Source organism: Aricia agestis, chromosome 12 (genome assembly GCF_905147365.1).
Source record: "Aricia agestis chromosome 12, ilAriAges1.1, whole genome shotgun sequence".
Classification (NCBI taxonomy): Eukaryota; Metazoa; Arthropoda; class Insecta; order Lepidoptera; family Lycaenidae; genus Aricia; species Aricia agestis.
In genome coordinates, this window is record NC_056417.1 from 1,460,312 (window position 1) to 1,604,490 (window position 144,179).

Consider the following 144,179-nt stretch of genomic DNA (forward strand, 5'->3'; position numbering starts at 1 on the left):
ATAAGGGGGCAAACGAGCAAACGGGTCACCTGATGGAAAGCAACTTCCGTCGCCCATGGACACTCGCAGCATCAGAAGAGCTGCAAGTGCGTTGCCGGCCTTTTAAGAGAGAATAGGGTTATAGGGGAGGGTAGGGAAGGGAAGGGAATAGTTGAGGGTAGGGAAGGGAATAGGGTAGGGGTTAGGGGATTGGGCCTCCGGTAAACTCACTCACTCGGCGAAACACAGCGCAAGCGCTGTTTCACGTCGGTTTTCTGTGAGAACGTGGTATTTATCCGGTCGAGCCGGCCCATTCATGCCGAAGCATGGCTCTCCCACGTATGTGATTTAGAGTGATAAGATTTTTTTTATCACTCTAATTTGTGCGTCAGTTCAAAATAGCCTTTCTAGTGGAAGATCGTCTACTGTGTATAATTATATTACCGCGTATATAATATGTATATCGTGCATATAGGGTGTAGTACAATAGAAGCTACTATATGTTCCGATAAGACCCATAAAACTACTCCTATCGCTGCTGCGGTCCGCTTAGGAAAATTAACCGACTTCCCCTAACAGTATTTCTTCAATTAATACGTCGTTTTGGGAATTAGTTTTTTTCTTATCGTGTTATCTACTGTCTGTATTATTTTGTCCTTATACTATGTATTGTATGAAGAAATATAGTTATATTATTATGTTGCAAACCACGAGGCCTCGTGCCTCACTTTTTTTTTGAAGTTTTTAATGTCTGTCTTCCATTGGTCTATAGCTTATATTATTTTATAATAATACTAGCTGACCAAGCAAAAGTTGTTTTGCCACATAAACTGGGGATGAACAATGATTAAATTACTTACTAAAATGGCTATTAAAAAAAGTAGGGGTTGGTGATAAAAAAGTAAAAATTTAGGGTTGTATGTATTTTTATTGCCACATTATAAAAAAATAAAAACAAAAAAATATAGCTGATGTTGCCGATTCTCAGACCTACTCAACATGCTCACAAAATTTCATGAGAATCGGTCAAGCCGTTTCGGAGGAGTACGGGAACGAACATTGTGACACAAGAATTTTATATATTATATAAGAAATGTTATAATATGATTAACCAACACAAGTTTAAAAAGCATGAAATAAAATTAAATTAAGAAATTTAAAAAAAACCCCGCCAAACAACTTTAAAAAGTAATGAAATAATATATTTTACTGACTTTAAGTTTAAATAATCATCAACGAATTAACAGTTTGGTACCGATTTTAGATGTCATAGTTCCGAATCCTAATGGTAGTTTAGGAATTGGTAACCAAGTACCGGGCTAACAGAAAAACAAAACAGTAATCCAGATATTAGAAATTCGAAATCCAGTCAGCCAGTATAATTGGAGCTGTCATTCTCGTTTCCATCCAACGAAAACTAGTTCGTTATAAGGCGAAAGTTGTGCTACGGATAGGTCAAGTAGTTTTGATGGATATTTTTCAATGCAACGCAAAACAGTTGCGGCAAAGTAGACAGAATTATAGAGTATGTCGACTTACGGCCGTTCCCAATATTTGATCTATCTCTGGTTTTGCCCTACTAGAGATAGGAATAGCTCACATTAGACATTAGAGACATATATTTTATGTCAATTGTGAGCTATTCCTATCTCTAGTAGGGCGAAACCAGAGATAGATCAAATATTGGGAATGGCCGTTAGAACTGATGTAGAAATTTTTAAATTTGACGTATTAAAACGAAAATCGTCGCTAGGGTTGTTAACTTGTTACCTACGAATTTAAAACTATGACATATTCGCTGGACGTGTTCCTCTTTGGTCGTATTGTTGTTTGTGTTTTGGCACATGCGATTAAAATTGTCAGAATCCAATTTTGAAATCTTTATTTTATATATTAAAAAATAAATTATATCAGCCAGCGCGAGGCACATTCCGTTCATAATCCTAGTGAAACCCGACGAATTTGACAGATATTGAAACCTGGTGGTTTCCTCCCGAAACTGATATCGATTTCGATTTTCGATTTCAACGGTTTTTTGACACTTTAGACACTTTAGTCTTAAGTGTCAAAAAACCGGAGAGCCATGCTTCGGCACGAATGGGCCGGCTCGACCGGAGAAATACCACGTCCTCACAGAAAACCGGCGTGAAACAGCGCTTCCGCTGTGTTTCGCCGAGTAAGTGAGTTTACCGGAGGCCCAATCCCCTACCCTTTTCCTTTCCCTACCCTCCCCTATTTCCTTCCGTACCCTCCCCTATTCCCTTCCGTACCCTCCCCTATTCCCTTCCGTACCCTCCCCTATTCCCTTCCCTACCCTCCCCTATTACCCCTTAGAAGGCCGGCAACGCACCTGCAGCTCTTCTGATGCTGCGAGTGTCCATGGGCGACGGAAGTTGCTTTCCATCAGGTGACCCGTTTGCTCGCTTGCCCCCATATTTCATTAAAAAAAAAAAAAAACAGTTTCGGGAGTAAGGCACCTGTTCGTTTGCATGCATGCAGCCCTAGATGTTGATTTTGCTGGCAAAATTATTGGCTATGGCCTATGGGCTATGGTACACGACCCGATAATTGTTACAACAAAATTGCGGACTCTGTAATATTATGTTTTATGTCCTTTTGCGTACCCTCAATGTCAAACTTTATCAAAATCAGTTTACAGACTGATGAAAAACAAAATGAGAAACGACGAATTATGCAGATAAATAATAATCAATACTAACATTATAAATGCGAAAGTGTGTCTGTCTGTCTGTCCGTCTGTTTGTCTGTCTGTCGGTTACCTCTTCACGTTCAAACTGCTTAACTGCGTCCGTCCGTCCGTCTGTCTGTCTATGCGATTTTGCTGAATTAGTATGGAGATACTTTGAGTCCTCCCTGCCTGGCATACGCCAACGAGATATCTCACTATCGAGATAATTAAAAACTACTCGTCTCATAATGTCAAAATCTCGATATTATCTCGACAAAACTCTATAAAAATGTGTTATTTCGATGATAGATCTACGCGAGAATTTTTTTTTGTCATGCTAGGGTCAATAGAGATGAAGAGACAAACCATCAAACATTGAGAAAACATGTAGAGTGAGATATCTCGTTGGCGTATGCTAGGCAGGCTGGGAAACGAAATAGGATACTTTTCACTTCAGAGTGTACGGTTCCCGCGCGATAAACGAACTCTGGCGCAACGGAGTTGCGGGCGTCATCTAGTAATAAATAGTATACGAAATATGCGTTACATTTTATATTACTCAAAACAGAAAATCACACTTCAGTTTTTCGTAGAAAGTAAAAAGCAGCAAACATTTTCTGTAGCAATACTCAAAGGGACCCATAAGACATTTCGGTGGCCGCAAGATTTATTTCACTTGTATATTCCCGCGCAACCGACTTCTACTGAAATGAAAATAGTTGAAAAATAGAAGCGTCGACGCAGTGGCGTAGCGCGATCTGGGTAATAGGGGTCTTAGACAGGGGCACCGTGACATCTACGTTATATTGTTTGCTTCATTTCAATGTGAAATATATTAAAATGCTTTATAAATTTCGAAGCTAACATTATGATTTTATAATAGTGTAATGACTGTCGTTTTGTATAGTATATTTTCCAAGTATAGGCCCGGGCGCGCACTAGCGGCCAGGCCGCGGCGGCCATCGACAGTATGGTGTGGCCGCTTGACAGCGTGCGGCCAGGTGCGCGTGGTCTATGGCGGTTTCATACTAAGGGACCTATCAGACAGAGAGCGGCCACGTGTTCAAGCGTTCTGCGTTCGCATTTTGCGTTCCAGCAGTCAGTCACACAGGAGGAGTTTTGACGCGGTGAGAACGCCCCCAGTGTGAGTATCTCTATGTAACGTAATACAACACGAAGAACGCTGAACTGATTGCTTGCACGCTTGACCGCGTGACCGCTCTCTGTCTGATAGGTCCCTAAGGTATCTAGCGGCCAAGCCGCAGCGGCCGAGCCGCCGCGGCTTGGCCGCTAGTGCGCGCCCGGGCTAGGTCTTTAGACGTGGGTACTGAATAATAACATTTGACGAAAGTCAATAAATACGATAATTCACACCGTATTTCATATAAATTCTTAAGAACTAGAGAATTAAGATTTTGAGCACGCAAATAATTCACAACCTGAGAAAATAAATAAAACGATTTATAATATGCACTTTTTTCGGATAAAAATTGTCTTAAGTGCTTTCTTAGGACTCAAAGTATACTTGAGCTTGTCTAACGTATGTTTAGCGCCTTATATCTCAGGGCCACAAACCTAGCTACGCCCCTGAGTCGTGATCCCGCCAGGTTACGGGATGATGAAAAAACTTCTCAAACGGAATGGAATATTGGATGTTTTGAGACCAATTTTGTGGTTCTCAGAAAGTCGGGGTTATGAATCTTTGTAACGTTACTATGTGTGGCGAAGTAACGCGTGACGTCTACTGGTACCACGCACACGTTGTGACGGAGCGTAGTGTAGCGGGCTGCATTAAAAATTATGTCGTCATGTCATATTCTATACGACGCAAAAATAAGGCCTTCCACATCGGTTTCAGTGACGGTGCCGGTTTCAATTAAACCAATTGAAACCAGGTTAGCTACTAACTAACTAGCTCCGCTGGCTAGCGACCCAAAGTGGATCTTGGCCTCCGAAATGAGCTTCCGCCATTGAGCCCTGTCCTGCGCTACCTCCTGCCAGTTACTGACTCGAAGGTCACGCAGGTCAGCCTCAACAGCATCTCTCCAGCGATACCTGGGGCGTCCAACAGGACGACAGCCTGTTGGACGGCCCTTATACGCTCTTTTTACCCCGCGATCCTCTCCCATTCTTTCCACGTGGCCCAGTCAACCGAGTCGGTGAGCCTTTGTTTCTCCGATTATATTGGGTTGGGCCACCAGTTCTTCAATTTCGGCATTCTTCCGGATTCGCCAACAGTCATCATTTGTTTTGGCTGGGCCCAGGATTTTTCTGAGGACTTTCCTTTCAGCGACTAGAAGTTTGTTCTCCTCCTTTTGTGTCAGCGTCCAAGCCTCACAGTCATACATTAGTGTAGGCCGAATAATCGTATTATAGATTGGGATTTTTGTATTTTTGCTGAGAAGCTTGGACACGAGCACCTTGTGAAGAGCTGCGCTGCATCTCAGGGCATTTTTAACGCGAATGTCAATTTCGTCCTCTCGACTGTTGGTATCAGTCACAGTACACCCGAGGAACTTAAATTTGTGTACACCTTTATACGTTGTATCTCCAACATGTAGGTCTTCGCAAGGTGTACGCGTGTTTTTGTAGCGTCTCAAGTCGAGATACTCCGTTTTATCGTGGCTGATCCTGAGCCCTACCTTTTTCGCTTCAGTCTCCAAAGTTGTGATGGCCTCTATGACTTCTCCACGAGTTTCACCTAACAGGGCTAAGTCGTCTGCATACCCTATTACTTTATGCCTTCCATCCAACTCCACGCCAAGTTCTAGGTTTAAAACCTTTCTCAGAACGTATTCTAGCACCAGATTAAAGAGCATAGGTGACAAGGCATCCCCCTGTTTTAGACCAGTTGCGACTGTGAAGTCGTCCGTCAGCTCACCTCCAACCTTTACGCGCAGGCTACACTCCGATGTCGCAACTCCAATCATCGTGACTATTTTGTCCGGGATATTGAAATATCTCAAAATGGAATACAGGGCATTTCTGTCAATACTATCATAGGCTTTGGTGAAGTCCACAAACAATGAGTGGACCCCTTGGGCGTACTCCCATCTCTTTTCCATCACCTGCTTCAGTAAGAAGATTTGGTCAATTGTACTTCGGTTTCTGCGGAATCCACACTGATAATCACTAAGGATTTTTTCCGCGCAAGGTTCCAGCCTTTTAAGAAGCACATAAGACAAGATCTTGTAAGCGGTTGGAAGCAGAGTAATCCCCCGGTAGTTCGTGCACTTCTTTTTCTAGCCTTTCTTATGGATTGGACAAATGATGCCTGCATTCCATTCCAAGGGCTGACGTTCTTTATCTCATATCTTAACAAGCAGTTCATATAACTTCGACTGTACCACCCCTCCACTATACAGGTTGCAATTAAACCTACCTGCCAAATTTTTTTTGGAGCTTAGGTATCATTAGGTGAGTCCATTAAACCAATAAAAATAGGGTGTTAATTTTTTTACAATAACATATTTTATCCCAAAAAAAATCGATGGACAATGGTCAATTCATAAGTTCATAATAATTACGATTACCGCTAGTAGGTACGTCGCGCGGCGCGCCGAACTCATCCAGTCGAAAGACCGGTTATGCGTAGGGGTAAAGCGGGGGTGACGCGCGGGGTGGGAGGCGGGAGGCCCGCCGGTCGCCGGCGACCGTTTAGTACCACGCGCGTAGTTGTATAGCTAACACGTAATTATTTTGTTTGTCACGGCCCCCCCGGCCCCCGGGCTTTAATTAGTGTCTGTTACCCTAACCACGATCGAGTGTTATTAAATGTGGAGGCATAGGTGGAGGTGCTACATTTTGAGTGGCGAAAGTTTACACAGAACCCAGAGACAGTACGAGCAAGAAAGTATTGAATTCATTTCTGTATTTTTGTACTGATTTGACATTTGTCAGTTTGACAGTTTTGATAATTCATTTGCTGAATTGATTGAGAGGAATTGCTAAATGTGACCATTTTAGCCCCGCTGTACAAAAATACAGAAATGAATTGCAAGCAGAGTTGCATTTTGCGATTTTAGAAAAATGAATAATATTATGATTCATATCATGATTCTTCAAAGCGACCATTTTAGCCCCGCTGGTGATCAGTCTGCATTGTCTTATCCTTTCATCTGTCACGAACTGTCAAACCATTTTCGAAAATACTTCAAAATAGTCAGAAGGAGATAAAACCCTTCTATCTCTCTGCCACGTTCTCTCTCGCTTTGTCCTATCCTTGTTTATGCGCTGCACAAACAAACATCTACAGGATGTTACAATTTACAAATTCAGTCACCTATGCATATGCAATATGTACGTGCCGAACTACTGAATGGGACAATATAAATCCAATAACAAACGCGTGCCGCGTGCCAATTTGCACTCTACACCCTGGGGGATACAACGCAATTTGCATTGGCAGCGTTTAATAAGCTTGCTTTATATCGACCTATAAAACTACGAGCGAATATAATATGTAAAATGAGGGGACGTAAAAAATTAACTTTGTGACTAGTTCTACGTGGTGCTAGTACTAGAACTGGCCTGGAAATAACGGCGTTTGTGGTATAAAGTTAAAATTATACTGTTATTATTACTGTTTTTACATAATTTTATACGTGGGAGAGCCATGCTTCGGCACGAATGGGCCGGCTCGACCGGAGAAATACCACGTTCTCACAGAAAACCGGCGTGAAACAGCACTTGCGCTGTGTTTCGTCGAGTGAGTGAGTTTACCGGAGGCCCAATCCCCTACCCTATTCCCCTCTCTACCCTCCCCTATTCCCTTCCCTTCCTTACTATATTAACCTATTCCCTCTTAAAAGGCCGGCAACGCACTTGCAGCTCTTCTGATGCTGCGAGTGTCCATGGGCGATGGAAGTTGCTTTCCATCAGGTGACCCGTTTGCTCGTTTGCCCCCTTATTTCATAAAAAAAAAGAGATATTAATACCTTGCTGTAGACCGTACTATGTACAGGAGTATAATTTTAACAAAACAACAAACAAAGCCCTGTTCTCTGAATTAAGTAATACCTTCCGAAAGTGAGTTAATAATCGTTAAATTACATACGAAGATCATATTTATTAAAAAATAATCCGTACTAATATTTTAAATGTGAAAGTGCGTCTGTCTGTCTATCTGTCTGTCTGTGTGTTACCTCTTCACGATCAAGCCGCTGGACCGATTTTGCTGAAATTCGGCATGGAGATATTTTGAGTACCGAGAAAGGACATAGGATAGTTTTTTTCTCGGAAAAATGTACGGTTTCCGCGCGATAAACGAATTTTGGCGGAACGGAGTTGCGGGCGTCAAATAGTTAAAAATATATTATATTTTCCGCTATTTCGTTGCAATATCAAATTATCTTAACCTTTGAGAACTGCCGATGTTTTCGGATTATAAACCGTCCTATGTCCTTTCGCGAGGCTCCAATTATCTCCTTACTTAATTTTATCACAATTGGTTCAGAGAACAAAGCGTGAAGGAGTATTAGACAAAAGGCAGACAGGTAGACAGACAGACTTTCGCAATAATATTAATGATAGAGGAAGCAGTTACGTGGGAAGGCCATGCTTCAGCACGAATGGGTCGGCTCGGCCGGAGAAATACCTCGCTCTCACAGAAAACCGGCGTGAAACAGCGCTTGCGCTGTGTTTCACCGAGTGAGTGAGTTTACCGGAGACAAAATCCCCTACCCTATTCCCTTCTCTACCCTCCCCTATTACCCTATTCCCTCTTGAAAGGCCGGCAACGCACCTGCAGCTCTTCTGATGCTGCGAGTGTCCATGGGCGACGGAAGTTGCTTTCCATCAGGTGTCCCGTTTGCTCGGTCGCCCCCTTATTTCATAAAAAAAGAAGGTATGTATGATACAACATGTAACAAACAAAAGACATACAGACACACCTTCTTATAATATTATGAATATTTAGATATCCCAACATAGATTGTGACGTCACACAACATATAAGACGGGAGCATGCAAGCTCATTATGTAGGTATCACATATACGGGGTGTTGGCGGAAACATCGCGTCGCACTCCGTCACGAGCGTCTAAAATGTAGGTTGTAGCTTTAAATAACTTGGAACATTTTATTTCGATTGTGCTTTGGTTTCTCTTTCAGTATATCCATACTTGAATATTATCAATGCGAAAGCGTGTCTGTCTGTCTGTTACCTCTTCACGCTCAAGCCGCTCAACCGATTTTACTGCAATTTTGAATGGAGATACTTTGACTGCCGAGAAAGGATTTAAGATAGTTTTATCCCGGAAATTTACGGTTTCCGCGCGATAAACTAATTTTGGCGCAATGGAGTTGTGGGCGTCATCTTTTGTTTTTATATTCATGCAATAGGCTCTGAAACAACTAGACCGATTTTAGTGAAGTATATCATATACAGAGAAGATTACGCTGGAGAGTATGAGCCAACTTTTATTGCGGTACAAAGTCGCAGACACCTATAGGATAATATAATATTATCCATACTAATATTATAAATGCGAAAGTGTGTCTCTCTGTCTGTCTGTTACCTCTTCACGCCCAAACCGCTGAACCGATTTTGGAGATACTTTGAGTCCTGGGAAAAGACATAGCATACTATTAATCCCGGAAAAATGTACGGTTCCCGTGCGATAAAATAATTTTGGCGCAACGGAGTTGCGGGCGTCATCTAGTATAAGAGAAAGTAATAAATACATACCTTCCAAAAATAAATGAGTCCTTGAAATAAATGAGTCCTTGAAATAAATGAGTCCTTGAAATAAATGAGTCCTTGAAATAAATGAGTCCTTGAAATAAATGAGTCCTTGAAATAAATGAGTCCTTGAAATAAATGAGTCCTTGCAACGCAGCGCATAAACTACAAAGGATTCGCAGTCTTTATCTGTCGTAACTCGCAAGGCGCTTTGCAGACGACAGGGCGGGGCGGGCCGGTCAGTTTCGCCGCGAACGATAGCACAAAGGGAATCATATATTACCAACGCACACGGCGGGCAAAAAGACCGCGCCGCAGGTGGCTGGCGGGTACTGGCGGCGCATGTCCGCGGCTGACCGCCGTTGGATCACACAAACACATTTACATGCAGTAACGCAGACGGCGTGTGCTTTGTGTACGCGGCGTGAGCAGCCGCAGACATCGACGGGCGTACGCAGCGTGACCGGCCCGCCCCGCCCCGTCGTCTGCACAGCGCCTTACTCGTATGTATTTTCCAATATTATTTCAGAGAAAGAAAAGCAGATCTTGTGTAGTTGTATGCTGTAAAAATATTTTTACTAGTAAAGGGCATACGCACTGCCATACATTTAAATCAAAACAGCGGGGCTAAAATGGTCGCTTTGAAGAATCATGATATGAATCATAATATGATTCATTTTTCTAAAATCGCAAAATACAACTCTGCTTGCAATTCATTTCTGTATTTTTGTACTGATTTGACATTTGTCAGTTTGACAGTTTTGACAATTCATTTGCTGAATTGATTGAGAGGAATTGCTAAATGTGACCATTTTAGCCCCGCTGTGCTTCATACTATTCATCCGAAAATATTCCATTGTTATAGGTCAGTATAAAATTATTATTATCCCCAGTTTAAAATTACGGTAAAATTTTCTCTCTATATACTACATAGATATTCATACGCTGGTTTCACATCAGCCGTATTATTTTAATTAACAAAGCGACGTATAATTCACAACGCTATCAAAATTTTATGGCAAAGTAAATTAAATACAGCGTATTCTATAAATTCTCTCTGGGCCAATTAAAGTTGGTAGTAGTGAAAAAAGTTAGGATATGGCGCAGTTTGAATGCGGGCATGTCATGTTGGGGGGTTATTAAGTACATGAAATACAATATAATTTATATGTCAATACCAATTTTACAAATAGGATCTAATTAGTTTATATTTTTTGTTGCCTCTAGGCGCATACATTGTTAAAATTACTTTTGTTGAATTGTATGAAAAAATAGCGTGTTTCATTCAAAATGCTGCAATATTGCATTTTTCTGCATCCGCTTATGCCAACTTAAATTATATTTGGTATGAAAATAATATAATCGTATATACATAGAGATATCCAGGAATTAACGATGGATAATTTTATCCTAGGAAAACAGCCGCTGCACCCCTCGTAACATATGAGTTTAATAACAACAAAATTGCAAACATTATTAAGAGGATACAACAGGGGCTAGAGAAATGAAAAAAAAGTACGTGTCATATCTATAGCTGTCTCCCTTACCTCAAGCCTATACCGCAGAACGCGATAGAGACAACTGCAGAAAATCCAGAAAATCAACGATTCGTTGTCCCCTGATTCCTTCTCCAAAACTTAACCGATTTAAGTACTTTTTTCATTAAAGATTAAAAATAGGCTTGAGCTGTGTTCCTATGTTTTGCTTTTTTTGTATAATCTAGCCAAATCTGTTTTCTGGACGTTTGAACACAGTGGAAAATCTGGCCATTTTTTTGGGTTTTTGAACGTTCATATCTTATTTAATAATTAAATTATGAAAAAAAAGAAAACATAGGGACATTGTATTAGTGGCCGTAGATATTTAGGAAAAAAATTATAACTCTACTAGCATTATCCAGGGAGGAAACAGGGGACAACGTTTGTATGGAAAAAAGGGCGGTGTGGAATCCTCTTAAGTATACCATTTCCATTTTAAAGTATCATAGCATTTCAGCAGCATAATCTTTCTTCAAAGTATTAATCTCAACGTTAAAAAAAAAACTTGAGAGGTGTCAAGGGACACCCGGATGGAACGAAGTTATTTCTTATGTAAAAAAAAACCTGTATACACTAAAAAAAACATAAAATACAACAAAAAGAGAGAGAGTGAAACACGCGCTACCGCACGGCTTACAACTATAGCAAAAAGCACAGACATAGATCAAGATAGATACCGCATACATGTCCCGCGGTATTTATCTTCTATATCTGTGGCAAAAAGTGTCGTGCCAACTTTTTGGTCTTAATTTTTCCGACTAGCCCCCTTTCGTAACGCGCGATAAGGAACTTCGTTCCAAATCTCTAAGTTATACTAACGTATAGATAATTAATAACTATAGATACCTCCCATACATACAACAATACATCATAAAACAAATAGACAACATAATATTAATATAATAATTTAAAAAAAAAAACAGTTACAAGTAAAAAACCATCATCAATGGCAATAGATGCTAAAGTTACGTATTATTCACACTCAGTAATTTAACTTCTGTGGATTTGGTGTTCACATTATTTTTATTCTTGTTAAAAAATGTTCATATCTGTTATTCTTTACTTTATACATTTCAAAAATATTATCCTCACTAGGTCACTAAAAATCCATACTTCCATACTTATATTATAAATGCGAAAGTGTGTCTGTCTGTCTGCCCGTCTGCCTGTCTCTCTGTCTGTCTGTCTGTCTGTCCAACCGTTGAACCGATTTTGCTGAAATTTGGCATGGAGATACTTTGAGTCCCGGGAAAGGACATAGTATACTTTTTATCCCGGAGAAATGTACGGTTCCCGCGCGATAAACGAATTTTGGCGCAACGGAGTTGCGGGCGTCATCTAGTTTTCTCATAAAAATATTTAAGTCGGTCAAAGTTATGTGGTTCCAAACGTTTTTTTATCCTCCTAAAAAGTTGTCTTTTTTCGATTGCACGTTTATTCGTTGGGGCCATCGAATTATCTAATTAACCATTTGAAATCGAAAAATTAGTTTAAGTGCCGTAAAAATAATTAAAATAAAATTGAGCAGAATTCCTCATAAAATATGACGAATTCTGGCTAAGAACACTATTGTTCACGTCTACCAAACTACTAAATTAATATCAGTCCATCCATTTGGATGCTACGACACACAAACGATACACGTAAAGGCAGACAGATACGTTACACTTATATAGTGTGTAACAAAAATAAGTGATAATACTTTAGGGTGTGTACATGTTCCTTGTATAGGGTTCACTGTGAAAGTAGCAGCGCTGAAAGACGAAAAATTTTTTTTCACTTTTGTATGGGCAAGGGCCCGAGCGTCACGAATTTCCTCATACAAAAGTGAAAAAAAAATTTGGTCTTTCAGCGCTGCTACTTTCACAGTGAACTCTCTACAAGGAACACGTACACACCCTAAAGTATTATCACTTATTTTTGTTACACCCTGTATAAATAACATACTGTTTTCGTCAGGGGTAGGAAGTACATAATTCTGGTTGTTAAGAACAGTATCCTCCTTTCCATCGTAGTCGATTATACCAGGCTCGTAGTAACTCCCAAATCGGTTTCGGTGACGGTGGCCGGTTTCATTGAAACCATTCCAGTTACGAATGTGTAATTTTATAGTGCCCAAGTGTGTGCGCAGTACACAAGAGCACTCTCTATTCCTTTTACTCTCATAACCCAGTGGGACAGAAGGCCGACACGACTAGCGAGAGATCAGGTGCTGGAGCGACTTTTACATGCCCATCCGACGCCTGGATCATCTTACTTGTCAGACAATCAGGTGATCAGCCTGCATTGTCCTAACCAAACTTGGAAATAACATGTTTACCAACGCGGGAATCGAAACCATGACCTCCGAGTCAAGAGCCACGCTCCAAGCCATTGGACCACGGAAGCTCGTAGTGACATTAGCACCCCCCTCACGTGCCGCGACAGCTCAGGCGTGGGAGCGATTATTTCACATGTTCCCGGCGTGAATGATGATCCAGCATCTTAGTTCATCTTATTCAGGTATTTTTGATATGAAAAATATGGGGTTATGAAAAATATCTTATTGTGAGCAATTTTTATTCTTTGAACGTTGGCTATTACGTATCGAAAACAACTAAATTTAATATTCTGATATTTTTTTATTGCAAAGAAATTATTAAATAGGTCCTAACGTTTGTTTTTTCATATTACGCGTTAAATATGAAATATAGAGTACTGAGCATATTAAAATAAAACAGTATCGTCTATGTACGCTTTTATTTTTCGTTTCAAACATCTTTGTATAATTAAATTATTGACTAGTTTTCGACAGTACTCAGAAACGAATAAGTAGATAACTTTAAAGAAGTTTGACAGAAAATGTATTTATGTCAAAATCTTCATGAAAAGTTAAGTACTCTGACATCGACATTTACACTTTAGGTTTACACTATTTTAATGTTATGATTTTCATGAGATGATGATGATGAAGTCCGCAAGACACACGTGATAACGACGTGATACATCCTGATGCACATCCTAATAAATCTGCGCGCCTGGTACCGGTGTATAATGCAGGACATTGACAGAGAATAATTAAAGCAATTTGCCCATCCACTGCATCATGACTCGTGGCCAACTGTGATGTAGTTAGGTGTAAAATATTAACATCCTGTGTATGGCCATAGAGATGATACTATACGCGTAATGTTTCTCTGGTAATTTTATCACTTTATGCGTGTTTTATTGCATTAAGTTGTGGTAAAAAGTATAAAAATGGCTGACTGCAATTTTTTTTTTAAAGTTCACAATTCTTTTTTAAGAGCCTGTGCTGTCCCACTGCTGGGCAAAGGCCTCCCCCAAAGTGTTTCAGCTCTCTCCATCCAACGCAGCCGTACCTGGCTCGTATTTGTCTAGCTCGTCGCGCCATCTTTTCCGAGGCCGGCCACGGCGGCGTCGTCCATCATCAGGTACCCATTCTGTGGTGATCTTTACCCAGCGGTCAGGAGGCATGCGGCTAGTATGGCCCGCCCAGTCCCATTTTAGCTTGGCAGCTTTTATGCCGACGTCTGCAATACCAGTTTTGGAGCGCAGTATACTATTTCTTATTAGGATATTATTAAATGCACATCAGAATAATTTTTCAGCACACTACCTTAACTCCGCTAATTAACTGAATGCATATCAGAAAAACTAATGCTGATCAAAAAAACAATTGATTAACTGAACATGTCCTTCAAAAAAAACTTAAACATCATACAAAATGAGACGACCTTTATAACCGAATTCACACCAAAAATATGGTTCATACATCGGATATATTAATTGTAAAACTAAAATTTAAATTATTTATCAAAAATACTAACTTGCACTCTAAATTGGACAATCTTACAACGGAATTTCTAAAAACGATATCGAAAGGTGCACCACAATAAAATTACTTTCTATTATTATTTGTTATCAAAACAAGTCTACAAATTGACAAATCGTGCAACTAAAATATTTTTAACCTAACTTTATTTTCTTTTTGTTTCTCTGTTTTACTGAAAAACATGTTGGGGCCTCCTCATCTAACGCCGCACTCACTCCTTTGCGCTCGCTCTTTACTCTTTAGCGACCACAGATATACCTATCTTGATCTATTTCTGTGTTAGCGACAAAGATTTTTGGTAATTATGATGAGATATGGTGAAAGATTTTATCATTCCAAACCTATATAATTCAAGGTTTCTTGATAAAAATTAGGGAAAATTATCAAAATTCACTACTGTATTGTAATTGTATGGTTTAATAAATTTATTAATGATTCTTAAATAATTAATAGCAATGGCCCAATACGACTTGATTGGGTTAGGTTAGATGGCTAAGGCGGGAGCGTAGCGCAGCGTAGCTCCCGCCTTAGCCATCGTGGTTATTTTTTGTGAACCACCCAGCCACCAAGTAGGAGCCCAAGTACGTACAAGTCGACTCATAATTGAAGCCAGTTGTTTTTTTCTTTTTTTTTTCTTTATTAGCTTTCAACCCCTAGAGTACAATTCCTAAGCCGGAGGCTTAATTGTTTTGCAATATATCGGTAAGGAACCCTTTGTGCGCGAATCCGACTCGCTCTTTGCAATCGGCATTTGCATTGGCATCTTTATTATTATTGTTTATAAACTGAGTTACCATTCACTGTGACAAAGTTTAGTCCATGTTAAGTTAGCACTTGATGATTTTTATGTGTCATTAATTATATAAACATAACAGATTAAATTGGGTTTTATTTAGAATAAATGATGTTCCCAAAAGTAATTTAGGTGATGGTTTTCCTTTAAAAAGTTGTAGTATGTTTGTTGAAGTAAGGAATTGTTAGATATACTATTTTAATAATAGTTATTCGTTCAGTAAAACAGTTTCGCAAGTAACTTTAAATAGTTTGCTGAATTCGCATTATTTAGGGTGCATAATTAGTGTGCAAGTCAGTATTTTTGGTGAAACTTTCAAATATTTTGACCGAGAAAAGGGAATATACAGATATTGATTTAAATACATGCCTTTCTTATTCGGTCCGCTAGTCTGACCCCTAATATGCTGCGCTCCATCGCTCTTTGACAAATCCCGAGCTGGGACCGTTGCGACTCGGTCAATGACCATATTATATTTTATTAAATTAGAAATAAGGTATTTATTATTATGAAGTAAAAATACCACTTACTTTTCTTTCGCAGCCAGACAATCAAATTGCTTGAAATGAAATAAACTTTGAAAAATGCTCTAATACAGACAAAGTTAAGAATGCCGATAAAAAGTTATTTTCTACTTTTGCACAATGGCAATATGGCCGTTTCTTATTCAATTTAGTACCAATAGAGATTTTATTACACTAAAATATGGATTGGATTACAACATTAGTTTCAAAACTTTAAAAAATGCAATAATATTTATGACAAAGAACTTCGGAAGTAGGTTAATAAAATATGGGATAAAACGTTTTTCTTGCCTTTTTGTTTTAACGGGCTTTGGCCCACCACACATTCCCACCACTGTATATCCTGTGTCGCCGGGATCGGCAGCGGTATCCAACCACGAAAACCCTTTAATATGATCTCAGGGAGCCCGAGGGACATGCTAAAGCTGTCTTAGGACCCGCAACGAAATTAATCAGAAGAAAATAGGAGGAGTAGGAAGAATTCCAGATTCCCTCCCCAATATAAAGCGGGAAACAGCACAAAGTTGCAGTGACCGAAAGTCAAAGAACTGAAGGGGAGAAGCACCACTGGAACGTTTTTCTTGCCTTGTTCTTAGCCTTGCTCGTGAGTTTGAGAAATACAATATTATCTTTTAATTCATCGGTTAAAGGTTGTCACGATGATAATCGGGTTCCCTTAAAATAGGACAGCCTTGTACATTAAGAGGATACAACAGGGGCTAGAGAAATGAAAAAAAAGTACGTGTAATATCTATAGCTGTCTCCCTTACCTCAAGCCTATACCGCAGAACGCGATAGAGACAACTGCAGAAAATCCAGAAAATCAACGATTCGTTGTCCCCTGATTCCTTCTCCAAAACTTAACCGATTTAAGTACTTTTTTCATTAAAGATTAAAAAAAGGCTTGAGCTGTGTTCCTATGTTTTGCTTTTTTTGTATAATCTAGCCAAATCTGTTTTCTGGACGTTTGAACACAGTGGAAAATCTGGCCATTTTTTTGGGTTTTTGAACGTTCATATCTTATTTAATAATTATATTATGAAAAAAAAGAAAACATAGGGACATTGTATTAGTGGCCGTAGATATTCAGGAAAAAAATTATAACTCTACTAGCATTATCCAGGGAGGAAACAGGGGACAGCGTTTGTATGGAAAAAAGGGCGGTGTGGAATCCTCTTAATAAACAGAGTACTAGGAACACATCAAAGCGAGGCGTAGGAAGGTATAGGTAAGTAATATTTGAATTTCTCACCAACCCACGAGACAAACGTATTTTTGTGTTATTATAATTTTAAAAATATAAATACAAATAGAATAGATACATGGAGACTTAAAAACAGTTAGCCAGTTGTTCCTTTTATATACGGGATCCTTTTATATACGGGAACCGAACAATTTTCTAGAATTAAAACCATCTTGCATCCTTTCCTTAAATATAAAGAACCTACACACCTTTGTATTTTTATTAATCTTTTAAAGCTCTTTAGATTTATGGAGCTGTATTTAATATCAACGAAAATAATTATTTATAACCAAATTACACACCATTGAAATAAGTTTCGAGTCAAAACATCATTACCTGTATGTTACAAAGGAACTGACGGGAACATTTTTACCATTGTGTTACTTTTAATTACAACTGGGAACTCATACTTAATTATCATAGTACTGTGTGTGATCCTTCATAGAAAACATTAAGAACTCGTTAACTACCATTAGTTAGCGTTAGTTATAATAGTATTTTAATTTTTTTAACGGGCGTTGGCCCACCATACATTCCCACCACCATATCACCTGTGTCGCCAGGATCGAACATTTTTATCTCGCTTGCCACTTAAATGATAATACCTACCTACTTTTGGCTCCCTCATTTTGGCATTGCACTGCCATTCATTAAAATGTATTATTATTTAGTTTTTAAGTAATATTTTTTTCTGTATTGTCTGTTTTTATTTTTATTCAATTGTAATTTTGTGTTGTTTTAATATTATGGTTGTGTAATGTTTCTAAACTTTTTTTTCCTGCCTATTCATCTATTTTAGGTACCACATCTGTTACCCCTATAGAATAAATGTTTTACCCTCGCGGAGGTAATTACCCCCAGGTTCGGAACCACTGAAGTAAACTACTACCTCTCTACTATAAAAAATAAATAAAAATAAAAAATGTTTTATTTCTGAGTAAATTTGAATCAATTTTTTTCAGAATGTCTACCTGATGCCTACCACCGGTTACTCTTCTAAGACACATAGAAGGACTGTACCTCTCTACTCACTAGTACGAAATGCTAGTAGCAAAGGAACACATGAGAATTATTATGGCTGGTAGAGAATGCCACACGGCATTAAGCCCGCCTATGTAAATATTTGCATAAAGTGTTTTAAATAAATAAATAAAAAATAAAAAATTATGGACTCGTTAAGTTCTAAGAAAACAGAATAGACTTTGGGGTGTGGGGCCCGTAGCACCAAATACACTAAGTTATTAACTTAATCCGATCCTGTATAAAGTATTAACTCTTTCTCTGAGTAAAGCGCCACGGCTTGAACTCCTAAATCCAGTTCATCTCTAAACATTTCAAATGTTTTAGTGCAAATAAACTCGCCCACAACAAAATAAACAGAAACTTTTAATTGATAAAGTTTATAAAGTTAATTTATTTAAGTACCGAACCAAAACATCAAATTTAATTGACAAATAAAATATTTATGCTTGATTAATGAAATCAAGATTGTAGTTAACCAAAGTAGTTGGAGTAAATAAGACGCACTGTGTCTTTGAGACAAATGCATTATTCTAGGGCATATAAGTGGGAGAGCCATGCTTCGGCATGAATGGGCCGGCTCGACCGGAGAAATACCACGTTCTCACAGAAAACCGGCGTGAAACAGCGCTTGCGCTGTGTTTCGCCGAGTGAGTGAGTTTACCGGAGGCCCAATCCCCTACCCTATTCCCTTCCCTACCCTCCCCTATTCCCTTCCCTTTCCTTCCCTAACCTATTTATATATTACCCTATTCCCTATTAAAAAGCCGGCAACGCACCTGCAGCTGATGCTGCGAGTGTCCATGGGCGACGGAAGTTGCTTTCCATCAGGTGACCCGTTTGCTCGTTTGCCCCCTTATTTCATAAAAAAATAATGCCAAAAATGTTCTCCAGGGGTAGGACATTTCCATACAATGGCAAATTTTGGTAGCATAATCTGTGAATTCAGGTTTAATCTGTGGTTTTTGATCGACATCTGTAATCTTATGCCGTCATTAAGTTGCCAACTAGTTGCTTTGTGGTATCACAGATGGCATCGTAACATCGTAGACCACAGATTAATTAGTATTGTCGTAGACTATACATCCTCTTTTTTTAATAAGATTTTATGGTCTAGTAACAAGACCTTTAAGCCATCTTTAAGCCATGTCTTTTTTATACCACATTTACACATTATATTTCGGATTGATGCGTTTGCATTGATGAATACTTGAAGCGCGCGCATGAATCTATGCGTGCGCTTGTATCTTAGAAGTAAATTTATTTGATCTTCTATCTTCTAATACCAAATTTTTACTCCACCACTCCACTCAATCAATTTTCACTCGTAAATGGGTACATATCCAATAGATTTGCTTTTTTGTACGTTTTCTTTTTAAAAGAAGTACTATTAAAGCCAACGTAAGCAGTGTTGTCTCAACCGACCCATTGTACACAACTGACTAGTGACTACAACGCATCTGTCTGTATCTGCACGTGTTACGCGCCGTAGAGGCGCGTTTCACGATCGCCCCGTGTGATTAAGGTGACGCCGCGTTCAAGTAAAAAACCGTGTTGTATATGTTTTAGATTGCTTGTTTTCTATGAGAGTCCGGCCGGGCCTCACATAGAAAACAAGCAATGGAACAGCAAAAAAATGGAAAGGGCGTAAGCGACAAAATGGTTTTTGTCGCGCAATTTAAAAACCATAAATACATTCCTTATAAGCTATGGGGAAATTAAAGTGTATGCTTGAACCAATTTATGTACAAATTTTGGAAGCTTGAATCACTCTTCTCTGTTGGAAAATAGGAATCCCTTTTTTTACAGAGGTCTTTTTGATTGATTATTCTGTGTTATAAAAGTCGACCAATCGTGTAACGTGTTATGATATGGGTAATTAAAAAAGACAAAGACATGACGAATACTGACAATGAACTTTAATTTCTTAACTTTAGTCATTTCTGAGAAAAATCGACATCGCTACAGCCAAATTATCAAGGCATCGCCTTGAGTTACAAAGTTGCGATCGAATCTTGTTTGAATCACGTATACGCGCGTAATCTGCGCGCTTAAAATACACCATGTACTATGGGTGTTATAATGCGGTATTAAAGGGTTTTGAATAATACATCCTCTTTGGTCATGTCCAAAGAGTATTTATTATTTTTATTAGGAATATTAATCAATGTTTTGTCATATTGTCAGAAATGGTCAGAAATATTTGACAATGGGCATTGTCCAAAAAAAATCACATGCACTTTTTATATTTTTTTTAGTTAAAATAGGGTATTTTAAGAATATAAATTAAATAATTTTGAAATTCATTGGCTAGTTTTTTCTCAATAAATTTTTAAAGTTTCGCTCTGACGTCATCATCGACGGTCAATAATTGACCTCTGCAGTATGTTTTTTCCTTTCAATCTTATTTATAATGGCTGGTTCGTAATGCAAGTTCTCATTATGTGAAAGCTGATACGAGAAGCTTACCAAAAGTTTGAAACGTAATGTTGGTCGAATTTATTGCTAATTTAACGCCAGTGAAGGTCAAACAAAGGTTAAACATATTTGTTCAAAAATATAAGTAACTAATGGGTATTTTTTTCGTTTATATACAGAAAAACGATCACTGACCTTATTCCTCGAAATGTTTTTGTAATGAGCAAAATTAAAAAAAAATGGACAATCCCCATTATGGCAAATGTCCTTTACGTATAAGCTTGTTAATTATTGTAGTTTTGATTCTAAAAACGGATTTTGTAATGGTATGTGTAAAATAATCCGCAGATCCACGTTCAGTTGAGTGCAGTGTACGAATTTTTAGAAGATATTATATTCTAATATATCATTAGGATTTCGGTGTTTTCCATAATTCCATACAATGATTATTGTCAACATTCTGTGTTCATGTAATAAGTAAGTAAGCTTAATATGTATCGTTTAATTACTTATGAATAAAAAAACTGTAAACTGAAATTTGTTTTAATTTATAAATGCATGTTTCATTACAAAACTTTCTGACTTCATGCTTCCTTACTATTAATTTACAATTGTGTTCATGTTGATAAAGTTATTATATAATAGAGTTATTAAGTTTCAGCTTCTTACTATTTTACTTGTATTCAAGTTGATAAGTCTATGATTTTCAAACTTTATCAACTTGAATACAATTATAGTAAGAAGCTGAAACTGCAGGTATATATATATATATATATATATATATATATATATATATAAGATAGTTTCGATTAAGTAACAACACGCCAAAAGTTTGCAGCAGATGATATCAGATGGCGCAGTGTAGCCATCAATTCTCATTAGTGTTTTGACAAAATTCTGCGAGGGGGCTCTCCACTCGGGCTAACTTGTCGCTAGCGGTCATTGACTCTGTCAAAAACTTCCGTATAAAACCACCATTGATAACATTTGACACTTCATTATCAATCGCGGTTTATATGGAAAATGACAAGTCTTTGACAGGGTGTCAATGACCGCTAGCGACAAGTTAGCCCGAGTGGAGTATAGTCTGTCAAGAAAGTGAAGAAATTAAAAAGGTGGCAAATCGTAGTGTTATCCCTTTTTTCTTAGATTGATTTGAAAGGGATGACACTACGATGTTGCCACTTTTTAATTTCTTCACTTTGTTGACAGACTATATATACTCTCCTTTTGACGCAGTCGGGCATGCTCATGATATCCCAATAGTCAAGACATAGTAACTCTATCTACCAGGGCAGCATTGCTCCCTTAGTGTTCATCTCGAGTTTCGATTAAGTAACAATAAACCGGTCGACCAGTCCTAAGCTATCTCATTGCTATGTAAATTCCTTCCCACCGAACGCCGGTAATAACATTAGCATGGGATTTTACGAATCAAATCGATCCTGCAGCTCCAATATACGGGTTAAAATCCTTTAACACGGCTTATATTTTATTGTCGATTACATTAAAAACAAATTTCGAATCGTTTAATTCATAAAATTATCGTTCATTTGTAAACTTTATGGTAATTTAATGGTAAAAGATGGATCGTCTTTGGATGTTATTTTTAGATGTCACAAGAAAAATCATCATGATTTACTTTGATGACGCTAGTGAGTTTTCATTTCAGACACACGCAAAATGATTGGATGACATTGATAGTAGTGTGAGTGAGTGTCAAGCAGCTATCTGTCAAGTAAGAGCCATACCCACATACCTCACCGGGATGCCACGGCGACGTGGTCAGTGACGGTACGGTTTACCATGACCATAGACTTAATATTAGCATTATAGGTTTATGACCATGACCATAGAATTAATATTATGACCATGACAACGTCTAGCGTCTCTACATCGCCGCAATACGGTGTTTTTATAAAATTCCATTAAGATTTAATAAAATACCTTGAAAAAATATTTAATTATCTGAGGATGTCACTAAAATCAGCGACTGATTGAGTGACGGAGCATACAAATACGTGCAAACAACTGGCAACATCGACAGTCGCTGCATGCGGAACGGCCGACTCTAGTTACGCTGGCTACTTGGCAACGTCGCCAGGCGTATCGCCAGGTGAGTTATCCATCATACATCTATAGAACTAGTTGGCGATGCCGCTGGCTACGTCGCCATGGCGTCCCGGTGAGGTAGGCCGTATGACCCTAACACTTTACAATGTGGCATTATAAGTTCCAATTTGGCTACGCGTAGCCTTGTAATGCGAATTTGACTTTTTGCAAATGACAAGACAAGCTTAGATTACGCTATAGGTCGCTACGCCGCGTGATCACAATAATTATGTTAATTTCGCTGCCACCGTTTTCCACGTCAGATAAAAATAGCTTATTTTCGTAGCTCTCCCCAATATTGCCCGATTAGAATGTCACACGTGTGACTTTAGGGGAGGGGGCCAGGACCCCTCATTGTTTATCACCAAACAAACTAGCAACAGTCTAGTTATAGCCACAATTAAACTATCATGGTCTTAACCAGACCAGTAGCTTAGACCCTTTCGAAAAAAGAAAACGCTACCGCGCCGATATTCAAATAAATTGTTGCATACAATGGCCTCGCAGTGTAGCGGACGGACCGCTAGTTCGCGCGGACGCATATAGTTAAAATCCAGCATCAACATACTCTACAGTACCAAGGTATCATAAACACCGCAGAGTTAAGTATAAATCAAGCCGTTCGAAAAACATTTCCTGAATAGGAGAATCGATCAGTCTCCAAATACGTAAGGAGCACTCCAATGCATCTTCGAACCAAATGGATTAACTTCCTTTGCCGGCTTCCGAGAAACTGATTCTTAGAAGTTCAGGACTGGGAGATTTTGCGAAGTATACTTTTTATTACAAAGAGGAAAATTTGAATATATTGTATGCTTTTTATATTACTATACTGAGATGTAAAAGGTGATGAGTATAAACCTTATTGGCATAATTTCTGAATTTGATATTTTATTTTTTGAATGTTTTTTTTTTACATTTTTTTAAATGATTTATGAATACGATGGTTTTAACCATCTTTGCCAATTTTACTTCCAAAATTCAAAATCAAAAATGTACTGTAGGTATAAGGCATCGTTAAAAGTATTATTTTAGAACTTCAGCAATCAGCAGTAAAATAAACAAAGTATCTTGACTGAGAGCCCTACGCTTACTATCAGGCGATACGTCTGCTCGTTAAGCTGAAATCTCAGTACACACTAAGCTGGGCGCCGTAAATTATATCCCGCGACGTCACGTTTTTACGGCGCGCATTAGGCTCAAATCCCGCCGCTTACATCCCTTTGTTTCGAAACCCGAGAATTAGGGATGTGCCAACTAGGAACACATAAAGATTCGAGTTAACTCGAGTTGGAAGTTGGAACTCAGGTTTAATCGAATTAAGCTCGAGTTACAAACCTCTACGAAGAATCTTTTTGTAGTATTTATATTTCACACACAATTTGTTCCTATGTTTAAACCTTTGTTTGGACAATCGTTGTTAATCTTCAAATTCCTTGGTAGGTAGGCAATTGTATAGTTAATAGATTCTATAAGGCACCAAATCGCTATCTCGCTTTTTCGCTCTTTTACCGTCAAAATTTGAATTGGGAAAAAAAGTCGATTTGTGCTTAGTCCGAGTCAACTCGAACTTAGCGTAAATTGACTCGAATCTACTCGAGGTAAATCGAGTCAAATCGCACTTAGATCGTGAGTAAGCTTGAACTTACTACTCGAGTTAGTTCAAGTTGGCACATCTCTAGACAAAATATTGTATGAAAATTTATGTGCGGCGTGTTTATGGTCTTGGACTTTTGGGGGTCGTTTAACCTATAGGTACATATTTTTTAATTGACAGTTATGGTTTCACAGGGAGGAATTATTTGGGACATTTTTTTACTTATAATATAAATTATCAACTTATGACATAATACTACGAGTATATATTATGATCTCAAATCATAAAGTAAATTATTAGGACCGTTCACACTGAACGCGATGCCGCAAATCCCATTATAAGATACAACACATTACACACCCAAAAACGAGTAAACCTTTTTAACTATAACTAGAGATCGCCCAATGGTCGAAATTCGACCTTAATTTCAACGACATTAGGACTACTACCTATATTTTGTAAAAAAATATTGAAATTATCATATTTTTTTCAACTCTTGTCTCTGGGACTCAGCTGATCTAAGATTGGCCTTGTAAGCGTTGTCTAATAGTATCTAAGATTCAATTTAAAAAAACTATAATCCATTTTCAATTTGTCACCTTGTTGTCAACAGACTTCATTCAACCTTATAGTTTTTTCTTTTTTTATTCTTTATTTACATAAAGAATAAAATTTGTATGTATAGGCTTGTCACTCAAAAATCTGTCATTTTTTCTAGTGTGTGTGTTGTAGTGTGTGTAACGTTTTATTTGTTAAAAAAATGTATGATATAAGCATAATTTCAAAATAATATTAGATCGATGCACTCTTTCACCACATAAACTATAAGTGTGCAAAATTTCATTCACCTACGTTACCCCATTTTTCGTCAAAAGGGATACAAAGCTTTTGGCTCACGTATAGATATACGTTTTTCGCGATACGAATGGCAGAATGTGCAGAAACAATACAAGGGGTAATCAATGATTTTGACATTGATTACCCCTTACTTGTGTATTGTGTCCTCGTAGCTGGTAAGTCATTGTCCGATTGTAACAAACAAAAAGTAGTAACAGTAATGCCGCGAGTGACATGGGCTATAATTTTTGGTTAAATAAATAGCCAGATGAAAAATAAACTTACGGCCGTTTCCGTTCAATCTATCTCCGGTTTGACATACGACCGATCGCAGCTAACATTGAATTGACATAAAATATATGTCTCTAATGTCTAATGAGAGCTATTCCCCGGAACGGCCGTTAAACTTGTAACGATAAAACGCAGCGTCGTGTCGCGTCTTTGTTAAGTGACATTACATCTCACTATCGTACTAGCGCCAGATAACGCAGCCGGCGCCACGGCCGGAAATTAGTTCAGCCACAATGGCAGACGTTGTAATGTAATACTTGATATTATTATGTAATAATAATAGCTCCCACACCGTTTTCGGTGACGGTAGCCGGTTTCATTGGAACCAGGCCAGCTACGCAGGAGTAATTTATATAGTGCCCAAGTGTGTGCGCAGTACACAGGAGTACTCTCTATTCCTTTACTCACATAACCCAGTGGGACGGAAGACCGACACGACTGGCGAGAGATCAGGCGCTTTTTACATGCGCCCATCCGAAGCATGGATCGCCTGATTGTCTGCAGGCTGCATTGTCCTAACCAAACATGGAAATAACATGTTTCCAACGCGGGAATCGAACCCACGACCTCCGAATCAAGAGCCGCGCTCAATACCACTAGACCACGGAGGCTTATTATAATATATAAGGTAACTAAGACATCGCACGAGTGCTTTTTGGGTACATTTTTGTCCATAATCCGTGCTAATTTTATAAATGAGAAAGTCTGTCTGTATGTCTGTCTGTCTGTTAGCTCCTCACGCTTAAACCGTTGAACCAATTTTGGTGAAATTTGGTATGGAGAAACTTTGAGTCCCGGGAAAGGACATAGGATACTTTTCATTCCCAAAAAATGTACGGTTCCCGCGCGATAAAGGAATTTCGGCGCAACGGAGTAGCGGGCATCATATACAGTGTGTAACAAAAATAAGTGATATTACTTTAGGTTGTGTACGTCTTCCTTGTAGAGAGTTCACTGTGAAAGTAGCAGCTCTGAAAGACGAACATTTTTTTTTACTTTTGTATGGGCAAGGGCCCGAGCGTCACGAGTTTCCCCATACAAAAGTGAAAAAAAATTTGGTCTTTCAGCGCTGCTACTTTCACTGTGAACTCTCTGTAAGGAACACGTACACACCCTAAAGTATTATCACTTATTTTTGTTACACCCTGTATTGATATTATATAATGCTAAAGTGCTGCCTGTAAAATATATATTTTTATTCAAAATAATTATGTATTATGCGCTTTTTGAACGTCGAAACTACGATACCTATTATCTACTACCGGTTCGGGAACTAGCCCAGCGAGAAGAACCGGAGTAAGAAATGAAATTCGTACGGGGCACACTCGCACGATTATTTACGTCACTATTAATTATTAAACCGCTCATTTTGGTGAAACTTAATATAAAATGATATATTTATTTCGAAGAAAGGATAAAGTATAAACTGGTAGAAAAAATATTAATAGTACCAGAAAATAATACAAGATTATTTTATCGTACCATAAAGGCTTCTGAGCTTAACTAATGACTTCTGAGGTTATATTTATCCAAACATAAATAAGATACAAAGACAAAAGTGCATTCATTTCTCCGACATAAATTGTTGCAATAATTGTAAGCTTCATAAACATTGCGCAGCTGGCGTTTCCGCAGTCACTGAGTACGCCTCTGCTTCTGTTGCCCTGTCGCCCACTCGGCCGACTACGCCCCTGCAGCCTGCGCCCACCGCAATGCGTGCTTATTCAAAACTGTTGGAACATAGGAACATAGATTGTTTAATTTGAGTACTAATTTGAATAGTTTTTATGTTAAACCTCGGGCGGATTCGACCAAACTGGAGTAAAATTTTACTCGAGTATAACTGTCTCCTAATCTAAGAGTAAGCTGGTTTTGCGTTTTTCCAACTTCTAATCCAAGAATGAGGTAATTACACGGGAGTAAATATTTACACGGGCTATTTTGGTGGAGTAAATATTAAACTGAGAATAGTTGCACAACAGGGTTCAACTGTCACGGTCGGTGTCATTGTGAACTATTATTGACATTTTATTTCATACTCTTTGAGTAACTTGGTAAAATGCAAACGATAATACCCTAGAGTAAATTAAAGGAGTAAAATTATTCTCATGATAGTTATACTCGTGTAACTTTAAGTTTGGTCGAATCGGGCCAGCATTTTGTATGTAACTAAAGGCTAAAGGTACACGAGACAAAAATATTATAAAATGGCTGAATTATTTTTTTTCACCAGCCTAAAATTTTGACGAAGATTTTGAGCTGTAATTTTTACTAATATTGTATAAATGTTATTTTTGTTTGCCTAGTACATTTTGTGGTGAACTTAGTAAGTTCTTCTTCTGTCTTCTTCTTTGCCACTTCTAAGGCAATCCCCTGACCTCTTTATGTATTTTTCCACGGTAACCTTGCAATTTTATTCAGTTGCAAATATTATGTAATCTACTACTTTTTGGCCCACCACACATTCCCACCACTGTATCTCCTGTGTCGCCAGGATCGACAGCGGTATCCAACCACGAAAACCCTTCTGTTCTCTACTAATCTACCACCTGTACACAAATTATTTAATAAAGTTATTGTAACGTATTTCCAAAGCGATTCCCGATTCACTAAAGATAATAATATAAAACAATACAAAATCCCCAACTCCAGTATTGGTATTAATCAAATCAATTACATTTTCACTGATTCAATACATTTAATATGATATTGTCGGAGCATTGAAATCATTTCAACGGTAAAGCCACTCTCGTGAACAGTGTAATATTGTAACATCCAATGTTATTTAATTGTTAAGCTGTTATATTGTTTCAGTCAAGAGGAAATATTATATTATCATAGCTATAACTAGCTGTTGCCTGCGACTTCGTCCGCGTCAGCAAAATGTGATAACAAAGATAATAAAAAAGAGCAAAAAAATCCCCTTTTTAAGGTTCCTTTATAAAAAAAGTTAAATATATCCTCCTCCTCTTCGGAAGTCGGTTAAAAATTAGCCTAAGTTATTCCTTACTACATCAGCTATGTGCCTAAAAAAGTCCCGTCAAAATCGCTCCAGCCATTTCAGAGATTAGCCGGAACAAACAGACAAACAGACAAAAATTTTAAAAAATGTTGTTTTGGTGTCTGTACCCTGTATAGGTACATTAATATTATGCATTTAGTAAAAAACGGTTCTTTCAATATTACAAACAGACACTCCAATTTTATTTATATGTGTATAGAGTATAGATGATCACCAAGGAACATTGGTTTCTTTGTATGTACGGTTTCTTCGGGCTTTCCGGTAATATATTTTGTAGTTACGAACAACTAGTATAAAGTTTTTAAATAGTTTGTTATTAATTTCATATTAATAATCTAAGCCACTGGACAATGCTTCCGTGGTCCAGTGGGTTCGATTCTCGCGTCAAAAACGTGTTATTTTTACAAGTTTGGTTAGGTCAATGCAGGCTGATCACCTGATTGCCTGACAAGTAAGATGATCCATGCGTCGGATGGGCATGTGAAAAGTCGGTCTTGCACCTGATCTCTCGCCAGTCGTGTCGGTTGTCCGTCCTACTGGTGTATGAGAGTAAAGGAGAAGAGAGTGCTTTTGTATACTGAGCACACACTTGGACAAAATAAAAATTACTCCTGCGTGACTGGCCTGGTTTCAATAAAACCGGTCACGATCACAGAAAGTTTAGTAAAAACTTGTATTACAATGTTCTGCACTTTAGCGTTGCGTTGAAGAGCAAACCTATATAGGTTTGCTCTTGTAGTAGAAAGAGATGGATATAATATTATATCTTCCTCTCTTTCCACTGATCGGAGAAAACATACGGCTGATACGGCTGTGTTGTTATCACCTCAAGTTACAGCACTACCGGTGCAACCCGTTTTTTAATAACGATTCGCCACTTTTATCTATTTCTTCCAACTCCCCAGATTCTATCAAATAAAATCCATGTATAAACAGCCTTATAGCACTCGGACTATAATTAATTAGTTTTCCTGCGCTCGCCCGATAATTGCGTCGATTCAGAACGGATTTTACACAACCACCTCACCTCATTGCCCGTATACTATAAATTATTAATCTGTAATGTTTTGTAATGCACAAGCTTTACGTAATTAATTTTATTTTTATGAAAGAAGCGGAATATAAGTTGAAAGAAACTTGACTGGAACTCAATAGAACAGAATATAATATGAATTACTAGCTGTTGCCCGCGACTTCGTCCGCGTGGACTTCAGTTTATAGCGCGCGATGTCAACAAAATTAATATTTATAGGTTACGTCACTGCATAAAGTACTGAGTTATTTAATAACGTAAAATAGAAATAATAATCGAAATAACTCGAAACTCGAATGTAAGATGATACCACGTTTTATAGATAGACTTTTGAGCAAGCGTCAGCGCGCTGTAGGAGACGCACGGCGCCATCTATTATGAATTTTTGGAACTAACTTAATTTGAACAAAGGACATTGGGACCTTTACTATGGACAAAATACCCACGGCAAACACTAATGATTCATACCTTATTTTAAAGCCCGAGACTTCTACATGTACTGATTTAAAGCTCATTATTGTGGGGTATGGGAATATGAAGCATTTTAAATTAAAAAAAGTGACTCAATGTATCAGTTTTATATCAAAGTAAAATAATTATCATTATGGAAAGCACTTTGTTTCTTATAATAATAACAAAGAATGATTTCATTTACTCTATTCACTATCTTTTTGTATAAAATCATGTCAAATATCTTAATAACGATGTAGGTGTTAAAGAAAAAAATGTGTCGTTTTTATGCACAAATCTTTATTAATATTAATCGTAACCCTCTCACCGCATTCCACGCCTAATATAATATGATGGTCTTAGGCACTGTGTATAAAATCTTAATTAGTTACTAATATTATTGAGCATGAACCTCTCACCGCATTCCACGCCTAATATAATATGATGGTCTTAGGCACTGTGTATAAAATCTTAATTAGTTACTAATATTATTGAGCATGAAAATGTGCAAAAACTAAAACATATTTTTGTCATTATCTCTACATTCCCATTACTTTATTTAAAAAAAAACTACACAGTTATAACGTATGCAAGGTTATCTAAAAATTAATATAAGTTTCATTCGTGTTTGCTGAATTTCGTAAAGCGGGTCATAAAGGTCCCAATGTCATTTACGCATTTTCACCCCCTTACAACACTTTTTTCCAGTACAAAAGTAGCCTATGTCTTTTCTCAGGCTTTAGACTATCTGTATAGAAAATTTCATTACAATCGGTTCGGTAGTTTTGGCGTGAAATCGAGACAGACAGACAGACAGACAGAGATACTTTGGCATTTATAATATTATTAGTATAGATTTGACTAGAAGTTGCTCGCATTACTGCATGCAAGGTATCTTTATATTGTGGATCTAATCTAGTTTATGGGTGGTCCAAATTTTTGTGAGTTTCTGTGTCTATCATATTGGGAATATCAAAATTCGTTCAGCGTTTGAATAAAGCTTAAATAGTAATAAAAACAATAGGGGTTAAAATTTATCAGTAGGGATAAAAATATTTCCCAAAAAAATGTTTTTCTCCGGTCAAGTTTCACATGCACAAAAAATTGTTTCGAAAAATTTTTAGGTTTCAGGTTTACCCCGTTTTTAATTAGTGTAACAAAAACCGTACGTATATTTGGCTTTTCTCTTAATTTTGAAACATATTTAATAACAAAGTGCAGTTATTAATGGGCTTATTATACAAATTAGGAAGTGCACGGCGCGGAACGCCGGGAATGGGAACAAAACAATAAGCTAAACACAAAATGCGTTGAAAAACTTCATTACTAAACCTCGGTGAAATTCTTTGTTTTTAAAAAGAACGTATTTTTTAAGTAAAATGAAACTCATTATAAACATACTACGCTATCTTAATACTTTTATACGTGGGAGAGCCATGCTTCGGCACGAATGGGCCGGCTCGACCGGAGAAAAACCACGTTCTCACTGAAAACCGGCGTGAAACAGCGCTTGCGCTGTGCTTCGCCGAGTGAGTGAGTTTATCGGAGGCCCAATTCCCTAACCCTTCCTCTTTATTCCCTTCCCCTTCCTACCTTCCCCTATTCCCTTCCATTCCCTCCCCTATTACCCCATTTCCCTCTTAAAAGGCCGGCAACGCACTTGCAGCTCTTCTGAAGCTGCGAGTGTCCATGGGCGACGGATGTTGCTTTCCATCAGGTGACCCGTTTGCTCGTTTGCCCCCTTATTTCATTAAAAAAAAAACTGACAAAAGTGGTTTGTAGCATTGCTACACGTTATTGTAACTGTGCTACACTGTCGTAGCACTGCTACACGTTATTGTAACTGTGCTACACTGTCGTAGCACTGCTACACGTTATTGTAACTGTGCTACACTGTCGTAGCACTGCTACACGTTATTGTAACTGTGCTACACTGTCGTAGCACTGCTACACGTTATTGTAACTGTGCTACACTGTCGTAGCACTGCTACACGTTATTGTAACTGTGCTACACTGTCGTAGCACTGCTACACGTTATTGTAACTGTGCTACACTGTCGTAGCACTGCTACACGTTATTGTAACTGTGCTACACTGTCGTAGCACTGCTACACGTTATTGTAACTGTGCTACACTGTCGTAGCACTGCTACACGTTATTGTAACTGTGCTACACTGTCGTAGCACTGCTACACGTTATTGTAACTGTGCTACACTGTCGTAGCACTGCTACACGTTATTGTAACTGTGCTACACTGTCGTAGCACTGCTACACGTTATTGTAACTGTGCTACACTGTCGTAGCACTGCTACACGTTATTGTAACTGTGCTACATTGTCGTAGCACTGCTACACGTTATTGTAACTGTGCTACACTGTCGTAGCACTGCTACACGTTATTGTAACTGTGCTACACTGTCGTAGCCGACAGTGTACGAGCCTAAAGAAGTGTCACTTCAATAATAATAATTGTTCTACATTGCCGTAGAATTTTAACACGTTTTTGGTACTACAAAATGTGTCATTGCACTGTTTGTTGTTAGCATTTTATGAACTCCCAAACAAGTTTAACACACACAACTAGTTAGTTATGGTTTCCAATAGCAGTCGGAAGATTTCAGAGAATCCATCAGCGGTGAGGCCATACCATAAATATTCAGGCCGGCCACCAATTCCAGAGGCAATTTTGTTGGGCACCAAACTATAAATCAGTGATATTAACAATGGCGTAGTGTCCGGTACAAAGGGTGACGGGGACAGATGGAGTGACGTCACGGCGGCCACGACACCGACGATCAATCACCAGAATTAGAATCGGGTTTATTAGATAGTCTCTTTGTGAGTGCTTTTGTGGGAAGGTGTGGGCTGACCACGTGAGAAGTGCACAATGTACAGTCAGATGAGAAATTATTGTAGTGTGTCTTTAGGTAATGTCTTCACGTCGTTAGCACACTGAAGTCGCGAGCTGCAATGGGGCTGAAAGATTTACATTCCCACAATATGTCAAACTATAATCTATCCCATATAAATGGCTCTTTTGCCATTTATATGGGATAGATGTGAAATTATTATGTATATCTTAAGGTTATGTTTTGACGTCCTTAGCACACTAAGACCGCGAGCTGCAACAAAATTGAAGAACTTGTACATGTCAAACAATAATGCACTAAGTTCCATCTCGTTCTTTTGCTATTTAGATGGTTTAGGTCGTAAAATACTTTTAATGTTGTAAACTGTACGGATTTCGGGTGAATAATGTTGCGGGCAATATCTAATTTAAACTTACAAAACATGATTTAAATGTCGTAATTTGTTATTGTGCCTGTTACAGATTACAATAAAATTAAATGGCAAAAGCGTTCGGAAAGTAATCACGCACGTCCTCGTGATGTTAAATCTGGTTTCAGTGGTCATTTCCAATTCGTGTCATGCCCATTCCATCCGTTAAAAACTAAAAATTATCACCAAATTGCATGTTACCTTAAATTTTTCAGCTTACGGCCATTTTTAAAATCCAGTGAAATATTATCAAAGATCATCTGGAAATATGCCACGCCATAAAATAGTTTAATCGCTTACTAAAAAGCTTACCGGATTGAAAAAATATGAGCGCAGCACATTTTTTTGCTCGTGACACGCGATAAATGGAATATCGGTGCGCGCATTGAAAAACTGTCAATTTGATAGCTCCATGTTGTTCATGATCTCCTGGTGCATTTGTTGTAAGACTTTGCAAACGGCAAAATATCAAAACGCGAAATAACTCAATTAAACGTTGCGAAGCGTTACGTCGCGTTATTGGGACGGAATAACGCATCTGCATTATGTTTGTATATATCTGCGTTGTTTCGACGCATAATAAAAAAAAATAATAAGGCGTACTGCGTCATTCAGCACGCCGCTTCAATTACTGCGTTGCGGCAATGCATAACAACACAATACAAGACAGTAATCAGCGCCTTATTCACCTTTCTGCTTCATCTCCTGTCCTTCGTTCCATCAAAATATCACGGTCGACTAAACAAGTGGCATGAAACGTTTGTGAAACGCAAGTGTCAACACAACTGCGGGGCTAAAATGGTCACATTTAGCAATTCTTCTTAATCAATTCAGCAAATGAATTGATTAAGAGAGAATATCAAACTGACAAATGTCAAATCAGTACAAAAATACAGAAATGAATTGCAAGCAGAGTTGCATTTTGGGATTTTAGAAATATGAGTCATATTATGATTCATATCATGATTCTTCAAAGCGACCATTTTAGCTTTAAAGATGTCATCATAATATCGTTTATGGCAAATTTCATTATCATGGAGTGAATAAGGACTACGCCAGATCCCGAAGCAAAATAGCTATTTTATTACGTATGCATGTAAAAAACGTAGTCACACTTTTATAACTATTTCATCCAAAACACCCTAAAATTGATTGTGTACACAAGTGTAAATAATCTGATAATGTCAGCGCCGCCGCTCAAGAAATGGATCAAGTGCGGCGCGGATTTGCAACTGTAATTTATGGACGGCGTTTGCGATGCAAGTGATTTTAAAATATTTAGGTTAAATATAAGCAGGCAAAAGATGAGCAATTTTATTGCGCAATATCATGTATTGCGTAATGTTATTGACCGTCTAGGTTTGATAATGAACATCGTGCGCCTTCAATCTAATTGTCAAATAAACTTTTGTTAATGAAATAAGGGGGCAAACGAGCAAACGGTCACCTGATGGAAAGCAACTTCCGTCGCCCATGGACACTCGCAGCATCTGAAGAGCTGCAGGTGCGTTGCGTTGGAGCTTATTTTCCTGTTCTGAAGATTTGAGCAAGTTTTTATAAAAAAGTAAACAAATATGACACAAGGGATATCAAGTTTACCAAGGAATCATAAGCTGTGAAGGCATCCGTTGAGTCCACAGGGTCACATAAACTCGAGAGATGTCGCGTTGTGTTGTTAAAACAAACAACAAGGCGGTCCTTGTCGTTTTGGATTCGAGTACTAGGGGATCAGCCGTTGTTAGAATAATATATTGCTGGTTTATTTTAGGTTATTCGTTGATTTCAACAAAATAATAAAGGATATTATTTAATAATTATTCTAAAGTGTTTTATTTCAAATGTTATTTGTGTTTACTTAACCAGGTATCGTGCCCAAGTGTTGGCACATGACAGGTGAGAGTTCAGGCGCAGGAACGTCATTGAAGCATCAGGTCCTAGTCTAATTCTGGCTAAACTTAGAATTAACAACCGAATGCACGACCTCCGAATCGAGAGCTAAGCTCTTAAGGCGACGCCTTGATAATTTGGCTGTAGCGATGTCGATTTTTCTCAGCAATGACTAAAGCTAAGAAATTAAAGTTCATTGTCAGTAATCATCATGTCTTTGTCTTTGAATTACCCATAGCATAACACGATTGGTCAACTTTTATAACACAGAATAATCAATCAAAAAGAACTCTGTAAAAAAAGGGATTCCTATTTCGCCAACAGAGGAGAGTGATTTAAGCTTCCAAAATGTGTACATAAATTGGTTCAAGCATACACTTTAATTTGCCCATAGCTTATATGAAATATATTTATGGTTTTTAAATTACGCGACAAAAACCATTTTTTTTTAAATTAAATAAGGAGGCAAACGAGAAAACGGGTCACCTGATGGTAAGCAACTACCGTCGCCCATGGACACTCGCAACATCAGAAGAGCTGCAGGTGCGTTGCCGGCCTTTTAAGAGGGAACACGCTTTTTTCTTGAAGGTTTGCAGGTCGTATCGGTCCGAAAATACTGCTGGTGACAGCCCATTCCAGAGTTTTACAGTGCGCGGCAGAAAGTTACACGAAAAACGCACTGTGGAAGACTGCCACTCATCAAGGTGATGAGGATGGTATGTTTTTCGCGTGGGACGATAGCGAAAAGTTGCAGGTAGTATGATTCCGAACAATTCCTCAGAGCACTCCCCGTGATACAACCGATAGAGGATGCAGAGTGAAGCTACATCTCGGCGTAATTCCAGGGGATCCAAGCTGTTTGAAACACTATGGCAGTCAACAATTAGAGCAGCCCTTCGTTGGATACGATCCAGAGGGAGCAGTTGGTATTTTGGCGCCCCTGCCCAGAGATGAGAACAATATTCCATATGAGGCCGAACCTGCGCCTTGTAGAGTTGTAGGCGTTGGTCCGGACTGAAGTACAGTCTCGCTCTGTTAAGAACACCAAGCTTCTTTGAGGCTAATTTGGCCTTACCCTCAAGATGATATCGGAACTGGACTTCGCTCGATATGTTGACGCCAAGTATCTCAATGCTAGGGGAGATGGTTAAAGATGTGCCCTCGAAACGAGGATAAACGACCATTGGTGACTTTTTAGTGGTGAACGCGCAGACTTGTGTCTTGGTGGAGTTGAATTGGTCTAAGTTACGTCTACCCCATTCAGAGACCTTCTCCAATGAATTTTCCACCTTAGACACAAGTTCGTTTCGACTCTCAGTGACATTTTGCCAAGAAATATTAGGGGATCCGGTATATACAGCATCACCTGTACTATCATCCGCATAGCAATGAATGCCGTTGGTTTGTAACATGTCATTGATATGCAGTATGAATAGATGAGGCGACAGCACACAGCCCTGAGGGACACCAGCATTAACAACGTAAATATTGGAGCAGAGGGCACTACTAGCACATACAGTAAATACTCCGACCAAAACCCGACAAGTTGCACACGTCATATCAGAATATTGACAGAAACGTTCTCAAACAGCGAACAAAACTTTGCTTACTGTCTTTACTGGTGCTGCCGTCTAGCGTAAAAAAATTGCAGTAATATGAATAGAATATGAATAGAATATATTCATGTTAATACATATTTTATGTACCCAAAATTCCCACAAATCCTGCAATTACATACGTCTCCTTAAGAAAAAATGATATTTATTGATACACTTTTCTCAGCGCGAAGAATAATTTCTCGTTGTAACCAAATTGTGATTTAGACGGAAAATCTGATAAATCTCCAGATTAAATGCTTATTGTACTTTGTGGTGGAATAAATTTTATGTTCGTATACGTTAACGCCCCGGAAAATGAGATAATCTTACAGATAATTCCAATGTATATTTATAAGGTTTCGTGATTTTTGATTTCTTTATAATATTACTTCATAAATATTCGGTAAAGACTAAGATGATCTTGGTTAGAAGCGTTTTCAATAGCGTAAATGCTGCAATATCAGTGCGAAATCTTATTACAATCGGCGATAATTTTGGAGACTATTAAAGGCAATCGAATATTTACTCTATAAAACTATTTACACTTAATCTACTTAACATTATAAATGCGCAAATGACTGTTACCAACATCACGCTTTTATTCCTGGGAAGCCTACTTGACCACCTAAGAGTTTAAAATCCTTTTTAGGGTCAATTCAGACCGCAACGCGACGAGGCGAGGCGAGGCGCGACGTGGCATAAAGTATGGATTTGACAGACTTCAATTGCGTGTGACGTCTTGCTAATCTGTCAAATCCATATACATTTAGAAATGCACCTACACGTCGCGTTGCGTTCTGAATCAACCCTTAGTAGTTGTCTTCTGATATTTTTGAAAATATTTTTTCTGTATTTTTGTAAAAACAGTATTTTGTTACTTTTTACATCTTAATAAATATTTTGTAAATATATTATTTTCATGATAATATTTTAGGTAGTTTTCGCCTGAAAATTTTGGTATGAAGATATCCTAAGATCCGACCGTAAAATTCTGCATGAATCGTTTTTTTCGATCAAATATATTTTAAAATTATCTTTAGAACGGATTAATGTTGGGTTGCCTTGTTAAAAGTAGCCGCAAGTACTTCTAATTAAGTTGAATGTTCATCAGATAAATGCATAATTTGCATGTATATTTTTTTTCAGTAAATCTTGTGAACCGATTTTCAAAATTTTTCTTTTAGTGTATAGGTTATCATTCCAATTTGATACCATATTCATAAAAGTGGTGACCTGATGAAGATATCCATAAGTAATCGAGGGAACTTCTCTAAATGTATATGGAAATATGTGGTGACTTCGGTTTCGTAAGCAGTATTCTAAGCATATGCTACCAACAAGTAAGATTTTGCACCAAGGTATACCATGGTTCGGAAGGTGCTGAGAGAACTCCTGATTTTTTATAGATACAAGTTTGGGAGATTCGACGTTGTTTTAAGAGCGGAAAACATATGCTACTATGCAAATTATCTTCATCTTAATCATCGTCACTACCATAAACCGTTATAGAAGCATGTGTCGTCCCGTTTTGATCCTATTATTGATACTTTTCATAGTCTTTTATGATATATCACTTAAACCGCGGGTAACACCGCGGGGCCATGTAGGCTACCACGACAGAGGTGCTTCCGCGGTACGCTTACTTCAAACATCAATGTTCACACTTTACAGACAGACAGACACGTCACACACAAAACGTCCATATTTTTGCATAGGGGGTTAAAAACTGGGGAGTGGGGTCCAAGTCGAACATCAACTCTTCTTAATACTTATAAAAAAAAAAAACGCGAAAGAAGTATCCTATCCTTGCCACCTCTTATAATAACACGTTTGAGTAGGCGCTTGTGCGATGTAGAAGACGACACGGCGCCATCTATTATGAATTTTTGGAACTAACTTAATTTGAACAAATTTACGCATTTTCATCCCCTTACAACCCTTTTTTCCAGTTAAAAAGTAGCCTATGTCCTTTCTCAGGCTTTAGACTATCTGCAGAGTAAACAGAATGATAGAGTATGCCGTCTTAGAACTGATGTTGAAATTTTTAAATTTGACGTATTATGACGAAAATCGTCGCTAGGGTTGTTAACTTGTTACTTACGAATTTAAAAGTATGACATATTCGATGGACGCGTTCCTCTTTGGTCGTAATGTCGTTTGTGTTTTTTAAATTGTCAGAATCCAATTTAGAAATCTTTATTTTAAATATTTAAAAATAAATTATATCAGCCAGCGCGAGGCACATTCCGTTTATAATCCTAGTGAAACCCGACGAATTTGACAGATATTGAAACCTGTCCGTTTCTTTGCAGTCGAACTACTGGTAGTCTATTGTGCTATCTGTGTACAAAATTTCATTACAATCGGTTCGGTAGTTTTGGCGTGAAAGCGAGACAGACAGACAGACAGACAGACAGACAGAGATACTTTCGCATTTATAATATTAGTATAGATATGGTGAAGGAGTGCATCGAGCTAATATTATTTTGAAACCATGCTTTTATCATACATTTTTTAACAAATAAAACATTACATACACTACATAACGCATATTCAAGAAGATGACAGATTTTTGAGTGAAAAACCTATCTAATATATAAAATTCTCGTCTAATATATAAAATTCTCGTGTCACAGTTTTCGTTGCCATACTCCTCCGAAACGGCTTGACCGATTTTGATGAAATTTTTTGTGCTTATCCGGTATCTATGAGAATCGGCCAACATCTATTTTTCATCCCCCTAAATGTTAGGGGTAGTCCACCCCTAAATTTTTATTTTTATTTTTTAGACAACATTTTTAATTTCTATTTTTTTATGATACAACATACAAAAATACATACAATACTCAATTTTCACCCTTCTACGATCAACCCTTATTTTTTAATAGCCATTTTAGTAATTTAATCATTTTTCCTCTCCGGTCGAAAACTGATCAATCGTCATTTCATTAGTTATCCCCGCCAGTTGTCTACAGGTGTCACTCCTGTTGAATAAATAATAGTAAATTATTACAACTCGAGACTGACGGAGACCATTGTTTTTGCGACGGGATAGCGATGGACGTTGCCATGGTGACATACTTATTTAGTCACTTCACACAGATTATAGTTTTTTTTATTGAATCTTAGATACTATTAGACAATGCACTCGGCCAGTCTGAGATCAGCTGAGTCCTAGAGACAAGAGTTGAAAAAAAATATGATAAAGTTAATATTTTTTATTACAAAATATAGACCGTAGTAGTCCTAATGTCGTTGAAACTAAGGTCGAATTTCGACCATTGGGCGATCTCTAGTATTATTGAGTAAGTACTGTATTTCTAGCTGCTAGTATCTGCAGCCTAACACGTACTACGTACTACGTAGTGACCCGTGCGGGACAATAGCGGGACACAATCGGCGCTGATTGAGTGACGTCACAATACGTCACGTCATAGCACGTAATTAGGGGATATCACCAAGGTGTGGTGTGACACTGAAGTTTAATTTAGAGCTATATGTCACCGACACTAACTGCGGCACTCAGAGACGAAAATTAATTACAGTTTAAAGCTAACAAATTATCGGACGTTTTCATAAGACGCGGCTGACGGATGCGGCTTAACAATGTGCACGGTTCATCCTCGGACGTCCGGCCAGCCAGATTCTGTTCGGACGTCCGAACGGTCAAAGTCGCGTCCGCGACTTATGTCAAACAATGTGCACAGTTTAGTGTATTTTGTATTAATCAGATAGAAATAAGCCGCATCCGATGAAAACGTCCGATAATTTGTTTCCACAATTAGATGAAAATTTTCACATAAGCCCCCAATCGCCATGTTAATGAAGAGTTTGGCATACATCTGTCAAACTCTACATTAAATTGAAGGTTAATCGTAATTAAATGTATGTAGTGCTGAGATGAAAATGTGTACAGCGCTCTATACTCTATAGTCTATATCAAAAGGACACTTTTGGTTGCGATTACCTAACAACTAACAAACTTAATTTTATATACTACTAGACAATGCCCGCAAATCCGTTGCGCCAAAACTCGTTTATTGCGCTGGAACCGTACATTTTTCTGGGATAAAAAGTATCCTATGTCCTTTCCCAGGACGCAAAGTATCTCCATGCCAAATTTCAGCAAAATCAGTTCAGCGGTTTGGGCGTGAAGAGGTTGTTACCTATTCACGCCCAAACCGCTCCAACCAAAAACCAAAGCCCAAGACAGACAGACAGACACACTTTCGCATTTATAATATTAGTATGGATATCTCTATACAAACCCGAATACGAATCCGAATATGAGTTCCGATTCGAATTCGGATACGAATCCGATGCGAATGTGAAAAATCAAGTTTCTAGACCTGCAAGTCAATCAGCCTCGCTTTTTGTATACGATGATTTGGTAAATTGAATTTTAGCTCCTTTGTGGTGAGAGTCCCGACGCATCATCAACCGACCTTCGAGAAGGAGGAGTTCTGGCCCATTGGAGTCGTCTACAGGAGGTTCCGAGGAGTTCCGAACACGTCGCGCCCCACGTCGCAGACAATACGTGTTTAGTGTTAGTGTTAGTATAATTGTATGTATCTTAAGGTATAAGGTAAGGTAAGGTTCTATAAGGTATTTATAATATGGGCCAAAATGACTGAATTAAATAAATAAATCCATTTATAAAACTTTTTTTTCCAGTAAAAAGATATAGATTTTATTTAAAAAAAAACATGCTTATTTCTACTATTTCTTAGTAGCTTTTTATATCAGAAATGATATAGTATATTGCGACTGTCTTTCAATATTGAATTTCATTTCGATAAGCAAGTAGAAAAAATAAGAAAATCTAACTCGGGAGCAATACTCTCATTATAGTAAGCAATGGAGCGTCATGATATAATTATAGTCCAAGAGCTGGATGTAATAAAATAACGTTATTTGTTTTATGATCGTGCTTTACTTATGAAAGGTATTGTGGTTCATGTTCGATTAGTAAAATAAAAATTCAATACTAATTTTATTTATTAAATAGAACGTTTATTTTATGATATTAAAGTATAAAATGATATGTTATCTTAGACATCGATTGTTTTAAGCAAAAGTACTGAGGCCAATAATTATTATCTATCTATATTAATAATGCTCCCACACCGGTTTCAGTGACGGTGGCCGGTTTCATTGAAACCAGGCCAGCTACGCAGGAGTAATTTTATAGTGCCCAAGTGTGTGCGCAGTACACAAGAGCACTCTCTATTCCTTTACTCTCATAACCCAGTGGGACGGAAGACCGACACGACTGGCGAGAGATCAGGCGCAGGACCGACTTTTTACATGCCCATCCGACGCATGGATCATCTTACTTGTCAGACAATCAGGTGATCAGCCTGCATTGTCCTAACCAAACTTGGAAATAACATGTTTCCAACGCGGGAATCGAACCCACGACCTCCGAGTCAAGAGCCGCGCTCTATACCACGGAGGCGGATTAATAATGCAGTTCAAATGAGAAAGTATGTCTGTATTAAACCTTTGAGTCACTGAACCGATTTAGATTATTAATATGGAGATAATTTGATTTTTGGGGAACAAAATCGAATTTTTAATTACAATAAAATGTACGGTTAAAGCAATAAAGTTTTTTTTATCGAATTCAAAAACACAGACAAATAAGCTATTCTTGTTCACGAATAACTTAGTCGTTTATGCACCAATTTTTCTTTCGTTGGAAAGAGGTCATTTCAAAGGTCTCATGATAGGTAGACGGGTTCTTATTTGTTAAAAGTGTGTAAATTGTATTTGACTATAATAAATAAATAAAAACCTTCTTTTTTGGTACAACAATATAATTTATAGGCGAATTATTTTGTATTTATTTCAGTTATTATTATAGTATTGTATATTATCTATTCTGATTATAATATTATATGTATTATTATTATAATTAAGTATTTAATATTATTTTCTTGTATGTAGACTTAAAACATTATTTTGTGATTGTGCACGCTTTGTCCATTTTCTTACATGTCATATCTCTATTCGTAGGGCTGCTGTAAGAAATTTCTTTAGAAATAAGCAGTTCCTTTGTGTCGTCTTTCCATGTCAATTGTTTTAGAATAAGTTTCTTGTGTACAATAAATGTTAAATAAATAAATAAAAGAGCTAAAATAAGAACCGATGGCGCATCATCACATATATCACAGCAAGCGAGAGGCCGGTAATTGCGAGCCATAAAAACCTGAAGTAATGTCGTTATATGCCACACGCCGCCTGCATCGCAACATCCTCCTTATCATAAACAAAAACATATAAAATATACCAGAAAATATAAAAGACAAGTGGTACATGGCAAAGGAAAATAATACATAAGCACAGCTGTGGTAACTGAAACAATTATTATTGTGATGCATATATTTTACAACTAAAACAATAATAATATATAGCATTAATTGTACATGCTTACAACATAATACAAATATACACATTTACAATTATTTCATTACTACTCTACACTACAATATACTCATCCAAAACACATATTATTATATTAATCACAAAGACATAATATGTATATCAATGACACGTTATAAAAAAGAGTCAAATAAAACTATCAAAATTTATATACAATCTAAGTCCTCCCTTATAAAAAGTAAAATAGGATATTATTCTTGTGACGCCCATAATATTTACTTTAAATTTTCCATTAACTTTTAAAATTCGATAATCTTAATGAGTTAAACTTAACATTAGATAGCATAAATATTAGCAAACCCGTTATATTATGCGAACCTGAGTCTTGTGCAGAATTTATAAGTCAGTCTCGTAATGACCTAAATATTCTTCAACAAAATATTAGAAGCATCAACCGTAATTTTACTAATCTTGAGGTATTCTTAACACGACTTGAGATATCGTGCGATATTATTGTATTATCGGAGTGTTGGATGTCTTATGTTAGGCAACTGCCTGCACTTGAAGGTTACAAATCATACTGCACAACTAACAACTTCAATCAGAATGATGGAGTGGCAGTTTATGTTACAGAAAACTTAGATTGTATGGTAGAAGAACCACAAATAACTGAATCAAACTGCTTACTTATTAAGATTAAATCTTCAATAGCAATCATCGCTATTTATCGTCCACCTAGTTTTAGGGATGTATCTAAATTTATCAACTCACTAAAGGTATTAATAGCATCTCTCAACTCTTATCACAATATTTTTCTTGTAGGTGATTATAATATAGATATCTCAGATACAAATTGTGAATATCTCGATCAAATGGCATTCTCTGGATTTTTCCCAGCTTACACTAATTTGACAACAATTTCTAGCTGCCTAGATCATGTGTTAGTTAAATCTCACCTTCATGTGTCTACATTCATTATTGATACTAATCTAACAGATCATAAATCAATTCTTACATCTGTTGGTGCAAATAAAAAACACTTTTCTGAAAATAAATTTGTATCTAAAATTAATTATGATAAACTCAAAACGGATTGTATAAATTTTGATTTTAATGGGTGTAAGCTGCAAAATAATACCAATAATTACGCTACATTCTTTGTTAACTCCTTACAGGATCTAATAAATCAGAATATAAATGTCAAGAAAATATCTAAGAATAAAACTATCAATAAACCTTGGATAACAAAAGGCATTTTAAGATGTATGCGAAATAGAGATAAACTGCACTCAAAAGCAAGGATGAATCCAGATAATGATGTAATCGTCAAAACATATAAAAATTATAGAAATTTTTGTAATGACTTATTAAAAAAGGAGAAACGAAAGTACGAACAAAATCTTATTAGTGACAACTGTCGAAATATAAAAAATCTGTGGAAATCAATCAGATCTGTGACAAATTCGGACAAAAAACATGCAACACCATCTGAGTTGTTGACCATTGCTTCCGATGAGCTAACATCGGCTAATCTTGCGAACCAATATTTTACGAGTATAGGTTCTGAACTAGCTAACAAAATTCCTAATAACATTCCACTCCCTATTTCAACTGTTTTAGATGACTCGGTACCACCCTCTGATTCATTTGTTATACACGGTGTGTCAGAGGATGAAGTTAACAGACTCTTACTTAATCTCAAAGAGGACTCAGGACCAGGATGGGATGGCATCCCGATAAAGGCATTAAAAAGCATAACCGAAACTATTGTTCCTCCTCTCACTAGACTGTTTAACCAATGTTTGGAAGATGGTGTGTTTCCTGGGGTTTTTAAGAAGTCTGTGATTGTCCCCATTCACAAGGATGGCAAAAGGGACTGTATTGGCAATTATCGCCCAATATCAATTCTTTCACCACTGTCAAAGATTTTTGAAAAAATTATTAACACTAGATTGGTAGCCTACTTGGAGAAAAATAACTTGCTCTCTAATAACCAATTTGGTTTCAGACGCAAAAAATCAGCCGAGGAAGCTGTTAATTTATTTGTTGAATTTGTTGCTGGTAAATTGGACAGTGGTGAAAAATGTCTAACAATCTTCCTAGATTTGGCGAAGGCATTTGATACAGTCCCTTTTGCTAAACTTCTAAATACCCTGGAGAGGCTTGGTTTACGAGGAAATCAACTGTCCCTTATAGCTGACTACCTCATAAACCGTACACAGTGTACTAAGATTGGTAGCACTATGAGCTCAGACTTACCAGTAACATGCGGAATCCCACAAGGAAGTGTACTGGGACCTACCTTGTTTCTCTGCTACATTAATAACTTGTGTAAATTAAGATTACCAAACTGTATGATTACATGCTATGCCGATGATACTGCATTGACTTTTTATGGTAAAACATGGACTGATGTGTACAATAAGGCACAATTTGGGTTAGACATGGTTGGAAGATGGCTTGCAAATCACCAATTAACTCTTAATTCGTCAAAAACGAAATTCATTCCATTTGGTATAAAAAAATCCTCGCTGCCGCAAGAGCATAACTATTTTAAGCTTATAGTCCATAATTGTGTTCCCCAATCTGATTCACCGTGTGACTGTAGCCAAATCGAAAGGACAGAAAATATAAGATACCTGGGTGTGATTATAGATCACAAAATGAATTTTGCTGAACACATAAATAAATTGGCTATCAAAATTCGTCGTCTTACTTACATATTTAAGCGCCTCCGTTATGTAGCCAATAATAATTTGTTAAGATATGTGTATACAAGTCTCTGCCAATCTATAATAACTTATGGTATCACCGCATGGGGTGGTGCACCCAAAAGTCTCATGATAAATGTTGAAAGGGCGCAAAGGCTAATTCTAAAAATTTCCTTTTTCAAACCAATTTTAACTCCCACTAAAGAACTGTATGAGCTCTGTGATGTCCTTACAGTTCGGCAACTCTTTGTGCTCTACTCCATCATGTGTACACATAAGAATACTCCCTATGACCAGCATAATCCTGTACTTTCTGAAAGAAGGCATTATCGAATTTGTAATGTCCCATCAACTAACACATACTTTGCACGAAGATTTTCCTCTTATATAGGTAGAAAGCTATATAATATAGCAAATAAGAAATATAATATATATCCTTTACCTTGCAACAAAGTTAAATACATATTAGTAAAGTGGCTAAAATCGTTAAACTATGATGAGACCGAGAATCTCTTGGTAAGGACAGAGTAGGACTATTGGTATTGTAAGTGCAATTTCTGCTATCTTTGCACCCTAGCAGTAGTATAACTGATCCCAAGACTTCTGTCGTAGGGCTAGGGTGTTGTAGCATTTGGCATACTTCTTGTACATCAAAGACGACAAACTTTCACTTTGTCACAATGCCGTATTTAATTTTAATTTTTAAAATTACTTTATAAAATCTGAAATAATTAAATATAAAAATAATGGAAAAAAGTTATGGCAAATAATTAATAATATAACAGGTAAAACTATTAATTCTATAGATAAATTTATATTTAAGGCATTTAGCAGCGTAAACGATACGAAAACTTTAGTTAACAATTTTGCTTACCAGTTTCAATCAAATGTTAAAGCACTAATACCGAACTGTACACAAAAACTTCTTGATGAAGATGCATACACAACGATGGTTGATAGATCAATGTATTTCCCAAAAGCAACAAATAGGGATGTATACAATGTAATTAGAAAAATGAATCCCTATAAATCACCAGGGATTGATAATATACGTGCCATGGATATCATAACGCTATCTGATCGAATAGTGGATACAATTAAAAGATTTATAAACACGATTATTAGTACAGGACGTTATCCGAACGCATTAAAAACTGGGATTATCCGCCCCATACACAAAGGTGGAAGTACGCAAGATTATGCTCAATACAGGCCAATTACCATCTTACCCGTATTAAACAAGATAGTTGAAAAGTTCATTTGCGAAAAAATCCAAAACTTCTATACTAAAAATAACATTTTATGCACTGAACAGTTCGGATTTCAACCAAACAAAAGTACAACAATGTTGCTATCTCACTTTACCGATGAAATTAACTATAATTTAAATGATAGACAACATGTAATATTAATTTTTATCGACTATAGTAAAGCGTTCGATACTTTGCGTCACGATTTGCTGATTAAAAGATTAGAAAGTAGTGGATTAAGAGGTAAAATCTTAGAGTGGTGTAAAGACTACCTTGATGATAGAAGCTATCAAGTCATGATTGATAATATATTTAGTGACATCATTCCAGTTGAGGATGGAACTGCTCAGGGTTCAGTAATAGGACCTAAGCACTACCTAGCTTATGTTAATGATCTAAAAAATGTGGTCAAACACTGCAAACTATATCAATTTGCTGACGATACATGTCTTGTTGCGACGGACAAAGACATATCGTTAGCGAAAAGTAAAATTCAAACAGATTTCACCGCGATATGTAAATGGTCACACGATTCAGGTCTAGTACTAAATCCTACTAAAAAGAAACTAATTCACGTAAGACCTAGACATAAAAATGAAGAAAATATTGAGGTTATAGCACACTGCCATGAATGTCTCCATACACCAAACTCACACTGCACTAGGGACTGTGTCAAAATAAATCAAGTCACAGAACACACCTACTTAGGACTAGTTATTGACCATAAATTTAATTGGGAAAACCACATAAATAAAGTTTGTGATAAACTAAGAATTATATTATCAAAATTTTATATAATACAGCATTCTGTACCGCGAAATATACTATTACTTATTTATAAAACACTGGTAGAAAGTTTAATAGCTTATGGTTTAAGTAGTTACGGACGCACCTATAAATCATACTTAGATCACATTTATAACATTCAATACAGGATTTTGAAGTTAATTGTATCCCCTAAAATTAAAAATCAGTACTCGGACAATCCTCTAGGTCTGTTTAGATATTGTGGTGTCCTTCCCATACATACTAAAGTTGAGTATGCACTGCTTACTGAACAATATTTTCGTAATGATATTCAATCATTAAAAAGTCACCATAAATTTACACGAAGTATAGCATTAAAAAAACTATGTACACCGAAATTTAATAATGAATATGGCAAAAGAACCTCTCTTTATATAATACCACACTTAATTAACAATTTACCTGAATATACTAAGAAGAAAATTACTAAAAGAAATATTAAACATGTATTAAAACCATATTACTTTGATAAACTTGAAGGACAATTTAATAATATTTGTACTTAATTAAACACTTTAATATTATTTGTAATTAAACTTAATCATTAAATGGTGTATTATCAAAACATCCTGTATAGTGTTGTAATTTGTAACTTGTTTGCTCATTATAGTCATAGGTATTTACGCACCAAGCGGCGCAGCGAACATGAATGGTTTTTATCAGTTATGAAGTCCCATCTGCCCGCTCGATGCAAATTAACTCGAATGGTTACAACTTACAACTATGCAATAATTTACACTCATCTGTTATTAGTTTACTTATAGTTATAAGTAGTTGAGGACGTTATGTCTAGACAAACTCGACAAGAGTTTTTAGGCATATCATAATATAAAATTGTAATTAGATGTAAGATTTGAAGAAATAAATAAATAAAATAAATAAATAAATGTAGATAACAAAAAAAAAAAAAAAAAAAAAAAAAAATTATACCCCAGTGCACCCCAGCAGTTTTTTTTTTTCCAACTGATCCCAAGACATTAGTCGTAGGGCTGGGGTGTAGGGAGTTAACTTAATAGATATACTGAATAATAATAAAATAATAATAAATAAACACACACACACACACACACACACACACACACACACACACACACACACACACACACACACACACGCGCGCGCGCGCGCGCGCGCACGCACGCACGCACATACACACACACGCACACACACACACAATTTATGATTAGATATCATTAGAATATGCTCTCACAACTAGTGACTTACCTCTAAAATATAAATGATGTTAGACACGATTTAATACCTTCTGAGGGGGGGCCTGGTGACCCCTTAACACAGGGCAACCTAGTAAGGGCACCAGTCTCCTACTATAATTTTTAACTAAGCATCATAATGATTGTATATGTGTTTTTTGTATTGTGGGAGAAATTAATAAAGATTTTTGATTTTGATTTTGATTTTTGAATATGCCGTAGCTGCATATTTTTGAAGTATTCTATGCCACTGCGTAAATGGCTGAAGCATTTAAACGTCAAATATGTATGAACAATATACACCAATAACAATACCAATAAAGCGTTGCCCGATGGCCTCTTGGCCTATAACCGTTGACAATTTCCAGTGCTACCAGGCAAACATAGAAACACGGAATGTCAGACAACATTCGGCCACTTAAACTGTGGCATATCGAGCCGAGGTATAATTAATGGCGGAGATACGAGTTTGAAATATGTACACGTGGATGCGTGAAGCGAGAACGCGACAAAGGGAACTCCAATATGCTTATTGCTTATGTCGTCCTGGTATAATAGAATAGGGATATTATCATTTCAGTTGAGGGTTCCGATATACACATGTTTAGATAACATCAGGTTTCGCTTTTTGTACATCGAGGTATAATTTGGAATTAACCAATTACTATTGTTATTCGTAAGTTTGAATAGAATAGTAAAGATAAGTTTTGTGTTATGTATAATGCGATAAATTAGGTAAATAACGACAAAAAACTTCGTGCACCTCTTTACCGTTTGTCTGTATGTCAGAAACAATAATTTTCTCTCAACCGCTTTCTATGTGAAAATAACTATTATTTCCATTTAGGGCCGCGACACACAGGAATGGCAGCGGCGAGGCGAGCACTTTCAGTGGCATATGATTCGAGCGGCCACGAGCGGCCACGAGCGGCCACGGGCGGCCGTAGACTTCTCAAGCGATACTAATGTATTACAATAATGAAGATAAAGTTTAAAATCATATGACACTAAAAGTGCTCGCCTCGCCGCTGCTATTCCGGTGTAGCGCGGCCCTTACTCAACCGAACTTCCTTGACTCAAAGACTCTGTAAACCGCAGATGTCTTGAGAGGTACTGCTGGAGGTAAATCCTCCGAATATCGAGGTGTACCTGAAATCAAAGCTAACGCCTTAGTGGACCCCTAGACGATCAATTTTATTGTGCAATATCACAATATATTTTGCAATATTATTGACGGTCTAGGGTTAATATTGGCTTTCAATTAAATTGTTCAATATATATTAGGTTGAATTTATATGCTCAAACGCGCGGTTTGGCGGCTACTCCGCAAGATTATATTTTAAGCAAATGTATGTAAGTGACAACGCTCGTTACATACTTTTGCTTGTAATTTTGCGGTATAGCCGCCAAACTAACCGGACGCCTAAAAATCCCGCCTCTTAGTGGCTTCTCCTGTGACACGGCGGTTGCTAAGGTCTTTTAGCAGGAGATTATATTCATCAGAGTTTTAACGTTAGCCAATCAAAAGCGTAAGTGAATAGATAAACTCTAGTCAAAAAAGTTTAGAAACCGTTTGTAGAAAAGCTCGTCCACATATACATCTGATAACCATAGTCTGTATGTTATCTCTTCACGCCCAATGGCTGAATCGGCTGAATTTTGCTATGGTATGGATATATACGTGTTCCTTGTGGAGAGTTCACTGTGAAAGTAGCAGCGCTGAAAGACCAAATTTTTTTTTCACTTTTGTATGGGGAAACTCGTGACGCTCGGGCCCTTGCCCATACAAAAGTGAAAAAATTTTTTCGTCTTTCAGAGCTGCTACTTTCACAGTTAACTCTCCACAAGGAACACGTACACACCCTAAAGTATTATCACTTATTTTTGTTACACCCTGTATACTTTGAGTGATGAGTCCCAGGAAAAGTTATAGGATACTTTTTATCTCGGAAAAATCTTCGGTTACCGTGCGATAAACGAATTTTGGCACAACGGAGTTGCGATCGCCATAGTACGCCATAATATCTCTTCATTAAATTAAAGTTGAGTTGTCATTTAATGCTCTAAGCGGCTAGAATTGCCACATCCGTTACTTCTAGCTCCTCTGTAGCTGCAACTGTAGCTATCATTTTTGGGCGGCGTCGGTTGTACAAAAAACATAAATCTATTGCTATGGCCACCGTTTCGTTCGCAATAAATGTGAGTTTGTTAGTTACGCTCTGTTCCGGTATAATGTAGTGCAGTCATTTATTTAGTGAGACTAAATGACTGTCATAGATTTAAAATTTCTGATCAGAAAAATTCGGACGCCCGCCGGAACGCACTCTGTTCATACATTTTGTTGTAGACCCCGCACACTATCAGAATTGCCGTGTCAAAATGTATGAGCGGAGCGTGGCGTCCGAATTTTTCAGATCAGAAATTCGGATAATGTGCGGCCGGGATAAAACGGAACAGCATTAGGCATGTGTTTTCGCAGCGCAGTAGAAAGAGATATTACTTTTTATCCTTTACGTACTAATTTTCAAAGTCACATGTCTTGCATAGCTAGCACAAGCACGTAGACAAACGAAAGAAACTAAATTTTGATAGTTTTACCGGAAAAACATTGGAGAAAAAGTTTCTTTCGTATCTCGAAATCTTCCGCTTTTGAAAATCTATATGTCAAGCATGACGATCCGCTTTTGACATTTAGTTTCTTGATTCTGTTTTTATTTTTTATTATGGCACTTGGCTGTAAAACCATGGCCAGTGTCGAGTAAATGGCGGCAAATTAAAAAAATCGATGTATAGCAACCCTGTCTATAGCCGGAATTATAGTTTTGATCTACAAACTACGAATAATAAAGTTCCTTTGTTTTTATTATTCGTATTTCGTAGATCAAAACTATAATTCCGGCTATAGACAGGGTTGCTACACGTCAATTTTTTGAATTTGCCGCCATTTACTCGACACTGGCCATGGTTTTATAGCCGAGGTGCCATAATAAAATAAAAAATAAAATAATTGCCGTTGCTTTAATGGTTGCTATGGAAAGAGTTTCTTGTCTTTGTCCACTGAAACTCAAGTCGATGGGTGGTGCCATGCTCGGGAAAAAGATATGTAGACATGGGAAAGAAACTGCCATTACTTTCTTCCGAAGAATCGACTGGGAAACCCCGTGCTAGCTATGCTGGTGCAGTCTAACATTTTCTTCCTATCCCAAATTTTTCACTTTCATAACCTTCTTTATAACGACGTTAGGTAGGAAAGTAACAATAAACCTGTCATAATAATCATGACAATCGGAACGACATCTATACTAATATTACAAAAATGTGAAAGAGTATCTGTCTGTCTGCGACTGAACCGACTTTGCTTAAATTTGTTTGCCAACGAGTCCTCGGAAAAGGACTTAGGAGTTAGGGTACTTTTATCTCGGAAAAATGTACGGTTCTTGCGCAAAAAAGGAATTTAGCCGCAACGGAATTGCGGGCGTCACCTAGTTATTTATAAATAAAAAATAAATGTTTATTTCCAACTTAAATTACACTCATTGAGTAGAACACATAGTCACCTAGTAAGATCACGCCTGTATCAGGTGTCTAGGCTCTTCCATCGCTAGTAATACAAGACTTTTATCAACTTTCATAAAAGAGACTTACATACTAAATAACAAAAGAAAAGTAAAGGAAAAAAGTAAATAAACGAAAACTACATACTAATTCACAGAGTAAAGGGGAAACAACCGCTTAATTGACTATCTATATATATAATAATGGATTTTTAAATGTGTTAGTCGCGCTAAAACTTGAAAATGGCTGGATGGATTGGGCTGATTTTAGACTTAAAATGTTCGTAGAAGTCCAGGGAAGGTTTTAAAGTGACACGAAGTTCACCGGGACAGCTAGTTTATGTATATTTGTTTGTGTTTGTGTGTGTGTGTGTGTGTGTGTGTGTGTGTGTGTGTGTGTGTGTGTGTGTGAGTGTGTGTGTGTGTGTGTTGTTGTCAAATTTTAATCAAAATAACGTATCAATTACAAAATCAAACAATCTATAAGTAATATGGTTACTGCGTACATTGAGGACCGATTTTTCAATCGTCAGAAAACTTTTATCTAAAGAATACATATGACACTTTGACATTTTTTTCATATAAAATCTGTCAAAATGCCAAAATTCCAGTGATTTTATCTGACGATTGAAAAATCAGCCCTGTATGAATGGTTCTCAGTATCATATTGCTGTATGACAATAATAGTTTCATCATTATTATGAAGTCTGGATGTTAATTAATATCTCATTTATTGTAACGAAATATTAATAATGTAAAAATTTCAATATTTTATTGTAATTAAAATTAATTAACATAAAATCATATTTAGCGCATTTCCAACAGATTCAAATGGATTCAGTAAGAAAATCGATACAGATATTTGTTGTGCTGAGCCGTCTTTGATAAAGTTTGCGATAATACTATGAGTTCCTGAAAAGGACATACATAGTTTTTAACTTTTATACCAGAAAAATGTACAACTCCCGTGCCATAAACGAATTTCGGCACAGCGAAGTTGAGTGAAACATCTTTTATTTTAAGTGTGTCTAGGACGAGTAGAAAATGTACAAGAATTTCTTGATACGTTGATATCGAGTTTGAAACATAAAATATCTCACTCGTGCTAGTGGATAATACTGGCACGTACTTGACAGCTGAATATATGTAAATTCAAATATGCGAATGCATAAAATTTGCCTAAAGACTTGGCAAGAATATCTTCGGGACATATTTCTGCCGTGGATCGTTTACGAAAACAAAAACTGAGACGCCGAAATGACATTTATCTAATTACGAGATACCAGGGAGGCAGAAGGGCGCAGGGGTGGCTGGCGCAGTCAGATGTGGGAGTCCGCGAGAGACGGACGTGCGGAGTGCTGTGTGTGTTGAGTGCGTTCTTGAAAAATGTGAAATGATTCTCAGTGATTTGAATAAAGTTTCAACATGACTGTACTACTTGTTTTTGGACTTTTTATAGGTATGATGATTTTTATTATTACGCTAGATGTAATTTTATTCAAGTTATTAATTTTAAGTTTTCCTAATAATCATTTTATTTTACATTTTCGGAATAAAAAAGATATTGTATTACTTATAAACGAAGAAATATAATATTTTTTACTTATTGGCGCGGACGAGGAAAATAATACTTTTCCTCTTAATATAATACAATATAAAAATAAATATTAATTGCTTAATATGTGGGCTTATTACGTAGGCTTATTCATTAGTAAGCTATAAGTCGTGAGATAGTAATAAGGATTGGATTTCAGTTACTTATTTTAAATTAAGTTTAATTTTTGATACATAATATTGTGAAGTATTTAAGGAAACTTTCTGGTCACGCTACACACTGCAAACTTAGTGAATTACGTCAAAATTGACCAATGAAGACAGAAATATTCATCAAATAAAAGGAAACACGTAAATAAAAAAAAAAAAAACCTGTGACACAACATCGGACAGTTAAACTACGATGCGAATAGACTATAGTCTATAATACAATTATAAGAATGTATCAGACCCTTAGACATGTATTTGTAATAATATATATCTCTCTTTTCATGAAAGTGCCAACCTCTGTCAAGTCACTAGAGAAAAGTTTCTCCGAAAATAGAATTCCCTGGAAAACTATCTTCGATGTGTTTATTTAAGACTAGTATATTGCGATGTTACGGTAAAATTTGCGGGTAAAATATTATTATGTTTCTTTGCCACTTCAAAACTCTATTCCACTCCACTCCACTTCCAATCAATACATATTGATAATGTCCGCTACACACGGTCTAGTTTGATCAAAATTCGATGAACTTTTATCAAACCGTTGTGATTGCCCTCATGCGGATCATCATCCGCTAGCATCATCATGTAGGCTAGGGTGTGGTTTGATTTGTATTACAAAGTGAACAGCATTCAAGGATACTAACATCATTATTCATACTTTCTACTTGCAAGAAACCGAAATTTTTCTATGTAGAACTAATTTGATCAATTTGCCACAGACTTTCATTCTACTATAGATATGTAGAGATATACGAAAAAGCTTTGAAATTATCTAGAAGAATAATTTTCTGACATTATGTTTTCTAAATCCTCTTCTCTGGTTCTTGATTGGCGTGTGACATCGGTTTAATTAATCAAATAACTTAGCATTTATCGGTTATTTATCGAATAATATCATCTTAATTACTTCTCACACCTTTTTCGTATGGTTTGTAAGGTTAAACTACCTAAACCAGTCAGTTACTTAATCGCATTTTACTGTTATTGGGCAAATAATTTCTTCTTGATTACTCAATACTTTTTTAATCTTTCTTATCATGCTTTATCACTTGACACGTTTAATCTAAGAAGATTAAACTTAAAACATTAAACATTTATGACGAACATTTGATGAAACATTTGACGTCACAACGTGTGTATCAGCTATTTCGGATTTGCAATAATTAGTTGCAGCTTCTGAGATTGAACCAGCTGAACTAATCAAATTACGAAATATTTCTTCATCACTTCTCAATCTACTTTCACGACATTCTTGATAAGATTTAATCTAAACCAAGCAAATTACTTAGCGTTTGACGAACATTTGACGAAAATTTAATCGAAAGCCACCGTGTGTGTGAGGTATATCCACAGAAATAAATCAAGATAGAACGGCTAAGCGGGTGGAGTACGCGTGTTTGAATCTTGCACAAGTGAGCAAGATTTGTTCAACTTTCATTTAGTTAGCGCGCACGTCTCGACTTGATTACACCGAAGCGGTTGTGCAAAAATGCCTTATTGTGCAATGTCTAATTGTAAAAACAGAAGTACGAAAGTGAATCGGTCAAAAGGAGGTATTTCTTTCCACGGGTAAGTTATTTGTTCTAACTAAATGCAAAGCAAAAATTGATACGATCGATTCCTTAGCAACCGCACGCGCGTCGCCGTTCTATCTTGATTTATTTCTGTGGGTATATCGGATGTGTGATGAATTAGTTATTTGCCGCTGCGTGCCGCGGAGACGGATGGCCCGCATCCAAACGATCACACGATTTTCTGAGCAATTTACCAACTTCATTTCCAAATAGATTGCTAGTTTCATTCATCATCACGCACGCAGCGTGCATAAAATTCGTAACAATTTTTGAATAATAAAACAAAGTGATAATATTTTAGGGTGTATGTGTCCTATAGTGATAAACTGATAATACACGTCGTATACCACCTGCGGTTTGCCTTCAGCCGTATACGGAGGGATGTCCCGGATCTGTCTAAACAGGACTCCCTCCACGACCCGCCGGTCTACCTCAAAAGGGACCGGACTTCCTCCAAAATAAAGGAACACTTCGGCAAACTGAAGCGTTCCCCTTTGAGAAATATTGGCTCTGGGACTAGCTAAGCCGGGCAGGTTCCCATCCTTACCCGGAGCCCTGGATTAGACAGAAGTTTGGAGGTTCGCGTAACGACGCCTCCGCACTCCCGTCCTACGCCGGCGGAGCGGAACGGACGGATGGATCATCCTTTCTGTTCCGCTCCGCCGGCCTCTTTCTGCAACAGGACGTTTTTGTAGAAAGAGACCGCCACCTGTCAGGCCTCATCGCTCTCGAGCATGCAGCGACAAGTACACACCCTAAAGTATTATCACTAAGTTTTGTTACACCTTGTATAGAGTTCACTGTAAAAGTAGCAGCGCTAAAAGTTACTTTTGACTTGTGTGCACTATTTAATTCAACCCCAATATCGTTCCCTAGTAGATCCAGCCCATGAATGAAAAGTCAATGACGTTGGTTGGATATTTCTTGAGAATATTATTTTGTAGTTTGATAAAAAACTGTCTGCTTTAATTTTGAACTAAAATATTAGAAGGAAGAGAATAGGCGCTTAAATATTTGTCAAATTAGACAGGTAACAAAACATACATTCAAAACGTACAATATAGGTACAGAAACAAGATGGGCTCCTCTTATCCTCATGCCATCATCAGTCTCATGCTAACCAATTACATACATAATATCAGTACTTCTCAATACGCGGAAAATGATTTATGATCCTGTAGCCTTTTCACGTTAAGAACCATAGAATTTGGTTCGAATACCGAAGAAAGAAGAGAGCCGAACGGTTTGTCGAATATGATTATGTTATTGATTAAAGCTCTAGTCTGTACTGTATACAAGATGTTTGTGTAAACACTGTTATCCTTGAAACCATCAAATGAGCCCGTCAAAATATACAACTTTTTCTATGAAGACAATGCTGGGAACTCAAAAAAATCCGTCTTCATACCCATACAAATTACCGATCTGGGCACATGGTTATGGGTTGAAGACTGCATTTTTTTGAGATCCCAGCATTGTGCCCATAGAAAAAGCTGTTCATTTTGACGGTCTCATTTGATGGTTTCAAGGATAACGGTGTTTACACTAACACACTGTTTAATTCTCTTTAGTTAAGTAAGTAGCCAAACTCATTCATAACGGCTGAACCAGTTTTGATTTATTTAGATGTTCTCTCTGTAGGTATAATAATCGGCCAACATAAATTCATATTTCATACCCGAATATAGCAAAACAAAGTTCGCCGGGTCAGCTAATAATACTCGTATACATATTTACCCCCTGCGATGCAATAACTATTACCTAGTCAAACTTTGTCCCCTAAAAGGTAACTCATAAAACACACGTGTTTACTGAACTCTCAGCAATCACTTAGTTTTTGAGAATTTACATACTTACTAATATTATAATTAATGTGAAAGTGTGTCCGTCTGTTTGTCTCTATCTCCTGCCTTGCTCGAGCCAATATGAGTAAATGTCTTTGAATAAAAGCTCGTGTAACCGTACCTTTTCCTTAGAATGAACAAAAAGTGGAATAACATAATATTATTTAACCCAGGGTTAACTTTAATCCACACTGCCGCAATATCCTTAAGAGTCTTAATTAAACAGCCGAACAGATTTCGATGAAATTTGGTATGAAGATACCTTGTGTCCCTAGAAGAGACAAAATATCCTTTTTGTGCAGAAAAAATATATGGTTCGTTCGCGATGAAGTTGATGGCAACACAGTTAACAAAATAAGGCGTGATTCGTTCCCCTATACCCTCAATTTGCCAATCACTCTCAGCAAATTGGCAATTTAGTTTTGGCGGCAAGTGTCGCGGAAGCATTTTGTAAGCGTGACGTTTGAGCAGACTGAGATTTCTAAAAGTCCTAGACTGCCTAGACGTTAGGGCATTTAAGGTAGACCGCACTTATACTCGACACTGCGGTTCAATAGGCCTACTACTGAAACATTCGGACGAGAATGCCGCGTCCTGCTCTAAGAACATCATTTCACGTTTGTTAGAATAGGATGCAACATTCTCGTACGACTGTTTGAGTCCCAACACCGTTTCGTGGTACGGGCCCAGGCCACAATTTTGCGTTGCAGCGTCGCATCATAAACATCCATATTCCATACTAATATTATAAATGCGAAAGTGTGTCTGTTTGTGTGTCTGTTTGTCCGTCTGCCTATCTTCTGTTGCCTCTTCACGCCCAAACCCCTGAACTGATTCTACTGAAATTTGGTATGCAGATAGTTTGAGTCCCGGAAAAGGACATAGCACACTTTCTATCCCGGAAAAATGTACGGTTCCCGATTCTGACCGCGCAGTGCTAGGTGCCTACAATTATATTTACCTACATGTCCGCTCTCTTTCTATCGCGTAAGAGGTACCCTTTCTGACGAAATCAAGATTGTCACCTTTTAGAAAATAAAATAATCTTCTTTTAATTACTATAGCTACTAATAGCAAACTTTTTTATAGTAATAATCAAAGAGTAACCAAACGTATATTTTTATAATAGTTTTATATATTCGATTATAGTGTAGGAGCTGGTCAGGAATTTTTTACAACTTAAACATAATAACTTGTTTTTATTTATGTGTAGTATGCGGTTTGTTTGTAACAAATTAATTTATTTGCTATGTTTGTGTTTTTTTTTTTAAATCTTTTTTTGTATATTTATAGTCTTAAATTACTTTATTGAAAATATATTTCTTTGACTTTTTTCAATTGTTCATATTTATCAGATTAATAACGATTATGTCACAGCAGTTAAATCAGTATGTAGATATATGCGACGAAAAAATCTTGCGCTCGCTTGTGAGTCCCTTGTGATCTGCCCCTTTAAAGGGGTACTTACAGTTCGATACCTAAACACACGAGTGGGACGGGCCTGACATTACATTCAAAAATTCGTTTGTCGGGCAGTACCCGTTAATTTTTTTACGTGACTCAAAGTCACTTTGAGTATTTCAATTCCAAACCTTATCAAAATCGATTAAGCGCTTAAAGTTTGAAAAGGGAAAAAGGAGTGCGTAATATTATCACGTTAATATAACCTCGTGTTCGCACGCTTTTTGTAAGTTAAGCCTATAAGACCATTTAGAATGAAACATGTTCGACCTTTGCTTGTCATCAGGTGCGCGCCGCTCATTAAGCTAATTTAATAAGACGTCCGACCCTCTTACAAGGCGTATACGTATACGTTACAAATTAGATTATCCCGTGAAAACAGCTGCTACTTGTGTAATGGTATTTATTTTTGTAGAAACACTTCTTAGCGGACCCATAGACCTACAATAATATTGAACAACTTATTTGACAGTAAAATTGAAAGGCGTTCAATAGTAACTAGGGAATGCAATCCCGACTCGAGATTGCAAATTCGAGATCCCGCGGGATTAGAAATATCAATCCCGGAATTTTCAGGATCCCGTCTAGTTTAAAAAAATGTGAGGTTAACTAAAATAACATATTATAACTCGAAAGAAAATAAAAACTTTTATTATTTGATCTTACCAACTAAATAATTATCAGGTTTTAAGGAAATTAACAAAGGTAAATTAGGTAGGTAATCAAAACAATAAGCATATTTCAAGGGAATTAGGAAGCAGTTACCTACTAACCCTCCCGGCAGTCGGGTAAAAACAAAGGGTATTAATAGTCTCACCTACTAAACGGCATCTAATGTCGGTTGCAATGGGGTACATACAGCTGCTGAGAATCCCCTCTCCGACTCAACACTGGTTGGCAACAGCGTGGCGGAGCAATTATATGATGCAAACTGCAAAAATCGCCCCCTTGTTCCTCCACACTCAAATAAATCCATTTCTTTTTTATGGTAGACTCTAATTTGTCTAAGCTCGTGGACGTGGATAACTGGATATACACGGTGCAAAAGGACTTAGACGCTCGCAGAGTTCCTTCTAATTCCCCTTGAAGCGATTTATTAGTTCCGCCCAATCCCGTCAATCTCGAACGGGATCTCGTCATATGATGCGTCGGGATTGATCCCGAAAAATTACCCGAGATCTCGCGAGATCGGGATCCCGCGGGATCGGGATTGCATTCCCTAATAGTAACCCTATAGAGTCTAGAGGTCAATTGCACAATACGTGATATTTCGCAATAAAATTGATCGTCTAGGGGCCCGCTTACTTAGGCCACTTGCGCCAAGTTAACGTCGCGCCAGGCTGGCCTAAGTGGATTAAATATTGTGTTATTTCTTGACCATCGGACTGGTGTAAGAAAAGATTGCATGATATTTGAACACAAGGCAAATTTTAACTTCGATTCAAAACTCGAAACAACGCAGATTCGGGTATGATAGCCATACTAATATTAGTGTTACTACAAGTATTTTATTTTTATTTAATTAGGAAAACTTACAGCTAGATTAACAAGTAGTTTTAAAATAATACATGCTAATAAATAGGAAAGTGTGTCTGTCTGTCTGTTACCTCTTCACGCCCAAACCGCTGAACCGATTTTGCTGAAATTTGGTATGGAGATACTTTGAGTCACGGGAAAGGACATAGGACACTTTTCGCCCCGCAAAAATGTACTGTTCCCGCGTGATAAACGACGTTCTAAAAGTGTTAACTTTGTTAACCTATTTAGGAATAAATATTTTGATTTTGATTCGTTTTGTGACGCTTTCACGCAAAAACAACTTGACGAATCATCATGAAACTTTGTACTCTTGGAGGTATCAGAAGTAACAAAGGATAATTTCTATTTAATAAAAATATTTTTTACAAAAAAAAAATGTTGAAGTGGACGCGGACGAAGTCGCGGGCAACAGCTAGTATAATATAATATTATAGCAAATTAAAAATTCAATTTAGTTACGATGTAAAAAAAATGCCCGGGCAAAGTCAAAAGATATTCGAACTCTAAATAAGGTTAATTTTCAATAGATATCAAGACAATGCGAAGCCTTGTAAGGTTTTACTTCGTCTCGTTGTTTGAGCTTACCAATTATACAATTATAATAATATCCCAATCGTTTTTAGCGAATTTCATACAAACTATAAATACGTTTAAAGTAACTCCATAAAATAACACAAAAAATGTGAAAATACCTATAAAATTAATAATCTAAGGAAAGCCAAACGAACGTAATTTTGTGAGTCGTGAGTCGCAGAACTTCGGTCGCCTAAATATCTTTAAATACAAATCATGACTGATGACACACAAAATTACGCTCGTGTGAATCAAACAGGACTTTTGTATGAAACTGAATGCAGCAGAATTTCTGCCGGCTGAAATTCTGCGACTCACAACTCACAAATTACGCTCGTTTGGCTTCACCCTAAATCTATTTTAACCAGACTACAAAGGAAGTAAAGCTAAAAGAAAATAGCCTAAAACTCTCTCATACTCTCTCATAACAAGGTGGAAACTCGCTTTAAAATTCGACAATGGGATAAAACTTCCTCCGCTGAAGAAACCCTGATATCACGTATAAACTAACTCTGTTAATAAACTATGAAAGCTGTAGACAGAGAGAAGCCATGTTGCTCTCTTGCGTTGTGATGCTTCGTGATTCGCCCATAAAGTTAATATACCTAGCGGAATAGAGCAACAATCTCGAGCTGTCAAACGTAACCGAAATTGGTTTCAACTGTGTGAAAAATATGTGTTCGTAATACGTATATACAGGGTGTAACAAAAATAAGTGATAATACTTTAGGGTGTGTACGTGTTCCTCGTAGAGAGTTTACTGTGAAAGTAGCAGCGCTGAAAGACCAAATATTTTTTTCACTTTTGTATGGGGAAACTCGTGACACTCGGGCCCTTGCCCATACAAAAGGGAAAAAATTTTTTGGTTTTTCAGCGCTGCTACTTTCACAGTGAACTCTCTATAAGGAACACATACACACCCTAATGTATTATCACTTGTTTTTGTTATACTCTGTATACGCATTATTGAACATGAATTCTATGAGATTAAATTGTCAACGTGCGGCACGTGCCGACTGGACGTCAAAAAATGAGTGCTGCTGTCATGTATCACACGACTCTTTTTACCACGCAGTCTTACTGATAGTGACATCTCTCTTGCTCAGGCCTTTGTTTCTCTATACCGCTAGGTAAATTAACTTTATGGATTCGCCACAAGATGTTTTACGTACCTACAATGTAAGTACATAATATCTATATCTTAATACGTGAGCCAAAAACTTTGTATCCCTTTTGACGAAAAATGGGGAAACGTAGGCGAATGAAATTTTGCACAGTTATGGCTGGTTTACACGTATTAAGTAGATAAGTAGTAACTAAATTTTAACTTTATTTGAAGTGCCTGCCCGAAATGTGTCAAGTGACAAGCCCCGCCTCCCAACATAATAGAAAATAGTCAAAGTTCTAATGTCCTTGTTTAGTACTTAAGCCCTGTATTCCCAGAAACGGACGATTTTCAAGATTTAAAAGTGACAGTAGACACAAAAATATAGTAATTTAAATTCTGAAAAAAATATATGTGTTAGTTAAGGATCTAACACAGTGGAATTTATATTCCATTACACAATATCATGAACTTCACTCGATAGAAAAAAATCCCAAACTTACCTCTTCTTTTAACGAATTTTCCATACTATGTCCAAATTATTTGGAATTTTCAGATAATTTTTGCACTGAATTAAAGACAAAGAAGCGTGTGACTGAGAGCGTACCAGCCGAACCTTTGCGCCTGCTATTTTATAGTTTTTTGATCGTCGTTTTTTTATACATCAATTAAATCGAGTAAAAAAAACGAATCGCCCTAGATATGTTCTTTGTCTTTAATTCAGTGCAAAAATTATCTGAAAATTCCAAATAATTTGGACATAGTATGGAAAATTCGTTAAAAGAAGAGGTAAGTTTGGGATTTTTTCTATCGAGTGAAGTTCATGATATTGTGTAATGGAATATAAATTCCACTGTGTTAGATCCTTAACTAACACATATATTTTTTTCAGAATTTAAATTACTATATTTTTGTGTCTACTGTCACTTTTAAATCTTGAAAATCGTCCGTTTCTGGGAATACAGGGCCTTAACTAAATTTTAACTATATTGCATCTAAACACAAAATTTAGTAGCAAGTAGCAATACTTGCTACTAAATTTTGTGTTTAGTTGCAATAAATAACTTAAAGTTAAGTTAAACTTATCTACTTAATGCGTGTAAACCAGCCCTTATAGTTTATATGGTGAAGGAGTGCATCGAGCTAATATTATATTGAAGTTATGCTTTTATCATACATTTTTTTAAGAGGATACACCAGGGGCTAGAGAAATGAAAAAAAGTACGTGTAATATCTATAGCTGTAATATCTCAAGCCTATAACGCAGAACGCGATAGGGACAACTGCAGAAAATCAACGATTCGTTCTCCCCTGATTCCTTCTCCAAAACTTAACCGATTTAAGTACTTTTTTCATTAAAAATTAAAGAAAGGCTTGAGCTGTGTTCCTATGTTTTTTTTTTTTGTATAATCTAGCCAAATCTGTTTTCTGGATGTTTGAACAGCTGAAAATCTGGCCATTTTTTTGGGTTTTTGAACGTTCATATCTTATTTAATAATTAAATACTGAAAAAAATAAAACATAGGGACATTGTATTTTAGTGGCCGTAGATATTCAGAAAAAAAAATATAACTCTACTAGCATTATCCAGGGAGGAAACAGGGGACAGCGTTTGTATGGAAAAAAAGGCGGTGTGGACTCCTCTTAACAAATAAAACATTACACACACTACAACACACACACTAGGAAAATGACAGATTTTTGAGTGACAACAGCCTATACATACGAATTTTACTCTTTCATTTATGGTTGAAGTCTGTTGACAACAAGGTGACAAGTTGAAAATGAATTATAGTTTTTTTTTTTATTGAATCTGAGATACTAGACAATGCTTATACGGCCAGTCTGAGATCAGCTCAGAAGATTTCGAGCACGGTGATTGGTCAATTCGCCACCGCTAAGCTCCGCTCCGCTTCAGTGGAAACGCAGCCTTACTGTTTTGTCGCGCGACGGTGCAACGCAGCTATGTGGCATACAATGCGTTTTTCCGTTCCGACGACGCTGTGCAACGGATAAACATGGCCTTAAATAAGACAATGAACATTTAAATAACTTCAGCTGTATCGCTGTAACTTAATAAAAATATTTTCTGAGAAGGATGTTTGACTTTTACGAGATGGAATGTTTTTATAAACAAGCATGGACACACGATATTCAGACTTTGCATTTGTAGAATAAATAGGCTAAGTAAAAAGATTAATCTCGACAGAAGAGAGATTTTTTTCTTCTTATCGGCACAGAGATTAAATTACTTGCTCTGTAAATATACGTGAAGAAAACTTTGTGCAAAGCTACGACTTAATAAAAACAGTATTTTATGCTTCAATTTTTTGTTTTTTATACTCATGATATCAGCTTCCAAAGTAATACCAATTTATTTAAATGCAGGCATACATTCAGTATCTCCCTAGTACTAGTAGCTTATTTGAAACACACGCCAGATCGACAATTTCATTAACTACATCCTGGATGTTTGATTTTTTGTAGGTCAATTTTGAATATATGATAAGTAAAAAAAAATGGGGTTTTGGCGCGATCTCGGCAACGCGGCAAATGTAATATTGTCAAGGTCGTTTGCTCAGGGGATGGTTTTAACAACATTATAATATTGTTGTGTGTCTTTGTCGCTTTAGCGCCTGAACTACTAATCTAATGTTTTAAATATTTGCATGCTATCTTTATAGTTAAAAGTGTAAAACCTGACCAATGAACTTATGTGAACATTTAATATACCACTTTTAATGCAAATAAATGCTTGATTGATTGATTTGCTTAGTGTTTTATTTGTTATAATTACCTGAAAATAAATCGCTGTTTATCCGATTTTCAATTCAATCAATTTAAATATAACGAATGCCATACTTATATAAAAATTACTTTATTTACATCGCGTTACATCCAAATTCCAAGCTAAACGTATGTATAACAGTATGTTTTATGGGTATTTTATTTGTCTGTTTTTGGCCTGCTTTCCATATTTTATTGATAGCTATAAACGTAGGCAAATAAGTTAGAATTACTGACAAAAGCATATTTAGTAGCTAGATGTTTGTGTTGACTCCGTGCTCATAAGAATATCCGCGGGAATAGTTGTACTGAAATTATGCTATATCTTATATCTTTAAACGAGCAATTCTTGTATATATATATATATAATTGGAATCTCGGAATCGGTTCCAACGATTTTCATGAAATTTAGTATATAGGAGGTTTCGGGGGCGATAAATCGATCTAGCTAGGAATCATTTTAAGAAAATGTCATTTTATTTGTGTTTTATCGAATACCGAGCAAAGCTCGGTCAACTAGCTAGTAATAACTGAAATTAAGCACTACGACCACAGCAAAATACATACGAACTTCCATTTCAATTTAACAATTATGTTAATAATATTATTGCGAAGGTCTGCAGTTTTTTTGGTCTAGCATTAAAGTTAAAGGTATAAAAATATTTAATGTCCCGGAAAATACAAAAAGTAGTTTTTACTCTGAAACAAAAAACGTATAGCAACATCAATTATCATTTGTTTATATAAACTAAATTTTCTTTCGTCTAGGCTTCGCAGTCGGCTAAAAAGTTGATAAACCTCCAACTTCATTGTAAAGCTTAAACAACTCCGAAGTATTTGTAACATCGAATTGAAATAAATTCCAACATAAGCTGTTTTAGGCCGACCTGAACAGTGAACACTTCAAACAAAAGGGCCCAAGGTTCGGTATACTTTAAGTTTGAAAGAAATTGATCTTTCTCCGGCAGGATTCTGCGAAGGCGTTATCTACAAAACTTTGAGCCGTTTACAAATTATATTCTTAACTTTTAGGCTAACAATTGCTTTGAATTTTGTTATTATGCATGTGAAAGTGTCTGTTAGTCTGTCTGTTACTTCTTTTTTTTTTTAATGAAATAAGGGGGCAAACGAGCAAACGGGTCACCTGATGGACAGCAACTTCCGTCGCCCATGGACATTCGCAGCATCAGAAGAGCTACATGTGCGTTACCGGCCTTTAAAGAGGGGATAGGGTAATAGGGGAGGGTAGGGGAGGGTAGGGGAGGGTAGGGGAGGGTAGGGGAGGGTAGGGGAGGGTAGGGGAGGGAATAGGAGAGGGCAGGGGAATGAAATATGGGAGGTTAGGGAAGGGAAAAGGGTAGGGGATTGGGCCTCCGGTAAACTCACTCACTCGGCGAAACACAGCGCAAGCGCTGTTTCACGCCGGTTTTCTGTGAGCCCGTGGTATTTCTCCGGTCGAGCCGGCCCATTCGTGCCGAAGCATGGCTCTCCCACGTCTTGACGCTGAAGCTTAACGGGATTTTATATACGGTCATGAAGATATGAGTTTGAAATGTGTGTTTGTTACAGAATATTTAAAAAAAATACGGATAAACTAGACGCTGCCCGCACCTCCGTCGCGTTAAAATACCGAATTTCAGCAAAATCGTTTCAGCGGTTTGGGCGTGAAGAGGTAACAATTAATTACATACAGCCAGACAGTCAGATAAAAAGGTGACAGACTCACTTTCGCATTTATAATAATATTAGTATGTATAAATTGCTGGGCAAAGAAGCTTAGGGCATTATTATAATATAAACTACGTAGATGTTGAATTTACTCCCACATAGAACATTTACATTGTACATGTTAGTACCTAATATTGAATAACATTTAGGGCCGATTTATATGTATACAGTAGCTGGTGCTAGCATCACTAGATTATAGCACTGACATCGATCGAGGTATTTCATATTGATACTTATATCATTAGAGTGTATAATATTATATTGTGTCTTATGCAAAGACTTCTATTTAAACAGATGGTCTTATGTAAAGAGATAACTGATAAAATATTAGCGTACTTACTGCATACAAAGATGATTATTTATATTGTACTTATAATTACTTATCTACTATGAGTGTATAAAAATCGGTAAAACCTTTAAGAATTAAATGAGAGAATATTTATGAGTTTTTTAATGATAATTATTATAGTGGTTCGCTAAGGCCCTGCACTGGCCACGTTCTGGTCCAAAGGATCTATAAATTTTCTTTGAAGACATTCCTTTTCAACAACAAAAAACCAGACAGATAAATATATAACCTAATATTAACTTGACTCCAGATTCGAGACTAGCGCGAGCGTCTAAAATTGGCATCCTTCACCACAGAATTTAATAACATTATCTTCGTCAAATGGAAACATAAAACTTTATTAACGTAGCATATTGCAGTGTATTATTTTAGTGGATATAAAATAACCAATCCCGTCCAGATCTGATAAGATGACGGGCGATCGCTCCGGGCCGTATAATGCGGCTGACATCGTCAGAATGTTCCGATTTCTTGGGTTTATTTTGTCAGAAGCTTATTTGGCCTTTGTGGTTTTTTAATATTATTTTATGATATGAATGTTGTATTCGCTTGTTTACGCTCAAATCGCAGAAATATCGTTATTTTTCATATTTTGAATTGGATAATTCTAAAATCAAACATTATTATTATTTAAACTTTTTAATTGGTTGCTAAGTTTTTCGTGACAAACATTTAATTTTATCGTGATAAAACTGTCGTTTCTTTTCTTGAAATTCCAGGAAATCAAGTTTATAACTTGCTTTACATTACTGACGTCTAAATCGGTTCACCGATTCAAGGCAACAATTATTGAAAGATATTTACACTTTCGATTAGTGATTCAAATAGTTTAAGATGACACTTTATTCCTTTATTTTCACTATTGAATTTGGCGCCGAAACGATTGAATGCAATTTGACTAAATACCAACATTCAAAGTTGTATTTGACTTTGTCTTTAGACGAACTCTGATATTCTGAGAATCAGTTAAATAAGTACTATGAGCGTCGAGTCAGAAGCTTCATAAAATTTCCAAGAAAATTATAAAATTGGAAAATTCTTTCCATAACAGCACTCTCGCATTTCATACTTTTTTTACGCTTTTTCTGTTCATTTTCTTTTAGCTAATCTGTTGACGGAAAATGTTCGTAATCAGTTTAGCATGAAGATGCTAAAATAATGTGATTATAAATAAATCAAAAATAAAATATAATCTATACAAATAAAAATAGATATTTCCCACGGCGTCATGTCGTACCTTTTTTCGCAACAAGAAGTAGCATACTGTATTATTTCATATTTAATTATGGTCTATTCTATATAAAAATATGGCTTAGAAAAATAATATATTGAGGACAGTATTATGATAGAGAGATACATCTATATCTGTACATACATATTATAAAACAAAGTCGCTTTTTTCCCTCATGTCCCTTTGTTCCCTACGTTTGTTTGAAACTACGCAACGGATTTTGATGCAGTTTTCCATAATAGATAGAGTGATTCAAGAGGAAGGTTTACATTAGTACTTGGTTGGTTTGGGCTGTGCGTTGATAGATCACCATGTCAGTCACCTTTGAGTTTTATATATAACGAGCTTTTGCCCGCGGCTTCGCTCGCGTTAAGAAGTATTGTTATATACAAACTTTCATCCCCTATTTTAACCGCTTGGAGGTAGAATTGATCAAAATCCTTTCTTAGCGAATGCCTACGTCATATCACCTACCTGCATGCCAAATTTCAGCCCGATCGGTCCAGTGGTTTGGACTGTGCGTTGATAGATCACCATGTCAGTCACCTTTGAGTTTTATATATAACGAGCTTTTGCCCGCGGCTTCGCTCGCATTAAGAAGTATTTTTATATACAAACTTTCATCCCCTATTTTAACCCCTTGGAGGTAGAATTGATCAAAATCCTTTCTTAGCGGATGCCTACGTCATATCATCTACCTGCATGCCAAATTTCAGCCCGATCGGTCCAGTGGTTTGGGCTGTGCGTTGATAGATCACTATGTCAATCAGTCAGTCAGTCACCTTTGAGTTTTATATATATATAGATATAGAATAGATAATGACATTCATTAATCATTTTTTCAGTGGCTATGTAAATATTTTATACCCGATGCGAAGCCGGGGCGGGTCGCTAGTAAAATATATTATTTTGAAGGGGCGAAATTCTAACAAGTCAGTCTTTCTCTTCTCTTCTCTTCTTTTCAGCGAGTGAGACGTTTGCGGTTTGGCCTAATCGACGAATAAACGCCTTTTCATTTGTTTTTTTGAACAGGAGATTTTCCCGATAGAATTTATACTATTTCCATGCAATTTGCTGATTCTTTCTATCTACAAATTTTATCTTACTCAAATTAATATTTACCTATTTTACCTACCTGGTAACATCAAAATTAGTCGACTGAGAAGAGTTAAGACAGTCCAATACGAACTAGTTTAGCTCTATGCAAATAACTATAGAAGTTAGAAATTGCTTTTAGTGAAGAATACATTAAAAGTAATTCATAAAACAGTTAGCGAGTATCGGAGTGATCACAGACAAAGGTATTTCACTGGAGGAGTTGAGTGAAGTGTTTCAACCGTCTTTTTCCGCCTCAGCTCCTCCGCAAATAAGAACGAGGAAAATCCTCACTCGATATAAGGCTATAAGTATTTTTGCACAGCCTTGATATGTCCGAACTTTTTTTATTTCGATTATGAAGAGAGGTAAAGGAATCTTATGAAAGTGAAATATGTCCGGCAAGTATGATCAAATAGTCCAGTATTATTTAATACCTCTTCGCGCCTAAACCACTGAACCAATTTTACTGGGCTTCAGATATTTTGAGAGACGAGAAAGGACATAGGATAGTTTTTTATTCCGGAGAAATATACGATTCGTGATAAACGAATTTTGGCGTAACGGAGTTGCGGGCGTTAAATGACGCCCTTAATAATGACATGGCATTATCGTTCTACGATAAAGTCATTTTTTATTAAAATAAGTTGACGTGATACTACGGTTATAATCAGCTTTGTCCACACTGTGCCTTTTTTTGTTCATCAAGGGCATGCGTTACAGCGCAGTCAAGATAGCACGTGAGGCATGCCCGCGACGCTATGGCACTTTTCTTTCCAACGCGGGTGGATTTTGACGCATTCAATTATTGAATATGCCAAACGAAAGTTGAATAAAAAGATGATGACGAAAATTGAAGATGAAGAACTGAATAGTGTGGACAAAGCTAATAGGTAAGAAGGACCTTCTCTGGGACAGAAAAGTGTCCGCAAAAAAGGATTACATAAGGATAATTTGTATTCTACTGCTTACCTTACTCTAGCTAAAACGCACATAAAGAGTGGGTTTGCACCAACTTACTTGTATAACTTTAAGTTTTAACTATAACAAAATGTCAAATGAACTGTCAAATCTCTTGTTAAAGTCAATAATAGACGCAACGATAACCTTAACATTAACTATAAAACGCCTCTGGTGCAACCCACCGTAATCTGTGCTCTAGTGACAGTTGTCGCGTTCGGTTCTCGAACTAGGGGAAGGGGGGGCATGACGGGGACGCGAGGTAAGACGGGGTCACGCAAGATACCAGAAACTAGACTCTTGCGAACAAAAAGCAATAAGCCAATAGGAAGCCATACTCGATCAACCGTCAGCGCGACAGAAACAGGGAGTTCACGCGTTTTATTTTTTTCTAAGTCAGCCTTTGGGGTAAGACGGGGTATTGGCTTTTCTGAAATCATTCGAAGGTTTGGTAGGCTGTCAGCTTTGTGGACGTTGGGCTCACAATGGTTGTGCTGGTGTGGATGAAGAAAACACCCAAGAAATTCATATTAATTGTATTTATTGTGATTGGATTAGCTTACCCCATCTTGCCCCATTTTCATTACCCCATTTTACCCCATGGTAAAGGGCAAGATGGTTTTTCGAAAGTTCCTATTAAATCATTTATTTAAAAAAATGCTATAAGTTCATCTCCCAAAGACTATGCCAAATTGTAGTTAGATTAATAAGATATTGTGCCATAAATAAATAAGCATAATAAGCATAATGATTATACTATACAGTATACTGTATTTTTGGTATGTTCCTTATATACCCCTTAATGCCCCCCTTTCCCCTACTATTTACTTATGCTTGCCTGATACTTTTCACTCATAGCCCATGGGCATGAGGTAACGTTGTGAGATTGAATAATTTTTTTTTTATGAAATAATGGGGCAAGCGAGCAAACGGGTCACCTGATGGAAAGCAACTTCCGTCGCCCATGGACACTCGCAGCATCAGAAGAGCTGCAGGTGCGTTGCCGGCCTTTTAAGAGGGAATTGGGTAATAGGGGAGGGTAGAGATGGGAAGGGAAGGGAAAGGAATAGGGGAGGGTTTTTTTTTTAATGAAATAAGGGGGCAAACGAGCAAACGGGTCACCTGATGGAAAGCAACTTCCGTCGCCCATGGACACTCGCAGCATCAGAAGAGCTGCAGGTGCGTTGCCGGCCTTTTAAGAGGGAATTGGGTAATAGGGGAGGGTAGAGATGGGAAGGGAAGGCAAAGGAATAGGGGAGGGTTTTTTTTTTAATGAAATAAGGGGGCAAACGAGCAAACGGGTCACCTGATGGAAAGCAACTTCCGCCGCCCATGGACACTCGCAGCATCAGAAGAGCTGCAGGTGCGTTGCCGGCCTTTTAAGAGGGAATAGGGTAATAGGGGAGGGTAGGGATGGGAAGGGAATTGGGGAGGGTAGGGAAGGGAATAGGGTAGGGGATTGGGCCTCCGGTATACTCACTCACTCGGCGAAACACAGCGCTAGCGCTGTTTCACGCCGGTTTTCTGTGAGAACGTGGTATTTCTCCGGTCGAGCCGACCCATTCGTGCCGAAGCATGGCTCTCCCACGTATAAATTATGATTTGTGATTGCCCATTGTCGACATTGCTTTCACATTTTACTAACCACATATCGTGTTTATTTTGTGCATTCATTTGGCCCTCTTTGTTAAAGGCTCAAAGCGCTACACAAACTAATCTATTAATGGATATTTCATTAACTATTTACGGCTAAAACCAGAGATCAGCAACAATTTACCAGGCTGAAACGCTTTTAATTAAACCCGCTGACATGAGCGCGGTATCCCTGTCACATTATTCTGTCACATTTGGGTCACGCTAGGGTGACCACGGTTCATGTACCCTAAGGGTCAATTCAGACCGCAACGCGACGCGTAGATGCATTTCTAAATTTGTATAGCTTTGTCCACTCTGTGCCTTTTTCTGTTCGTCAAGGGCATGCGTTATAGTGCAGTCAACAGCGAACGTGAGGCAAGCCCGCGACGCATGCCCTCTGACCGTATCCAAAACTTCAAAAATGACAATATTGGCGTTGCGTTCCTTGACGCATTCAATTATTGAATGCGCCAATATGAAAGTTGATGACGAAAATTGAAGATGAAAGTGCACAGTGTGGACATAACTAATGGGTTTGACGGACATCTCACACTCACGAAATCTGTCAATTCAGTACAAATTTAGAAACGCATCTACGCGTCGCGTTGCGGTCTGAATTGACCCTAATTTTAGTGGAAGTATCCCATGAGGTAGACGGTAGACCAGTCACATCACGTGATTTGATCGAGAACTCGTAAGAAGGAGGGAGAGTAGACTACCAGCGAGGGGTAGGCTAGTAATATTCTTCCCCTTTTCTTTCTACGGCGAAAATGTATTTCTGATACTCTTGTTTCGTTTTCACTTCTATCGGCTCTCCTGGACCCTGATTTACGATGTGTGATTCGACTCGGATTCGAAAACTTCACCGCACGACATTCAATAAACGCCCGCTGCGCTAAGCATTGACCAATGATCGCACGTACCGTATCCGAATCGAACGGGAATGGTGAAGCCGCTGGAAAGAGTTTCGATTTTTTGAACGCATGGTCGCCCTATACCAGTATGTAAACACTTTATTTACGAAGCAATTTGGTGTTGTTTTACATTGATATAATAATAATATAATAAGTTATTATATTACGGTAGTGGAAGACGACACTACAGTTATCCTGAAAACAATACTATAAAAATTGGGCTTTATACTTTAAGGTTTTAGGGACCTATCAGACAGAGAGCGGTCACGCGTTCAAGCGTTCTGCGTTCGAATTTTGCGTTCGAGCGGTCAGTCACACAGGAGCAGGAACGCCCCCTGTCTCAAGTATCTTGAGTCTATAACGTAATACAACACAAATAACGCAAAACTGACTGCTTGCAATCTTGACCGCTTGCAAGCTTGACCGCGTGATCGCTCTCTGTCTGATAGGTCAGTTCATCACTTCAAACCCTCCTGAAGTAACTGCAAGCCAAACTTCATGGTTGCTCGTCGTTCTTACCTCTATAGGGGCCATCTACACAAAAAAATCAAATTTTATAAAATGACGAATGCATGGCCTCTGGCCGGCCGGCCTCTGGCTCCAAGGCGGCATGTTTCAATTTAATTCAGCAATCTGTTGTTTATTGAATACAGTAAACAGGAATTCAGTGGCGCTGGCGCCAGCTACTGTACCAATGTCAGATAAAGCCCGTCACAGACTTAGCTTTAATATATATTAATATACCGTACTATAATATATATTATAGTAGCTACCAGTAATATATATTATAGCTGAGTGTGCGGTCGCGCGAAAATTAGTATAGAAAATATATAGTAATATGCCTAGCTATAAAAATATTAATGATAAAATATATTATAGCTAAGTCTGTGACGGGCTTAATGTTTGATGCGGTCTAGTAATAAGCCTAGCAATTTCATAATATTATTAATCCTTTGAGTGAAATAAATAGAGCTTATTTCGTTAGTCCTGCTAAATTCATCATAATCCTTATACGTGTCCATAATATTTTAGGTGGAAAAAGCATTTGTCAGTCTGTTACCTTTTTATGCTCAAGTGATTCGGATGTTTGGTGTAAAGATACTTTGGGCTTAAGAAAACATTTTAAGATAGTTTTTATCGCGTCCATCGTCAAGTTTTACAGTACTTAAGTTAATTATTAAGTATTAAGGAATTAAGGCTTAGTATATTTTTTAAACGGGCTTTGGCCCACCACACATTCCCACCACTGTATCTCCTGTGTCGCCAGGGTCGACAGCGGCATCCAACCACGAAAACCCTTTGATATGATCTCAGGGAGCCCGAGGGACATGCTAAAGCTGTCTTGGGACCCGCAAGGCTTAGTATATAACTAGACGTAAGACGACGCAATTCCGAAATTAGTTTTAGTTTACCACGCGAAAACCGTACATTTCCCGGCATAAAAACATATGTCCCGGGACTTAAAGTATATCTCCATACGAAATTTCAGCGAAATGGGTTCACTGGTTTTGGCGTAAAGAGGTAACAGCTGATAGACACACTTTTTTTTTAATGAAATAAGGGGGCAAACGAGCAAACGGGTCACCTGATGGAAAGCAACTTCCGTCGCTCATGGACACTTGCAGCATCAGAAGAGCTGCAGGTGCGTTGCCGGCCTTTTAAGAGGGCATATGGTAATAGGAGAGGGTAGGGAAGGGAAGGGAAGGGAATAGGGGAGGGTAGGGAAGGGAATGGGATAGGAGATTGGGCCTCCGGTAAACTCACTCACTTTTTTGTGAGAACGTGGTATTTCTCCGGTCGAGCCGGCCCATTCGTGCCGAAGCATGGCTCTCCCACGTATGAATTTTTAATATTTTTATTATTAGTAAGTATACAAATATGGATGTACTACAAGTATAGAGTGACAAATTATATTATTATCTATACAAAAGTCATTACGGAGAGGCCGGAATTTAAAATTTCCAATGAACTCATTGCGAAGAAAAGTGTGGAAATATTCAAGTGCTTTTTGTTATCGACGCAAAATCGACTTTTAATTTTGCCAGCGTCACCCCGGTTCCAGCATTTCAGTTTTATTACTGAACGAGCTTTTGCCCGCGGCTTCGCTCGCGTTAAGATGTATTAATCATAATATACAAACTTTCATCCCCTATTTTAACCCCTTGGAGGTAGAATTGATCAAAATCCTTTCTTAGCGCATTTTTTTTTAGAATTTATCTCTCCGTAAGAACCATCCTCGTACCTCAAGGAATATTAAAAAAAAAGAATTAGCGAAATCGGTCCAACCGTTCTCGAGTTTTGCGCTTAGCAACACATTCAGCGACTCATTTTTATATTATAGATTTCATATTAAAGTGGTAAAAAGTAATTCCAACATTGTATAGACGACATTCTCAACAGCATATTTTATTTTTTTCATACCGTTAAGACGTCAATACAATCCATAAACAGGTGATATTCTAAACCTTTTACAGCAAAAATCACAAAACTGTCGCGGGTTTGAGTTGGATTATTTAAAAATACTTAAAAAAAAAAAAAAAAAATCTAACTCCAACATTAGATTATAATTGAAATGATCTTACATGTTGTGCATTAAAACTTATAGAAATACTGTATTTTAACTGTTAAATCACGTCTGCTAAAACAGCGAAATCGGCAAAATTTCGTATACAGACTCTTAACAATGGTATTCTTCTTGTAAAGGTAATGAATGGCACAATATCAAAGGGCTGAAAGCCTAGTCTTCTAAAATAAAAAACTCGAGTGAAAGGTACCCGGGCACCATGACATATGTTAGGACCACAGAAAAGGTCGTTTTATAACCAAAAAGTGATTAAACCAAAAGTTTTAACATTAATCTGGCAAACTAATATATTGTTGGTTGAAAAGACCCGGAAAGACCAGCGAAAAGACCCGTAATAATTACGCAGCTGAATGGGTCTCATTAGGACTCGTATAATGGACATATTTAGGGAAAAACTTGGTCTGAATTGACAGTAATGTTGATTTGAATTTTTGTAATGTTTGAGTTGAGTAAATATTTGCTACACTCGAAAGCAAATACTTCGCAAATTTCGGTTGGTGGTAGAAACGAATTATAAAATTAGAAATGGTGAAGGGCAAATAATATAATTTTTCTTTTGTCCATGTGGTTTTCAATCGAAAAAAAAACAACACTATCTACTACATATTATTTAAGGGTGGGTTGCACCAACTTACTTTAACTATAACAAAATGTCAAATGAACTGTCAAATCCCTAGTAAAAGTCCATAATACGCCATATTTGATGATAACCTTAACTATAACTACGTCTCTGGTGCAACCCACCCTAAGTACATAATATGTACATAGGTTATCACTTTAAGAAGATACGTTTCTTTATTGTTATTAATGGTAGCATAATAACTAAGTTTTAAAAACTAAGGGCTTGTTTCACTACTTTCTGATAAGGCTATCCACCAATTAACTTGACAGATCAAGTATGGAGAATCTGTCAAAAAAGTTATGAATAGCCTATTAGGCACTTTATCAGAAAGTGGTGAAACAGGCCCTAAGAATCGTTTTGTCTTATTTTCGTTGTTAATAGCTAAGTTTGTAAAAGTAAAAGTTTTGCAAAGAATTAATTGATACTTAGTACTTTCAAACACTGTTCGTCGAAAATGATCGCTGTGACTCAGACATCAACGTTCAAAATAACTTGGGCCGTTTTTATTTATTGTAAGAAAATCTACTGACAGTTGTCTGCAAAAAACTCAATCACAATTGTAAGGGCCAGGCCACAACACTGCGTTGCGGCGTCGTATCGCAAAAACAACATCGCACAGAAATACGATGTGATGTCGCAACGCAAAAATTTAATATAGTATAGCACTTTACATCGGAAATTTTCACGATGCGTTCTGCGGCGTCGTAGATTTATACGATGCGACGCCGCAAACGCAAAAATTTCATATCTAATACACTCTTTACGTCCGAAATTTTGACGATGCGTTCTGCAGCGTCGCGTCGTAGATTTATACGATGCGACGCCGCAACGCAATGTAAAACGTTGGGATATAATGAGAAGAGAGAATTGATCTCTCAATTATTTTGAATCCATCTGTATTGTATTGAACATATTGAACATATCTGTATGATAATATATTTCGCAGAAGCGATTCAGATGAAATTTTGGTATTTAGTCTCGGAAAACGTTATAGTAGAGTTTTCACCCTGGGAAAATGTACAGGCATAACGTGAAAAACTAACATCACAACAAAATTACGAGTTACATAGTACCTTATAATATTTTCTCATATTCTCTTTTTAGGGTTCCGTACCCAAAGGGTGAAACGGGCCCCTTTTACTGAGACTTCGATGTCTGTCTCCAGGCTGTATCTCAAGAACCGCTATAGCTAGACTTCTAAAATTTTCACAGATTGTGTATTTCTAGTGCCGCTATAACAACAAATATACCAAAACAAAATAAAGTTCATATGTAACGGGGGCTCCCATACAACAAACGTGATTTTTTGGCCTTTTGGGCTCGTAAATCATAATGGCAACATGTAGACACTTGAAATTTTCACAAAATCCTCAATTATATGTGTACTTTAATATTTAATAATAAAGTTAAAATAAAATAAACTTTCGCTCTATGAGGGTACGAAACCCTTCGTGCGCGAGTTTGACTCGCACTTGGCCGATTTTTATTTTCTGTATAATATCATCAGGGGAAAGACCTGTTGACTCTCTTGAAGACTTTATTAACACTATGACTAGCACAACACTAAGCACTAGGTCACACACTAATCACTAGGTCCAACCACTGAACACTATCACTGTCCTAAGTCGTAGCCAAGTCGTAGGTTCACTGATTCACTCACTATTGACTCACTTGTATATGTTACGCTCAAAGATCGAAATCGCTCAATGAGCGAAAAAATAGCTCACAACGCGTTGTGGTCACAGTGAAACAGCCACGACGCGAAATTCGCGTAGACATACAGTAATAATATTATTAGTACGGATAGTATGGAACTATGGATATTTTATAAATAATAATGATAAACACGTTATGCAGTGATTTAGTAAAAGAAAAAATATTTTGTAGTACGCGTGGTAATTCAAATATAATCTTCCATACCTATGGACGATTAATCAATCAAGAATAAATCAAGAAAAACGAATAGCATTTCAGCCACGACACGAATTTCGCGTTATGGTCTTTTTGTGATTGCCAGAACGCGTCGTGGCCGTTTTCATTAGAGCCACGACGCGAATTTCACGTCGTGGCTGTTTCACTGTGACCACAACGCGTTGTGAGCCATTTTTTCGCACATTGAGCGATTTCGGTCTTTGAGCGTAACATAATATACAATATAAATGTTTTGCAGACTGTGCAGTGTACACTACACACAATAATAGGATTAATCAATATGGCTGGAAGCTTGTTTGTAAACAACTACGACGTTTTGTTTTTACGAAGACATTTAACTTCGATAAAAGTTTGTTAATTTAATAAAATAAAGGTAGACGAAGGACCCGGCAAAGTGCTAGTTGGACACTTTTTTTTTTTAATAGTTGTATGTGGCAATAGAAAATATGTATGCGATCATTTTAAGTATTTAGCTAGCATTACATTAATTAATTAATATAAAAGATGTCATATTTATTTTTTTGTCATTCGCCCTAAATTCTAAAAGAGCAAACAAATAATTGGGAGTCATATTGTAATCTAATATATGAAATTCTCGTGTCACGGCGTGCGTAATTGAACTCCTCTGAAACGGCTCGACCGATTTTCGTGAATCTTAGCGAGCATATCGGCTAGGGTTGTGTATCGGATAACATCTACTTTTTATATTGATAAGTGCATTTGTTGAATAAATAATAGTAAATTATTACAACTCGAGACTGACGGCGACCATTGTTTGTGCGACGGGATAGCGATGGACGTTGCCATGATGACATACTTATTTAGTCACTTCAATAAAATAATATGGGTGAAATACTTTATATGGCAAAATAACATTTGCCGGAATAGCTAGTGTAATTATAATAAAGCGAATTTATACTACTTACTAATAAAAATATTTGTATGTTTTGTACTAACTACTAGTAGTGTTTGTAAAACGTTAGAAAATTAGTTAGAAAGAAAAGGTTGTACAATGTTTTATGCATAACTAGATAAGGCCTGCAACTCTGATGCGCAAAAATCAGTTTATCGCGCGGGAACCGTACATTTTCCAAGTATAAAACGTATTCTATATCCTTTCGCGGGACCCAAAGTATCTCCATACCAAATTTCAGCAAGATAGGTTCAGCGGTGTGGGCGTGAAGAGGTAACAGACAGACATACAGACACACTTTCGCATTAGTATGGATATAACTCGGATTGGATCTTTCTAAAGTAAAGAGGTAGCTCCTGTAAATCTTACTAAAGACTGTCATTTTCATCACAATCGTTGTCAATTATCGGAATAATCAACGGCATTTCCTCACTGTGGCCCTGGTATAACGTTACATAGTTCCCTCAGGCGTCATCAAACCCCGTCGTAAACCGAACTCGACACCAGGGACGCAGAAGTTGCGAGGGGATCTGAAGAATGTGCCAAGAATTTCGTAGGGACACTTCCTCTTTGCATTCCTTTGAAGAGGTTTGATTATTGCGATAAGGACTGGGAATACATAAGATATTTCCTTTAAAAGTTACAACATGCATTAATTGTATTTTCGTCGTGAAATACGATACATTTTAAAGCGAGGGTAAACGAAAAAAGAGAAGTGGAAAGTGCTCAAAGATACTCGAGTAACGACTAACGAGTTAATTTTTAAACAAGAATTGGGATCAATCGATTACTATATTTTACACTATTATTGCAAGTTTGTGAGGATGGATGAATGTTTGTTGCAATTTTACGCGAGAACTGAACGAGTGTACTACATTTTGTATTGTAGTTTATTAAAACCTCTAAATTAACATGTTCACTGAGTTCATTTTATCTGCAACAAAACAAACTCTACAACAAACTCTACAAGTATTTTAGCATTATTTTGCCATTGTGTTCTATAAATTAAGAGCTATATTTACTCCTCTACCATGTTTTAATTAAGGCGACGCCTTTATAATTTGGATGTAGCGATTTCGATTGTGCCATCGAGGAAGTTGATTCCTATGCAACAGACCAACGTTATTTGGTCGATTATGTAAATTCAATGTTAATTGCATTGAGATACTATTACTAGGAGAGAGCCTCATATCGGTGTATAAGCGTCACAAGCGTGTAATGTTATGTCCTACTTACTAGGACATAACAAAGGAGTCGGTCTGCATATTTCATGTAATAAAATTAAAGGTTTTTAGTAAACTTTTAAGGTAGATATTGTCGAGTTTTGTAGTTCCGCTAAATAATAAACCATAAGACTGGCCAAATAATGCCTCAAATACGTCGATTTACATTAAATACGTAAGTTTTGAACAACGTTTTTTGTAAGCTAAAAAGACAGCCCCGGATCTAGGGGGGGGGGGGGGGGGGTTCATACTTCACGGACCAATAATGGACAACTCATCATTGACCACGTATAAAATATATAATAGCACACCCTGAGCGCGGACTGCGGAGTGAGACGTGCTGCACGAACATATTTTATTATTCGCGAGGCGCGTAGGCATAGTTCAAAATACGCGCCCGGCTCTCGCACGCTGTTAAACCCTACCCTGTTAATTATATTATACCTACATCCTACATAATATTGATAGCTGAAATTATGTGGATGATAAAGGTGAAAATAAACATAATTAGGTAGGGGAGGCGGCGTGGGCGTATATAAGCGTCCTGGAGGTCCGGGACCCCCACTTTACTATCCATCTTACTGGTCCAATCAACAATATAATATTATTGTCATCGATTGTCATCGGCGAGGTACATATTGTTTTTTTTTACTATTTACAATATAATAAAAATATTTATACTGTGGAGCGTGTCCGTAGGCAGAGTAGGTATTTAGGGGGCGAGTCCAACTCGCACTTGGCCGCTTTTTTACGTTAGGGACCCCCCCCCCCTCTTATCAAAGCTATAGTATATATACACGCCCGTGAGGGATAGCATTTTTCAGTTTTTGCCCCGCCTGAAAAAAATTGAAGATCCGGGGCTGTAAAAAGATAATTTATAAGTTTCATAATCCCTTATTCGTGCTATATAGGGCATTACTGCTAAAAATGTCGCATCAATTAATAATTTGACTACAAAAATTGCATAGCTTTTTACGTGTGTTTACGGATTCTCATTACTTGAACTATAGTTTATCGATATCATGAACTAAATGACTTTCTTTTCTGGATTATAATGTGCTTCGAAATGATCGACAAATAGAAATATTTAAGAAAATAAACGCACACTACTTGTATGAAAATACGCACAAAATGGCCACGCGATGACGAGCTAAGATTACATCTATACTATAATACTTTATGTATGGTTAATTGTGATCTGTCAGCTGGGTTTGACGTAACGCAACCAAACTACTTAGGTCCCCGATTTGCATAGGAATCAACTTCTCTGATAGTAGATAAATTGGTTCAAGCATACACTTTAATTTGTCCATAGCTTATATGGAATGTATTTATGGGTTTTAAATTACGCGACAAAAACATTTTTGTCGCTTACGCCCTTTCCATTTTTTGTTGTTTCATTGCTTGTTTTATATGAGAGGTCGGCCCGGCCTCTCATAGGAAACAAGCAAATTTAAAACATATCCTACACGGTTTTTTTTACTTTAACGCGGCGTCATCTTATACTTTGTTTGTTTCAGTGATAGTAACGGCGCACAACATAACGTTTCTCGACGTGCCGCAGTACGGCGATCCGCGCCGCGACGTCGAACTAACCTGTCACTACGTCAGCGAGCCTGGTGACCCCGCCCTACACTCCGTCAAGTGGTATCGGGACACCAACGAGATCTTCCGCTACACTCCGGGACAACAGGTAATATTGCGAAACTAGGGTATCAACAACTCGCGTGGAGTTTTGCCGGGAATGTGAGACAGTACTGTTGTGTTTTTGTATGGTTTTCCTAAAATTGTATTAACTGGGTTTTGAATGTGTTATATTGGTGGAATATTAACCATTAGATATTCGATATCGTGCACAAGTGTAGGCAAATTATGCAACTTCCAGAAACGTGCTTTTTTGTGTTCCCTCCAAAACTCCATCGAAAGTTTTAGTAAAGCTCTTTACTGAATTGACCGACTTGACTCCTTGACTGTTTTGACTTTTACTTAGACTTTGACTAGACTTTAGACTTGACGATATAGTAAAACCAGAGTAGACAGAATTATAGAGTATGCCGACTTAGAACTGATGTTGAAATGTTTAAATTTGACGTATTATGACGAAAATCTTCGCCAGGGTTGTTAAATTGTTACCTACGAATTTAAAACTATGACATATTCGCTGGACGTGTTCCTCTTTGGTCGTATTGTTGTTTGTGTTTTGGCACATGCGATTAAAATTGTCGAATCCAATTTTGAAATCTTTATTTTAAATATTTAAAAATAAAATATATCAGCCAGCGCGAGGCACATTCCGTTCATAATCCTAGTGAAACCCGACGAATTTGACAGATATTGAAACCTGTCCGTTTCTTTGCAGTCGAACTACTGGTAGTTATGTCTATTGTGGTAAAACGATAATGAAAAAATATATTGTAAGAAGAATTTTACCCTTGTAGGTATGTGGAAAAGTACACTCCCAGTGTCAGTGCCAAAAGCCGACAAAAAAAAAATCAGCTCACGTGGCTCACGTATCAATAATACTGCACCGTAACAACTTGGGTACTGTCGCGAGACTGGCCCCTAGGGTAATGAGAACTAACCTGTCACTACGTCTGCGAGCCTGGTGACCTGACACTGCACTTCATTAAGCCGAACAGACTTAAGATGTTGTTCCTTGACGGACAACTATGATTTACATTTTACACCATGATCGTAAAACTAGTAGAGGCATAATTATTATCTATGATTAGCCATGATCGATTGTGCAAGATTATATAATACAATCTCGCGATTGCGGAGGCAGACATTAACCTAAATATTATGCAAATTAAGTTTCTAATGTTATGTACAGCACAGACTATATTATATGGCTGTTGTCAAGCATTAGTGTTTCATTCCACATAAAATCGGATTTTGAGTTAATAATGCAGTTTTGTTCTTTATAACATAAGGTTTACGACAGTGAAATCCATTTTTTTGAAAACCAACTGTAGCATATTCTAGAGTACAAAAATGGTTAATGCTTATTCCTCTTAGTGAGGTTTTGTATATAGCATTTATGTACTATGTTTCTAAAAAAAACGCCTCAACGCCTCCGTGGTCTAGTGGTTAGAGCGTCGCTCTCGACTCCGGAGGTCGTGGGTTCGAATCCCGCGTTGGAAACATGTTATTTCCAAGTCTAGTTAGGACAATGCAGGCTGATCACCTGATTGTCTGACAAGTAAGAAGATCCATGCGTCGGATGGGCATGTAAAAAGTCGGTCCTGCGCCTGATCTCTCGCCAGTCGTGTCGGTCTTCCGTCCCACTGGGTTATGAGAGTAAAGGAATAGAGAGTGCTCTTGTGTACTGCGCACACACTTGGGCACTATAAAATTACTCCTGCGTACCTGGTCTGGTTTCAATGAAACCGGCCACCGTCACCGAAACCGGTGTGGGGAGTATTATTATGTTTCTAAAATGATTTGCGCTTAAACCGCTGAACCGATTTTGATAAAATTTTGTATGCAGATACTTTGAATAAATTAAAATGACATTAGATACTTTTTCCCCGAAAATGTACGGTTCCCGCGCAGTCAAGAAAAATGAATTTGGCTTATGATATCGATATAGAGTACATGTAGATGACATAGGATAATATTTTTTATCATGGAAAATGTTCGGTTTTCACGCAATTAACTTTATTAATTTGCGTTTAAACTGCTGCCCCTCTATCATGAGCTCTTAAAGCCAGCCAGAATACTGACTGGCTCGCATTTTGGTACCATGACCTCTATTTTCCAGCCAGTCAGTGGTCACGTGACACAAAACTCACTTCTCCATTGTTAACTGAGTAATAATTTCGTATCATTCGGTATCATGACAACACTTCTGACATAAGCTCGCTTGCTTTTACGTCAAATACAGCAATTCAATAAACACCAACCAACGAGTAGCTTTTACTGAATAGTTTACATTTTAGTAATTTTATTACATACTTTTTAGTCTTAAATTATATTGCTATTTAGTTGGTTAGTTACTTAATAAGTTATATTTTAGTCTATAGCATATATTTTAGTGAAAATAATTCGTTATTAAAACCAAAAAACTAAACATTCGAAGTGTCCAAATTTTTGGAAAACGATTAAGTATTCTCAAGTTAAATCACGAAGTGATACATAAGTAAAGACGTAGAGACCTTAGTAATCCATTTAGTGTTAGTGAGGTTTCAGAATAATAACATAAGTGAGGTGTAGTATATTAGTACAATATACCTATATGTCTAGTCAACAATAAGGTTTGCATTTGTGCGATGAGCTAAGACTGCATTGATTTAGTACACAAGAAACACATACAAGGTATAAGGAACACAAGTGTTGTGTATAATTACTGTAAAACAAGTATGAATTTTCACCAAAAACCTACAGGTACAATCTTATAGTTGCATTGTAGGTTTTTGTGTTATTTCACAAATTATTTCCTTGTAAACCTGAAGTATTTTGGTATATGCATGATAAACACTGCACCAAAGAGGTAAATTCAATATTAAGTACTTACTTTTAACAAGAATTTTCAGAACACAACCTTTTAAACTTTAGATGTATGTATAACATGCTCCGGATAAACATTGACACACCTAAACTACTAGAAAAGTTAAATAATTGATATGATATTATCAATCCCAATTAGAATCCCAATTAGCTAAATTCTCATATGAGCACTTTTTCATTTATAACTTCTTCTCTTGACTACAATATGGTATTATATGATGGGAATAGTGTAAATCACTAAATTTTACTCAAAAACAAAAACCTACATTATAGTACTTTTCCAAAAAAGACTTACTTAATAAGAATTGCATAACAAACATATGGAACTTATTGTTCATAAAACATAATATTATCATAGGAACATATATTATTATGTATTACCAAAAATACTTTTGTACTTACCTCAATAATAATAATAAGTAAGTATTAGTTTTATATTAAATTAAAACTTAAAATACATGAGGACTTACTATGTACTTCTTAGGAACCTATCTTAGGAGCATTTCGTACAATCTTTTGATTGCAGTAGGTCTTTGTGTTATTTCACAAACTATTACCTTGTAAACCATGCATGATAAACGCTGCACCAAAGAGGTAAATTCAAAGGTATTACTTTCTCAATAACAAGAATTTTGAGAACACAACCTTTGAAACTTTAGATTCATGTATATTCACGAATAAATATTAACACACACACATACACCTAAACTACTAGAAAAGTTAAATCATTGATAATATAAAATCCAAATTAGCTAAATTCTCATATGCACTTTTTCATTTATAACTTCTCTTGACTACAATATGATATAATATACAATGGGAATAGTCACTAAAACTCAAAAGTATAATCCTACATTACTTATAGTACTTTTTCCAAAAAGACATAACAAAAATTGCATAACAAACATACTTATTGCTCATAAAACATAATATTTTCATTGGAACTTATATTATTATTACCAAAAATACTTTTGTACCTCAATAATAATAATATTAGTTTTATATTATTACATTAAAATTTAAAATACATGAGGACTTTAGTAAGTCCTCATGTATTATACATTTTAAAAAGATGTGGTCGTTTTAGGGACCTATCAGACAGAGTGGTCATGCGTTGAAGCATTTGCGTTGGTGACTGAGGAGCAATTCTGACACATTCAGAACTCCTCCTGTGTGATATATAGAGATACTCACACGGGAGGCATTCTACAACATAATACAACACAAAGAACACAAAACCCTTGACCGCTCTCTGTCTGAGATATCCCAGGCAATTTCCCATAGTTGCAACTTGCAATGCAGTTTCTAATTGTTATTGGTTTGCCAAATAAAAGTCTGAAATTATAATATTGTTTTTATCTTTCATCAAAAGTTTGTATTTGAACTCCTTTAATAATAATAAATTAATATTTACACAAGGGATATTTGATTCATCTTCTTTGATTTTAAGTGACAAGACCTTGTTTAAGATTTCCACTGTATAAATATTTTTATAAGTATAATATAAAAGAGATTTAACACTTGCTTATCTGATATAGGTTGATAATAAGGTGTAAGACAAATATAGTACCTATTGATGAAAGCTGTGTATGAATATGTATCTAAGGTAGGTATATTTAAGTGAGAAAATAAATGAAAAAACATTTAAAAACGAGTATTTATTAAATTTCTTTTAATTTAAGCTTTTGAGTGAATATATATTATCTTCCTAGGACTTCGTCATCATTACACTTACAATTCTTTATTATAAAATGTAGTACTTATAGTATCTCAGTGTTAGCAATCATCCTTTATCCTGAAAAATATTTGGTTCAGCGTACACAGTACTAATAATGTAAAATGCCTTACAAGGCACGAAAAGGGGATTATTAAACTTATAAATTGCCTGTTTATGTTACAATAATACCTATTTGAAAGCTCAAAAAAACGTAGGTGTTCAAGAATGAGTTCAAGTTCAACAAACTATGTTCAACTCATGACATCAACTCTGTTGTAATGCATGTAATTGTAATCCACAAGTTTGATGCATTTCTAAGACTTTTTTAAGGTAGATTATTTAGCATAGGTATCAAATAGGTATAGGTAATAATAAACTTATCAATTTCTTGCTTAAAACATAATCTCTATAAACGTAATAACAATATCTAATTATCTTTTTTTTTTGTCTCCTTCTTCTTTTTTTTAATTGCCGACTCAGTTAGTTGCCAATGTCAGAGAATTCTTTCTCCTCTAGATCACCATGCTTGTGATAATATAAACATGAAGGAGTGTTATTTTCTCAGTGTTTTGATAAAGGGCTTATAAAATACCAAAAAAATATAAATAAAACCATTTACACATTTATAATAATTACCTTTAAATACAATAAATCAGTGCAAAAGTAACTATTCCTACATTGACCACGTTATATATTAGAAAATAGTATATTTTATAATAAAAAATATCAATCTTTTTTTAAACTATTTTTCATCTTGGTTTACAATTTTTCCGTTAGTCGTTATGGCTAAGCCATTTCAATTCCTAAAAAAAAAACAATTCCGTTTGTCAAATTTGACGTTCGTGTTTGACATTTCTTAATCCAGTTCAGAGACAAATATTACAGGTTAAAACCATTCAGAAGTAAAAGCGGTAATGATACCGAAACAGAACCATTCACTTTTCAACTGATAAGTGAATTGCAAGGAAACTGCATGGAAGTGACAAAGTTAATGATAGAGGCCCTGAACCGATTTTGATTAAGTTTAGTTAATGAAGAAATAATTAGTTTATCACGTGCAGAGTTGGGCAAAAAGTAAGTAGTAATTTTAATCAGATTACAAATTAATCAGATTGGTGAAGTAATTGTTGTGCATCTGAAATTACCCGTAAGTTAATTAGTTAATAATATGTATAAAATGTTTGCAATTAGATTAATAATTTAATTAGACTAACGAGTATTTCAATAATTATGCCCAATGTCCAATGCTGGTAATTATAATAAATAAAAACCGGCCAAGTGCGAGTTGGACTCGCCCATGAAGGGTTCTGCAGCAGCAATAAGGTTAATTTCTATGAAATAAAAAGGTTTTTGATTTATTTTTATATTTCAGTTGATTTAATGAAAGGTAAATTAAGGTTTACCATTTATGACGTATAAAAAAAACTATTTGCTAGATCTCGTTCAAACCAATTTTCGTTGGTAGTTTTTATAGTAATGAACATCATATATTTTTTTTAGAATTATCATGCCCCTCCTTTAGAAGTTAGAAAGGGAACACATTTTACCACATTGGAGGAGTCTCTCTCGCAAACTATTCAGGTTACAAAGAAATTATATTAGAAACCTCAATATGATTTTTGAAGACCTATCCATATATTTACCGTGGGGAAGCCATGCTTCGGCACGAATGGGCCGGCTCGACCGGAGAAATACCACGTTCTCACAAAAAACCGGCGTGAAACAGCGCTTGCGCTGTGTTTCGTCGAGTGAGTGAGTTTACCGGAGGCCCAATTCCCTACCCTATTTCCTTCCCTACCCTCCCCTATTCCCTTCCCTTCCCATCCCTACCCTCCCCTATTACCCTATTACCTCTTAAAAGGACGGCAACGCACGCGCAGCTCTTCTGATGCTGCGAGTGTCCATGGGCGACGGAAGTTGCTTTCCATCAGGTGACCCGTTTGCTCGTTTGCCCCCTTATTTCATAAAAAAATATATATATACCCCGCACGAATGGGTTAGACAAAAATTTTTTTTTGTTTCAGGGAAACCCTAAAATTTTTGATAATTTTTCAACTTTTGTATCAAAATCTTAATGCGGTTCACAGACTTCATCTACTTACCAAGTTTCAATAGTATAGCTCTAATGGTTTCGGAGATAAGTGGCTGTGACATACGGACGGACAGACAGACAGACATGACGAATGTATAAGGGTTCCGTTTTTTGCCATTTGGCTACGGAACCCTAAAAACTCCCATACCGGTTTCGGTGGCGGTGGCCGATTTCAATAAAACCAGGCCAGTTACGCAGGAGTAATATCATACTGCCCAAGTGTGTGCGCAATACATAAGAGCTCTCTGCGGGAAGTGCGGGAAGGGAAGAAGAAGCGGGAACTCTCTGTCTTTTCCCGAGACATAACGTATATATCTGCATATTAAATATCATCAAAATCCATTGTAGTGGTATAAGCAGAAATCATTTTATTTAACGCCTGGGAACCGTACATTTTTCCGAGATAAAAAGGATCCTATGGCCTTTTCCGGGACTCAAAGTATCTCCATACCAAGTTTCATCAAAATTTGTTCAGCGGCTTAGGCGCAAAATAGGCAACTTTATAACGCGGAAACCGTACATTTTTCAAGACAATAATTATCTTATGTCCTTTCACGAGAGCCAAAGTATGTGCACACCAATTTTCATCAAAATCGGTTCAGCGGCTTAGGCGCAAATCATTTTTGTTTATCATACGGGTACCGTACCTTTTTCCCGGATGTAAAGTATCCTATGTCCTTTCCCGACACATAACGTATCTACATACCAAATATCATTGAAATCCATGTAGCGGTATAAGCAGAAATCATTTTTATTGAATGCCTGGGAACCGTTCATTTTTTCGGAATAAAAAGGATCCTATGTCCTTTTCAGGGATTCAAAGTATCTCCATACCCAATTTCAGAAAAATCGGTTCAGCGGTGTGGGCGTGACGAGGTAATTTTATATAATAGGACATTATTGTTATATGTATGCCCTATAGCAATATAGCATTAACCATTTTTATACTTTTTCTCTTAAAAACGAATGTAAAATTAATTTCTTTTTTCATAATCATAATCTACGCATTTCAACAAAAAAAAAAATGATACCGCATAATAACATTTTTTTGCTTAAAATAAGCAGAAAATAAAGATTATTCCAAAAAAACTTAAAACGCCGATTACTCAAAACTAGTCCGATGTGGGATGACACACCAATGCTTAACAGCATCTAATTATATTATATATATAATATAGATTGCTTCGCTTCCGAACAAGTGTCCCGACAACACAACATTCCACCTCCAAACAACTTCTGTTTTCCGGATAGCCGACAACAGGTATCACATCAATTATTCGTACAAAGCGAGAACATTCGATAATTGCTGACCGATCTGGGACAAAAAACTCCAATAAAGGGACACAGAGATTCATTCAACAGGTAGGTGTAATATTCATTTGAACCGCATATTATGGAATGACTGATAAAGACAATTAATCATTACCAAAAACATCACACTGTGTGTGTTTGTTAGTTCTGGATGCAAAAAAAATCTGTATGGAGATTAGAAAAAAAATTATCGTGGTTCTGGTTAACTCATAAAGTCATAACTTTTAATAAATTATTATTTTTAACAAAAACTTTTAACCGACTCTCAAGGTAAAAACTTCTTCTTAAAAATATGATCTACAAAGTATGAAATAATTATTATTCTTCATTAACGCCTTTTTCGAAATTCGACATCTCGACCAATATGTTCTCAATTTTTATTCGTTTGAAGTCGGTACCAGCCCAGAACTGAGATACTTAACATAGAACTTAGCCATTACCTCCTCCTTTTTGGAAGTCGGTCAAAAATGTTTTTGAATGATACTGCAGTATTACACAAATTAAAAATGTTCATCATATTAATGACCATGACACAACATCGAATTCTTAAATTATTTGAAATGCTATTACGCATCCCCGGCGGTCTGGGGATGGCTACTGGGGTATGTGGGACTCCCCAGGGCGGTGAGGCCGCGCCCGGGCACACCCACTAAAAACCGAACGAGTATTCCTACTTTCCGCTTTAGGCAGAGCCACGGGATATGCGGGATACACAACCGCGACCCTGCCAGCGAATACCCCTAAAGGCACTAGTGCATGGCTGTTAGGCCCACACTGCACTGTACTATGATGCCATGCGCGGAACACTTAGCGCATCGCAGCCAACTCGGGAGCTCGGTGCTGTTGGGTGACGGCGTTCCCACGCCGGTACTCCGAGCTTCCCCGCTAAGCTGGGATGTCGGGCCCATGTCTGGCCCTCTGTCTTCGCCTTGGCCTCCTCTGAGGGTCGAGTGACTCTGCCTCACGTCTGCGCTCTGACTCCTCCTTCGCTGACATCACCTCCTCGGCAAATGTCGCGACTGCTCTCCAGGAATTTTCGCTACTCAGCATCGCGCGTACGATCGCTGGCAGCGAAATGTCATTTGCGATGGCGGCTTGATGAGCCGCTCTTTGTCCGGTCCATGCGGGACAAGCCAGCAGGGTGTGCTGTGCCGTGTCCCGTTCGTCGTCGCTGTGGTGGCAGGCTGTGGTCTGCTCACGTCTGGCGATGTCACACAGGTGCCGACCAAAACACCCATGTCCGGTCAGCACCTGTGTGAGGCGGTAAGATAGCGCCCCGCTTTCTCTGTCTGCCCACTCCCTCAGTACGGGACGCATAGCAGCTAGTAGGTCGACACTAACTGTGGATTCGTTTAGTCGTGCCAGCCATTGCTCGAATGCGTGGTCTTTCGCGTCATTCCTCCACCGTCGTATATAGTCTGGCGGTGGAAGATATCCCTCCTCGCGCTCGGCTTGGCAACGCCAGTAAATATCAGCCAGCGATTTGGCTTCAATGTCCCAAGGAACGCTGCCTGCGAGGACGCATGCTGCGTCTTTCGATATTGTGCGGTATCCCCGAAGCAGGAGTGTGGGATTCTCCGACATCCACCGGACTGCCGGAACCCGCCCGGGGAGATTTTTTTCCATTGCTTACTTCCATGTTTGATCAATTACTAAGGGTGATTCTGCCCTGTTGTGGTACCCTTGCGGCGCAGACCTCCCGCTCGCCATGCATCCCAAGGCCGGGTACCTATGCCGGGGATTGGGGACCCACGGGTCCATCCGTCAAATCATACACTCACTGACATACACACAGAAACACACACTAATGTAAAGAAGAGATAAACAAAAAGGAAATACAGAGTAGAGAAGATGGTGAAAGATAGAAAAATAAAACAAAGTAAGCAAAACGAAGAGCACACTAATAAAAAGAAAGAAAAATAGGAAAGACCGACGTTCCGCCATCCTGAGTACCTCACCCCGTGTAAAGGGCGGGTTGGCGCACCCAGGAGCCCAGGGACACCAACGAGGAGGAACCGGTATCGTCCCCGCCGGAGGCCCCCCTACCCTTTGCCCTTCCCTACCCTCTCCTATTTCTTTCCCTACCCTCCCCTGTTCCCTTCCCTACCCTCCCCTATTACCCTGTTCCCTCTTAAAAGGCCGGCAACGCACCTGCAGCTCTTCTGATGCTGCGAGTGTCCATGGGCGACGGAAGTTACTTTCCATTAAGTGACCCGTTTGCTCGTTTGCCCGGAGTTATTTCATAAAAAAAAATCTTTCGCAATTACAATATTATCAGTATCTAAAAGATGTTTCTCGCAATGTCGTTCATATTGATCAATACATCAATACTCCTTTCCCGGGACGCAAAATATCTCCACACCCATCTAAACCGGTTCAACAGTTTAACTTTCGCATTCGATTTTTGTGATTTTTTTCTATCGAAAAAATTTTATAATATCGTATTTTCGCTCACATCAAATACTTGGAATATAATCTACTCGTATGTATAAAAAATGAAACAATTCGGGGCTTATTTTCAAGTATAAAAATGAATTATAAAATTGACAATTTAGGGTTAGTCGCTCTCTTAAAGTGCGAAGGGCTGTAAAGTAGAAAGAAACATGAATGCCTACCCGCGAGTACAACCATGTTCATCAAAATGTTTTCATAGAAATCTGAATAACCCAAAATAAGAGTCGCGAGTTTATTACATTGGGGCGCTCTAACGTTTTTTCGACGATAAAATTTCATCAAACTGAAGAAGAATCGCCGACCGAATCCCAAAATATATTTTATTCGGTAATGTACTTTGCGAATATATTTATTATAATGGACTTCGGAATCCCTTTTAAATAAATGATATATCTTAATAATAACTTTTAATAATGTTTTCCAAGATAACATTACAATTATGTAGAGCCCCGGGGTGAGGTTTGCTTATTGCTTAGAAGTTGGGGGTTTTTCTAAGGCTGTATTTTTAGTATAAGTTAGAATTACAATATTATTGCTGATAGAATACTGAATAATTTATAATAGTAAACTCAACGCAAAAAAGCAATCGAAGTTAAATATTACGTAACCAAAGTCTGCCAAAGACTTAAAGTAACGATTCAGAGTAATGCATTCGTATCCTCAGATATAGACTTGAAGTCCAGTTTAACAAGTCTGGAATTACGAGTTTATAAAGTTGCTCCCTCACCGGGAACATTCACTTGTAATGTAACGTTACATGGCCCGTACCACGAAACGTGAGACTCAAACAATCGTACGAGAATGTTGCGTCCCACTCTAACAAACGTGAAATGACGTTGTTAGAGCAGGACGCGGCAATGTCCAATTGTTTGAGTCTCAAAACGGTTTCGTAATAAGCCTACAGAGTCGAGCATTACATCAGTGGGGGAGAGAACCGAGCATTACAATGCGCACCTAATACAGTGTGAGTGTATACAGTGTGAAATATCTTGATACAACTTGTAACATCAACGCTACGTGACAATGAAGTCAACTTGCTGTCGAATCTATAATGTTACATTACACGCGAATGCTCGTCAATATAGTTCTACTGACTGCAGTAAATTACGTACAGTATCATGTAAACTTCTAAGTTCTATGTCTTCTTCCGTGGTCAAAATTATCTGAAAAAATAAAAATCCCATACTAAAGTTTAAAAAAAGAATTATATTTTCAATTTCTTGTTCGCAGCCACAGACGCGCACTTTCAACACGAGCGCCGGCGGAGCTACCAGGGGATCATGTAACCTGCAGAGCTGTGCGATCACTGTGACACTACCGAGGAGGTATAACGCTCTTGTGTCCTTCACGTGCGAAGTGTCCACCGAGGGTCCCAGGTTCGCAGTGGTGAACCAGACGAAATTCCTGACAGTCGCTGGTAAGTAGTAAAGTGAGTACTCCATCAAAGTTATGATAGCCTAGTCACCTGAACTGTAGACAACGACTACTAAATAACATCATAAATTTATAATGCTACTACATATTATAGAAATCGTCTTAACTCTTAAGGCCTCTCTTCACGTTAGGTTATGATGGATAACCAATAATTATGATTACTACCAAGATTACTGCCATGCTTGCGCTTGTCTTCAGTAACCATAATCTACGTCGATTTTATACGACTGAATACGACATTTTATACGTTTATATCGCCTGTATACAGGCTGTAACAAAACTAAGTGATAATATTTCGGGGTGTGTATGTGCCCCTTTTATAGAGTTCACTGTAAAAAAAGCAGCGCTGAACACCAATTTTTTGTGATTTGTATGGGGAAACTCTATACAGCCTACAGAGGACTCATACACACCCAAAAGTATTATGATAACTTAAGTAAGTTCGTGATGATTATATTTGTGTGACAAAGTAAGTACTTTGTCACACAAATATGATCATCACGATTCATGTTGAAGCTGAAAACAAAAGCAAAATATAATTGCCATTAACAACTTGGAGCGTCCGTGGCCTAATGGAGACCTTTGGTTTGCACTCTTAGAGGGTGCAGGTTCGAACCCGGGTGGAGGTGTGTACTATGAGACATTTTCTGATCTCAAGTACATAATACGGACGCTCGTACGGTAAAGGAAAACATCGTGAGGAAACCCGCACATAGTTGGTCCCAGACGTATTGACTAGTTCTTTCCTCTGGACTAGGCCGACTATGTTGTGAGAATGCCGTATACGCTTGGGCAGCCATACGGACATTTAAACTTGTCCCAGGCACTACAGTATTTGAGGAGTGGTTACTTCGCTCTGAAAAATACTGTATAAATCATCCACAACGGATGTAAAGGCCTAGTTTTTTTAATAACTTGGTTTCCCATTATCAGCTTAGGAATCCTAAAAAGTGTTATGTTACTCAATACATTCAACCGAGATAAGTACATTATTACATAATGATTATTATATAAGTGGGGTAGGAGATGGCCAATTCTCTTATTGTGGGATGGAGGTGCAATTGTGTTCAATTGGGCTTGTTTAGTGATGGAGGACATTGCCATTTTAGACTAGTTGGCTTTGAATAGACTGCTCGAATAGTTTTTTCTCATTTAAAAAGGTTTTTTATTAATGTAATAAAGTATTGACTACTTATTTATAATCAATTATTGACTACTAACTTACTTTTTTTAAATTATGTAAGGTAAAACTAACGACATACATTTTTTCACATGATACTTTTAGACAAAGACTTCTGAAAAGAACACGTCAAAAGAATCTTCCTATAAATACAATTTTATTCTATACAGTAATTCCTTAAATTTCCTTAAAATTCCTTAAAGTAATTTTTTAATTTTTTAATATTCGGAAATCGTTTTGATTTTCATAGGACCTACGAATAATAAAAGCTATGGAAACGTATCTCCTATACTTCAACCGTTTCTAATTTGGTCCCTTTTCGCACACTAAAATATGACAATAGCTACGAAACCAATGAGTTTCTAAAATACTAGTAACATAGAATATCATTGTACGAAACACTAACATTCATGAAATAAAGCCGTTGACAATAATTGTCACTTTTATGAAAACACAAAATTGTGTACCGAATACATGCATAAAGTATGCATGTATTCGGGTCACATTTTGTTGACTCGCGGACAAAATTTTTGAAACATTCATAGATAGTCAGACCGACAGAGATGCTTTCGTGTTTATTATTTTAATCTAGACTGAAAATAAGCGGCACTCAACTATAACCTGCAAAAATTCAACCAGCTAAAATTGTTTAAAGCGTGAAAATTCAACCAGCTTTTCGTATAGCTAAAATTGTTTAAAGCGTGACCATGACCGACTTTTAAATCTATATCCAATTTCAATAAGTTACGCCGTAATAAAGTTTCCGGGGAATTCCCGGGAAATTGGTTTTGGGAAATTTGAGACATTGCCAGGATAATAGCTAACAGAGTTTAAAAGTTTGCCGGTAACGGGCCAATAAGCCATGTGGCTAGTTTTACTGGAATTTTAGTCTTCTTGACGTATATTATTTGACCCAGCAAATATTTTAACATAAAAAAAATATATGGATAGGACCCCGTAACCAGCAAAAGTTAAAACTAAACAGCAAAATATGTTGGCTCCATGCGGTAGAAAGAAGGGAACATCTCAGTTCGTATGCTAACCCGACGGTCTACTCTTCTTCCGTGTTATGAATTTCTGATTAGACCACGTGTCCTTGTTATGCTCGGGCCACACTAACTAAGGCGATAATGCTATAACATGTTTTAGAATTAACGCGATAATTAACGGCGTTTCTCGTTAGTGTGGCCCGAGCATTATAAAAACGAGTCAAACATTTTTGCTCAACTTCTTCATTCTTTGCTACAAAAGTTTTTACTTCCAAAAGGCTAGTTCTTATTGGTCTATAAAATTACAAACAACAAACCAAATCGCTATTTTCCATAAACCAGTAACTTTTCAGGGTCAATTTATACTAGGGCAGAGTCGAAGCGAATTACCAAAAACTGAACATTACAAATTCAACCTTAACTCCAGAGCGTAACGCACATAATTCTGAGATTTTAAAAAGCATTGATCAGACGCGCGATTTCGCGATTATAAATTGACCATTACCGAGTCTGTCCTCCCGGTGTCAATTTCCAAAGTAACCCTTCTCTGCTCCCCCAGTAACCATGAAGGAGGACCCTCTAGTGACGGGTCTGGCGGGCAGCGTGCAGCTCAATGAAGACATCCTGCTAAACTGCTCCACGGCGCCCGCCATGCCGCCGCCGACACTCATGTGGTACATCGATGGGATTCCGGAGAAGGTGAGGACTGGACTAGAATTAACCCACCACAAATTCCCACCATTGCTACTCCTGTAAGCCATAAATAACGAAATAACCTTTGATATCCGGTCAAGGGTGGTTAAAACAAAAATGTTAAAGACAACATTCCAGATTCCTTCCCTAAACAAAATTGGAGTACAACTTTTCAATTGGATCTGGATCAATCATATTAAGCGGGGTGCAATTTTCGTAGTCCTTTTAAAAAAATTATTCTTGCTGCGTATACAAATCAAGATTCAACTATTTTAATGCAACATTGAGCATGTTTTGTTTGCATAATACCTAGGTCAAATATTTTAAAGTTATATGGACATACATTGTAATGTGTTTTATTCAGACGGAGCCATGGATGAACGACAACACAGAGATGTCTCCAGCGGACGAGTTCGGGCTGCGGGCGAGCTGGCGGCCCATACGGTTTCGGGTGACCACAGCTAAGGGTGTCATCACAGCTCGTTGCGAGGCCACGCAGCCCACACGCCCGCCATATTCCAGAGCTACCAACGCCACGATCATGATAGCCCGGTCCCCGCATCTGTCGATGTTCACAGCGTCAGGTAAGCTCTACTGATGTCAAATTAGACATGGGAGAGCCATGATGCTTCGGCACGAATGGGCCGGCTCGTCCGGAGTAATACCACGTTCTCACAGAAAAGCGGCGTGAAACAGCGCTTGCGCTGTGTTTCGCCAAGTGAATGAGTTTACCGGAGGCCCAACCCCTACCCTATTCCCTTCCCTACCCTCCCTTATTCCCTTCCCTTCCCATCCCTTTCCTCCCCTATTACCCTATTCCCTCTTAAAAGGCCGGCAACGCACCTGCAGCTCTTTTGAAGCTGCTCGCAGCTTCAAAAGAGCTGCAGGTCCATGGGCGACGGAAGTTGCTTTCCATCAGGTGACCCGTTTGCTCGTTTGCCCCCTTATTTCATAAAAAAAAATAGCTTGGTAATCTTGATTTACTAGCGCGAGTGAGAACCATATTAGCAACAGAGCAATTACAGATCATCACAACATAAACACTATAGATCTCATGCTCTTGCTATAGCCTGGTATTGTGTCTCCTTGTCACCTGTCACCACAGTTCCTACGCCACCCATATAGGGTGGGGTTTTCACGTCCAAAGCATATTCCAAAATTCCAAACTAACACTATAAATGTGAAAGTCTGCCTGTTAGTTTTCAACATACATACAATTCTTGTTGCAGATTCGGGTGGGCGTCGAGCAGGCGTGCTGCTAGTCGTATGTATGTCCGTACACATATTTTCTAAATACAGTGCCTTGAGGAGCGTTTAACTGACGTGTGTATAGTTAGGTAGGACAATGTGCCACTCACCAACAACATCGAAACGTTTGTTCAAAATGTGCTCAGCCAAATCTTGAATGTTTTATGTAATAAAGTTTAATTTAAGTTTGTTATTCTTCTGTATTGTCATCTATGTCTACAACAAAATTGTTCTGTATGTTTTTGTTATTTTATAATACTTTAAGTTTTGTATAATTATCACTTGATTATAAAAATATTATAGTAAAAGATGTGCCAAAATAAAAAAATAAACAGTACTCTTGGCTTACAATGACATTGTTTAAAACCATTCCAAAAGCTAGGAAATTAAATTGTTTTTTTGAATATTTTAAATAAAGGTAATTGTATAAGAAATTAAATTATTTTTGTTAACTTGTAACTTTGTAATTATAAAAACAATTCTTAGGAAGTATCCGACTCAAAAAAAAATATTTTAGAAAATTCTACGTTTATTATATATTTTTTATTATCATCGCAAATAATCTCTATTATATCCGCAGTTTGCATGTCGTTATCTGTCACATTAGAAAAAGAAAACTTGCCAGGCAATGACAGCGGATTCAAGTTTTAAAAGAATCGTACTTTATTACCTTTCTTTGCAATTACTTTACTTTTACTGAAATATATATCAAAATCTCTTGCTTCATAATCAAAGCGAACAAGCAACGCAAGCAACTTCGTTCAAAATCGGTCCGACACTTGAACGTGTATACGAAACTTAATTTTCACTTCTCAGAAACGACACGATTTTAGTTTATACGGGCTACGGATATTCATCTTATACTAGAAACAGAAATTTATGAAAGCTTGCAGTTTCACGGAAAATATAAGGAACAGAAACGCTTAAGCGTCAATTTACTTGGAGTATTTGTAGGTCTAAAATGACGATATTGAGTGAACTTGCAATTTTTTCAAGGTAAAGGTAGCGCCAGCAAAGATAGCAAAAAATTTAATAATCGCTTCACAAACGGCGGAGTAATCGTTGAACATACAAAAAAATCCACAGTCGAACATATAACTTCCTTTTTGGAAGTCGGTTAAAAACAAAAAGATAACGTTTCTGTTAATATTCTGATAATAATTATTATGACGTGTGCAACATGTCTGATTTTGGTCGGATGTTTACTGTAATAATTCCTTCTAAGCTTTAGGTAGTATTCTCTTAATATTTCAGCAGTACTTTTTTTAGTCGAACCATCAAAAATAATACAGAGTCGAGTGCACTAGATGTTCTTGTTGTTTATCTGACATGCAGCCGTTTCACATCGTCAGAAATGACAAAAATTATTATGAATGACAAAAATGCAGCTTTATGTTGGTCCATGAAAGCAAATATTGCCTATATTTGCCTTCATGGACCAAGCGACGAGGATGTATATTTTGTCTTTTACGTTATCCATCATGGTCCAACATGAATACGAAACTCTCATAGAGGCCGTTCTAGGCCTGCTATTCTAAAAAAAGTTCCGCTTCATATTATTATAACTCACCTAAATAATAACCCCCTTACTAATAAACGCTGTATAAGCTTTGAATAGTTATACAGTGTTTTGTCTTCTTCAATCCAATTAAAAATGTCACTTGTGTGACAGGAACAAAACACTTTATAACTATTCAAAATTTATACAACGTTTATTAGTAAGGGGGTAACTGTATTATGTAATAAATAGCAAAATACGTAAAGTGAAAGAAAAATAAATTTGACTGTAATTTTCTCGAGTAATGAAAAATATCAGATTTGATGCTGTGAAGACGCTTTAAGTGTGTGGTGAGTGGCTGTATCAATATGAGAAAATATATTATAATATAAATCTATACTTAATTATAGGAAGCACTGAATTTTTATGTTTTATTACACATTTGTGATTTACATGTGTTGAGAGGATACTTGTATAAATGGATAAAGGTATGTTTATCTTCTTCTGTGAGTAGTAATAACTGTTATACACGCTCAAATAGTTGGCTCTACTGTAATGAAGGTTTTATTCAAACTTAAGCTAAATCTCCAAGTTGGCCTTGATGTTGTTGGCTCCAAGATGGACAATACAAACCATCATGAACATGTAAAGTAGCATTCGTCTATAATAATTGCTGACGATCGTTGTCGATTGTGTACATAGACAGATTTGATATTATGCCCCAACGTGGTGCCTTTAGGGAAATACACCCCTCAACACGTTTATGCCTGTATATTAATATGTCCATAATGGGCTAATATAGTGAAGCACTGGAGGTTGTTGTTGGAGCAAACTATTCGTGCGTGTGTGACAGGCATAAGATAGGCCTAAGTTAAGTTAGGCCTAAGTAAAGTTAAGTTGCATTTAATTTTGTAATTAAGCTATAGATTAAGATTATATTTTTACTTTCTAAATCTTTATCTCATGTCTCGGTCCATGGTCTTGGAAACTTAATTTAAAATATCATGATTCTGGAGGCTGGAAAAACACGAACTAAAAAAATTTAAATGGCTGTGAAAATTATAATATTATGTAACTAACTTTAAATAATTGTACAGACGCGACGGAGAAGGTAAAAATAATTGGTATAACTTTGATTAACGAAAACCTGTTAAAATTATAACAAATTTTATAGTGAACATAATATGTCTTTCGTTAAAAAAGAATTATATTTTAACATAGTAAACATGAAAATATCATGACATGAAATATGCTCTAACTAAAAGCGTGAATTAAAAGTGAAAATAACCTGGAAAATATTCTATTCCCATGGGAGCGCAAACGAAGTTTCGCGCAACTAGGTTCTCATAAACTGAAAGTGTTTCATTGATTTAATTTTAATATCCGTATGATTTCAATAAAAAATATTTTCATATTTTACTTTCAAACAATTTTGTTATTGTTTTGTATTAGAATGAAACGAAATACATACTTATACATATTTTATTACTTATAGAATACTGCGAATGTGTCTCTGTATGTCAATTCGCTATACTTCAATTGAACTGATTGTTCAGATTTGCACTGGTTCAGAAAAGAGAATCTGGACATTTTTAAGCCTGCAAAAATCTACAGATACGTGAACGAAAATGCAGCCTATATAATGCCATTTCTATACTAGAAACAATAATAATAATTATTATTAACATTGAAGTTTGAAACAACAAATTAGTAATTACTTTGAATTAGGCTTAGATTGAAAAAACCGGCCAAGTGCGAGTCGGACTCGCGCACCGAGGGTTCCGTACAAACCTGCAAGGTTTACAAAGTTCGTCAATTAGATCTAAGTATTTGATATGAATTTCAACTTGATAGCTCTACGCGTTCATGAGGAAAAAAGTAATAAGTTTATATTTATTAAAAAATATATATTTTGTAATGTAACTAAAAATTTAAGGTTTTCGGAATTTTTCCTTTATGTGTGCTATAAAACGTTGCTTCATGCCAAATTTCAAGATTCTAGGTCGACTGGAAGTACCCTTTAGGTTTTGATTCCCTTGCGAGTACTTGCGAGTTTCAAAATATGCAGCTTAAATTGCTGTTTCTTTTGATTGCGTTGACATAGACGTTTGATTTTGTTACAGCTTAAAGGTATTATAGACCTGAGTATTTGGTATGAATTTCAATTTAATACCTCTACGCGTTTATGAGGAAATGGGTAGTAAGTTTAAAATTATTAAAAAAAAATATATTATGTGATGTAACTAAAAATTTATGGTTTTCGTAATTTTTCCTTTATCTATGCTATAAGACGTTGCTTCGTACCAAATTTCAAGATTCTGAGTTCACGGGAAGCACCCTGTAGGTTTTGATTCCCTTGCAAGTGTCGAAAATTTGCGGCATAAACGGCTGTATCTTTTGATTGCGTTGGCTTAGAAGTTTGATTTTTTCACAGCTTCAAGGGACAGTAGACCTGAGTAATTGATATAAATTTCAGCTTCATACCTCCACGCGTTCCTGAGAAAAAGGGTCTTGACAGACGGACGGACGGACAGACGGACAACAAAGTGATCCTATAAGGGTTCCGTTTTTTCCTTTTGAGGTACGGAACCCTAAAAACAATTGTATTATCTTTAAGTGCTCTTAATTTTAATGATTTTAGGCTTACCTAAAGTTTACTGTCGCTATCGCTGACAAACCACGTTCAATCTACATTATCTAATTACATATTATAATTATAACAATAATTAGATGTAATTAGATCCCAAACCGTATCGGGTATATAAGAAACAATGGTTACTAATAAATAAGAGAAATGAGAATGATCAACTGGATCAAAACTACCACCCGTATCTACTTTTGTTTACAATAATTTTACCTCAGACTAGGCCCTATTTCAAGAACATAAGGACCAAAATACTTCGGTTCTCTATAAATATAGTCATCATAACATAACAAACGTAACATTAATTAGGATAACAAAGCAACAGAACACGGAGCGCAACAATAGCATTGTGCGCACAAGTGCACTACACTTCTTCCCTTTGTCAAAGACCTCCTGCCAACTTCTAATCCCCTAGTACCTACTGCGATGTCAGCTAATAAGTACTCCGTGAAAGCCTTATCTGAAAAGCTTGTCCGAGCTAGTGCTTTTGAATCTCTATAATATGACTGCACAATTCAATTTATTGACATATTTTGTAAATATTTGGATAGTTTGAGATTTTGTACCCTAAGTAATTAAAGGTTCGTTTTTTAGCCATTTGACCATGGAAGCCTAAAAAAAAAGCAACAAATCAATGTAAACCAACTTTAACGAGGCACGTGTACCCAAAATATAATTATAGGGAAGACATAAACACAACATTTTCATACAGACATACTATGATTGTAAATAAACAATCATCAATAGGAAATTTCACTAGGTAGGTCCATAACTAATCATTAAATTTCCCTGGGGATGAGAGACACCACTAATAACACAGAATTTGAGCTTCTCTTTTACCTCAACAGTTGCAAACTGACATTTTCGTACACGTGTTTTTGGCATCGGAAATTCTGTACATGGTTTTATCACGCAGCTTATGAAGTAACGAATTCGCCAGTAACGAAATCACTAATTGGTACTTCACTTTACGCTAATAGATTTACTGCAATTTCCTATGGGACTTCGCTTGCGTTTTCTATAAATGTTGACTTTTTATGGGGATCTTTTTTTAAATAAGATTTATGGATGAAATTTTATCTTGCTTGTTTTTTTTATTATACAGTGTGTAACAAAAATAAGTGATAATACTATAGGGTGTATACGTGTTCCTCGTAGAAAGTTCACTGAGAAAGTAGCAGCTTTGATAGACGAATTTTTTTTTTCACTTTTGTGCGTCACGAGTTTCCCCATACAAAAGTGAAAAAAATTTTTGGTCTTTCAGCGCTGCTACTTTCACAGTGAACTCTCTACAAGGAACACGTACATACCCTAAAGTATTGTCACTTATTTTTGTTACACACTGTATAAGGTCAATAAAGTGTAAAAATGAAATATTATTATAATATAATATTAATATATAAATATTATATTTGTATAATTTATGTTCAAGAGTTGCATCAAACAGAGTCACCCACATGTGATTTTTTTGCCTGAGCGTCTTACGTAATACGAAATGGATCTATAATGATCCATATTGTGACCAAATTATCGTTGGAAATAAAGTCGATCTTACCACACCTTTTAATAGTGTGGCTTAACAATTTAACACAGCAACTTTTTTTTTATGATATAAGGGGGCAAACGAGCAAACGGGTCACCTGATGGAAAGCAACTTCCGTCGCCCATAGACACTCGCAGCATCAGAAGAGCTGCAGGTGCGTTGCCGGCCTTTTAATAGGGAATAGGGAAATATGAGAGGGTAGGGAAGGGAAGGGAAGGGAATAGGGGAGGGTATGGAAGGGAAAGGGTAGGGGATTGGGCCTCCGGTAAACTCACTCACTCGGCGAAACACAGCGCAAGCGCTGTTTCACGCCGGTTTTCTGTGAGGACGCCGTATTTCTCCGGTCGAGCCGGCCCATTCGTGCCGAAGCATGGCTCTCCCACGTACATATAAACTTGGAATATAATAAGTTTTCTTTAATTAAAAAAAAATAGGTAATTAAAAGTTAATTGAATTTGCTACAATAAACTTAATTTCATTCTTAGAAACAAAAATAATACAAAGAAACTATGAAACTTACGATTAAGTTTCCAAACATGGACCGAGTGGAATTGTGTGCCAAATACATTTCAACATTATTTGCCATATAAATGTATATAATATGATAAGTACGTCTAAGCTATGAAATATTATCACCGTTTCAATTTTGTATTCATAGGATAAATTGCTTTATTTCGGTGCCAGTGTATATAAAAAGGCGAAAAATATTACCCTCAACACACGCAATGATGAAACTGTACAGTTCGGTAACAGAACTGGGCCTGTAGACAAGTGGCAAAGCGCTAACGCTAACGCTAGTGCTACAAAATGTATGGATTTGACTAAGTTTTGCCACTTGTCTACGGGGGCTGTACAGATATTTTTACTCTTTTGATGCAACATTAATGCAGTTTCGTTCCGTTTTCAATCCAGTCCATTTTCACTAGAATGGTATTCTAATTAAAGCTCAAAATTGTATGTCTAAACCGCTCGTATGCGCGGACGCACATCCAGACTTAATGTCCAATTCTAGTCGCTCAGTACTCCAAAAGTAATCATATGACGGTTATGAGAATACTTAACAGAAAACGGACTAGATTAAACAAAACCAAAGCATTATTGTGGAATTAAAATAATCTAATTTGAGTAAATAATATAAAATTTCAAAAAAGGTGCACCGATTATAGCGGTCTAAAAAGTGATGTTAATATATAATATAATATTGTAAGCCCGGGCGTGCACTAGCGGCCAGGTCGCGGCGGCCATCGAATGTATGGTGTGGCCGCTGGTCGCGTTGCGGCCAGGTGCGCGTCGTTTATCTCTATCTCGATGGCCGCCGCGGCTTAGCCGCTAGTGCGCGCCCGGGCTTATAGTGTTGCCGAACTGTACAGTTGAATCACTGTGGTGCGTAGAGGTCTTAAAAAGTATTATGTTTTTAAATTATGAAATTGTTATGAAGTATTTGTTGAAATATAGCAATTTATCTTTAAAGTTTTTTTATTATGGTCATCCACCATAACTGTATGGTCAATTTCTAGCACGATTAAATTGTTCTGTGATACATGTATTTATTAGTTTATATGTATAATACGGTCCCTCCACGTTGGCCCATGATGGACAAATATAGGCGATTACGAACGGCGTTGATTGTGCATAATATTGAGAATTCTGCAATGATGGCCAATCGTGGCTAATGGCTATCATAGCCCAACGTGGAGATTGGCCATAAACATGCGTTACATTGTCAAACACTTCTTCTAAAATATGATGTCATTGTACATTTTTTAAACAATGTAATAAAATAAAAAACAGTAAATTTTAAGATTTTGTAAATAAAAAGATAACTACACTCTGTAATAAAAATAAAATAATTATATGATAATTTTTCTACTTACAATTTACTATCGTTTCATTAATATTATGTAATTTGTTATTATAAGTTTATAAGTTATCTTTAGTAACAATTAATTCTCCGTACGACTTGTACAAGTCAAGCGCTGTGGGAATAGTCTAAATTCTGATTGAGTTATGATAAAACTGCACAAGTTCGCCGACGAAACTATCACCGAACTATTATATTAGCAAAGTTTCTTAGGGACTCGTCAGCGCAGATGGAACATTTATTAGCTGAGAACAAAGAAAATACCTTAGAGTCTGGTATTGCAATAATCTCTTGTTATCGGTAAAATAATGTTGAGATATTTTTCTAGGTGCAACAAACTTAATTTACATTTTTGTCTTTTTAAAAATGGCCACATTTTGCAATTCCTCTCAAATCAATTCAGAAAATGAATTGTCAAAACTGTCAAACTGACGAATGTCAAATTAGTACGAATTACTTGACATGAAGAGTGACCTTCTTTTTTTAAGAGCCTATGCTGTAAAATGTTATAAAATTGTATGTTACAAGAATAATTTATTGTTTGTTTTAATTTTTCATTTTGTATTTTTGACAATGTAACGTGTGTTTGTAAATTACGAAATGACACTTGTCATTAAATGTCAAGTTCTTAATGGCGAAAAATAAACGTAAATAAAACTACTTTGTATTTTCATTTTAAAAGATTACTAGTTAATTTTTAGCATTTAATCTAAATTATTGCTATTTGACGACCTCTGTGGCTCAGTTGGTGGGCTGTTGGTAGCTCAAGCCAGAGATCGCGGTTTTGAATGCCGCCGACGGAACAAAAAGTTTTCAAGTTTCTGGGTCATGGACGTGTATTAAAATATGTGTATCATATAATAAAAATCTTAATTATATAATATGTATAGTATAAAAAGTATTAAATATATTTCCGTTGTCGGGTACCCGTAACACAAGTCTTTCAGGTACTTACCACAGAGCCAGACTGACGTGGTGTGAAGCGTCCATAGATATTATAAAAAAATGTTATATTATTAAAAAATTGCTAATAATATATTTTTTTATTTTTTTTATGAAATAAGGGGGCAAACGAGCTAACGGGTCACCTGATGGAAAGCAACTTCCGTCGCCCATGGACACTCGCAGCATCAGAAGAGCTGCAGGTGCGTTGCCGTCTTTTTAAGAGGGAATAGGGTAGGGAAGGGAAGGGAATAGGGGAGGGTATGGAAGGGAATGGGGTAGGGGATTGGGCCTCCGGTAAACTCACTCACTCGGCAAAACACAGCGCAAGCGCTGTTTCACGCCGGTTTTCTGTGAGAACGTGGTATTTCTCCGGTCGAGCCGGCCCATTCGTGCCGAAGCATGGCTCTCTCACGTATAAAAATGGTTACCACTTCACTCAGTCATTAACTGCCGCACTCAGAGTGGAACATCAATTACTTAAATGTAATTAATTTAAACATTTGACATAAGCCCTATACATTACCTGTCAAACTCTTCATTAAATCGAATGTTAATCATAATTAAATGTCTGTGAGTGCTGCGGTAAGCTAAGCTTAGCAGTACTTGAGTCCTTAGAAATATAAGTTTTTACTGACCGGGTGTTTTGTCAGTTTTTTGACTTTTAATAGCTTTCATAACCTCCGAATTTAATATTTCTGGAATAAATTATTTTTCTTTGGTGTTGATATCATGGAATGGTGATTTCTCTTGTGATCCATTATTTTCTTGTGTTGAGTATAAGGTTCGGAAATAGTCTGTTGCTAAGTTTAGGATTTTAGGTCTTGTTGTGGTTAGTGACTCCTTAGTTTTCAGTTTCGGTATCCATTCCTTTCCATTTTCGCGAAGTTTCTTCAGAGCTTGGCGTGTACCCCCTGTTTTATTGATATAATATTCTAGGGTCTTCTTTCTATGCGTTTCCCTGTCCTTCCTCATGTTTTCGCGTATCTTTTTGCTAAGTTCTTCTATCAGTTTAATGTTCTCCTTTCTGCATTTTTTTGCTATTATGGCTTTTCTGTCTTCTATTAGTTTTAAAGTGTCTTTCGTTAACCAGGGTTTTTTGGTGGTTGCCGTTTGGCTGTTTGTGCTCTATTTCGTTATACTTTTCGCTTAGGTTTTTATTGGATTTTGCGATTTCTATCATATATTCTGTGTCTTCTCTTCCTTCCTTAATGGCGTAGAGCATCCGTTTCCGGTTATTTGTCATTAATTTTGGTCTAGGGTTTTTTTGGCTGGACTTGGAGAGGCAGCTTCGAACCATTCGATGATTAGTATTGAAGTTAAAATTTTGTATAACCCCTGTGTCCGTAAGCGACCGAGATTTATTTGTTGTTATAAAGTCAATTTCGTTTTTAACCTTACCATCTGGGGATACCCAAGTCCATTTAGTTTTGTGTTTTTTGCGAAACATAGAGTTTAGCTTTATATCATGTTCTAGTAGGAATTCTATCAGCCATTTTTACTCCTTTTACCGCTTCCAAACTCACCTAGTATCCTTTCCTCGCCTTTATTACTTACACCTACTTGGGCATTAAAATCTCCCATTACTATTAGGTTGTTTTCGTCGTATTTTGCAGTGACGTCACTAAGTTTATTATAGAAGTCATCGGTTTCTAGTTGAGTGGCTTTTCTGTCAGGTGAATAAATTTGTATTACTGTCCAATTTCTTGCAAATTCGGGTAAGTTGATATGAATTACTGCTATTCTGGCAGATAAACCTTCAAATCCTACGATTCTATTTTTTAATTTGCTTTTTACTAAAAATCCTACTCCTCTCTGACCAGCAGTTTCTCCTTTATAGTACATAATGTAGTTCCTTTTTTCCTCTATCTGAGGACATAATAGTCGCTATATTATGATTCTGAGCTCCGCGGTATAAACAATGTGTACCGATATATTGCTATAATTCTATTTTCTCTATCCGGGATTAGGGATTATGTACCAGGGTAATAGCAGGTAACATTATCCGATACGTGGGTCACACTGAAAGTGTTTAGAACTAGCCAGTTAGAAACATTACTAATGAAAACTTTTTTTAAATTACAATTTTAGAACTCTTTGGTAACATAATCTGGTACATTACATTTATTTGTCGTTTGTTTTGGTGAATTGGCGGCCAATCTAAAACTCTTGTTACACGTGAAAATGAACTTAATGCGAGAAAATTTTCAGTTAATGATTTTTATGACTTTCGTTGTGGGCTTACTCAATAACAAAGCTTTGATAGGCTGCTATTACCATTTCATAATGAAGCCCCATCTCGTGTCACTATTTACAATTGGTTTAACGAGCTTAAACGTGGACGTAGCCATCTCATTGATGATCTGCGTGAGTCATTTAGGCGTCAGGAAGCTTTGTACCAGATGCATTCCACATACTTCAATCGACGACCAGAAACGCCTTCGCATGGACTGGTGTCGCCAAATGTTAGATAAGTTCAACGGCGGTGACTCAAATGCTGTATTTGACAACCTCACAGGTGATGAAAGCTGGATATATTGCTACGAACCCGAAACCAAAAGACAATCAGCTCAAGGGGTGTTTCCTTTCGAGGTTTGGCCAACTAAGGTAAAGAAAGGAAAAAGTGAAGGCAAAAAGATGATTGCCTCATTCTTTGGTCGGAAATGTAATTTTGCGACAGTTGTGCTAGAAGATGAAAGGACAGTTACTGCAGAATGGTATGTCAATCGCTGTGTGCCTGTCGTCTTGGAAAAAATTCAACAGCAGCGCCCTCGAAGCAGGACACTCCTTCACCACAACAATGCTTCAGTGCACTCCGCGAGACGGACTGTTGAATATTTGACTATGGCACGTGTTGAGATATTAAGTCATACGCCATATATTCCTGGCCTGGCGCTCTGCGGCTTTAATTTGTTCTCAAGAAATAAAGATAAAATTCGAGGTACTCGCTTTACGAGCCCTGAAGATGCGATGTAAGCGTACGAAAATGCCACAGAAGAGACCGCTAAGGAAGACTGGGCCCACTGCTTTTTTCGGTGGTTCCATCGAATGCGACGATGTGTAGAGAGGAACGGAGATTACTTCTAAAAACAATAAAAGTATTGTCAACTTTCTACATCAAGCCGTTTTTCATTTTCTAAACATTTTCAGTGTTACCTAGGTACAGGCAAACACAAGTTTTCCTTGTGAGCGTGTAGGGGACGATACAACAAAGAGGTTGGCAAATATTAAATGGTCCAACAGGCTTAGCATGGTCACTATAGAAACGTCAAACGGTTTCTTTCTGCGGAATAATAGATAAAGTGATAGATAGACAAAGGAAATCCGCCATTTTGTCACTCAAATCTGTCAGTGCCTCCATTCTTTCCCATTTCTAATGTTGTCATGCTAAGCCTGCAGGAACAAATAAAGACATGAGTGGAAGGACCAGGTAACATTATAACATAAGGACTATTATTAATTTTTGCCTTATAATTTAAACAAACTTATCTACTTCATCTGGCTAACATATGATCTGGTTTTACATAAAATCCAATTCAATACAAAAAATCTGCATATTTTTAACTGTTCCTTACCTGCTTCTTATAATAATAGCTCCCACACCGGTCTCGGTGACGGTGGCCGGTTTTATTGAAACCAGGCCAGCTACACAGGAGTAATTTTATAGTGCCCAAGTGGGTGCGCAGTACACAAGAGCACTCTCTATTCCTTTACTGTCATAACCCAGTGGGATGGAAGGCCGACACGACTGGTGAGAGATTAGGCGCAGGACCGACTTTACATCTTACTTGTCAGACAATCAGGTGATCAGCCTGCATTGTCCTAATAAAACTTGGAAATAACATGTTTCCAACGCGAGAATCGAACCCACGACCTCCGAGTCAAGAGCCGCGCTCTATACCACTAGACCACGGAGGCGTTCTTCCAGTGCTACATTATAACAATAAAAGTGTGTATGTCTGTCAGTTATATCCTCACGCTTAAACGGCTAAACCGATTTCGATGTTTGGTATAGATATTTTGAAAGACTACACAGGATAAATAATAGTTTTTCTGACGAAAAAAGCAAGGATCTCGTACAAAATAAATTACTTAGGGTCAGTTTACATCGCGACGAGACGCGTCGATGCAATGTCATTATGTTTTAATGAACCATTTAAAACTGAACTTTTTTTACTACGCAGCAAGATACATATTCAATTAACATACTTTCCGTGCGGCGTCGGGTTGCCTGTTCCAATTTTGAATTTCTCGTCGTTTCAGTAAAGATTGGTTCAGATTACTAGATGGTTAACTTAACTACTATATTTAACCAACGCTTGAACTTCTTACATCTTAATATATGCTTAATCTCAGTATAATTAGAATCTCAGTCTGGATTACAGTTTTCATCCTTAAGCTTCAAACAGTTAAATATTTCAGAATCGTTTCAAGTCTGAAACTGAGCTCTGCTTGAACAATCAAACGCGCAACAGAGATTAGGAGTACGATCTAAACTTTAGGTATATCCATAATGCTAATTTATACTAATATTATAAATGCGAAAGTATCTCTGTCTGTCTGTCTGTCTGTCTGTCTCGCTTTCACGCCAAAACTACCGAACCGATTGTAATGAAATTTTGTATACAGATAGTCTAAAGTTTGAGAAAGGACATAGGGTACTATTTTAATGGAAAAAAGGGTTGTAAGGGGGTGAAAATGCGTAAATTTATTCAAATTAAGTTAGTTCCAAAAATTCATAATAGATGACGCCGTGCGTCTCCTACATCGCGCTACGCTTGCTCAAAAGTCTTTCTATAAGAGGTGGTATCATCTTACATTTAAATTTTGATTTTTTCGATTGTTATTTCTTATCTCCGTTATTAAATCTATACTAATATTATAAATGCGAAAGTATCTCTGTCTGTCTGTCTGTCTCGCTTTCACGCCAAAACTACCGAACCGATTGTAATGAAATTTTGTACACAGATAGTCTAAAGTTTAAGAAAGGACATAGGGTACTTTTTTACTGGAAAAAAGGGTTGTAAGGGGGTGAAAATGCGTAAATTTATTCAAATTAAGTTAGTTCCAAAAATTCATAATAGATGACGCAATGCGTCTCCTACATCGCGCTACGCTTGCTCAAAAGTCTTTCTATAAGAGGTGGTATCATCTTACATTTAAATTTTGATTTTTTCGATTGTTATTTCTTATCTCCGTTATTAAATTATAAATAACTCAGTACTTTATCTATGCAGTGGCCAGTGACGTAACCTTTAACCTATTGTTACGGTACATGGTATACGGACACGTGGTGCCATCTATCTACAAACCAGCGAAGCTTACCGAGGGAGCACAGGCAACATAAATCCCCTACTCAATACTAGATGGCATGAGGTGCGCAAGTACATACTCGAACCTTCTAGAAAGGTCCAATGTTTGTTTACGTGTTTACCGTTTATTTGTTTGCGTGTTTACGTGTTTTAATTTAGACCTTATGACTTAGTCCATAGGGTCTAAATTAAATTCAACTTACTGCACTTATCGTAAGGACGGCAGTTTTATTGTGGTAGATGCTCGAGCCTCCTAGAAAGTTCCCACGGTTGATTACTTGTTTACGTGAATCGGGAACTTTCTGGAATTCGTCTCGCCATATAAAAAGCCGCAGGCAGGCCCGGCAGTTCAGTTCGATCTGAGCAATCTTCGAGGCGACAACAAGTGATCAATAGTGAGTGAACCAGTGAAACCTGCGACTTGGCTACGACCTAGGACAGTGATAGTGCTTAGTGATTGGACCTAGTGATTAGTGTTTGGACTTAGTGCTAAGTGTTGTGACCTAGTGTTTAGTGCAGTGTTAATAAAGTCTTCAAGAGAGTCACCAGGTCTTTCTCCCCAAATCCTCGAACCCTAGCACGTAACACTATCAATGATAAATAGTTTATGGGTAAAGTTGTGTAATTAGGGGGCTAAATAAGCTTTAAAATTTGGCCAAAAAATATAAAGTTTAATTTAAAAATATGAAATTTTATGTGCACACTGCATAGCTGTTTTGATTTAAGCGGTACCAGGTTTTTTTATAAAAGCTTTTGACACCAATACTGTTGACATCGCGCGCTATAAACTAAAGTCCACGCGGATGAAGTCGCGGGCTACTGCTAGTATTTAATAGTAAGTGTGTCTGTCTGTCTGTCTGTCTGTTACCTCATTACGCTCCAGCCGACAAACTAATTTTGCTGAAATTGGTATAGAGATACTTTGAGTTCCGGGAAATGACATGGGATTTTTTTTTATAGAAGGCATATCGCTGCAGTAGCCCTGACGTCACTGCGACCTATAAGGATCTTTTGTGACTCCTTCGCACTAGAGTATGATCCCCAACCCAATACTGCTCATAAATTGAACGATATGGTTGGGGTTGGTGCCAGGAATTTCCTCTGTGGACGAGTATTCGTGGCGACCAAGGTGCCTGTTCCTCCTCACAGAATCTGCAAGTCGATATGCTACAAATACCCATTCTGTTTACGTGTTTGTTGAGCTTGTAGTGCCCAGTTAGGCTTCTGGTAAGGATTCTAAATTGGTTCCTACCCAAGGAAGGACATAGGGTACTTTTTATCCCAAAATGTATGGTTCCCGAGCGATAACCGAATTTTGGCACAGTGGAGTTGCGGGCGTTATACTAATACAATGAACAAAAGTTTTGTCTGATGGTAACAGGTTTCAAAGCTGCAGGAGCGATTTTGATTTTTTTATGAAATAAGGGGGCAAACGAGCAAACGGGTCACCTGATGGAAAGCAACTTCCGTCGCCCATGGACACTCGCAGCATCAGAAGAGTTGCAGGTGCGTTGCCGCCCTTTGAAGAGGGAATAGGGTAATAGGGGAGGGTAGGGATGGGAAGGGAAGGGAATAGGGGAGGGTAGGGGATTGGGCCTCCGGTAAACTCACTCACTCGGCGAAACACAGCGCAAGCGCTGTTTCACGCCGGTTTTCTGTGAGAACGTGGTATTTCTCCGGTCGAGCCGGCCCATTCGTGCCAAAGCATGGCTCTCCCACGTATAATGGTCTATCACAGATAACAAACAGAAGCTAATTTTTTCATCATTTTATATCTGATGTTAGTATGTTTTACCCATTCACTTAAATTATTCATAGTTTATGAATTATCTTAATTCTTAGGTATTTTACAATAGCACTTTTTCTATACGGAGAGGCCGATCGTTCCGGTCGGACTGATCGCAGGCCGAATCGTCATTACTGTATTTATATGGCGGACGGCGACGGTATATGCTTTGCTAAAACAAATAAATACCTGTTTTTGTCCAGGTTTACTTCTGATTTTTACATTTCGTAGAGCTTCGTAGCACCTCTACGCACACTACGCCGTAGCCAAAGTCTACGATATTTACGAAAAATAAACACAAACAAACAAATATACTTAACTCCTTAATCCCCATAAGGCCCACTTGGGCCGCGCTAAATGTTAAGCGCCATAGGGACTAGGGTATTATCATGATAGGTCTTCATCGTAAAGTTCTGCTTCAAGACAATGGCGTGGGAAAACGGACGAGGAGAATTCAGTACGAAAAGATACCACCTTATAATCTCTCTACTATAATTGTTATTGAGTTTCTACTAATAGAGATTATGAAACAACGACAATTAGTCGTAATAATTTACAATTGAAACTATATCGTCCGCTAAACACTTGAATTGCGAGCGTGTTCAACCCCGGTCTCCGGAATCATGTTCTTTCGTTCGTTTCGTTCGTTCGAACTATATTCTTCTCCTCCTTCTTTTTTTATCCACAGACAATAAATCATAGTTTTGCCATATTCGGCCAGTAGCATTTTAATTGGCCGCCTATTCAGTGTTTAGCGTTACGTCAGAGCGATAACACTATTTCGTTTGGAAATTACCAATTACAATATTAATCTACCAAAAATCATATTTGAAGTAAAACTATTTCCGCAGCGCCGTCATACTTCATTGTGCACAAACATAACAGTGAAATTTACATTATTTAACAAATGTACACAAGGGCGGCTATAATATAGTTTTTTTTTTGTATTATTTTTAAGTTATTGCATAGCTTTAATCGCAGGCTTTGAACACGACGATCGAATCAAGAAGTTCAGTAACCAAAATAGCATAACACATCCCACTCCGACCGGCATTTCCAGACTTCGGCACGGTGTTTGTGTGGGTGCGACTAGACGTATGCGAATTATAATTGCATAGTATGATAAAAAAGCTTTGCAATAGCTTTACTACGGCAGTCCCCGAGTGCCACACGTATTGGGTACATGCGGGTAGACTGCTACTCATAAAGATGATCATGTTTTTGTAACTCTGGAACGAACTGTTACCAGCAGTATTTCCGGACCAATACGATCTGCAAACCTTCAAGAAGAGAGCGTATTCCCTCTTAAAATGCTGGCAACGCCCCTGCAGCTCTTGTTACGAGTGTCCATGGGCGACGGCAGTTGCTTTGCAACAGGTGACCTTTTTGCTCGTTTGCCCTCTTATTTTATATATAGAAAGGTTGAGAAAAAGTTCCTATAGACAACGGTCAACATCTATATTTATACAGGGTGTAACAAAAATAAGTGATAATACTTTAGGGTGTGTACATGTTCCTTGTAGAGAGTTCACTGTGAAAGTAGCAGCGCTGAAAAACCAAATTTTTTTTTCACTTTTGTATGGGGAAACTTGTGACGCTCGGGCCCTTGCCCATACAAAAGTGAAAAAAAAATCGTCTTTCAGCGCTGCTACTTTCACTGTGAACTCTCTACAAGGAACACGTACACACCCTAAAGTATTATCACTTATTTTTGTTACACACTGTATACTAATTGTCTTAGTTAAAAATTTGACCGGTTCCCAAAAATCATCATCAGGTGTTATAAAAACTAAATTGCTACGACTAAAGGAAACCTCTGCTTAGCCGAACGCTTATATAGAATGACGGCTATCAAAACAAGAGAATTTAATACAAAGGGTAGTTAATTAGCGGCGGTTAGTCAGCGTCTTGGAGCTCGGGGTTAGAAATATAACATAGATCAAAGTTGATAGATAGGCCCTCACTAAGAAATGTGTTATTCAAAAATAAGAATGCGTTGGGATATTTATTGTGTAGTTTAAATATTATATTTAGAAACATTGAGTTATTACACTAGATTGATACAAAAGATACAATTTTGTTGTTATTGAATTAAACTTAATTTTAAAAAACCTGCATGTTTATTGTTTAATTTCTACCGTGGATGTAAGTGGAAGCTGTAACGGAAGATCTTCCGACCGGGCGAAATTGTAATATGCTTGGCCAGGCAGGTGTATTATATTGATTCGACAAAATAAATTATGTAAAATATTACAATAGAGTCCTATTTTTTTGTTTGATTAAGTGTTTAAACTTCACAAAATCAGAGGATAAACCTAGTTCTAATAAGAGCGTATCTAACACTCCGTATCTTTGGTTATATCGTTATTAAAGACAAACATCTGCACCCGTAGACTATAATTATAATCATGTAGTACAAGTCATTATCACTAAAACATACCTATTATATCACACATAATATATCCAAAATTCTGTCTGTTTCCTCACGTTTTAGCCGATGAACCAATTTCGATAGATGTAGTAGTCGCAATTGAAGTCTAGAGAAAATAAATAAAGCGCGCCACATCTAGTGTTACAAAAATTATTATAAACTTATGAAATATAAATAACAGCTTTCAGGTTACACATTATACATTATGTACCATCGAGGAAATTGATTCCTAGGCAGTTGACAGACTAACGACATTTGGTCGGATCATGTCAATTCAATGTTAATTGTGACGTGTCGGCTGGGTTTGACGTAACGCGACGATCCCCCATCTGTCTAGGAATCAACTTATGTAATAGTACATTCACTTCGATACTAATTAATCTAATTATTAACATTTTAACGGACGGGCTCAGGGACATAATTATTTTTGTGATTACTTATCTATAAGTTAATGACGATTTTGACATAATATGAAACTTCATACATTTACTGTCAAACTCTTGATTAAATTTCAGTTAAGTAATCATTAAATGTCTCTGTGTGCTGCAGTTAACTTCGATCTGCTAGTTGCTTGAATAGTTATCAGTGTAACAGTAATCTTGTCGGTTTGTCACTTGCTCAATTGACTAGCGTGTTGCGGTCAATTACCAGAAATGCCACAATTCGCCCATAATAGGACCTATTACCGATAATAGTTGATTTGATCAACAGCTTCTTAATTATTATGCCTAAAATTATTACGAGACGTTGCCCGCAGAGTAGTTCGTGAAAAGTGAAATCTTATATATGACGCGGAAACAGTTAAAAGTTCTCCGTTTTTCGGTCGGTCGGTCGGAAAGTCGGTCCTGCGCCTGATCTCTCGCCGGTCGTGACGGTCTTTTGTCCCACTGGGTTATGAAAGTAGAGGAATAGAGAGTGCTCTCTACTCCTGCGTAGCTGGCCTGGTTCCAACGAAACTGGCCACCGTCACCGAGACCGGTGTGGGAGCTATTATTATTAACATTTTTTTTAATATTTTGCCAATTTATTCATGAAAATATACATAATATTCTTACGTTTTTAATCTCGCCAAACTAATTCTTTGACAGCGAGATACGACAAGTTTACAATATGCTAAAATTCTTCTTTTTTTCTATTGTTGATCTAAGACACACACGTTAGTAGTAGTTACTATAAACTACGGAAAAATTTCGTTGTATATACAGAAGAATCGTTATTATTTACATTCTATGAATTGCCACTGCTCAGATAGACTTGACTAGAGATAGTCTAGAACTACCATCTTTAATAGGATGAGCGTGCGGCTTCGACTTGGATTGGAGCACTTGCGATTGAACGTTCCCAAATCTGATTTTAATGCAATCACGAAATCATACTTTATGAATATAATAACCAATTCACATGCGTAATCTACCGCCACTCAGAGAAAATTAAGAAGCTTGAGAGGTGTCAAAGGACACCCAAATGGAACGCTATTTCTTATGCTCGAAAAATCTGTATACATAATACTCAAACAAATTATTAAAAAAGACGTGGGAGAGCCATGCTTCGGCACGAATGGGCCGGCTCGACCGGAGAAATACCACGTTCTCACAGAAAACCGGCGTGAAACAGTGCTTCCGCTGTGTTTCGCCGAGTGAGTGAGTTTACCGGAGGCCCGATTCCCTTCCCTATCCTCCCCTATTCCCTTCCCTTCCAATCCCCACCCTCCCCTATTACCCTATTCCCTCTAAAAGGCCGGCAACGCACCTGCAGCTCTTCTGATGCTGCGAGTGTCCATGGGCGACGGAAGTTGCTTTCCATCAGGTGACCCGTTTGCTCGTTTGCCCCCATATTTCATAAAAAAAAAAAGAAACATCTTTTGACGCCTCAGAACAGGAAAATAAGATTGACGCCCAGGAATACTAACGCTGTTTATTCTCAAAAAACGTCATCTGGTTGACGCACGGAATACTATCAACGCCCTCTGACCCTACCATGCAGGTACTAATAAAAAAGTGTCGTTACAACTTTTTCGGTCTATCCCCCTTTCGCAACGCGCGAAATCCGTTCCAATAATTACTTTACCTGAATTTAGTAGAGTTTAACAAAAAAAAAATAGAATTTAAGTTAAAATGTTCATTGAATTAAAGTAAAGTGCAGCCAGTAAACTATTAGAGTCCTGCGGGGCTAAAATGGCCACATTTAGCAATTCCTCTCAATCAATTCAGCAAATGAATTGTCAAAACTGTCAAACTGACAAATGTTAAATTAGTACGAATTACTACAGTGCGACAAGGTTAAATATTAACGTGGGCAGTGGCGCTGCTCGTAAAGGAGAACTGTGAAAAATGACGTTTTTGTTTGATGGCAGCAATAGTTGCTTTTTTCGACACGTCCATTTAAAGACTTGTCGAGTTGTAAACATGAATTCTCATGAATTGCAAGCAGACTTGCATTCTGCGATTAAAAAAAAAATGAATCATATTATGATTCTTGGTGTGCTTCTCCAAAGCGACCATTTTAGCCCCGCAGAAGATTTCGACACAATATGTAACACCAGAACGCGCCATCCGTACCTAATACCAATCCTTTTTCCTTTATATCATTTTCTTGGGGATATTTCCAGTGGCAGCCATTTACATCACAACACAAAGAACGCTCCCTGTATTGACAATTTCCATATCGCATAGAAATTTTAATAAAACTGACTCGACAGTATGGATTATCTGTAACACAAAGAGTTGGGAGAATGTAATGAGATTATACGTAAGAAATGTATTACTGATTGGAGAAATAGACTAGAATATGAAGGGTCCACTGCAATAATGATGAACGTCCAAAAAATTAAAATCTGCCATTCGGTCACTTGAAATAAGATCTTTAAAATATTATTTTTACACAATTAGCAATATCACTTGTAGTTCCGTGATAAATATGTTTTTTTTTTTTATATTTCGGCTACACGGCTAGAACGCTCAACGTTACAGACGTTTACTTCGAAATAATCTTTAATTCCAAGTTTTGTTATACCGTTCTAAATTTAAAAACCCAATTTATCTTAAATCTAACAACTAAGAACATTCATCAGTGGACCCTTCATAATATGGAAGCGTGATTAGGGTATTTAGGCAAAATGCTTTCGATGACAAAGCTGTCAAAATTTCAGAAAATGTTTGGAGCATGTATGCCATAAAGTATTGCAGAGTAGCATGTTACCTTGTAAGTATTATATTAAAATTATCGAATGCAATTATGCAAGTTGGAGATGATGAGATGATGATGGAGACGCTGTGGCAAGCTTCATAAAAAGAGCCACGGAGGTGTCAACCGAACACATAAAAGATTATAATATAAAAATGGCTATAAAAGACAGGAACGATAAAGTCCTAAGCCACATGGCGGGTAGATTCGACACAGAACGATATCTTTTTAACAACCTAGAAACTCCACCCAGCTTGAGTGACCCCTCTCCACCAAGCCAATGTCACAACATCTAAAGGCAAAGGGTGGAGCAGCATAAAATCTAAGGAAATCGGAAAATGTCGGATCTACTGGCCGCCACACCGACTGGGACCTCACCGTTCAAAACATTAATATTATTATTATGCAATTTATAAAACAATAAATATATATATTTATTTATTATATGTATAACATATTATACTCTATTCTATTAAATATATATATACACATATATATTAAAAAAAATAAAAAAAAGTGTCCATGGCGTGATGGACCACAATTAATTAAAATTCATAATATTATTTCAATTATCCTTGGTGCGAAAAATCTAAATAATAAAATAACAAAAAAAGGATATGGTCGAACAGTCCATAGACGGCCACAATTTTATAATAAAAAAAAAAAAAAAAAAAATTATGCAAGTTGTGTCAGTGTGTTGTTGACTACTGATGAACTAGCCTGTATTTCTGTTTTTTACTGTTTCTACTGTGGTCTGTGCCCATGAGAGACGGCTGACAATGAAAAGTATATTTCTCCATGTTATATTTTAAAGCTTTAAAGTATATACATATTTAAGGCTAGAATATTGTTGCACTCGACGAACATTGAATACTGTTTTCTTTGTCGAACCTTTGACCTACGCTACGGCTTGAGCACTCAATCCCTCACTTAGGGGGGATAGGGCTAAGACACAAGTCCTCTTATTCAAAGTTTAACATATAATTATTATAATATACGAACTGTGCAATTATATAATTATCATATAATATAGGAGAAAACAGGACTTCAGCTCAAGAAACTCAGTTTTACAAAGTTAAACCGCGCTGTATTGTGTCGATACACGGCGAAACTTCTGTAATTCCCGTAAAGTACCGGTAACAGACCAGATGGAAAATTACAGGCTACTTCTTAACTATATTCATCATCATTATCTTTCGCTTCGTGTAAGTACTTAAAATATGTCAATTTTTTTTTATGAAACAAGGGGGCAAACGAGCAAACGGGTCACCTGATGGAAAGCAACTTCCGTCGCCCATGGACACTCGCAGCATCATAAGAGCTGCAGGTGCGTTGCCGTCCTTTTAAGAGGGAATAGGGTAATAGCGGAGGGTAGGGATGGGAAGGGAAGGGAATAGGGGAGGGTAAGGAAGGGAATAGGGTAGGGGATTGGGCCTCCGGTAAACTCACTCATTCGGCGAAACACAGCGCAAGCACTGTTTCACGTCGGTTTTCTGTGAGAACGTGGTATTTCTCCGGTCGAGCCGGCCCATTCGTGCCGAAGCATGCCTCTCCCACGTGTTGACTTTTTCCAGCATAACCATTGGTTATAATAGTATCCGCGAGCGCTACTCATTTGTTTTGAAATAATAGGGGGCTGTTTCATCTGTCAAAAAAAGTTCTGGATAGCATATCCGGCACTTTATCAGGAAGTGGTGAAACAGGCCCTTATGTACCACTATACCAAGTACAATTCTTATTTAAGCATTCTCTGAAAATTTTAAAATGAATCTGTTGCTTCATTTTCCTACCAAATAAAAAAACCTACACCAGGAAACCATAAAACGCAAAGATATGAGAATCACAATCATAAATTGAAATGAGTTACAAGGGAACACAGTCTTAATTATTAAGGCGGGAAAATGCAAATTTGGAATGCAGCGAATTATTCATTCCGAATACATTCTGTTTGCCGCTAGGCGCTGATTAACTATTGCCTAATCGAGTAACGAACTCCCCTAGACTTGTTAAACAGACGACACCAGGGGCGCATGAGGCATAGGCGGTGGCGTTCAGGGGGGTTGAGGAAAAGTGTGGTTTGTAGTTTTGTACTGCAAGAACAACATAAGTAGACATTTTGTAAAAAGTATCACAAGAGCGCTGAGCGCTTGAAAACATGAAAATTTCAGAAGATATATTTATTAATTGTGTGAGCAATTTATCTTTTTGAATTCTTTATAACAATTATCTAGTTAAAAACAAATCATCAAAATAAATTAAAGCGTTGTTTTCAACCAATTTTATGACATGGATATGCGGTCTCTCAAAGGCCCATGATTGATATATTATTACATAAGTGATTACGAACATGTGGGTAAGTTTTCAATAAGTCATGTATGGTTGGTCAAGATAGATGTCAGATATTGTCCATGCTACATGACAGCTTGGCAATCATGGCTGTCTATCATGGCTCAACATTTCTCTACGTTCCAAGTGTATAACTCGCCCCAGCGAAGTAACTTGATAAGCCGCGACTAGGCAAATTCGTTATAACAGCTATTCTTGATTTATATATTCCTAGTACTAATTGTAATTTTATCTAAGAAAACTAAGTTGGCGAACATTCTAATTTAGTATGTCTGGTGTCAAAATTAACCAAACTAACAAATTAAGTATTTATTATTGTTTAATTTAAATGTTTGTCTTGTAAAATGGTTGTAAATTAAATTAAGATTCATTTAAACTCAATGATCATTAATATTATTGACTTTACAAATAAAAGGAAAACCAACCAAACCTTTTATTGAGCAAAACAGCCATACCAGTAGGTATGGGCTATGCCTGTTTGCTCAGATCCGAAATCAAATTATTTTAAGAGTTCTTACTACTGCAGAAGCCCTATTATTAGCACTCATAGTAATATATTCAAAAAGTTGTCTAAAGGGCACGTTCAGGTCCGGATCTACGTTTTAAAAAGGAGGGAGCAGAATCCCAATTTGCCGCCCTCCAAGCAAAAATAGGTAATATTTTTTATGGTCACCTAGGTTTTAACCGCAGAACGAGTTCTACAAAACTTTGTTGAATTGAAGTGGCGGTGGTGAGAAGTCACGCCGAGGTCCCTAGCGACAAGGGGCGCCTCCAAGTCTTTTAACAACAGATAGAATTCTGCGAAACAACGTTGACGGGGTAGCGCGGTGGGCCACCGGTGGCGCACGCGGCCGTTAAGAAAGCGGTAAAAGATTGGGTGGTGGATTTTTGCCGCCCGGGGCAAGTGCCCCCTCTCCCCCCCCCTAGATCCGGGCCTGCGTTCAGACGCGCAGGTTTTCTGCTTGTGCGGATTCAACGCGCGTCGCCTGTTTTCACAAATGCCGTAGGCCATAGCAATTTGAGGTTCTATGCTAAATTATAATTATAAAGGTGCTTCATATTGTCTTTAGGCATTATTTATGTAATTTATAATCATTTGAACAAACCGCGTACGCACCGAAAACGCGCACTTTTATTTTAATATTAAAAAAAACATTAATATAATAATGGTCGTTGTTAAGTATTAGTGTCCTAATCCACAATATTTTTTGTTGTTAAATTTTGGATGCAGTCTTGTTCTAAGTCATCTAAAGACTATAACTGCATTCATAACTCAATACGTAATTTTTTGTGAGTTGGTCTTAGTACACGAATGCTTAACAGCATCCATTATTATAAATACTAGAGATCGCCCAATGGTTGAAATTCGACCTTACTTGCAACGACATTAGGACTACTACCTATATTTTGTAAAAAATATTGACTTAATCATAGTTTTTTTCAATTCTTGTCTCTGGGACTCAGATGATCTCAGACTGGCCGTTTAAGCATTGTCTAATAATTGTTATCTAAAATTAAATAAAAAAAAACAATAATCCATTTTCAATTTCTCAACTTGTTGTCAACAGACTTCAACCATAAATAAAAGAGTATAATTCGTATATACTTGTCACTTAAAAATCTGTCATTTTTCCTAGTAGAAGTGTCGTAGTATGTGTAACGTTTTATTTGTTAAAAATATATATGATAAAAGCATAATTTTAAAATAATATTAGCTCGATGCACTCCTTCACCATATAAACTATAACTGTGCGAAATTTCATTCACCTACGTTTTTCCAATTTTCGTAAAAAGGGTTACAAAGTTTTTCTCTCATGTATTAATATATAGATAATATAGGTTATAATAATAATTATTATTAAATACTAGAATATGCCCGCAACTCCGTTCCGCCAAAATTAGTGTAACGCGAGGAACCGTACATTTTTCCGGGATAAAAAGAATCCTATGTCCATTCCCAGGACTCAAGGTATCTCCGTGTCAAATTTCAGCAAAATCTGTTCAGTGTTATGCGCGTGAAGAGGTAACAGACAGACATACACACTTTCGCATTTATAATATTAAGTATGGATCTGATAGAGTTGGTAATACTGGTAGCGCTCTATGTCTAAAGACTTTTTTTATGAAATAAGGGGGCAGACGAGTAAACGGGTCACCTGACGGAAAGCAACTTCCGTCGCCCATGGACACTCGCAGCATCAGAAGAGCTGCTGGTGCGTTGCCGGCCTTTTAAGAGGGAATAGGGTAATAGGGGAGGGTAGGGATGGGAAGGGAAGGGAATAGGGGAGGGTAGGTAAGGGAATAGGGTAGGGGATTGGGCCTCCGGTAAACTCACTCACTCGGCGAAACACAGCGCAAGCATTGTTTCACGCCGGTTTTCTGTGAGAACGTGGTATTTCTCCGGTCGAGCCGGCCCATTCGTGCCGAAGCATGGCTCTTCCACGTTTTACTTCAATTCAACCCACAGTACCGTATAATGAAGTCGATGTAACAAGACACAATACATCGGCGATAATAAGCGTTACCACGGTTCAGCTGATATGCAATGCAGATCCACCGACATGATACTATCGACACGGTACTCTCTGAAACAATTATCATAATATTACATTTTAACCAACAACCTAGTGTCACCTAGTGGTACAGAGCGCGGCTCTTGACTCGGAGGTCGTGGGTTCGATTCCCGCGTTGGAAACATGTTATTTCCAAGTTTGGTTAGGACAATGCGGGCTGATAATCTGATTGTCTGACAAGAGAGATGATAGGCTATATTTTATTATTCTACGATTAATAGGAGTGAAGAAATAGAGGAAAATGCGGAATAAACGGGGGAAATTATATGAAATTGCTTATTATCTTAAGATTCTTAAGAACTACTGGAGCAATTTTTATGTTATTTGGCAAACATGAAGAATAGACCACGTTAAGGGACATAGGCTATTTTTGCTGAAAAATGTACGGTCGCGTGAAATTCCTAAATTACGCAAGCGAAGCCGCGCGGAACATCTATCTACACTTCTACACTACTATTATAAAGAGGAAAGATTTGATTTTTTGTTTGTTTGTTTGTTTGTTTGAGTCGAATAGGCTCCGAAACTACTGGACCGATTTGAAAAATTCTTTTACCATTGGAATCCTGCATTATTTCTGCTGAACATAGGCTAATTTTTATTTTGGAAAAATATAAGGTTCCGTAAGATATTTGGGATTTTCGGACGCAAGGTTTAAAAAATCAACCATAAAAGTTACTTATTTTGCGTACGCTGCCTAAACTATAAAAGATAGAGGCATACAATGTTCTAAGTAATTATAGATCTTTTAAATATCTACAAAAAAGTCCGCGACACACTATACCTATCTATGTTGAGTGAGGCACAATAACCATTTTTTTATTAAAAAATCTAGAATTTTTTTTGGACTATATTTAAATGCGTTTATTTAAATCATGCTATTGACCCTTATCAAAATAAATTATTTCATCACTAAGTACAGTTAATGTAGATAATATTTGGTCTTTGAATGATTAAAATTGGACGTTTGGTTTTAATGTTATGGCGAAATTAAAATATTACGATTTCTGCTGCACGTTGCGAATTGGGCGTCAAGGCGCGATGCGCGGGTGTGCGTGCGGTAGGGGAGAGATTTAATTATCAGTGCCACAGACTCGCCCGGAGAGTCCACGTAAATATTACCTCGATCGTGGGAATCGCAGACACAATAGATTTTCAATAGTTATGCGACAGCCGGTTGCTGCTTTATTGATTTGATATAGACTATCGTGCTTCATTATTATAATCCTAATTTCAAAAAAGCTTTAAAAGTTATGACTACGAAAGTGATATTTTTAGAACTTTTTAAAATAAGTTTTGAATGACTATTATTTTTGATTGCTATTATAATTAATTAATTTCTTTAACTATAAATCTCCAATAGCGGCAGCCGGCTGCCAGCATAACAATTGAAGATCTATTGTGTCTGCGATACCCACGATGCCGATGCACGATGGAAGTATTAATGCATATTTTTTAATCCACACTATTTCTGCTGAATATAGGCTATATTTAATGAGAGAAAAAAGGGAACCGTATCGACGGGTGCAAAGTAAAAAAAGTCATCTGCAATTTTGAGTTTTTCGTTTTTTTGTAGAAACTAGCTTAAAATATCATGTTCTACAACATACCAAAAACAAAAATTCAAATATCACCTTATTTTTGGTACTTTTGTCACGTAAAAGAAGACATCTACTCTTGTTTTGTGAAATTGCACGATGTAGATGCGGATAACTACCGCTGGTCGTCTATACGCGGGACGCGCGGGGGTCATGTTATGCGGCATAAGCGGCTATCTGCCATATAGCTTTTTCTACGTTGCGATTGTGATTTAGATGTCTCAATTTACTTTTGCAAATTAGTATTGTTTATTATGTTTATGAGTACCTATTTATGTTAATTCTTATTGTTAGCTATATTAATTGACTTCTAATTTGTTACTGTTATTTTTTACTGTTTTTTCATGTTCAGAAAGTCCAAAACGACTTTTTAAAGAAGTTGAAAGTTTCCAGAACATAAGTGATAGATTTATCGAGCAAAATACTGTGTTGCCCGATGAAATTATTGAACATCTTATAGAAAACCTTGATGTGTCACCGATGAAGACAAATGAATATAAGTTAACTTTGTAAGATAAGTCCCCATGATCTGAATACTCTAGGCCAGTCACACCAGTTCACTCTCAGTCTGAAATATAAAATGATTTTGAAAATTTGTCGATCTCAGCAAATTAACAAATACGCCAACACCCTCAGAATACAGTTCATCACTTCAAGTCCGCCGCGTCCATTATCAGTATTAGATCAAAATATTATATATTCTTTTTTATTAAACAGATACTTTGATCTCATATAATCTATGACCTGCTTGAGTTTATTAACTCAAGCAGGCCATCGAGTATATTGTCCCTCTCAAACTTTAAATCTTCTATAGACAACACCATTGATGCTTCTTCGGCAGTGGAGGCATCAAGTGAATGTTCTACGCCTTCCTCGTTAAACGGTAGAAAAAGACGTCAGTTAAATATTGATCTAAAGAAAAGGCGATTGAGAAATAAAGACACGTGTATTGATACGAGACGTAAATTACGACAAAATTTAGGTAAACAATTACATCAGTCCAGAAATGGTAAATTGCAACCTGCGTAACATCATATCCCGGCATTTGCAAGTTCTCGCGAAGTTTTTCTATTAACTTATCTTTGACCGGTTTTGGGATCTCTGTGATCACGAGAAGCAATTGAGAAATCGTTGAAATAAAATTTCATTTTGTGTTCTGAAAAATCGTATGCACCCCTCCGATGGTGTAAAACGTCCGGCGATGCTTATGATGTTATAATGAACCCATCATGCTTACAAGTGCCAAGTACAAAGACTTAATAAGCCTCTGCCTAAATTATAATAATTTACAACATAGTTCCTGTACTGATAATGATACTGAATAATTTTTAAATTAGTTTAAAATAATTAAAGTATTGACACAGAATTTCATTTTTGTTGTGAGAAAATACGATTTTTACGAAAGTAAATGAATGATTCCTAAGTATATCCATACTAATATTATAAATGGGAAAATATGTTTATTTATTTATTTGTTTGTTTGTCCTTCCTTCACGCTCTAACGAAGAAACAAATCGTATTGTTTTTTGGCATAAACTTAATTGAAAGGATGAAAAGTAACATAGGCTACTTTTGGTCTTGGAAAAACATCATGTTTCTAAGGGAGCTTACGGGAATATTTGCAATTTACGCGATTTTCAAATTCCACGCGAGCGAAGCCGCGAGCAAAAGCTAGTATTTCATATTTTAACTTCCTTCTAAATCGTGTACCTTGCACCGAATCGACAACGTAGAAAAAGATATCTACGCAATTATGTTCTGAACTTGGTGTGTTTAAGATGTAAAACGTTTAACTACATATTTTAATAATATAACTTACTTTTAATAATAATTTTAATAATATAAAGTGTTACACTTTACGTAGTTACTGATAATCGTACTAGTAATCGGTAAAAATACTTTAATAAATATAATTTTTAATTCCCACGTAGAAACGACCAAGTGGTAGTTAACTCAGTTGTCATATTTTCAAGCGCAATGTAGATGCAGACAACTACAATATCTCGTAAATTAAACATAATTAGAAGAAATTAAATATACATGTGGATTCATTAATAAATAATGAAACAATGATGAAAATTTCAATAAATTTGATCGGAAATTGACAAAATGGGAGCATTTTTTCCTATTATGCGCTCTCCTGAAAAGTTGCTGTTTTGTAGATGACTCTTTTTACTTTGCACCCGTCGGTATTAAGTGTTAATAATTGTGTGAAAAATCTACCAAAATATTCCTTCTTGCTTATGCTTTATAAATTATAGACTATACTTACTTAAATAAAGTGATGTACTATAGTCTTATAGTTCTGCAGGTAAGGATAAAATAATCAAACATAACACTTAAAATATAAAAATATAAAAAAAAATACAATAAAAATGTGTTATATGTACATAATAATTATAATATAGTAGTTGCAGGCTAAATAATGTAAACTATTTTTATGTTCTGCTTAACTTAAAGATTGACTACCTTTATTTAAAAAAAATAATTTAAAAACCAATGTCCACCCGTGCGAAGCCGGGCCGGGCCGCTAGTATATAATAAAATCACAGGAAAGTCAATGCTGTACATTGAATATTTTTGTACAATAAATAACACTTGGCACGTGATCTACTATACTAACGCGGACGAAGTCGCGGGCAACAGCTAGTAATGAATATAAATCAAAACTGCTGATTGCTGAATCGATTTTAATCATTTTTTCAGTGTCTATTTATATTTTATACCCGTGCGAAGCCCGGGCGGGTCGCTAGTATTGTATAATTTGTAATCGAATATTTAGCAGAAAGTCTATTTAAATGGAAATAAGTAGAAATAATGTATAAAACAAAATATGCAAGCCATATCGAGTAATTCGTATTGAACTGTACTGAAATAATTTTATGGGTTAGCTAAGCAGTAATGTAAGCGTTCACTGTCGGTCAATTCTGACCCGCCGTGTGCAGATCAAACGATATACCGAGTGTTTACATAAGCTGTGTAAAACAGGGAAGAAGTAAGTATATATATCTAGTTAATAAAGGTATTTATAAAGGAAATAATATCCTCATTATTAATATTATAAATGCGAAAGTCTTATCTTTAAACTATTTACGCAAAATTTTACCTATTCTGTCTCTTCACGCCAAAACCGCTGAACCGATTTTGCTCAAATCAAGTATGGAGACACTTTGTGTCCCGAGAAAGGACAGAGTACACTTTTTATCCTGAAAAATATACGGTTCCCGTACAATTAACGATTTTTAGCGTAACGGAGTTACGGACGTCATATCCATCCATGTAGTGATATAATAAATGTGCTGGCTGGCTTTTAGAATCCCTATAGCCTCACAGACATGTTTACACAATATTATGGTAAAAACTATAAAAATATACTTCGTGTCAGAGCGACCATCGCTTACCATCAGTGAAATGCCCGCTCCTTTCTTGCTTCAATTATTAATAAACTGAAATTGTATACCTCGTACTAATATGATAATAGGTTGGGGAAAAGTCTTTTCGCATTATAATTTATAGTATGTATGAACTTGTCATAAAATCTCTTGGGCTATACCAATAATTGTATCTGGCTGATTTTGGTATCATTAAAAAGTTTTAATTTTACAACAGACAATTCCAAATTAAAATTTAATAAATGTGAGATTGTCATAATTTTTTTCTTATTAAAATGAGTGGAATCTAATGAAGAAATTCGAATTTAAAATTTTATTACAATAAAGGTAAAAAGGCAACACAAGCCGCGAAAAAAATTTGTGATGTTTATGGACCTAAATGCAGTATCCGTGAGAGTAGCGCAAATTTGGTTTGAGCGTTTTCAACATAGACATAATATAATGCTAAAGACCAACAAAGAGTGCGAGAGAGAAGAAAATCCTTTATGGAATTATAACAAGATGAAAAGAGAGAGGCAGTCTAATGAAAATTGTAACAACTTTTATTTGACAGATCGTCAAAAGTCGTCAATCGTTTTTATGCCCTTTCGGTATTTGCAATTTATTATTTAAATCGTATGTTATTTTCAACAAATACTATTATATATAACAATAATAACTTGTGCTGTGAGTGATTGCAGTGTAAATCATAGGAATAATCCTGAAAAATATACATTTCACCCGTAATTAATCTTCATGTCCTAATTGCTACGATGTGTTTATTTTTGCTATATTCTGGTCTTTAGTTCTCTATTTCAAATAAAATATTGTTCCTATATTACACAAATTTTGAAGAAAAAATTTTCATCAAAATTTCTTACATATACGCTAGTGCTTGAATCAAATTTATCGATATGCTTATCGATATTTTACAATAACATAAATCTAAAATAAAAATCATTTACCTTTATATATTTTATCACCTTAAGCCCGGCCGCACATTATCCGAAATTTCTGATCAGAAAAATTCGGACGCCCGGCGGAACGCACTCTGTTCATACATTTTGTTGTAGACCCATCATACTAAAAGAATTTCTGACGTGTCAAAATGTATGAGCGGGGCGGGGCGTCCGAATTTTCGTGATCAGAAATTCGGAAAATGTGCGGCCGGACTAAAAAGGACATATTATCTTATTTTAACTAATATAATATAGTATAGTATAATAGAGCTAATATAATATAACTACTATAATATAGAGTGACTCTAAAACTAGAGGAAGGTTTATATTTATATATCATAATCATTTGTTTTACAGATTCCCTCAAGATCCTCTAATAAGAGGAAAATGGCTGAAATTAATTGGGCGTGTTGGTTGGAATCCCAAGAAAAATTCAACAATATGTAGCAAACATTTCATTGAAAATTTTTAAAGAAAAAATAGAATAAATACTATTTTGGTTAAAGGAGCTATCCCAACTTTATTTGTGCCAGTAAGTTTGACATACTGTTGCACTTGTTACTGAAGCAATTATTAAAAATAAGCAATTATAAGCAATTAATGCTTTTTAGTTCATTTAAGATTATACTTATATGAACTAAAAAGTATTAAATAATCCTTATTCTGTACTCAATCTTCATAATTTTGAAGTCGGTACCAGGCCTAAGTATATAAGTTGCTGTTATACCTATTCTGTCAGAGAACTGGCGATTAGGTTAGCTGGTACCGATTGCAAAATAATGAAGATTGATAACAGAATTAATACTGAGTACAGAATAAGAATTATTTAATACTTTTTAGTTCATTTAAGTATAATATTACTATTGTCATTGCCTTGGAAGTCGGTTTTAATTTTTTGTTTAAAAATAATAATTTATTCATTTTAGCTGTCCTTAACGTTTTCTATACTTACAGTTGGTGTTTTAAAAAATCAAAATCAAAATTGCTTTATTTCTGAACAAATCTAAAATAAAATATATTTTCAGAATACATGGTGCCTACCACCGGTTCGGTAACTAAGCCGACGAGAAGAACCGGCGTCAGAAACTCGCACGCCCACTTTTTACCAAAAAAAGTGAGAAAAAAAAATTATCTTTTAAAACAAAATTTACAATGCTGTAACTAAAAATTATACAATGTAAACATAGATAGATACATAATAATTGTAAGTCATGTAGAAGTAGCCTTGCAAGCAGTCATTCAGCATTCTACTCCCAAGATGTGCCATCAATTATGAAATCATTTTGGCTTTGGCACAAAACGTTCTTTGACTACTTTTTTAAATTTATTAATCGAAAGATTTTGAACGTTTTCTGGGACCATATGTTCCCATTTGAATATCAAGGAGTCACTTCGATTTCTCATTGTTTCCATCACCAGACCACCACTTTTGTGAACATGATACCTACTCGGAACAATACAATGTACAGCAAAAGAAAAAATTTGAAAATCGGTTCATAAATAGCGGAGTAATCGTTGAACATACATAAAAATATATCCACAGGCGAACGTCTAGACTCCTCCTGTTTGGAAGTCGGTTCAAAATAATTGTAATAAAATATTATGATATTTTATAATATGTATTTAATTTAAGAATAAAATATAATATACTATGTGTGTTGTTTACTTTCAACGTTTACTTTCAATGTAAGGACTGATTTACCAGATAGATTTTACCTGAGTAATAAATAAGTAACTTTATAATGTGTTAAGTGTAAATTATTTACCCCTATAAGAACCTCATGTCATAACATATCCGACGATTGAAAAATCATTCCAAAAGAAAATGTGTATCTACTTTCAATCGTCACCTTTTTTTGCCAATTAAAATTTATGATACCTAATTTGAAATACAAATCTATCAAAGTTGCATGTTATTTATTTCTTATAGAAACTCAGGTAAAATAACTCGAACGGACTAAACTATCGATAGCAAAATACTATACTATCGATAGTAAAATATACATCACTAGCACACGCACACATTGACAGATCAAAAATGTCAGGTGGTCTTTACGACAGTATATATTATGTCTATGGTTTTCAATCCGGAAATTTTGGCATCAAAGATGCACGTCGCTCTGGTCGCCCTGCTATGGACAAAACTGATGCCATTTTTGAAAATCGGCATTAGCAGTTATGATGTAGCTGAAGAACTGGGTATTGACTACAAAATGATTTTGGCGCATTTGAAAAAAGCTGGGCACACAAAAAATCTCGATATTTGGGTGCCTCATGAGCTCAGTGAAAGAAACCTTATAAACTGTGTACTCATTTGTGATTCTTTATTACGACGTAATGAAACCGAACCATTTTTGAAGAAGTTGAAAACTGGTGATGAAAAGTGGATCACGTCCGACAAGAACGTGCGAAAAAGATCGTGGTCAAAGGTCGGTCAGGCTCCACAGACTGATACAGAAGGGGTGTGGTTTTTCACCATGATAACACTAGACCTCACACATCTTTAGCCACTCAGCAAAAATTACGGGAGTTTGGCTAAGAGGTGTTAATGCATCCGCGGTATAGTCCTGACCTTGCAACTTCAGATTTCGACCTGTTTCGGTCGCTGCAGAATTCCTAAGGCAGTGTCGGGTTGACATCACAAGAGGACTGCCAAAACCACTTGTCTCAGTTTTTTCAGCAGAAGCCCCCAAATTTTTATAGCAATGGGATCATGTCCCTACCAACAAGATGCCAAAAAATTATCGAACAAAATGGCACCTATATACTTTAGTCAATTGTAAATAAACTTTATAAAAAAACCTTTGAATTTTTATATAAAATGCGAAGAAACTTTTCCCCCAACCTAATATTATCAATTAATTTCAAGAATGACTCTCAAAATGGAAACAAAAACCCGAGTCAATGCGCTCCTAAAAGGAAATAGCCAAATACACTAAAACGGCAGAACTAAATGAAATCCACCCGTAATATTGTCAATTTATATAAAAACTTGCAGTTGTATCCGATACAGTTTGGGAACAACTGAGCAATTCTGAACTTGCTTCTTAAACATTTTATAACTAGGGATGCACTTTGTCGATAGTTTTCTAGCGCAAATATTTTGTAACAGATACTGTTCAAATGTTTCTACATATTTGTTGTGAAATGTTTGTTTATAATTTTGTTTACCACTTTTTTCAACCTTAACCATCAAAGTAATGTAATTAAATTAACCACGAAATACGACACAAAAGCTTTGCTTTATAAACCAATTTCAAAAATTTACTACAGTTTAATATAATTTTCCTAAATGTGTAAGGTATTTTATAAAGATAATAATATAACACAACATTATTTCTTTTGTAAATATTTTTTAGTACCATATAATTTAATTTTATGTTGCTAATTTTTTTTATACGCTAGATACAGTATTAATCATGATTGGTAAAAAAAATATCTAATGCTTTTAACAATTTATAGCATGTATAAAACAATCGTTTAATCTTTTTACACCCCTATCCAGCCATATTTGGCGAGTAGCCTCACCCGACTGCCAAAAAAGGGTATAATGTGTGCGCTAATGAGTGTATTTTTCATCTCCGTCAGCCGCATCGCTATGTGCATATCCACGCCTCTTCTGTGTCCCTGGTTTTTATGTGTAGTTTGCCCTAGTATGTTTGGTCAATTAGGGACATAGAGGGAAAAATTATATTGTGATCCATAATAATGGCAAGATGCCTCAATATTAATCTGATTTAGTGCTACTCTTGACTCGGAGGTCGTGGGTTCGATTCCCGCGTATGTTTTCCAAGTTTGGTTAGGACTTTTTTTTTTTATGAAACAAGGGGGCAAATGAGCAAACGGGTCACCTGATGGAAAGCAACTGCCGTCGCCCATGGACACTCGCAGCATCACAAGAGCTGCAGGTGCGTTGCCGTCCTTTTAAGAGGGAATAGGGTAATAGGGGAGGGTAGGGATGGGAAGGAAAGGGAATAGGGGAGGGTAGGGAAGGGAATAGGGTAGGGGATTGGGCCTCCGGTAAACTCACTCACTCGGCGAAACACAGCGCAAGCGCTGTTTCACGCCGGTTTTCTGTGAGAACGTGGTATTTCTCCGGTCGAGCCGGCCCATTCGTGCCGAAGCATGGCTCTCCCACGTATAATTATCCCATTTAAGCTGATTACCTCACACCTGGTAGTCTGACAAAACGATTCATGCGTAAGATTGGCATGTCTTAAGTCTTGCATCTAATCTCTCGCCAGTCAGAGAGTGCTCTTGTGCACTGCGCATACACTTGAGCAGTATGAAATCATTTCTGCGTACCTAGCAGATTACGATGAAACTCGTTACCATTAACAAACCGGCTAAGGTTGGCAAAAAATTTACGATACAGTGAGTAATTCTTATAATAAGGTGCAATATGAAACGGGGTAACGAAGATCTTCGTTAATCATTCATAACCCCCTAACTGAGATCCCTAGTTCCAGAACTTCAAACTTCCCGATTAACAACGAAGAACTACATAATGAATTGCATAATATACTGATGATTAAAATATCATATGTATTTTTTTAGAAAAACATCAAAACGTCGTATTATATATTTTTATACATGGGAGAGCCATGCTTCGGCACGAATGGGCCGGCTCGACCGGGGAAATACCACGTGGTATTTCTCCGGTCTCACAGAAAACCGGCGTAAAACAGCGCTTGCGCTGTGTTTCGCCGAGTGAGTGAGTTTACAGGAGGCCCAATCCCCTACCTTATTTCCTTCCCTACCCTCCCCTATTACCCTATTCCCTCTTAAAAGCCGGCAACGCACCTGCAGCTCTTCTAATACTGCGAGTGTCCATGGGCGACGGAAGTTGCTTTCCATCAGGTGACCCGTTTGCTTGTTTGCACCCTTTTTTCATAAAAAAATACATAGCGACGTGAAGGGGCGATGCGATACTTTATGCTCAACACTGCGGTCAGTAAAACTGAAAATTTTAAGTGTGGCTTCTCGTGTAGTTAATTAACTTTAATTGTTAATTATGGTCCATTTAAGTATGCCTTGCCATCATGCCTCATACGCAGGTCGTTTTGGCACTTAAAATACTAGACATCCTGTATCTTTGCTAGTTTCTTACGCCGGTTCTTCTCGCCGGGTTAGTTCCCGAACCGGTGGTTGGCACCATGTAGGACATTCTGAAAACATTTATTATAAAATTCAGAAATAAAACAATTTTGATTTCGAGTTTTTCCCAAGGCTCAAAATATATTTAGTTTTTTTTTTAATTTTAAATAAATAAATATCTTTTTATTCAAAATCATGATACACTTTTTGAAAGTCGAACGAAGAAACTACGTTGCCTACCACCGGTTCGGGAACTACCCCGCCGAGAAGAACCGGCGTAAGAAACTCGCACGGGGCCATCTTTTACTAAAAACTATTACATAAAATTTAATGCCGTAAAATAGGTAATATAAAATAAGTTAATTTAAAATAATAACTGCGAATGCAAACCGACAATTTCACCGGAACCAGTCTGCGATTGAAACAATACGCGACTGAATGCAGACTGAAATTAGCTCATGTCTTAAAGGATAGTAGTTTAGCGGTGTCTGGTGTAGTTAAATCTCCGTATTTGTACAACAAAGTTCTGTCCAGCTGCGTCCAGACAGTTTCCAGTGAAGTTATGCCGTGATACTGCTGGAAAATGTGAGCGTTGTTCAACTAGGTTTTGTTAAACTAAAGCCTGGTTATAGTACTACTAGATTATGCCCGCGTTGTGCCAAAATCGAGAACCGTACATTTTCTCGGGATAAAAAGTATCCTTTGTCCTTTCCTGGGACTTATTGTGTCAGCATACCAAATTTCAGTAAAATCGGTATAACGATTCGGGCGTGAAGATGTAACAGACATCAGAAGTAAGGATTCTAGATGAACATTGCATTTTTTTATAAAATTAGTTTTTTGAATGAATGCTAGCTTTGCACGGATATAAAATAGTTCTATTAATAATTATTTTAAAGCATCAAAAATGATCCTGAGCTTGCGTAGAAACTATTTAGTAATCTGTGCCTGAGCTCAATCTTAGCGGTAAGAGCAGTTCATAATATGGGCCTTGTGTGCGGCCTTTAAGTATATAATTAATGATTTAATAGTCATTGTTCTGTGCGACTGAGCTGCAAGTGGCCCACATCGGTCTACTATATTGAGAGCAGCTTGCATTAGAATAAACTGGATGCGGCATATTGATGTTGATAAAAAGTGGTCCCGTACGAGTTTCTTACACTGGTTTTTCTTACTAGGTTGTGTTCCGAACCGGTGTCAGGCCAACACGTAGACTTTTTGAAGAGGTTTTGTTCAGAAATTAAAAAAAAACATTTATTTTAAATTCATTTCGATCTGTTGATGTAAACAAATACAACACCTACTAGTAACTATTGTTTCGCGGTCGTGAGTATTGACTAATATGGGCGGCCAATCCTACCAATTGCAATATCACATTAAGTTGAGCTCAGTTTTTAAAGTGAAAACTTCTTTAGCGGTATTTTGCACTTTTTGAAATGTGTACTATCAGAGAAGTTGATTCCTAGGCAGATGGCGGACCTAAGTAATTTGGTCGCGTTATGTCAAACCCATCCGACCGATCAAAATTCACAGCTAACATCGAATTGACATAAGCCGACCAAATAACGTAAGTCCGTCAACTGCCTAGGGATCAATTTCCTCGATGTATTATCAAAGACTTCAATACTTATGTTTTAAACTCTTTATTATTCCATGTTACGTACAAAATGCTCCAAAACCTTCATTCAATTAAAATTAAGTAATCATAAATCTATTTGAGACAGTAAAACATTATAGAGTTTAGAATGTTTCCGTAATTTTTTAATTGGCGCTTACGCTCTACTTTACACTCAAACTCATACAATATTCCATACCTAATCATGCATTTAAGACTTTAATGTTTCTTGAAAATTGATTTTAGCCTGCCATCTTTTCCGTACGTCAACGGCATCTGCCTTCATTTTCCCCGACCGGATGTATTCTATACAATTGTATCACTATAATCAATCTCCCGGAAATCAAAACATCTACCATTACATTTAACATCCTGTAATCACGAAATATTTATTGATACCGACCGAGGTAATCAAATATATTATTAAGGTTTAACGTAAATTATTACATAAACTAAACATAAAGCTTACAGCTGGTACACAATTTTTAATTCGCGGATCGTAGAAAGCTAGCGCAGCGTTGATAAGAAAGTTACATCCCTCATCCCTTTATACCGTACGGTGAAAATGCCTGCCTGCTGTTTCGTTTTCACATCTGCCGCCATTTCAGACAGCAATTTTCACTTTTTTCCACTTTTTTCTTCCGTGGTTTTTTACATCCACGTTCATAATTCATAAGCGGCAAATCTTTTGAGGTGCTCAGCGAGTTGAGTGCATTCCCTCGGCTTTTCAATGAACTTCACAACTATCTGCAGACATCTTGAGCGAGTAATTTCTGAAGGCTTTGAGAAGGTACTTGTTGAAAAGTGCTTAATTTTCTAAGTAATGTTGTGGAGGGCTTAAGGCTTCATTTCTATTGGAGTTGTGTTGCGTAGTGTATTTAGATCCTATAGAATCACTGCACTACGCGAAGATAGGTTGTAACGGAGTTGCGGACAGATGACGCCCTAAAATACTACAAATATGTAGTATACTAGATGACGTACATTTTGTAACCATTATTTTTTCGGGGTGAAAAGTGTCATTTATCCTTTACCAGGATTCAAAGATTCTCTATGATAAAATTTCAGAAAAATCGGTGCAGTGGCTTGGGCGCCACAGACGATGCCCCGCGTCCCATCTCGTCTCGGAGTAAACACGTATATTATTTTGATACGATTACTATGCTATAGTATTCTCTATTCAAGTCGAGTTTATGATTCTTTGTAAACTTGACATAAACAGAAACTTGAAAGTACTGACTAAAAAGGCTATAATTATATTATTATCATTCAATGCTAATCAAAAAGTAAGTAAGTATTCAATTTCAAGTATTCAAACACTTATAGCACAAAGTAAATTTTGACATTTCTGATGTTAGAAATACAAGTTTCATTATGCTACGTTTCTACGCTTGCCCAGGCTTGGCAAGCGTCCACAAGCACAAGCGTCCACAAATCTCGCTTGGCATTTGGAAGTTGTTTACACGCTTGTGAATGCGTCAGTGTATACGTACATCCAAGCATGGCGGACACCGAACTTGTGTCGGCTATTAACATCTTTGGGGTTTCAGATACATTTTTCGGTTTTCTCTTCTTTCGACCAGCTACTCATTTTTGAGTCAGACCTAAATAAAAATAAATAAATAAACGTTTATTCAGTAATCTGGACATAACACAAAGTTCTGTACATTTACTAGACACTAGACGTGCGTTCGTCGCGAGATCACAATTCACAGCGGCTACTAAGCGCGCGCCAACGTGAGAACGCGTCGCAAGCGCTTGCCGCAAGCGCCCTTTGATCTGTGTCCAAAAACCGACACTACTCCGGATCGGATAGAAGTGTCCGCAAGCTCACGTAAGCCAAGCCAGATACTCTCTTTAGCCCGGACGAGCACTAGCGGCCGAGCCGCGGTGGCCATCGAGATACTTTAGTATGAAATCGCCATAGACCACGCGCACCTGGCCGCACGCTGTCAAGCGGCCGCACAATATTATATTCGATGGCCGCTGCGGCCTGGCCACTAGTGCGCGCCCGGGCTTACACGCCTGTGCTTGTGGACGCTTGACAAGCCTCGACAACCGTAGAAACGTAGAAACAATCTGCTCATTTGATACCAAAGCAGCATAAAATAGAGCATAACATCCGCGCTTCGATTGTCGCGAAGTACCAGGAACACATAACCGTGGAATTGTTCGCGAACAATAAATCTGTGGAGTGCACTCCATATCTAACTATCGTGCCTCGTTTATCAGCGGAACCCAACAACCAACTTAAGTGGCGTACTAATCCCGGATAAATTCACATTTTGTATCTGCTGTTCAATAATATACCCTGTATTATGGAGCTAGAGACCATTTTGCATTGAAAATGATAAAACATTGATTGATTTAGTTGAGATTAATTATTGGTTTTATTTACAGTTTTTGTAGATTAATTTGAATACATTGAAAATACGTACTGATGAATATAGTATGGCTCGTATTAAAAAATCTTAAGATGGTTTTTAATTTTAGTTTAATATCAAGAAAGTCTTACATAAATATTCATGAATATATAGATCATCCGCCTTTTTGAAAGCCGGTGAAAAAAAATCCAAATTTCAAGTTTTGTTCAAGTGTGCAAGTTTTGTGTCTTTCCACCCGAAGATAATACTGTTTAATTTATAACAATATCATAACTCATAATCTACACTACTATTATAAAGAGGAAAGATTTGATTTTTGTTTGTCTTGAATAGGCTCCGAAACTACTGGACCGATTTGAAAGATTCTTTTACCATTGGAATCCTACATTAATTCTGCTGAACATAGGCTAAATTTTATTTTGGAAAAAAATAGGGTTCTGTAAGATATTTGGGATTTTCGGACGCAAGGTGTAAAAAATCAACCAGAAATGTTATTTTTTTCGCGTACGCTGCCTAAACTATAAAAGATAGAACCATAAAATGTTCTAAGTACATGTAGATCTTTTAAATATCTACAAAAAAGTCCGCGACACACTATACCTATCTATGTTGAGTGAGGCACAATAACCATTTTTTTATTAAAAAATCTTGAAATGTTTTGGACTACATTTAAATGCCTTTAAAACTCATGGCATTAATTCTTATCAAAATAAATTATTTCATTACTAAGTACAGTTAATGTAGATAATATTTGGTCTTTGAATGATTAAAATTGGACGTTTGGTTTTAATGTTATGGCGAAATTAAAATATTACGATTTCTGCTGCACGTTGCGAATTGGGCGTCGTCAAGGCGCGCCGCGCGGGTGTGCTCGCCCGGAGAGTCCACAATAGATCTTCAATTATTGTTATGCTGGCAGCCGGCTGCCGCTATTGGAGATTTATAGTTATAGAAATTAATTTTAATAGCAATCAAAAATAATAGTCATTCAAAACGTAATGAATTAATACTATAATATTATCCCATCAATGAAGCGGCACCCGGCTGTCGCATAACTATTATATTATAAAACTATTGTGTCTGCGATTCCCATGATCGAAGTAATAATAATTAATATATACGTGGACTCTCCGGGCGAGCACACCCGCGCGGCGCGCCTTGACGACGCCCAATTCGCAACGTGCAGCAGAAATCGTAATATTTTAATTTCGCCATAACATTAAAACCAAACGTCCAATTTTAATCATTCAAAGACCAAATATTATCTACATTAACTGTACTTAGTAATGAAATAATTTATTTTGATAAGAATTAATGCCATGAGTTTTAAAGGCATTTAAATGTAGTCCAAAAACATTTCAAGATTTTTTAATAAAAAAATGGTTATTGTGCCTCACTCAACATAGATAGGTATAGTGTGTCGCGGACTTTTTTGTAGATATTTAAAAGATCTACATGTACTTAGAACATTTTATGGTTCTATCTTTTATAGTTTAGGCAGCGTACGCGAAAAAAGTAACATTTCTGGTTGATTTTTCACACCTTGCATCCGAAAATCCCAAATATCTTACAGAACCCTATTTTTTTCCAAAATAAAATTTAGCCTATGTTCAGCAGAATTAATGTAGGATTCCAATGGTAAAATAATCTTTCAAATCGGTCCAGTAGTTTCGGAGCCTATTCAAGACAAACAAACAATCAAATCTTTCCTCTTTATAATAGTAGTGTAGATGATAGCATAAGCCAAGTTTCAAAACGGACTTCAGAGCAAGAAATTTGCAGGAAGCGTATAGTATGATATACGTAAACTCTAAAGCCATGTATACAATAATATACATTGCTGCGAGCGGTAAACCTGACTTAAGACTTCGATCTAGAACTTACATCCAGTCATGTTTAATCTTCTGTAAGACTTAATTGATCTTTTCATTTAAAACTTTTAATTAACTCACTGAAATGTTTGTAAAGAATATAAATCTTTGTGATTTAAAGCTGATTGTATAATTGAAATTGTTATTTTTAGTTTTTAATTTTTTGGATCGCATCTTAATATTTGTTTTATCATGCATACTACTTAAATCAACACGAATTGGTACCCTTAGTAAATGTATGTGCTAAACTAATTATTAATTTAATCTAATATTTAAAATTCTACTGTCACAATGTTTGTTGCCGAACTCCTTCGAAATGGCGGAACATTTTTTGATGAAATTTTACTTTTCAGGTAGGTCCGAGAATTGAAATGAGGCGACGTTTGCCACGTAGGCTCGTATAATACATTAAAATTTATATTCAATAGCTGAAACCACGAGACGAATAACAAAATTTTGACTCGTCACGTGGCTCGGATCATAGTTAATCTCGTGGCACGACACGACGAATTCCGTCCGTCTTACTTTGATATCTCCGTGCCCTTCATACTTGTATCACTGTATATAAATTATAACCATCCTCCTGATTTCCCATGAGTCCCTAGTACACTTCTTTTATTAAAAATACCTTTTAGGTGCGTGAAACTTTATAACTCCTGGGGATTATTATTAACTACTAGAGATCGCCCAATGGTCGAAATTCGACCTTACATGCAACGACATTCGGACTACTACCTATATTTTGTGTAAAAAATATTGACTTTATCATAGTTTTTTTCAATTCTTGTCTCTGGGACTCAGCTGATCTCAGACTGGCCGATTAAGCATTGTCTAATAGTATCTAAAATTAAATAAAAAAAACAATAATCCATTTTCAATTTGTCAACTTGTTGTCAGCAGACTTCAACCATAAATAAAAGAGTATAATTCGTATGTATAGGCTTGTCACTCAAAAATCTGTCATTTTTCCTAGTAGTAGTGTCGTAGTGTGTGTAACGTTTTATTTGTTAAAAATATATATGATAAAAGCATAATTTTAAAATAATATTAGCTCGATGCACTCCTTCACCATATAAACTATAACTGTGCGAAATTTCATGCACCTACGTTTCCCCATTTTTAGGGTTCCGTACCTCAAAAGGAAAAAACGGAACCCTTATAGGATCACTTTGTTGTCCGTCTGTCCGTCCGTCCGTCTGTCAAGACCCTTTTTCTCAGGAACGCGTGGAGGTATGAAGCTGAAATTTATATCAATTACTCAGGTCTACTGTCCCTTGAAGCTGTGAAAAAATCAAACTTCTAAGCCAACGCAATCAAAAGATACAGCCGTTTATGCCGCAAATTTTCGACACTTGCAAGGGAATCAAAACCTACAGGGTGCTTCCCGTGAACTCAGAATCTTGAAATTTGGTACGAAGCAACGTCTTATAGCATAGATAAAGGAAAAATTACGAAAACCATAAATTTTTAGTTACATCACATAATATATTTTTTTTTAATAATTTTAAACTTACTACCCATTTCCTCATAAACGCGTAGAGGTATTAAATTGAAATTCATACCAAATACTCAGGTCTATAATACCTTTAAGCTGTAACAAAATCAAACTTCTATGTCAACGCAATCAAAAGAAACAGCAATTTAAGCTGCATATTTTGAAACTCGCAAGTACTCGCAAGGGAATCAAAACCTAAAGGGTACTTCCAGTCGACCTAGAATCTTGAAATTTGGCATGAAGCAACGTTTTATAGCACACATAAAGGAAAAATTCCGAAAACCTTAAATTTTTAGTTACATTACAAAATATATATTTTTTAATAAATATAAACTTATTACTTTTTTCCTCATGAACGCGTAGAGCTATCAAGTTGAAATTCATATCAAATACTTAGATCTAATTGCCTTTAACAAGTGGAAAAATACCATAGTTATGACTCGATTGTCGTAATGAACGAACTTTGTAAACCTTGCAGGTTTGTACGGAACCCTCGGTGCGCGAGTCCGACTCGCACTTGGCCGCCTTTTTTCGTAAAAAGGGTTACAAAGTTTTTCTCTCACGTATTAATATATAGATTATGTGTCCTAAGGGCTAGGTAGGAAAACAAAATTATTGTACTATTTGATCTATTAGAGAAATTGAGTAATATGCGGATAACAGACCTACGTTGTTTGGTAGGGTTTTATGAGTGAGCGAAATAAGTCAAAAACGCCCACATTTTTTGCCTCAATTCGCTCTTCGAACTTCAGGGCCTACATCTGTTGGCTATTACAGAGGCAATACTGTGCGAAAAGCCTCTGTCTCGTCACTCTACTCGGTAAGTGTAATGAGGCCTTCAGTCATAGACCGACCCACACTTCCACTTTCACCGAGAGAACTTAAAATCGTGCACATGCCACAGCCTATATTCTACATTATGTTCTCCTAGTCAATCGCGTTCACTAGGTCAACAGATCGAAGAGGGTCGAAGCGATATAAAATTGGGGTATTAACTTTGAAGTGCTTTGGATTTATACACGAAATTGTATGTTGAAAGTGTTAAAAATAATGATTGACGAAAACTAAACTAGTAGAAGCTAGCTAGCTAGCTAAAAGCCGAGCCTTGACTGACTGATGATAACACATCTGCGTTTATAAAACCTTGACTGACTGATGATAACATCTCTACATCAAAACAAAAATTACTATGTTAAACCACAAATCAATAGGCGTGAACGTTACAGATATTCGGTAAAGTGTACCACAAAATGTAACAGTAATAATTGTGGTTTGTATTTGTATTTTTTGTATATACTAGGGCTCGCTTCGCTCGCCCTGATAATATAGCGAATGTATATTAATACTAGCTTTTGCCCGCGACTTCACTCGCGTGAAATTCGAAAATTGCATCAGCCTCCTTTGGGATCATGATGTTTTCCTAAGGCCAAAAGTAGCCTATGTTACTCTAAATCCTTTCAACTAAGTATAATCCA

The 144,179-nt window shown here is 36.9% G+C and overlaps 1 protein-coding gene, 1 long non-coding RNA gene and 1 pseudogene across 3 annotated transcripts; 1 reads left to right on the plus strand and 2 right to left on the minus strand.

Moving 5' to 3' along the window:
* The first annotated feature begins 54,077 nt into the window (after nt 1-54,077).
* On the plus strand, nt 54,078-98,365 carry LOC121732589. 2 transcript variants are annotated; one of them, XM_042122523.1, is made up of 6 exons: nt 54,078-54,197; nt 82,092-82,264; nt 93,885-94,071; nt 96,817-96,956; nt 97,315-97,534; nt 98,180-98,365. In XM_042122523.1, the coding sequence occupies exons 1-6, from the start codon at nt 54,164-54,166 to the stop codon at nt 98,266-98,268; spliced, it is 843 nt and encodes a 280-aa protein (XP_041978457.1). In that variant the 5' UTR covers nt 54,078-54,163; the 3' UTR covers nt 98,269-98,365. The 2 variants fall into 2 exon arrangements, with proteins under 2 accessions (XP_041978457.1, XP_041978458.1); XM_042122524.1 differs by having other exon boundaries at nt 93,891-94,071.
* Nucleotides 67,695-80,988, minus strand: LOC121732591. Its single transcript, XR_006036401.1, has 3 exons — nt 80,881-80,988; nt 71,312-71,316; nt 67,695-67,706 (listed from the first exon to the last, which is right to left on the minus strand). It is a non-coding gene; the product is annotated as an uncharacterized LOC121732591 (long non-coding RNA).
* A 9,333-nt stretch (nt 98,366-107,698) lies between the features above and the next one.
* LOC121732667 lies at nt 107,699-108,984 on the minus strand (annotated as a pseudogene).
* Between the last annotated feature and the right edge of the window lie 35,195 nt (nt 108,985-144,179).

Coding starts and splice junctions, on each gene's coding strand:
- LOC121732589 (XM_042122523.1), top strand. CDS start 54,164: ATGACTGTACTACTTGTTTTTGGACTTTTTATAG. Junction 54,198..82,091: donor TGTTTTTGGACTTTTTATAG/GTATGATGATTT, acceptor TGTTTGTTTCAG/TGATAGTAACGGCGCACAAC. Junction 96,957..97,314: donor TCGATGGGATTCCGGAGAAG/GTGAGGACTGGA, acceptor TGTTTTATTCAG/ACGGAGCCATGGATGAACGA.